A 144,179-nucleotide genomic window follows, 5' to 3' on the forward strand; every position below is an offset into this window, starting at 1 on the left:
ATTGATGTTTCCTACTAACTTTTCTTTCTCTGCTTCTTCCTGGTCATGAAAGAATTAAAGGGTGCTATCTAAATGTGTTTCATCATCTTTAGGGCTCTCATCTGCATACATCATACCAGAAATAGACATATATATTTAGCAGAAAGTCAGGACATACACAAATTCAACATCATTAGTTACCTTCATGTAATTTACACGTACAGATTGCTTCTAACAACAGCAAAATCTACATTTTTCTTAAGAACATGTAGAAAATTCATCAAGACAGACATATTTTGTGACATAAAATATTTTTAAAGTTACAAAGAACAGAAATCAGAATGTAACTCCTCTATTAGGCCAAATGAAATTAAGCTAGAAATTAGTAACAGAGCTCATAGAAATTCTTAAAACATATAAAGACTGAAGATCTACAAGCCTAAAAATGGTAAATGGGCCAGAAGAAACATCAGGAGATATTTTTAGATATTCAAATTAAATAAAATAAAAGCACACATTATCAAAATGTGTAGCATTCATTTTCTTCAGGAAGAAAAGATCACAGGGTTTTCCATCATTAAATGAACACAGTAGAAAAAAATATCTAAAAATAATAGTTGGAATTTTTTATCTTAAGAAAATAAGAATAAATTAAATTCAAATTAAGCAGATTACAAATAAAAATCAGAATACAAATCAATGAAATTAAAAAGCAGCAACCAGTGGAGAAAACCAATGATAATAAGTTGTTTCTCTGAAAGATCAATAAAATTATCAAATCCCTAGGTAAGTTAATTGACAAGAGAATGAGAGATTACTAATAAAAAATGAAAAAGAACATCATTATAGATCTTGTTATCTTTAAAAGAATAATAAAGCAATACTCTAAATCTAGACAACTTTAATGAAATTGACAAAGTCCTCAAAAGACAAAATCTGCCAAATTGTGTGTTAATGGAAAAATAGTCTAATAAACTCATCTATTCAAGCAATTCATTCAATACTTAATATCTTCTAAAGCTTTAATAAAGCACACACTGGTGAATTATACCAAATATTTTATGAAACTGTATTGATTGTCCAGTCTTTTTTGAAAGTTAGCAACAGAGAGAAAAATTTCTAACTCAATATATAAGAACAGCATTAGTGTAGTTACTAAAGCCAAATATAACTATAACACAATCTGTCTCATAACATACACAAAATCCTCAAGAAAATATTAGCAAGTTGAATTTAAAGAACTACAAAAAATTACACACAATGACCAAGTGAGATTAATCACAGGTATGCAGATTGGTTCAACATTAGAAAAAGCATCTGACAAAAATCTAAGAATCCTTCATGATAGAAATTCTCAGTAAATAAGAAATAGAGAAAATCTTCTTTAAATTGATAGGGAATATCCACAATACTTAATGGTGCAAAATCTGAAGCATTCCCACTAATATTAGAAACAAGGCAAGTCTGCCTCTCATAAAGTATGTACTTTATGAACATCACCCTGGAAGTCCTAGCTAATGCAATCTCTCACACAAATGCACCCTGTGTCCAAAAAAAAAAAAATTACCTAGAAAAATTCATCTTTAATAAAAAATGTGAAATACTTTTCCAGCTTAACAAAAGTTGAGTGGGTCTATTACCATAATATCTGTTTCACAATAACTGATAGAAGTTGAAATCAAAGAACAACAGATAGCAACAGGAAATCCTATGAAGATATAAAGATATCCAATAATGGGCTATGAATATATTTCACAGGAAGAGCACTTGCCTCCTATGTACTTTGACCCAGGTGAGATCTTTCTTTTTATTTCCCTCAAGTTAGATCCTGATCACCACAAAAACAAAACAAAATAGAGCTCCTGTAAAAGTAAAAATATAGGAAAACAATGATTGGACATAATATAATTTTGTGCTTAAAACTGGTAATTCTAATATAAGATTTAGGCAAGAAAAAGTAAGAGTTTCAGCTAATTGGTAAAAAAATATATGAAGGTAATGCAACAGATAATGAAGTGGGAAGGGTGATAAAGATTACAGATTTTATATTTAACTGAAGTTAAGTTGTATTAGTTTAAAGTAGAATGTTGTAAAACTTGAAATGCTTCATTCATGCCTGGCATGGTGGCACATGTTCTATAATGAAAGCAACTTGGGAAGCTGAGGAAGGAGGATCTTGAGTTCAAACCCAGACTCAGCAACTTAGCCAGGCACTAAGCAACTCTGGAGACTCTGTCACTAAATAAAATACCAAAAAAAGGGCTGGAAATGTGGTAAAATACCCCCGGGGTAAAATCTCCAGTACCAAAATAAAAACAAAACAAATTTTATTCACAACGAAAATCCTCAATATACACAATAATAATAAAGCATGTCACTACACACACAAATAAAGAGACTGCATGAATGACAACAGAGTTTAACTATATGGTGACCACAAGATAATCATCACATTTAAGGAAATATACAAACTAAAAATAAAAAAGTGAAAGAGACAATCCTTGCAAAACATAACCAAAAGAGCAGGAATATAGAGACAAAATAGAGTGCACACACACACACACAAAAACATTAGGAGAATGAACATTATATAATAAAAATATTTTCCAATCAGATAAAAAATTAAAAATATTCCTGCATCAAATGTAAGAGCTCCTAAAGAAATGAAAAAATATTAAGAGAATTATAAGAGCGGTAGGCATGGTGGCATACATATATAATAACCAGCAATCTGGGAGACTGAGGCAGGAGGATAAGTACAAGGTCAGTCTCAGCAACTCAGCAAGGGCCTTAGCAACTCCGTTAGACCTTGTCTCAAATACAAAACAAAAATGGATGAAGATGTGGCTCAGAGGTTAAATACCTCTGGACTCAATACCAAGTACAGAAAAAGAAAAAACGGGAAAAAAGAAAGTTGAGGATGTCGATGCATGGTAGTATGTCCCTGGTTCCATCTGCAGTACTTGCTAAAATAAAACAAGATACTCCTACAACCATCACCTTAAGAATTGAAGAAACAGCAACACAGTCAAAGAGCATATTTGGAGGCTGGGTTACATAGTTCAGTTAGTAAGTGCTTGTATGCACAAGATCCTGAGTTTAGTCCCTAGCAATACACAAACACACACACACAGTAGTGAAGTTCAGTAGTCCATTTCAAGAATACATACAAAAGCCAGAAAGAAGACCTGAAGAAACAAAAGACATCAAAAATACTAGAAATGAGTTGGATATAAGACATATGTAAAGAAAATATTTCACACAGCATTATCCACAAAATATTTTTCTGAAGTACACATGGAACATTTTTTGGACAACATATTTGGTCCCAAATGAGTCGTGATTAAGTGTCTTACCAAAATAAATAAATAAATAAAAAATGCAACTAGAAACTGTAATAGAAAGTCCACAGTATGTTAAATAAATGTACTGAAGAGTACACCTTACATAATCAATGCACTTCAGAAGCCAGAGTAAGGCTTGGAGGATAGTTCTGTGCTAGTTATAAATGTCTAACATACACCAGAAGGCTGTGGGTTTGATACATACCACTGTAAAAACACCACCAACCAAAGAATCACAGCAAAATTAGTAACACCTTGGGACAAATAAAACAAAACACAGGTCACATTACACTTGAAAAGTGGCATACAGATCAAGTTTATATGCAAATATGTAAATCCACAAGAGAGTGCAGAAACCAACAATCTAATTTAATTTACATCTCAAACAACTAGAACAAGAAATAAACTCAAACTAGCAGAAAGGAGGATAAAATAAAGATCAAACATAAAACGGATAAAGGCAGAAAAAGCAAGAAAATGTAGTTCATTTACTAAAAATATTTTTCAAAAATGAAAAATTCTATTTAAATCAACTTTTAAATGTGTAGATTAGTTTTTTAATTCCAGAAAAGACAAAAGACAAAATTAAAATCGAAAATTAAACATTTTACCAGTATCACATAAGTAGAACAACAAAGAGTAACGAATAAATTAGAATGAATAAATTCCTAGAAACAATCTATCAAAAGCTAATAATGAAGAAATAGAGAATTAAGATAAGCTAAAACTTAGTTAAGAGGTTCAATCAGTAATCACAGATCTCTTACAGAGAAAAATCCAGATTTGCAGGCTTTGCTAGAGATTTCTACCAAATATTTTTTAAAAAGAATATAAACATGAATCCTTCTGAAAACATTCCAAAATATTAGAGGCACACTTGAGTTCTTATTCTGAAGCCTGTACTAAAACCTGGAAGAAACACACACACAGAAGACCAGTCATGTATCCTTATACTGAACAAAAACCCACCACACAAAAATGACCAACCAAATAAGTAAATAATATTTCAACAAAACATTAGCAAACTTCAAGAACAGATCAACCTTAGTATCTTATAACTCAATAACAGAAAATGAACAAAAAAAGAAAGGCATGATCATCTAAACTAACATGGGAAAAGTTTTTGGTTAAGATTTAACACCCTATAAAAAACATAAGTCAAAAGCAATTTCAAAACAACAAAAGTCACATTTTTACAAAACATTGCCTAGTATCAAATTTATGATGAAAGTCTGAAATCTTATTCACTAATATCAGGAATAAGGATATTAAATGATATAAGCTAGATAAAGAAAAAAAACAAACAAAACCAAAACAAAACAAAAAAACAACCACAAATGATTCTACTTGGATGAAAGTTACCAGGACCTGAGGGGACTCTAGTAATAAGTTATTATTATGGGTGTAGTTCCAGCTTTAATTATGAGTATGCTTTAATTACTCAATCATATTCACTGAAGAAGGATTAAAATGGTAAATTTTAGCTAGGTATGATGGTGCACACTTGCCATCCCAGTCTAGTTTGTTTGAGACTAAGTTCAATTCCTAGTACTACAAGAGGAAATGATTGTTTAAACTTCCCTTTGCAACCACCCTTTTCTTGATATAATAAAACCAACCAATCAACCAAACAACCAACCAAATTTCTGGGCCTACAATGATTTCTTATTCAGAAGGGACAGAGTAGGTAGGTTCAAGAGTTTATACTCCGAACTAGTTTCTAGGTTATAAAAATTTTAATATCACGGTAACATTGGCAATCTCTGGCTCCCACTTCAAAAAGTTATTGCTTTCAAGAATTATACTTTAAAAAACTGACCAATAATATGTCTTTTTTATACAAGTCTTAAAATTTGTAGAAGATAAAAAAGAAACAGACAAAATAAGTTGGAAATCATAAATCACACTGAGAGTGTTAGGTATATTAATATGTATTATTACCATGGTCTTTTCTAACTTCTTGCTCTTGCCAACATAGACATTCATGTTCTCTTACCATTCAGTTTAAAGTTAGTATTTCAATTATTACGCAAATTTATTCCTACAAAGTGGAGGAATTGTAATATAATCTTTACTTTTAGAGTAAAAAAAAATTACATTGTGTCATCCAAACTAAAGAGGCAGTAGCAAAGCATTGTGAATATTTTTAATATATCACTGACTGTATTTTAAGATATTTACTTTATGTTACATAAATTTTACCTCAAAAATAAGTCCAAGTGTCTCAAATCTTTTTTCTTGTTTTTGACTCCTGGTCTAGATATTGATATTTACTATGACAATCATTTAAAACTATATTTTCATATAGTATATTAAAATCTTACTAAAGGCCTACAAATTGAGCACAAAGGAACAAGGCACAAATGAGATATTCTACAACAGGGTCTTTTTGCTACAGAGATGTTAGTAATAATCACTGATTCGACAGATTCATAAAATTATACCAAGTGTCTTACCAAATTACATTCATACTGAAATAAACTTCACATGTTCTCAAAAACCCCTTAATAAGAGAAAAATTTATCTCAGAAAAGGGAGATGTTAAAACATGAGTTTTAAGAACAAGTTCCTCAAATGGCTTAGTAGTTATTAACCACTCTATCACTTGTAAATTAATAGGATCATCAGTTTTGTATCTAAATAACAAAAAATTGAAAACAATTAATAAACATCCTGCATTCCACTGGTAAACAGAAAAAGATTAAACTTACCAAAATTGCACACATATTTTCCTCAATAAAAAGTTTTAGTTTAGTACTGATATCAAATACACTAAACATTTATTAACAAGAAAATATTCTCCTTTTTATTTGCTTGTTATTCTCAAGTACACATTTACAATATTGTCACATTTTCTTTTTATGAATTTCTTAAGCATTTTACAATGTGTACTGAGGAAGACATATAATAATTTTTAATAGGCAATTTCATGAAACAATAACTTATGTTGTTGTAAAACTTTGTACCATTTTAGAACATTTAACTGAAACATCAACTTTTTTAGCTTTGCTAATCAAATTTAAGAATTAAAACCAGCCTGTAACTAATAACAATATATACCAGTAAGTACAATTTCATGTTTTCTTCATACAAATATATTTTATCATATTCACGTGAACAGAGTATTATTACCTTTTAAAGGTTTCAACATTGTGTTCTAAAAAACAAAACTATGTACGACTCCAGACTATATGAGAAATATGATGTAAAATGTTGTGTTCTTTATCTTTCAGTTTATTTAAAAAACATAAATAACCTAGTTATCTCAATTAATTTTTTATGAAAGTTTTTAAATTCCTAAGTTTAAATTTTCATTTAAATTTTTCCTTTTATATTATTTCAGGAAAGTCAAATTCAAAGAAGATTTAAAAGGTTAAGATTCTCACATACCCCTAAAAATAGGGTTTTCAAAAACAGTATAATGGCTAACACTAAAATTGAGTGGAACTATATGTAGAGAAGAAAGAAGGCATAAGAGATTCCAAAATCCATTTCATGGCTTCAGCTGGCATTAAGCTTAAATTCTTAGGGGACTAAAGGATTTGAAACAACAAACATTTATAATCCTATAGATGTAATTTCTGAATGTGAGAATGACACAGAAAGGTGAAAGTTATATTCAGATAGTAACAATGGAATGAAACACCATAATGAAGCCAGGAGGCAGCTTATCAAATGGGGAAAATTTCTTCTCGTCTTCCACAAGGTGCCACTTATGTGTCAACAGCTGATTTAAGGAACCTACATAATACTTTTGTTCTTCAAAATTCATATTAACCAAATTCTAATTAACAGAATTAATTATTACACATGTGCATAAATGTCACTGACTGCCAAAAAAATATATCAACTAAAAACCAAACCTGAAAGAACTGGTGATATCGCAAGGCAACAGATTTTCAATATATACTTAAAATACTTTTTATCTTCTAGTCATTGAAGTCAACATATATTATAAATCTTCAAGATGGCCAACCAAGAAATAAAAAAGCAGGAGGAACCTGCAAACTCTTAAGTTGCAATCAGCATTCTCTTACACTACTTCCTCTTGGTCCTACTTTCCTTGCAAAGATAGTTCCCTCGAGGGATTGTGAGAAAAAACTAAAATACATATATCTGGATTAACTTTTGAGAAAAAATTTAAGTCTGAAATTTAAACTTTGAAAATACTCTATCTAAAAACACCTTAACTTCTATTTTTTGATTATTGAAGTTAAATAAATACCTTCACTTTTACTAATGTTCTTATTTTTCCCTTCTAATTCTTTAGCCAAATTTAGTTTCTCTGAATAGCAAGATTTAAAAATGATCTCAATACATCCCTTAATCTTTCATGTTATTATAAATTTAGCAGTTTTCATCACAGATGTAAATTTGGGAATTTTTGCATAAAAGCAATAAGTATGTAAAATTTAGGGTACATTACACACCAAGTTGCAAAAAATTGTAAGGGCCACAATTTACCTCTAAAATACTGCACAATTCAGGCTGCACCAAGTCTCATTTGTAGAACATGACCATTTCAAAACAAAATAACAAGAAGAAAAGAAACAAGTTAACAAGGCTATGTAAAATTCTTTTGTAAGATTTTTTTCAAAACTTCTTTATGCTGCAAAAAAGATATAAACACTATGAAAAAAAAAAAAAGGTCAAAGGTTTCTTGGGAAGCACTTTCTGCCTACTAAGCAAAATAAAAATTAAACAAACCTAAATCAGTGTTCCACAATCAGCAATGCTAGCAGCACAAATAAAATGTTTCGTTGTCAAGTAATCTGAAATGATTTCCATGTCACACTAAGAAAGGATAATAGAATAGAATCTCCCACTTTCATCAATGTGAAAAATTGTGTGAAAACCAATGAGTCAAAATGATTATTACATTTAGAGTTACCATCTTAAATTATTTTGTCTTAGCAGAGTACCTTCACGGTGAATAAGGTAAACAAATGAACAGTAAATATTTGGATACTGAAAATCAGTATAGAATTAAGGATCACTTTTTAAAAAGCAACTTGTTTGTTGCCACCTTTCCTCATTTATTAAATAAACTGAATAGAATTCAGAACACTCTAATGAATAAAATGTAAGGAAAAATAGAAGCAAAAACCATGTTTGTACGTAGCATAAATCAATGTATATGGTATTGTATGAGAACAAGAATGATAGACTTTAAAATGGTTTTCCTGTTACAAGACCAACATCTGTACAAAGTCTGTGAACTTATTAGGACAGGCTAACTTCTTTGTGATGTCGCATTATGTGCTGGTTCTTTTCCGAAGGTCTTCGGAAACCTTTCTTGCAGTACTCACAACGATGAGGATAGTCTTTTGTATGAATGGAAATAACATGACGTTTAAAGCCTGAGGCATCCGTAGTGCTATACTCACAGTACTCACACTGATAGACTTTCCGGCCACTGTGTGTCTTCATATGCTTTTTAAGCTCATTCTGTTGCCTAAATCCCTTTCTACATCTCTTACACCTAAATGGAAGGTCCTTTGTATGAACTGACAATATATGGCGACTTAGTACAAATGGATCTGCTATTTTAAAGTCACAATGTCTACACTGGTGCATTTTTTTACCCTTGTGGGCAGCCACATGTTTCTTGAGTTCTGAAGGCCTGTGAAAGCCTTTATCACACATGTCACACTTATGGGGATAGTCCTTTGTGTGAACTGAAATTATGTGTCGCTTCAAATCACTTGAATTTGAACTCTTGTGGTCACAATGCAAACATTGGTGTGTTTTGCTTTCTTGATGGATAAGAGCATGTTGCTGCACCTCTTTGGTATCTGAGAAAGTCAGAAGACAAATATCACACCTGAACGGCATCTCTTTACTATGTTTAGTTTTTACGTGCGTTTTTAAGTTAGAAGAGTCTGCAGATCTATATTCACAATACTGGCATTGGTATGGTTTCTCCCCAGTATGAATCCGCATATGTTTTTTGAGCTCTGATGGGTGACGAAAACCTTTACCGCATTCCACACAAATATGAGGAAAACTCTTGCTGTGGACTGCCAAAAGATGACGGTTCAATAACCCTTGTTCAGCTGTCTCATATTCACAGAATTTACACTTATGGATTTTGTTGTTTCCTTTTTCCTTATGCACCATTTTGTGAGTAAACAAAGCCCCAGTGTGAGAGAAATGCTTTCCACACTCATCACACTCAATGACTTTCTCTACCTTGCTGGTCAATTTGTGGCTTTCCAGGTGATTATGTAAACTTATCTTTTTGTTGGTAGTGTAATCACAGTCAGTACAGCAATACTTCTTCTTGGCAATATGTTCAGGATGGTTTTTCATGTGTCTTTTCAAAAAACCTCTTGATTTAAACTTCTTCCCACAAATCATGCAAGGGTAGACAGTCAAGGGATGTCCATCAGGACCAATAATTATTGCTAAGGGGGAAAAAAAATAAAAGAACATAAGAGATCAAAATCTATCTGTTGTATTTTCTTCAAAACATTAAGTGTTTTCTGAATATCACTGGGCATGGATTCCTACCCTTATGGACATTTCTTTCATTGCTTTTCTACATTAGAAACATTGCAGCCTTACAATAATGAGAATGTGGTTTGCTTCTTATGACCATACTAATCCTAATCCTTCCAGTTTAAAAAATGAACAAATAAATTAAGCAGTGATTAAACTACATCAACTTATAAAGAAATTTGTTAAAAAAGTCATTCATGAATAAAGTTTAGCATTTTTAAATTTATTACAATAGGTGATTAAAACCAGAAATAGTTAATCACAGAGACATATCCCCAGTTCTTTTTGAGATAATGTTTTGTTAAATAGCAAAGTTAAACAGCAAAGACCTTGAACTTGTGATCCTCCTACCTCAACCTCATGAGTGGCTGCCAGTAACCAATCTTTAAAACTTTTCTTGAGGCTGATTCCTCTGGAGCTGCCAGTGGGGTGCTGCCGCCGCTGTTTATTAGAGCTGCTAAAGCAGCTGCAGCCCCTGTTCCCGGGCATCCCTCCTGGGCCCTCAACCTCCCGCTCCGCACGAGCAGCAGTGGAGAGGGGTGTCAGGATGAATGTAGGCACAGCACACATCGAAGTGAACCCCAATATGCAGGTGATGAACAGCCGTGGCATCTGGCTCTCCTATGTGCTCACCATTGGGCTTCTTCATGTCGTGCTGCTGAGCATCCTCTTCGTGAGGGTACCTGTTATCTGGACCCTCACCAACCTTATCCACAACATGGGCATGTACATCTTCCTGCACACAGTGAAAGGGACACCCTTCGAGACCCCAGACCAGGGCAAAGTGAGGCTGTTGACCCACTGGGAGCAGATGGACTATGGGGTCCAGTTCTTCACCATCACACACATTGTGCTGTACTTCCTAACCACCTTGTACTCCAAGTACGACCAGATCCATTTCATCCTCAACACTGTGTCTTTGATGAGCGTTGTCATCCCTAAGCTGCCCCAGCTCAATGGAGTCCACATTTTTGGCATCAGCAAGTACGAAGGGTGCAGCCCCTTCCCCAGCCTGGGGTGGTAGGTGTTTGCTGTGATGCTGAAGACAAGGAGCCTCTGGACTCTGACGGAGATGGGGATCACTCCTCTGGGCCTAGTTTCCCCTTGATTCCCCAGTAGCCGACCTGGAGTAGCTTGTTCTGATTTTTTAATTCTTTCCTTTTGCCTTTTGAATAGACTCCATGGGGTGGTCATGGAAGGGGCTGGGCTCCCGGGCTAAACATGGACCTAGATCTCCAGCGTTGGGACAGGAGGCAAGGGAGAAATCCCTGCTTGCTTGTTTACCCTCAGGCAGCCAAAGCACTTTAACGCCTGTGAGGGAGCAGAGGAAGGTACAGCTTCTGGACTGTTTCGTTTTGGTTCTTCAGGCTATAGGATCACAATGTATTTTTGTACTTATGGAAACAAGTGTGTGACAGTACCTCATCCCTCTGGGTAGAAAGCTGTCTGATCCTAGTCCCAGGCTTTCGGTGGCTCCCCTGCACTCCACCTGGGTGCTGGGTGGGAACGGGGAGTGTGAGAGGGGAGGTGGTTGTGGGGGGCATATGGCCTGGTTCTGGAGGCAAAGGGCCAAGGCCCTGCCATCTGATCCCAGTGGAGTTGGAGAGAGGACAGTGGTGGGTAAGGGTGGGGTAGTAAGCCGAGTCTTAAAAGAATGGGCCTCAGCAGCAGTGGACATGTGTTGTAAAAGGGGAGTGGGCAGAAGCTATTCCCACCTCCTTCTTACCCAGAGAATGGTCTTGGGGAGAGGAAGTGGCTGTGGGTTTGAAACTCCTGGACTGGTGTGAGGGGCGGGCTTGGGTGGAAAAGGCTATGTCATTGTTAGCACAGGTACAGTTTTTCACTGACCTCTGTGTGGTTCGAAGGTGTAAGGAAGCTGCAACAAAAACAGGGGACAGTGGGGCCCTTCCATAGTCCTTCACCTTATGACCTCCTGTTCAAACTGGTGCCAGGCAGGGCCTTTGGAGGGAAGGTACACATGGGGTTCTAAAACCACCTCCGCTTGGTGGTGGGCTAAAGGGTCAGGCAGGGTGGTGGCTGCAGCCACTGTCTCAGTCCAAGGAGGGAGACAGGAGGAACTGGCTAGAGAGGAAGCACCTTCTCCTCTCCCCAGTCCTACTGGGAGCATGTTACATTGAAAAGGTATGAGTGCCCAAGCTCTCTGCTGGGGGGCCTGAGGGAGGAGGAGAGTTCACCCATTCTGTTTTCTGCCTCCTACCCCATCCTCACCCCACACACCACAGGGAACTTTCACCTTAAATCTTTCTAAGCAAAGTGTGAATAGGATTTTTACTCCCTTTGTACAGTACTCTGAGAAACGCAAATAAAGGGCAATATGTTCCTGTTAAATAAAAACAAAAACTTTTCTTTAAACATTAAAATTGGTATACAAAATAATATAGCAAAGAATAGCAAAGAGGTTGACATCTTCCCTACTCCTTTAAGCTGACTATAATTATTTGTTCACTTAAAGTTAACTAACATAGTTATGATTTATTTTCATTTATGGTAAATCGCCTGAAAGTCTAATTAATTTTCCTTGATATCTGGCCCACAGACTGTTCTTTTATCTAAGGAAAAATTCATGAAAATAATTTGAGTTTTGAAATTATATTTTCAAATTCAATACACAATAGCTACATGTAGCTGAGCAGCTAATATGGCATTATGACACTCCTGTGGATAAATACTATTTTCCTCTGAGAGCTGCCCAGCAGAGTTTGCTATACTTTGGAATTCATGTGCTCCCACCTGTTTGGTACTGCTTGGAATCAGGTCTTCTCCTTTTCTTTGGTTTTTGTTTAGCTAGTCTGCTAAGGCCAGCAGACTCATCTATGTGCAAGAGGGCACTTGCTGTGCCATTCCGGTTTTCAATTCCATCAGAATTATTACCTAACAATGAGCATTAAAAAACATTATAAAGTACTGTGAACTACAAAGAATTTGGAAAAAAAATGATTTAATTACAATGAAAATTAAGTCATTATGCTTAAGAATTAAAGAGATTTGCCATTTCAGGAAACAGTTTTATGGCTGAGTTTTAAGCAAGACCACAGCATTTTTCCAACAGACTCCCTCTGTTGTTTTCCAAATTATGAAATTATAAGCCATATAAAATAAAGCAATCTGAAAGTTATAAACTTATTTTCATATGCATGAAATCATAATACCATTAATTCATATTTCTGAAATCTTAACCACAGAATCCATTTTTCATTGTACAAATATTAAAGAACCATTCAATCCTTACCATAAGCTGCTGCCCATGCAATTGGCATGAAGGCTTTCATTTCACTGTCTTCTATCTGCTGTTCATGCACAGCAGCAGCTGCTGCTGTAACAGCAGCATCTTCTTCTCCTACAATCACTTCCATATAAACCTCATCAGTGATCTCAGCAACATCTAAATACAAATTAGTAAAAATGTTTTGAGTTTCAACTCATACATGAACAATATATTAGCAGTTTAAATACAGCAGTGAATATTCAACAAATATTGATCGAACATTCCTTGGATTTCACCGTATTTTATTTAAAGCAACAATCTAAGCATACATTAAGAAACCCTAATATGATGTTTGGGCTAATGTTAGCATAATAAATTTCTTTAAGTATTGCTGACCAAATACTGGTTGCATTAAAAACAAACAAAAAACAAAAAAACCCTTTAGAAACATAAAATTACTTCCCACAAAAAAGCCACCTGCTTACTTAAATCTTCATCTTCTTGTTGGGAGTCATTGACAGTCATATAAACCATCTTTTCCCTAGGAACACGAATAGTGCTGTTCTGATCAAGAAGTTCAACTCCATGATCATTTTCAGGCTCACTCTCCACAATGTCTACTGTTCCACCTATTAAGATAAAGACAGCTCCAAGAATTTATTTGAATCCTCATTTAAACAGGCTCTTTTTATATTTTTATGTAACATTAAAATATATATCTTAACATTTTTCATAGAACTAAAAAAAAAAAAAATACCTAATCCTAAAATAAAAAATAGAGTAATTTTAAACCAAAAAAACAATGCTGGAAGCATCATAATACCGGACTTCTAATTATGCTACAGAGTTAATTATACTGCTAAAAGCTGTTTGGTATTGGCATTAAAAAAAAGACAAAGAGCACTGGCACAGAACAGAACACAGAGACAAACACACCCATCAAAAGTCATCTGATCCTTGACAAAGGTATCAAATATATACACAGGAGAAAAGACATCCTGTTTGATGTCTGGTGATGGGACTACTGATTTATCCCTCCGAAGAACAATGAAAGCAGATCCTGATCTCTCAACTTGCAGAGAAAACTAATCAAAATGGATGAAAGAGCTCAGAATTAGACAAAAACTATTTAACTGCTACAAGAAAATGTAAGTCAAAACTTCAGTTTTTAAGCACAATGACTTTCTCAATAGGAATCTTAAAGCTCAAAAAATAATAAATGGTATGATATCAAAATAAAATGCTTCTTTATAGCAAAGGAAACAATTAGAAATGTGAAGAGAGAACTTAAAGCATGGGAAAAAAAAATCTTTGCAAACTACTCTTTTGACAGAGGATTACCATAGTATGCTGACTCAAAAAAGCTTTACACCAAAAAACTAGATCAAATAATCTAATTAGTATATAGGCAAATGAATTAAACAGACACCTCTCAAGAGAAGAAATACAAATTAACCAACAAGTATATTTTAAAAATTTCAATAACATTAGCAAATAGGAAAATGCAAATCAAATCACATGAAGGGACTGGGATTGTGGCTTAGTTGGTAGAGTGCTCAGCCAGGTATCCAATAAGAGATGAGTGAATAAAAAAAAAAGTGATATGCATACACAATGGCTTTTTACTTGGCCACAAAGAAAAATGAACTATGACATTTGTAGGAAAATGGATGAAACCTGAGACCAATACATTATGTGAAATAAGTCCAACTCAGAAGGTTAAGGGTCATATATGCAGAAGCTACAGATGACTAAGGAAAAAAAAGTAAGGATACATCTCATAAAAATCAAAGGAAATCAGTAGAGGGAGTGATCACTGAGTAGCACATGGAAAGAGAGGGGGAAAATGCTGGTGAGTGATACTGGCCAAATTACATTTTTAAATTGTGTGCATGTAGGAATACTTAACAATATATTCTATCAATATATACAATATAAAGTACCAATAAAAAATGCGGGGAAAAAGTCTTAAAAAATATTTCAAATTGTCTTAGTTTTAAATAAAACCACTACGCTGAAGAATCTGAAGACTTCCTCTTACCTAAGTCATCCTCACCAGGATCAGCTTTAAAAATGTATACCTTGATGACTTCAGGGCAAGTGCCTTCTACTTTACAAGAATCAATATCTGACTCTGCATTCGTATTCACAGCAGTGGAACCATTATGTTCTATTTTGCCAGCATCATCCACTACAGAGGGAAAAATATATCACAAACAATTAACAATATGCTTACATAAAATATTGCCATTTTTGTACAAATAAAATATAATCTGATTCACGTAAACTTAAATGATTTTAGCTAGACAAGTATTAGATGCAATGAATACATTTTAAATGACTTTTAGGAGTGGAATAAAATATTAAAAGTACTTCTTATAAATCAAACTTCTGGAATTCACAAACCTTAGTAAACACAGTACCATCTTATACATTCACTACTTCTGAATACAACAAAACATTTAAAAATCAAAATATGTATCAGAAAGATACATTGCCAGGTACCAACTGAAGAATGTATCTATAATGACTGAACTAAAGCTGTGGTGATAGCAAAGATTTTAATTCAGTCTTATTTTTAACAGTGGCTTATGAACACAGAAGACAAATTTTGGAAGCTTTGAAACATTCTTTCAAATTCCCCATCATGGTCTTTTTTGGGAGAGGGGTTCGTTCTTTCTTTTTTTGGGAATTGCTAAATGAACCTAGGGCTCTGCGAGTACAAGGCACAACTCTGCTGCTGAGGTATATGGCAGCTCCCCCTATATCACAGTTCCCCCATCACTATCTTAAGAAGCACATCTAAATTCTATTATCAAAATTCTTACATAGCTTACATTACAGATGAACTTATTCTGAAAATTGACTCTGAAAAGCATAACTACAGTGACACTTAAGACCACATGCAAACAATATATTGAATTTTTTTCTTTACTAATTTTTTTCCCTATATGATAAAATCTAACTACTTCAGTTTAAATGCAAAAAAAAGACCTAAAAATACTGAGCCACTAAAAAATTAAGATTTCGTGGTGGTGGATTTTCTGACACACTAACAATACTTATATTTGCAAATCCCATTTTAGCACACATTTGGTAACAATACTGAAATATCACTTAGGAATACACTAGTTAAATTTTTTGTACAATTTAAAATTTAATGTGTATATGTTTATGCTGAAATTGTACTCTCTAGTGCAAACTCTGTTAAACTGAAGTAGAACATTATTCTTCTTCAAACTGACTCATGTCATTGAAAAAAAATAAATACCTTTAAAACCCTGTAATTTAGAAAATTCTCTAAAAACAGGATCACCATAATAAGAGTTTGGAATAATTTGGCAAAACCATGTTTTGTGCTATGAAAGAAACAAAAGAAAAAATACCTCACTCACATTTCAAGAGAATGACATTTACAAAGAATATACAGCAGGGATTTAAAAATATTACTGAAACAGCATAATGATTTTTAAAAATGTGTTCTTCAATACTGTTGCAATGCAATATGCGAGTGAGAAGTGTAGCCAATTATGAAATGAAAGTGAAGTCACAGAGGGCTTTGTGGAACAGGCAGAAATACTGAATCCTGGAAGGATGGAGATTTCTCAATCTACTTAAAGTCACCATCTGCAGGTATGCAACTAGGTTAACATATCAATTTAAACACATTCTGTTACTAGGGATTCTTAAAGAGGCTTGAAAACTTCCAATTTCATCATGATGTTTGCTATACCATCCTGCTGACTTAGAAAAGGTCATATGAAGTGACATGACCTGTGAATCTACTGCAATGATGTAACAGATGATGAAATCTGAATCAGAACAGAGATAATACATCTGAGATAAATGACCTCACCTGGAATCATAGAAATAAAATGAACATAATAGATGAAAGACTGAGATATGAAGCTACCTCCTAGCCACTGGGACCAGAAGTAGACTCAGATGTGGAGTTATGGACAAAATGTTTCGTAAAATACTACAGTATAAAAAAGAACTGGGCCAATGTCAGAGTCCTAGAAATCTTATAATTTAAAAGAAGGAAAAGAAAATTCACAAAGGAACCCACAAAGAGAGAGCTGGAGAGGTTGACAGAAAGGTCGGAAAGAAGTTAGAAAGCTTGAAGTCCTATTTAAATCTACGTAATAACAGAGCACAAATAGAAATCAAAGAAGAATACACAAGTTAAGGAAACTGTAAATGACCAGGCATCAGAATGTTCATGAAGATAAGTAGCATACAGAAGCCATATGGAGGTTATTAAAAAAGGTAAGGTGTAAATTTTTTAAGTCTAATTTTATAATTTTTTTTTCCCAGGAGATTTTATATATATATATTTCCCTCCAAGACTAGGAAAGGAACCCAGAGCTTCTTCTAAACTGGGCAAATACTCTACCTCTGATCCATACCTCCACTCCCACAATTCTAGTTCTAAAAAGAAGAAAAAAGAAGTGTGACTAGAATAGGTTATAGGCTCAAGACAATTTAGTAAACTAATCATTGCTCTTTGGGGAAATATAAAGGCTGATTTAGTGAATATGGTAAAATTGCAAGGTAAAAATTTTAAAGGAAATTGGAGAAGGTCAAACTAGAGCAAACATAAAGGAAAAAAAAGACTTTATTTTTTTGAGACTCAAGGTCAGAAAGTACATATAAATAAAAATATAACCAAGTTATTTTGAGGAAATAGCAGTATAAGAATTTAAAATGCAGAAAGCAGGAAAACAACATTCAGTTTTAACAACATGTATACAACAAGAAGCAAAGGCTAACAGAGTAGGTAAGAGAGGGAGGAAAAAGTATTCTTGAAGTTAAAAAAAAATCAGCCTTTCTGATTACAAATAAAACCTTTAGGTATCCCTTAACCCTAAACTTGTAAACTATCAAAATGCAAATAGTCTAACTACTATGTTTTATAAAAATAATTCGAGGGCAGAAAACAGGAATCACATCCTAATTATGATTGATATGTACCAGATTTTTTACTTTTTCTAAGTTAAATATATTTATGCAATCAACTAAAGTTATTTTTCTCAAAGATCTGAAACTTCAAAGTGAGATAGCCAAAAAAAATCTAATTTCTCCAGATATCTCATTTCTGAATAATATTAATGCATATGAAGATAGTCTTTCTTTCAAACTTTATAAACAATGACTGTAACAGGTACTACAATATCAAATTTCTTATATTTACAAGGTCAGGATGGATGGATGTGCTTATAAAGTTAAAAAGTTTCCAAGTAACTAGAAAATATCTTTTGCAAATCAAAAGTATCTAATAATTTTGGGACCTAAAAAAAATGCCAAATATGTAACCAAGAGCCTGAAGTAGAGATTTTTCTGGTAAGTTTTTTTTTTTTTAGTATGTAAACATATTTCAAATATAAAACTTACCTGAGGATGAACAAAGCTATTCTAAGAGAAAAAATAAAATTCACAATAAAAATTGCACTTTGAAAAAGTGTAGCCCACTAAATATAAAATTATTCTACATATATTTGACTAAAAAGAAAATTGTAAGGTGGCCAGTTGCTACTCAAAAATTATAATTTTAATAATTCTTATAAAGCTGAATTAACATGTTTTAATTTCTACAAAAAAAACCCTGTCTTTTAAAAAAAATACAGAAAGCAAAAACTAGAAATTTAGAGGTAGGCCATTACAATAGAGATGTTAGTTCTAGAAATTAAAGTGGCTTATAACAACTACCTGTACATGACATTTAATAACTACTTTAGTTTTCTAAATATTCCATCTCACTGTTGAGAAATGTGAGATAAAACTTGGGGTGGTGTGTGATGTCTGTAGAGTTAATAAGCTGCTAAGTAAGGGGGAGTAGACGGAGGATTGTCTTTAGAAGTAAGCTTTACTGGGTTAAGTTTAACTTTACTGGGTGATTACATCACTTCTCTGCTCCTATAGAAAATAAATCACAATTTTACTGAAAAAAAATTGTTGGATTTGCATTCAAACTGCATATTTTCTAAGTTAATATCCCAACCATTAAATATTTTCCATTTCAGTCTTCTAATGAATGACAGGGATTGTCTCCTCATTTTATTTAAATTATCTCTGAAAATCATATTTTTGCTAAGGATTAAGAAATTATTAAGGTTTATTTACTACCACCCACTCCAGGAAAATAGTTAATTATCTAATTTCTCTCTTCTGAAGCTCTGAAGCTTAGTCTGTCGTACTGTTTAGTACATATACATTAGTGCTTCTTTCTCATTAAGTAAAAAAACAAGCAAAACCCCAAATTCCTACAGGAGCACAACTAAAAATGTATTTCAGTGAAAATTTGTCTTGCCTTGAATATTCTTTCCTTGATATGACATTCTTATGTAAGGAACTATTTTTAAAAAGAAACTAAAGATGTCACATCCAGTAGTGATTACACTTTGGTAAACGAGAAATTCTTAAAAGCAGCTAAACCAGATTTCAACAATAATAATAGCTGACTTCTCTCAGAATTGAACTTTAAAAAAATGAAGAAATAAAACGAACAGCAGCAGTAAAATTAAGACACTTTACTGATGATCAAACCATAGTAATTGAAACTATAAATATTTGCTTAGAGACAGACAACTGTTTACATCAAGGCTACTTGAGATTAATTCTCAGTTCTCATTTGACTTGCCCTGGAAACTTAAGGCAAAAAATACTTTATTCTCTTTCCTGAACACAAATTAATAAGTAATGCAGGTAGGTTTATCAAGATTTATCTTAATTTTTCAGAACTTTATGTGAAAAACCTTCAACTATTATGTAATGAGGGAAAGCAACCTTTTAAAAACACCTTTGAATCTGGGCTTGGTGGTGCACACCCATTACCTCAGCTCTCACAAACTTGAGGCAGGATGATCAAAAGGAAACTTAGCGAGATTCTATGTCAAAAATGTCGAAAAGGGATGGGGATATAGTTCAGTGTTTGCCTAGCATGTGAGACCCAGGATTCAATCCTTAGAACCAGAAACAAAAACACCTCTGATAGTCAGCATACACCAAGACTTACAAGAAATCATAAGGTAATCCTCACAGTTGCTTTTGTCATCATCCTGGTGGTCCACAGGAATTCCATTGGCATCTATGACTGCTTCAGAGGCACAATCTGCTACTAATACTTCTGAAACTAAGTTAGTCGTCAGAGGATCAGTGACAATTTCTGCTTCCACTTCACTATCATGAACCACATGTTCAACGTGTCCAACATTGGACATGTGTATAGATTCACTTGTCAAGACGTGTTCTGGCATGGACATTGAGGTTGAAGTAATGTCAGATGGTAAAACATCATCGGGAACTGTGCAATGTGCTAAAGAAACTTCTCCGGTTACATCTGAATCAAGTACTTGCTCAGGAATGATGACACTGTCAGATACATCAGCTTCCTCTAAAATATCTGAGCACTGAACATCCTCTATAACAACATCTTCAATGACATCTTGGATTACAACAGAGTCTTGTACATCAGGAACAAAGTTATGCACAGTTACGTCTGAATTAGAAACAAAAACAGTTTCTTGTACTTCCACAACAATTTGATCACCATCCATGTGTGTAGAATCAGTTCCTTAAGAATGAAAATTAAGACAATAATATTTCAGGTGAGTACGTAGGATTAAAAGTCAAATAATTTTTACTAGAAAACAGTCTACCTTCTCTGTTCCTCAAACACTAAAATAAACTAAAGAAATTAAGAAGGGATCTATTTCTAATTCATATAATGAGTAAAAATTAATCCAACATTTTTTTAGAATAAAAACATGAGAAATTCCCCATGCCACTGAACCAAAATCTTTTAAGAGATGACTATAATATATACAAGTAGTACAAATCAAAAAATAAATATACCACTTTTCTTCATTATGTTTCACTTCCACTGATTCTTTTCTCAACATATAAAATTTTCTTTTACACACACACACACACACACACACACACACACACACACACACATTTTTTTGTTTACTTTTATTTCTTCTATTCTACAATTTCTCCAGTTTGTTCTTCTACAACATACTATCAGTATCTATTTGGCAACGACAAAATAACACTTTGAATCTAAGCTTTACAAAACAATCACAGTAGGAGTGAAAAGTGAGATAGATCACTAAGCAAGAGAGACAACTGAGAATAAAACTGGTTGGTCAAATAAATGAACAGCTGCCTAGAGGTAGTCGAGGTGAGGATAGCTGGGATGGGGCCTACCCTAATTTCATCAGTTACTGTTTCCATCTTGCCTATTCTCCTATATCCCAGACCAAAAATCCCAGAGTAGTTCCTCAGAAGATAAAATCCTTATGTCCATTCTGTAGTTAAGAAGGTAGAAGAGCAAGCCATTGAAAGCCCATAAAGATCAAATGATTTAACCATGATCACAAAATTTGCATAGCGTATGTAGCTCAATAAATATTATTCTTTATAAATTCCACAAGTAGAAGTCATATCTTTACCAAATAATGTAACAATAATTATAAAAAATACAATACAAAATACTTGGGTATTATGGCTCCTAGTCCAGAGAGAGGAAAACATAGGAGACTTGCATGTGAAATACTCAGATGATTGGCACTTTGGGTTTTAACTCAGATTAGGACTGAGTCCAAGCAAGGGCCTAAATAAAAAATTCTGTCAAAGGCAATGGCATCCAAGAAACACAAAGCTTCTACCATCAGATTGCTGCCCTGACACATAGATCAAAGATCAGTATGTTCAAAACCCAATAGGTTACATGAAGTTTTCAAAGTTAGTTAATGCACACTTAAATTATATATATATGTTATAATAATGAAAAAAGTTTGCTTTTATTTCTATAAAATTTTTACAAAATGTTTTATAATGGTATGAAGCAACAGATCAACGTTAAGTGGCAAGTAAGTATACTAGCAACAGTCTAAATCAGAGGATAGTATTATAAAACTAAGTTTTGTGATGAGAACAAGTAAAAAAATGAGGACAATAGTACCTGCCATGCATATCTCACAGTACTGTGGTCATAACTAAATTAAATGGAAATGTATAGAGGTGTCCTGAAAACTATAATGAGTTTTGTAATTATTATTATGAAATTAAAAATGCAAGTTTTGATATATTAAGCGCCATACTCAAAAATAAACAGTCTAAGTGTTAACCACCTGGACTAAAAATGGCATAGTCCTTTAAACCCAACCTCTTAGTCCAAGTTCCAGGTCTGCATGGGGAAAAATTAAGCTATCAAATTAACTGTGAGGTTTTTCTCTAAAGAACATAGCCTCTTTTTTAGGAAAATTAAAAGTCAATATATTTAACATGTGGGAAGAACACACAAATGTTTGATGAGTAAAAAAAAAAACAACAAATAGAATAGTCCTCAAAATATGTCCATATTCCAGTCCTAGATACTATATATGGTATGTGATATGGTAAAAGAAATTCTGCTGTATATTTTAAAGAAATAATCATAATCTTTACCAAACTGAATTATCAAGTATAAATTAAAAGACTATGCCAAACTGTTTAAGAAGCACACATAAAGAGACTATAGAAAGTATATTAAAAATCTCTAGGTTTCTTGGTAAAGTAGTACTGTTTTAATACACAAACATAAATCACTTATGATTCAATTAATAAAATCATTAAAACCACAAAGTACGAACAATAAAATCTAGTATGCAACAATTTAAATGTTACATATTCAGAATGCTTTAAATGTTACATATTCAGAATGCTTGTTAATCTGAAACTATGAACATATTTTGGGGAAAGTCAGAAAGAGTCCATCTATATGGTGAGTAGTCTCCTTTTGGGAATATATAAAACTCAAAAATTGTAGAAGTAGGAACAATGAAAAACAAAGGATCAAAAATTATCTACTAGCAACAAAGAAGAAAGAAATGATATGATCCAAGACCCAAACCAAGAGTGAAGAAAATAGTTCCAACACTACAGATGAAGAGTGAAAAAGTAAAGCCTGGACTATGTTGTAGCAACTGGTTAACTGGCATAAAGAAAAGGTGGTGTGAATAGTAGATTTTTCTCATTACCCCATCAAATCAACCTGACTTCCTCCTACAAAAATTGTTCACAAAATAGCACTAAATCCTACATTAAACATCACAGTTGTGTCTCAGATCTCATAGACTACCAGTGTAGTTCAGTTCATAAACTAAAATTGACTATTCTGGATAATTTGAGCCCAATCTGATAAAATAAATTTCTTTTAAAAGCAGAGAACTTTACACAAGTGGAATCAGAAAACTGAAGGAGAAGAGTAAGTCAGAGGGATTTCTAAGTATGGGAAAAAACAAATTTGCTATTGCTGAAGTTGCAATACAGAAATCATTAAGAAACACAGGCAGACACAAGAATCAAAGACCTATTTTTCAACTGACAGCTATCATAAGAAAATGCCTTCAGTAAACAACCAAAATTAGTTGGAAATTCATCCTCAGAGACCTTGAAAGGAACCTGACTATGTTGACACTTGATTTCAGTCCCATGGGAAAAAAATGTAGATGATCCAGCAGGCCTTCATGGAATTCTGACCTACAGAAACTATTAGAAAGTTAATACTGTGTATCAAATGACTATGTTTGTTGGGGCTGGGATTGTTTGTTTGTGGCTCAGTGGCAGAGCGCTCACTTAGCATGTGTGAAGCCCTTGATGCCATCCTCAGCACTACAAATAAATAAATAAATAAATAAATAAAATGAAGGTACTGTGTCCAACTACAATTGAAAAACAAATATTTAAAATAAACATCACACACACACACACAAGCTTCATTCTTTTAAACATGAATGCTAACAACCAATAGAATCTAGAAGAAAGAATTGATCAAAGTATAGAAATCCTACAGGAACTCAGAATCTGTGTATACTATACTTCCCTGTACAAACTCAGAGCAGAAATCTAGTCTTTGAAAAACTGTTTGTAAGCTCTCAAAAGGAAGGGAGAACCAGCTTACTAAAGAGCACAGAAAGTACAAAGATCTTTATTCTGTAATGGCAGACCTTAGAGCAAAATTTTGTCCTATAATTTTAGGTCAAGTATAATTTTAAAATAAACTCAGATATTCAACTCAGGAAATTTCAGCAAAATGTTGAAGATGTGGCCTTGTTTCTTCCTGCTGTTTATAATAAAATTCAAAAAGAAATATTAATTGTGGAGGGCGCCATTAAATAAAGTCAACAGAACTCAACAATTTGGGCAATTCTCTCAGCTTATACAGGTGGGAGAGGTAAAAAAAGAAATTTCATATTAAGATGTGTTTTTAGAAAAAAGATGTTTTATACAGAAATTAAACTGATTTAAAAAGTATTGTAGATAAGCCTCTTTCTTAATGCAAGAAATATCCATGACACACAAGAACATTTTATTCCAACAGCAATATTGCTACCTACTATTGAAAGGATCAGAGAAAGTACAGTATAAAGACTACAGGATTCCCAAAATTTCAGGGACAGAAAACAGTGTGGAAAAATTATTTGACTACAGTGCCTGCTATATTTGATGAAAAAAATAAGTCAGATTCAGAAGGAGCCACAGTCTACAAAAAACTATTATCAGGCCTAGAAATACAGAAGGTGATAAGGCAGATTTCAAAATTTCTTTATGCTGATGACTCCCATTTTACCTTCCATTTCACCCAGTTTGCCTCAAACATCCTAATCTGTCTTATCACTGTATGTCAGAAATAGTTCTTTATAAAACTTTAGTTCTATAGGTCAACAAATGAAGTGGAACTGCATCCTACATGTTTTACTTAATAACTGATGTTGGTTTTGATGTTATTTGATACTTATGCACTTATCTTATTTTGGATTCTATTTTCAAAATGGGAACCCTGGAAAAAGGTCAATGTATTTAACATCTGGGAAGAACACAAAAGTTTGATGAGTAGAAAGAAAACAACAAATAGAACAGTCCCCAAAATATGTCCATATCCCAGTCCTAGATACTGTATATGGTATGTGATATGGTAAAAGAAATTCTGCAGATCTGACTAAGGACATGAACCTAAGATTGAGAGATTATTTTAATGGCTCCAACCTAATCATATGCACTGTTAATGGCTCCAATCTAATCATATGCACAGTTTTCTGGCTGGGATTAAGGTGATGTGATATATGGACAGACCAGAGAGATTCAAAGTGTAAAAAAAAATATAATCACTATTGCTTAAGTGAGCCACACACAGAGTACAAGAAGGAATAAGGACAGCCTTTAAAAGCAAAAACTTATCCTGGCTGATACACTGTATGGAAGAAGAAATAGGTATCTCTCCCTTATGACAAAAAATTAATTTGGTCCAAAGTATACTTCTATTATGCAGAATTCTGATATATATATATGTTTGCTTTGTTTTAGTTTAGCGAAACTGTAAAAAATGTACTACTTACTAAGGAAATAAAATTAACACACTTAGAACACTTTTTTAACAGTACCTAGAACAACTGGGAAAATTAGAAAAAACTGAAGTTAACAATAATATTTTAATACAGACAGCATAACAAAACTGAGTTGGCTATGAGACTTTGGAAGGATTACAGGGTATAAGAGTATGAATCAGTATCAGATTATTTGGGAATTCACCCTTGTGACAAATAACTCTAAACCTAAGAGATGAGAAATAGAACAACCCAATAATTATACCTATTCCATCAAAAAACGAGTTTGGTTCTTGGGGTTGCAATTCAAATTCATCTTCATCCATGGCCTTTAATGCTCATTAGTCCCAGCTCCTAAACCAGGGAACAAAGTATACCCAACATTAATTTTTTGTATCACATGGTATTTACATTTAGAAATGTCCAAATTACTTGATTTATCAATAATCTATCAAGACAAAAGAAAAAGGCACAAAATATTCCAGTGATATATACACCAACTATAGAACAAGGGCAGCTCAAACAGGTGAGAGTGTATTGGGTTTTCAAAATTTATTTTAATTGTGATCTTACATAAAATATACAAAACTTAAGTTCTTACATAAATTACTGAGAATATACAGAACATTTCTTACATACACACATACACACACATATACACACACAGAGGCCCTGTTGCCTGAAGCAACCCAAGGATTAAGAATTAACACATTTTATGACTATTGAAGTAATTGCTATAAATCTTCATTACATGTTTAAATGTAATAGAATCTCCAATCTTGTGATCACTAAATTATAAAATGGAAATTTAAACTTCCCATTAATTATAAATATTTGAGATCTTTGTAGCCAATGATGTCTCTTAAAATGACTTTCTCATTAGATGTATATATATGTGTGAATAAGTATTATTGTATTTTTGTAATTTATTCTTAAGGTTAAATTTGAAATGGTACCAGCAATAAGGTAATAAAAATGAATTCACATAATAAGCTCAAGAGGCTTATCTACAAAAAAAAAAAGTGCTCAAAACAAAGTTCTGCTTTTGTAAAATATATGAACAAATGAAATTAAAGAATTTTATAATGTCATTTTTCAAACTTGGCTTAGGCTCAGAAAAAAAAAGAGTATATAAAAATAATGACAAAGAACCTGCATACTTCCTTTGAAGTTATCTAGAATTTCTTTTACCTTTGTTTTAAGTACAGAACACACACAACCCTCCTAATTGATTTTCTTAGCTCTTATTTCCTAATTCACTTTTAACTGTGCTACTATATGTAGCTTTATTAACTTTATTATTTTTGCTGACAATAGTGCATAGAACATCATCTCAAAATCACTTCCCTCCTTAAATTATAAAATTCATGACTACAAAGAACAGAAACTAAAATCATCAGCTTCCTGCAAAAAAGTCATAGTTGAAGAATTTGCAGTTCTAAGAAAAATAAGGCATAGAGAAATCTAAGAAATACATCATTCTTCCATCATTACTGGACATGGTAATAGAATCCTATAATTCTACTACTTGGGACTCAGGGTGACCATGTCTCAAAACAAAAATAAAAGGGCTAGAAATGTAGCCCTGAGTTCAATCCCTAGTTCTTGGGTGAAAGGTAGGCGACCTCTGCTTTTCAAAACAGCAAAAACATAATTCTAAGTTAAAAATATAATTATATATATATTTTTGGGAAACAAGAAAATAGTATATTTAAAATTTACAATTTTATAGCTCTTGATCTGTTCCATACTATCTCCTGGGAACACTACAATAAACTACTTCTTTGCTACATTAATTTTTGAAAAGTATATGCTTTTTAAAATTTTTTTGTAAAATCACTTGTTTGGATTCTGGCTTCCTCAATCAACTTTATTACTTTCCAATCCTTCAAACACAAATTTATCCTATATGCTAGGAAAAAATATACACTTAAGCTAATTAAAACTACTGCTAACAGAATTTCTCTTTTTTTATGAGAGAAATATTATTATGTTGCCCAGGATGGTCTTGAACTAATCAACCTCCTGAACAGCTGGAACAGTAAGCATATACCACCTTGTCTAACTTATAACAGAATTTGGCACATGAGGAAATTATGGTACAAAGCTAAGATGAATAACTGTAAGCATTTATTTTGCAGTCACGAATACATACAGGGAGCAAAGCTAAGGATTCAAGTAACTTGTTAAATTAAGAAGCCAAAAAACAAACCTGGCCCTTTAGTGGGATAAAGTATTAAGAAGAGAGGAAAAAACCTAAAACCTAGTCAACTAGCCAAAGGAGAAAAACTGAACAATACAAATATGAATACTGAAACAAACAAACAAAAAAATCATAATTATTTTAAAAAATGAAACTACTTGTAATAGAATGTATAATCTATGCCAGTATAGGGTAAAAAAATTAATTTAACAGATCTATTTGGAAACATTAAGTTACTAGTATTAAATCAAAGAGATAAGACTTCACCAATTCTAGTAAAAACTATTTTGAGAAAATTACACTATGTTACCCTTTCAAACAACTTCAAGCCTAAATGGTTTCCTGGGAATTTTTTGTTGCTGCTGTTCAGTTCCCAGGAACAGGTCATTTTAAATCTATAGGAAATCCTAGAGCATCAAAATAAGTAAATAAATTTTTAAAAAATTCAGAATTATTTTACACTATTCCAATATGCTAATATTAAGAGTGCTCACAATTTCTTCTATAAAACCAATTATCATTAAAAAGCAAAACATCAAATTTATTCATATCAACCCCAAACTTATTGTTTATCAAACCCAAGCCAAGTGCTTGCAAATGTCAACCATTATTTTAAGCAAGAACACAGATCTTGATAAAGTAACATTTTTCAGTAAGAGAAGGAAGAAGCCAATAGACCATATTCAGAGAGGAAACCTAATGACATTCTCAATACATGATGAAAAGCTGGAATTCAATACCTTTTTTTTTGACAAACACAAAACAATCACTCTATGGCTAAATAATGTGTTCTTAATATAGTAAAAATATGAGTATGCGTGTATACATATATAAATAGAATCTCACATTTAAAATCACTGCCTAATCAACACTATGTCATCATTTAGAATTTTTATCTTACATGCACTACAGTTCTTAAATTTATAGAGTTTAAAATAATCATTCTATCAGAAAGAAAAATGTAATGGAAGAAATTGATGTAGGAAATTGATAAACTTCATTTAACTCATGTGATTATCCTGGGTTCACATTTCTACTCAAAAGCTGTATAACCTTTGTTTCTTTCTAACAATAGTCCTCTGGACAATGAGATCGCCAGTGATGAAACATGCTAAATAAAAACATGCTTAATATGTAGAATCTGCTTTCAAGTAAAAGATTATCCCGATGCTGATAATCCTGTTTGATGAAAAATATTGTTTTACTTATTCATTTTCTCCTACCATTCAACTAGGACTACACAAATGTATGCGAAGGAGCTTCTTTTCAAAGTTAGGAATAGGCAATAAATGGACACTCAATGTGGACACTCAATTATCCAATTCTTTTTTAAGCAATAAATTTAATCAAACCAGACTCTGGTTACTCTGAAATTTATTACAACTTTCTGAGGTTAAATTATTCTATCTGATCTGTAGTGATAGTAATGGCTGCAATTCTGTCGATAACAATTTTGTTGATAACAAAATAACAAAATTTTGTTGATAACAAAACGATCAATTCACATGACACATTAGCAAACTGTCGGATAAGATCTAATTCATTTGAACTGATGTCAAAATGAACAATTCATTAGTACTATGAACAGTGATAACGCATCAAGACCACTACCTAGGTGTCATTGTTCTTTCAGTTGTGAAATATATTCTGATTTTAAGATGTATGTATTATTGTCTTGTTATTTTTCAGTAACATTGCATAATTAGTAGAATTTCTATCATAAACTGTAAGAAATGGTGGTTATAACATTTTGAAATTGCTATGCACAATGGCAAAAATACAAAATACAGTCAACAAAGGCTACACAGTGAAATTCAAATTCTGCTCCACCACTTAGTTGTTTCACCTGTTTATAAGTTCCTACCTTACAGATTCACATATTAAAAAACAAAACACAAAAACTTATCATGGGGAATTGATATGCAAATGTTAATATATTAATAAAAATCTTAGAATTGTACACATATTGTTATGATAACAATCTAGAAGGTGATGAAAACTGATGTTATGGAAATACAAATAAAAGACTTATTGATTGGGAGGACAGCTGAGCAAAGAATACTTGCCTTACCTTGAGTAGGCATGGGTTTAACATATAGCATAGGGGGAATGGGGACAACAGGACAATGTTTATCAAAACTTTTGTTCTACATGGCTAAATACTGAGACCAAAACCAACGTAAAATACACATAAGAGAATCTGACACACCCCATGAGTTGAATTTTATTACTAGTATGGAAAAAGACTTAACTAAAAAGGTTAGAATACTACCCAAATTTTTAGGTTAATGTTCTTAAAAAAAAAAAAGTTGCCAAAAAAATTAAATTCTTGTCAATGATATAGAGCCTCATGTACAATTTAGTAGGAACTAAGTACAAGGACCATGAACCATAGCTTGGCCAGCATGAATGAAGCCCTAGATTTCAGCCAATCAAAAGAAAACACATTTATAGGAAGAAAAAACAAACAAACAAAAAAACCCCAGACTGTTTATAACTTTGTGATAGAAAAAGAATTTCTTAAAATTAGAAGCTATAAAAAAAATTAAAGATATTTCTCTGAATTAAGTCTTATTCAATAAAACACCCTAAAAACAAGGATAAAGAAAGCCACAGACTAAAAAGATTCCTACAATGTATATAATCAGTAAATCATTTTTATGTGGAACTTAAGAACAATATAATAAATTAACAAACCAAGGGCATATTGGGTCAAGAATAGTTTTGTGTAAATATTTATTGAAAAAGAAAAAGACTGAATATACAGGGGCAAGAAGGGCAAGTGGCAAAGTTCAATCTCAACAGTAATCTTAACACATGTAACATTCTATCCCTCCAAATTTGGAAAAAACTAAAATTTGTGGCAATGATATAAAGACTCATTTACACAATTTAGTCGGAACAAAGTACAAGCATTATGAAAATGATTTAACAATTCACAGCAAAGCTGACACTAGAAATTTACTACAAGAGATGAATTCCACTTGAATCAAGAGAGGAAAATTATGTATAAAGATGTTCACAGAAGCACTGCTTCAGAGTTGTACACAACCAACCCAATTGAACCTAATAGATAAACAAACCATATAATATTTATAAACCTGAATAAAATATTAATAGATTAGTGATCTCTCAATTTTTTTCACCTTGGGGCTCTATAAATTTGAAAAACTTAAGAACTCCAGAGTCTCTTGCTTTTTAAATTTTTTTAAAAATTTATACTTTTAGTTATATACTGCAGCAGAATATATTTTGACATATGATATAAACATGGAGTATAACTTCCAGGTTCTGTGGTTGTACAAGATATGGAGTTAACACTGGTTATATTTTCTTATATGTCCACAGGAAAGATATGCTGGATTCATTCTTCTGTTTTTCCTATTCCTGTTTCCCCTCACCTTCATTCCCCTTTGTCTAATCCAGTGACTTCTCCTCCCCAATTCCCTTTCCTGTTTATTTTGACATAGCATCCACATATCAGAGAACATTTGGTCACTGGTTTTGGGGGGACTGGCTTATTTCACTTAACATGATTGTCTCCAGCTCCATCCATCTACTTGCAGATGCCATAACTCCATTTTTGATTAGGGCCTAATAATATTCCATTGTGTATATTTATTACATTTTCTTTATCCATTCATCTGTTGGAGGGCACTTGGGTTGGTTCCATAATATAGCCATGGGGAACTAAACTATAAAATTGATATGACCATCTCACTCTATCCAATTATGTTATCTCTAAGTTATACTATCATTATTTATTTACCATTAAAAAATTTAAGCAAAATAATTTTTAAAAGACTTATTACATTTTTTCACTTAAAACTAATAAATCACAAAATGAAAGCATAAAAACAATACTTACAATGAAAATTTTTTGAAATTAAAAAAATTAACTTTATTGCAAATCTCTAACTTTTATTTTATTTTGGAAAAGAGCATGGGGTGGCGGGGGGTACTGTAGACTGAACTCAGGGATGGATGCTCTCAGCCTCCAGAGCTGTTAGAATTATAGGTGTACACCACGAATCCTAGGTCTGTTTAACATCTTCCTAAGTCAGATGGATTCCTTATTTCCTTCTGTCATTGAGTTTTTGAAAAGTCATTTATCATGTAGTCTCAGCAAAACTGCACTGTACACTATATTCATGGAAGTATCAAAATAAGAAAGATAAATAACTTTTTAGTATTTTTATGAAAAGTGTGCTGCTCAGACACCCTCAGTGACAGCTTCCCAGGGATCCAAATCACATTTCAAGAACAAACTAGATCCATGTCATATATGGAAAATATATGTGTCTATGTCTGAAAAACTCAGTGAAGTAAAAATAATATATAAAATCACATGTACAATATCAACTTTATAGAACATTAAAATATAAATTGTCTTGGGCATACATAGGTATACTGGTCTGAGGAAAAAGAGAAACGGGAAGTAATGAGGCAGCTCTTTAATTGGATCTGCAGGACATTATTTCTTTTAAAAGAAGAGGTAAGAAGTAAACATCAAACAAAATGTTATACTTTGTTACATCAGAGTAGCGGCTTTTCAACATCTTTAAGGTAATTTACAATTTAAATATTTAGTATATTATTAGTTACTTTAACTTTTAGAATATTTAAAAAAAATTTTTTAAGTTTTTGTTTCAAATATTCCTTTTGATAACCAGGTTTTAGGGCTGGGATGTAGGCAGGTGCAGAGTATTTTACCTAGCATGTCAAAGGACCTACGCTCTTTCTTCACATTCACACACACACACACACACACACACACACACACACACACAAAATAGGCTTCCAATGTATTATTTACACATCATATCTTATAGCTCTAAGGCACCTATATTGTTAAAATGTTGCTTTGAAAAATAATTTTATTCCTTTAAGAATGGGCTGCTCACATTCCTGTCTACTGAGATGAAGACATGGTAGAGAAAATAATGTTCTTGAGTTCTGTGATTTGATCATATGTGGACATAAAATGGATATGATACATCTTAATATTTATACTATTTAGAACATAGTATCTGACTAGTCAAGGAAGACCCACTCAAACTCCATATATATTTCTCAATTCAAATTATTCAAGTATATTTTCATAAATAATGTTCATGGGCTGAATCATTCTGCTAGAAATACAAAGAGGAATAAATAATTAAGATTTTCAAAGTTTAGGGAAGACCTCAAAAAATACTGGATTATAATAGACTTAATGCTAAAACAATATCTAAGTTATTCTATAAGAACAAGCCTGAAAAATTCAGAGTTTAGAGTAGAAACAGATGAAGCACACAGCTATTTTAGGAACTCTGATGTAAAAGTATTTTTAATGAATATTACTGGGCACATGCCATTTGTAAAATAAATTTGGTATCAGTCAATGATGCTGTCAATGAGGTAGGGAAGGCAATGTTCAGTAAGTAACTTCAAATGCTAAATAAAAGGGTAAAAATGATAACGCACAAAGTAAAGAATGGGAGAACTAGTAACATGAATTAGGATATACATTTCCTACTTTCATATAGAAGTACACTACTAGTCAAACGCCATATCAAGCATAATCACAAGAGTGGAATACTAATTAGAATAAATTATATTCCATCTTTGTATTTCAAAATATACTCTTCTGTCAGGTATGCCTAAAATTAACAAATAATAATAAAAAAGTGTGTGTGTGTGGGGGGGGATAATGGAAAAACTGAAAATAACAGGATAAAGGATTCATTCTCAAGGGATATCCTTCGTTTAAATTGTAAGACCACAGCAGGCAGACAAAACACACAAGGTTTGTGAAGTACGCATTTTTTTGATACTCAAATTAACACACTGTTGAACTGTTTCCTAATTTTGGAATTATATAATTTGGAAAAAAGTGGGACAAAAAAAAGTATTGGTAGAAGTAAATAGAAACATAAGATTTTTGTTAGGTAAGTATATCTAACAAATGGCAGTAGGACATAACAAATAACAAATGTCAAAAGACAGAAGAACATAACAGAAGAAAGTGACTTCAGAGGGCAATTTCCCTTCAGCTAAAGGAACAGGAAGAAAAAAAGGAATCTAGGTAGAATAAAGGAAAAGCATAAAGTAGAAGAGATCAAGTATTTACATTAGATGTCAGTCATTTCAGTTTGATTAAAGAAAAAAATGTTAGGAATAAGATACTTCAAAGATCTTGAATCAGAAATTTTAGTTTCTAGCATGCACAAGTACAAACAATATTAGTGAAAAATAATCTGCATTTTATTTTCTTTTTGTGGTGCTGGGGATTGAACCCAGGGCCTTGGGTATGCCAGGAAAGCATTCTACCAACTGAGCTATATCAGCTCTACACTGCATTTATTAAAATAAGAAAGGAGCACTTGAAAAATACATTAAATTTTAAAAACTAACACCTCGCTGGTCCTAAATAACGTCAATAAGGTATTACACCACTTATTCCAATTATTAAGCTCACCACTTAGGCAAAAAAACCCCCCTAAAAACCCAAACCTATGTGTGTAAACAATTAAAGTCCAACTATTTCTGATAAAACTCCATTAAAGTTTTACACTTACCTGTCATCTTACGATTGAGTTTAATTTAACCTTAATCTCGGAAATCCACTGTTGCTGCCCTGGAACATCTTTTTGCTGCTGTACTGTGCAAAATATAATTCTATCTTCTTTACAGTTCTTTAGCTGTTAAGATATAAAAGCAACTACTTCTACAGTCAACAAACAGAATGCATTAACAAATTGCTTTGACTTCTGCAATGCACTGCTTCTTCTCAACTGTGATTGTTATAATACACCTGAGTATCTCCAGATTCCATCAGTATGCTCATGAAGCATCACTTCTTTGATCTTTTAGTCTAGAAAAATTGAAAACTTGGTTTCCATATCATAAAATTACAGGAAAAAAACCAAAATTGTTTTATGTGTTTCCTTGCCCATCTGCATCTAGTACTTTCCTAAGTTAAAGCATCAGATTTGAGGCTTCAGGAATAATAGAAAAGTTATTCTTCTCACATAACCACTTCCGTTAGGACAAAATTTGCCTGAGAATACTGAAAGCTTACGAAGTTCAGATATTACTTTTTCAACCTGTTCTTAATCTTAAATATTGTTGTAGTTTTTGAACCATTCAGGGTAAATAAAGTCTTGCTTACTATTTTGAGTGCAATACTTATGAGCAAATGGACATTTGGTGTGAGACTTGAGGATGGACAAGCAGCAGCAACCCAGGAGATTGTCTAAAAAGACACATTCTTAATTTTTTAAGTAGAGAAAAAACAAGTCAATTTGGTACTAACTCTCATAATTCCTCAACTTTGAAACTGTTCTAGCCACTTGAGTCAGAACTGCTCAGTTCTGTTCAGGGGTGCTACCATTCTGCTACTTTCAATCACAAGCTTTTCTGGTGGGAAATGTCACCACTTTCCAATCTATATCATGAGGTTTGGCCAAACTAAGAAGATTGCTTAAGACTTTCACTATTGTAATATTTCTTTTCCTTCTCCAAACTCTGCCTAACAAATCTTACTTATTCTTCAATAAACTTATCAAAACTCCATTGTCCATTTAAAACCTTTCCCTGGTGATCCAAATGGAAATCTCCTCCTCCTCTAAACACCCAACAAGAACTTTCTGCCTCACGTCTGCAGTGTAAGAATCTTTCTTTTCAATCTTCTATCAACTAACACTGGGCTTTGAGTGCAATCAAATATTATGCAATCAAAAATATTTGAGGAGTTAAGACTTTTTAACTAAATATAATACCATTTCAGGCACAGCAAATCACATTTATACATTTAGTTGTCCAATAAGCAAATGTGCCTCTTCTCCAATCTTTTCTAAGCAAAAAAATTAACTGTACATAAGATTACAAATTATTTAAATACAGTTGTTGGAAAAAGGCTTTACTCCTTTGCTTTCGTGCTGTACAACTTGCCCTTTTCTTCTACAGATCATGACTACCAAACTTTATTTTTTAATGTATTCGAAATGCCACTAAAGAGGAAATCCACCTTCTCTGTCACTCTAATGCTCATTTATGGTTTTACTTTGTGGGGTTTACTGCTGACACCGACCCAAGAACTAAGGTGTCTACATGTGAGACAGGAAAGCCTCTGGGACTTGGGGCAAAGAGCTAACTTGGGCAGAGTAATAGCAGACTGCAGCTGCTCAGCAGAAACGCACTGGAGGCGGGAGGAAGGGCTACAGTGCGCCAGAAATCCCACCGCAGCAAGTGTTGAGGGCACAGAAAAGAGCGAGCACGCCCCTGCGCGCGCACACGTCTCCGCGCAGGGAATCCGGGGCTAGGAGCCAGCAGCCGCAGCCTGTTCTTTCACACCCTAAAGAGTATAGCGGAATTTTCTTCCCAGACACTTCCTTCAAGATGGCGCGCCTCCAACCCCTCAACTTGCCCAGTCGTTCAGCGCTTAAGGCCCGAGCCGCCGCCATCTTGCCCCCTCCCCCGCGAAATTTACATTGCGAAATCCGCCCAGCCAGTCCGCGGCCTTTACTCCAGGCCTACACCCGTCGCCTCCCAGCCAGGCCTAGTCCCCGCGCGGTGGCCGTGGTCCGCAGTAGTGCCCACCAGAGATCCTTTGAACACCGGGCAGCCCCTCCCCAATCTAGAACCTCTTAAGAGCGCGTCTTCGCTGCCGCTAGGGACAACCAGGCATTGCGGCCTCCGCGTGGCCTGCTTGGGGCCGCGCGCCATTCCGCCCGGCCTAGCGCCTAGGGGCGATTTGCGGGCCGCCGACCAGGCCAGGACCGGGCCGCTGCGCGTGCACTAGGCCCCACGGCCAAGGCAACACCCGAGACTCACCAGACCGGCGTACAAGCAATCAGGGACGGTGGCGGGTGCTGCACGACGGCCTTTCTCTGGAGCACTGGGCCGGGCTCCGGCTGCTGGGAAGGGCGGAGGGAGGGAGGAGGGGCCGAGCTCGGAGCTGACAAAAAGCGGCCCAGCTACCCGGCTCGGGCCCGCCGTCAGCACGTCACGTCACCGCCCGGGAGAGAGACCCAGGAAAATGCGGAAGGGTATATGGACCCCTCCTCCGCCCGGTGGGTCCCACAGGCGCTTCGCGACCCGGGAGCCCAGCAGCCTCGCCGCGGCGAGGTCTCTGGAGGCCTAAGTCACAACGTTCTTTCCCTCTTCCGCGCTCCCTTCCGCTTGCAGCGCGGCACGCGCCCTGGCCTCGACCGCCAGTAAAGTCCACGCGGGGGGTCCGCTGAACCCGCGGTATTCAGGCGATCTAGGCAATTCCCCACCATATCCGTGGTCCGGGTCCTCTTGCCAAAGACTTACCGCTCTGAGCTCCAGTCCAGACCCCTGTTGCCAGCTTGAATTGTTTGCAGGCCCTAAGACCCATGTTTCCTTCATCAGTGCAGGGGGAATAATGTAAGATTTAACATCGTTCCCTGCCTTTCCTTAAAACTGTTATTAAATTCTTTTTTGTGTGTGTAAACTACTTATAAGGTTTTCTTAAAAAAGTCTGGGGAAAGTTGATCAGACAACAGTGATCAATTCCAAAATCATGTATTTTGTGTTGTGACTTTCAATTTTTCAGGCGCACACTGGAATCCAAACTATTAAACTTACTAGTAGAAAGTTACAACACTATCTTGTTAGACAACATCTTGATTTTTGCATGTTACACTTCACTATAAATCTAAATGTTAGAAAAAGACATTCAAACAACATAAAAATAGAGCCAATAGCATACAGGCGCAAAATATGAATGTAAAGGCATGCATTTTAGTTTTCTACCATACCTTTCTTCAAAACTGGAATTCGTATCCTTACCTTCAGTCTTCTTAAAATCATGAAACGTTTTAGAAAAGGAAGCCAACATACTTGAAAAAAAACCTGACAACATAATTTTCAAAATACTACTCTGTTTCCCCCAAATTGTAAATATCTTTATAGAAAATTCTTTCAAACTGAGAATATGTATAACTGAAAGATAATACTTTTCAAATAACTAGTATTGAAGTATTTTCAAAGATTTACTCTTTTTTTTGGGTGGGGGATGGGGATTACTGGGGATTGAACTCAGGGGCACTTGACCATTGAGCTATGTGCCCAGCCTTATTTTGTATTTTATTTAGAAACAGGGTCTTGCAGAGTTGCTTAGTACTGAGACTGGCTTTGAACTCAGGATCCTACTGCCTCAGCCACTGGAGCCACTGCTCCTGGCCTGAAGATCTACATTTAATGATATGGTGCAATCTCACATAATTCATTAAATTTTAGGCATCCATTCAACAAACAAACACTGCTAAGTTTCTTGTCAGCCCCTTCATGATTATTAGACCATTAAATGATCATTTCTGTAAAGCACCTAGAAACAAAGAAAAGGGTATGGCTTCCTAATTTAAAAGAACAGGAATAGTTCAGACAAGTGATACTTTTTTACAAAGATTGTGACACTTTTTTTTTTTTAACCTAAATCTTGAAAAAGAAGAGATCTTCATTTCAACACAATGTATACATGGGTTATATACAAGTCTTCCCATTCCTTTGTAGCTTTTTCTTTTGGCATCAGGGATTGAAATCAGGAGCCCTTCCACATCCCCAGCCCTTTTTATTTTATTTAGGAAGAGGGTCTCCTTGAAGTGCCTTAGGGCCTTGTTAAATTGCTTGAAGCTAGCTTCTGCCTTAGCCTCATGAGCTGCTGGGATTACAGCTGGTGTCACCACTGTGTTGCTCTGTGTGTATGTGTGTTAATTGGGATTCTTCAACCCAAGGCTTCACACATGGTAGGCAAGTGCTCTACCACTTATACCACCACACAAGACAGCCTAGCTACCTGTGTTTTAAAGAACATTACTGACCTTTAATTTTTTTTCCAATGATAAGCATAAAACCAGGGCCTTGTGCATCTGTATTGATTTCACTGATAATTGCCTTAGTATTAAGAAAGGTCTATAGAATTTATGGAATACATAAGGTACCAAATGTATACTTGGTGCTTGCCTTGAATCCCATAGAAAGCTAGTTGTAGTAGTGCACACTTATATCCCAGCTACTTAGGATGCTGAAGCAGGAGAATTACAAATTGAGGCCAGCCAGGACAATTAGTGGGACTATGTCTCAAAACATTTTTTTCTAAACATTATTTCTCAAAAATGTGAATATGGTTAAAAGGGACCTAGAATATGGCTAAGTGGTATGATTAGCATTTGTCTAGAATGCCTGAGGTCCTGGGTTATGGTTAGCATTTGTCTAGAATGCCTGAGGTCCTGGGTTCAATCCTTTATGTAAGGATGAAAAAAAAAATGAATGAAAGAGTGGAAACTTTCTAAAGTGTTTTGTTGTTAAACACAATGAAGAAAAATTTAAACAGAAAGCAGAAGCAGAAAATTATAAAATATATATTCTGAATGCAAAATACCTAACTGCAAAACAAGATAAATTTTTATGTACTTCATGCACATATCTGATGTGTCAGATTATAAAGTACTCTGTATTAAGTAGAAATGAAGATTTTGATACTGTTTTAAAGCAACAAAAATTACTTGTTTTTTTCCAGAACATGATGGGGAAAAAGGGTTTTTTCCTTCACATTACTGAAGGAAAAGAAATTAGTTCTGAAGAAACACACTTCAGTATATGAAATTCATTCTGTTATACACCAAAATTTGAAAACAAGAGTTTGTGAGGACTGCCATAACAATACTACTGGGTGGCTCAAATGAGAAATTTATTTTCTTTCTCACAATACTAAATGCCAGAAGTCCTTTCGTCCTTGATCTCTCTCTCTACTTTGTTGTAGGAACAAGCCTTCCCACCCTTATTATTTTAATTACCTCGTTATAAACTTCCAAAGAGGACACACTCTAAGTTTACTGGGTTCTAGATGCCACTTGTCTTTACAGGTTGCCACTCAGTGCATGGGAGGACAGGCATTTCAATGTATAATATTTTACTCTGGTTCCCTCAAATTCAAGTCCTTTCTCACATGAAAAAATACATTCAGTCTATTAGTCCTGAAAAGTCTTTACTCATTATCATAACTCTTAATTTCAAATTCTTATCTAAATCAAGTATGTGTGAATTACTATCCATCCTGAAGTAAATTTAATCTGCAGCAGGCAAAATGGAAAAGTTATTTTTCCAGGACGCAGTAGCAGTACAGATATACAATAGATACTCTCATTCCCAAGGAGCAAATCAGAATGAAAGAATTCTTGGGTACCATCTAGATCCAAAATCTACCACAACAGTATTAAGGTTAAAATTTTGTCTCTGATTTAAGATTACCTCTTACTTACTTTTGGGTCATCTTAAAGAATCTCAAAGATCTGATTTATTTTTTTCCTTTTTGTGTATGAGTCAATTCAAAATATCAATATTTAAAATGGTGTGCTAACTGGATCTATAAATTAGAATTTTGTATATTTGCAAATTAGTAGCCAGCCACACTCTTGATGTTACTTCAAGTACACAGTTTCCCTTACTATTTAAAGTTTAGAATTTGCTTAAATGAGCTACAATTTTCCAATTCTTAAAGTTCCAGGTCTTTAACAATTTTGACCTCATATTATCTGCTTTCTGATATTTTACTTTATACAGCAAAAAGAACCTAAGCTTCAACTTCAAAGTGTTGTTTAGAAATTTTTTTCAGCTTATATCCAAGTACATCACACATCACTTCTATCAGAAAACACTAGAACACAAGTCAGTAAAGATCTTCACTAAAATTTAACAAGAATTGCTTTTCTTGCAGTGCTTAATAACAGGTTCCTCATGACATCTAAGAATTTCACCAGAAGCTCCTTTAACATCCACTTGTCTACAAGCACTCTCTTTAAAATAATTTAGGCTTTTCCTGTTGTATGTGGAAGGATGAGTATATAAAATATCTCTCACTATGAATAGAAGTCAAGCTTTTGAAAGTAACTGGTATATGCTGGGTTATGCTGTCTCTTTCATATAACCATCTGCTTTCCACTTCTTAATATTGGAGCAAATTTCTAATTTGTTCTTTCATAGAGGACTTCAGTGTTTACATCACCAGCTCTTTAGTTAAAGGGTCTGCATTGACAGATTCAACCCATCAGACTTGAAAAAATTTGAAACAAAAATTCTATCTATACTAAACAGTATAGATTGAGTACAGGCTTTTTTCTTATTACTATTCCCTAAATAACGAAGCCGAACAATTGTTTACAGATTAACAGTATTAGGTATAGTAAGTAAACTAGAGATAACAGGATAGGATATGTATGGATTTATGCAAATACTGTATTATTTTATACAAGGGACTTAAACATCTGCCGATTTGGGTATCCCCAGAGAACCCTGGAACAAATCTGCTGAAAACTACTTTTCTTATTTTTTGAACAATGCTTTCTGTATATCTATTGCAAACTGTATTTATACTTAGGCAAGGATGTTTCTATGTCTGTATTCTAGCATACAATCAGTATTTCCCTACATAATTTATGTTCTATTATAGCTTAAAGTTGTTACATGTAAATTTCACAGGATATCCTAATGAACTGGAACACCTCAGTGGCTTTATAGATATATTTAAGATAATTAGTAACTTAATCCTTCCTATTGGGTATGTTTCTCTGAAGACCAATAATACAGATTTTGGTTAACAAGAAGTGAGGTCCAGGCAGGTACAGTGGCACATGCCTGCAATCTTAGTGGCTCAGGAAGTAAGGCAGGGGGATCCAGAGTTCAAAGGCAACCTCAATAAAAGTGAGGCACTCAGCATCTCGGTTGAGACCCTGTCTCTAAATAAAATACAACATAGGGCTGGGGGTGAGGCTTAATGTCGAGTGCTCCTGAGTTCAATTCCTGGTACCCACATTCCCAAAAAGTGAGGTTCAGCTTAACAAATACTTAAAAAAAATATATATATATATCGATATATACATATATACATATATACATATATAGATATATATGCCCGCTTCAGAAGGCTGCTTGGGTGAAGATCAGGAGTTTTAAAATACTGATGGAAAAAGCCTACATGGCAGAAATATGGATGTTTAAAGATGCTTCTGGTGAATTCTTGCATGTATCTGAAGAATGAATCATTGGATACTGAAGTAAAAGTGTAATAAACCTGGTTAAAAACTGGCAAAGAACTAGTGGATTTGGTTATCAGCTGAAGAGATTTGAGAACTGCAGCCTAGCTACTTTTCTTACAGTAAGTGAAAAGACAAAGACAAAATTTAAAACAAAAAGAAATTTTGGAAATAAATTCTAATTTTATTATTTTTTGATAATGTTAATATCTTCATGAATATTACCAATGTATTTAGTTACATTACCCAATATCTTATGATTTCATGAATGAGCTAATTTTCCTTACATATTTTCTAGTAATTCTAGTTATTGAACATTCTTAAATATTAGAGCTCTTGCCTGGTATATATGAAGTCTTGGGTACCACTCCGACCATCTCAAAGAAAATAATATTTTATTACTTCTGCATCTTTATTCACATTTTTCTATTTGAGATACTTCTGTTTTCTTTTAGTTCTTGGTCCATGGATTTTTTTTTTTACAAATCTTGGAGCCTGTTTCACCAAAACACTTGACATAAAGTACTTGGGTAACAAACTCAATTTCCTCTTCTTAAGGAAAACATTTACTTATTTATTTATTTATTGGTGAACAAGGCATACTTGTTTTTTGTTATGCATCAAATTTTTGTCGGTGTGACAAGTACCTAACAAAAATGATTTAGAAGAGGAAAGACTTATTCTGGCTTCATTTTGGAAGTTTATTAAAGTCTATTCTTAACTGGCTCATTTGCTCTGGACATGAAATGAGGCAGATAATGGTAGGGAAAAAACTGCTCAATTCATGGCAGCAGGGAAACAGAGGAAGAGACAAAGGGACAAGACTTAGTATTCTAAAGTATGCTCCTAGTGAAATATATCCTCCATCCATGTTCAACCTGCCTATAGTTTGAATCTTATTCCAGGAGCACATTCATTTATCATTACAAGAAAAAATAAATAAATATTAAGGATTAGGCCAGGTGCAGTGACACATGTCTCAGCCATTTAGAAAGCTAAGGCATAAGGATCACCTCAGTCCTCAAGTTCCTGGTCAGCTTAAGCAACAGTCAAGTCTTCTCTCATGAGTAAATAAATAAAACAGCAGGGAGGCATAAAATAATGAAAACTAAATACAATTAAAGAAATTATAAGGTACTATTTTAAAAGAATATGCAAAGTAGACTAACTGCTTTCACTTCAAATATTAGTAGGACTCATATAAGAAATACAGGAAAACAAAACAAAGATGACACAGATTCAAAAACCCATAGTGAATATTTTAAATTTCTTTGTTTTTATATTCAAAATTGGCCATTATAAAAATTGAAACAAAGTAAACTTATTAAGTAGAATCAAGCAATCAAGCAGAAATATGAGAAATTAAAAAGTCAAAAGACTAGGATGGGTTTGTGACATGGTGGTAGAGTGCTTGCCTTGCATGTGTGGATTTGATCCTCACTACCACATAAAAACAAATAAATACAAAAAGGGTGTTGTGTCCATCTATAACTAAAAACAACAACAACAAAAAAAATCAAGAAAATAGCAATTTTAATTTAAAATTAAGTATGCTAACCAATTCATTAAAAGTGCTGTTGTCCTTAATGTGAGAACTAGCCCTACCATTCATATGGTAAAAATAAAAAAAATTAAAAAAAAGAAACTGTCATATATGACAAAATCATAAATTTAAACAAAGTAACAGCACAACAATTAGAATTATGAACATAAAATTAACTTCAAAAAAATTAAGATACATAAGTAGATTAAAGAAAAAAGTTTATGATTTTCTCAATTTAACATTCATTCCTAATAAAAACTTGTAGTGAAATAGAAACAAAGAGAAAACTTTTTCTTATAGTTATTTAAAAAAAAATCTAAAAGCTCAGTGGCATAGCTTATAAATTCAATCCAGTACTAAAAGAAAAATTTAAAATATGCCCTAAAATTTTTTTGTTCAAAAAAAATTTAAAACCTATATAAATGGGAAGCCATCCTGTGCTTATGGGCTGAAAAATTAATATCAACACTGTAATGCAGTCTATGCATCCTTAATGTAAAAATCAGAAACTTAAAACCTAAAATTTTTCAACACAGACATGAGACTTTAAGTGTAAAATCCTACAATGCACCACCCCTGAAGGGTCAAAATCACAATGATAGACTAAAAATAATGTATAAAATTAGTTTTAGGCTGTGTGTGTGTGTGTGTGTGTGTGTGTGTGTGTGTGTATAAAATAAATTTCATATCTAGACTTCAGTCCCATATCTAAAATACATTATGAATATTCAACCAATTTCAACACATGAAACTTTCATATGAAAAAAATGACTCTAAAAATAGAATTATCAAATGATAAAATTTAATAATCCTATTTTTGGATACTACTATGGTTCAAACATTGTCTCCCAGAATACATGTGTTGAAATCTCAATTTCCAAGGTCATACATTAATGGTATTTGGAGGCAGGACCTTTGGAAGATGATGTCTTAAGGGCTCCGCTCTCCTTAATATATTAATTGATTTTTATGTGAATTTGTTGTAAGAGAAGTTTTCTCTCGTTTGATCTGGTTTGCTGTGATACCCTCCACCATGCCAATTTTGGCAAGAAGGCCTTTACCACATGCTGAACAGATTCTGGCACCATGTCTTTCGATTTCCTACTGTTTTCATAAACAAGAGCTAAATAAACCTCCATTCTCTACAGATTACTTAGCCTCAGAATTTTATTACAGCAATAAAAAATAAACTAAGAGAGGCTGAGATTGTGGCTCAGCAGTAGATGCTTGTCCAGCATGTGTGAGGCCCTGGGTTTGATCCTCAGTATCACATTAAAAATAAGTAGATAAATAAATAAATAATACATAAATAAAGGGGCACTGAGTCCAAAAACAACTAAAAAATAAAAAAATAAAAAAGAAATGCATACACCCCCAAACAGAGTACAGAGATATTTCCATCCTATGTCCACAGCAGCAGTAGTCACAATAACCAAGAGGTAGAAGTACTCAAACGTCCCTTGATGGATAAACAGAAAGAATATTTATATCCTATTTGTAATATATATATTACAAATAGGATATAAATTATATTTATATTTAAATATATATATATTTATATTTAAATATATATATATATATATATATATATATATATATTTGGATTCATTTATATCAATTATCTGTAGATGTCAAATAATAGAAACAAAAACAGAAGAATGGTTACCGGGGCTTAGAAAAGAAGAAATGGGGACTTGTTTAATGGTCATAATTAAAAATATAGAGACTGCAAAATGTGAAAAGAGGCAGATGAACTTGGAAACTTGGAATTGAATGATAGTAATGCAATGAACACTAGTAAATAACTAAAGGTGCCCATTTATTTAATAAGACTAACTGGAAACCCAAATTTCATCCCTCCATCTGTGCTAAGACATTTCTCTTATCTTCTACTTTTCTATTCCACATTATGTAATACTTCTCCTCCTTGCTATCATGGTCTCATGCTGGCTCCTGCCAGCAATAACAAATTGTTTTATCGCCTTTAAGTCCACAGGGTCTCTAGAAGCAACCAAAGAAGCCGAACATCCATGCTGACTCAAGGGTAATGAAAGGTCCTGCCCTCCTCCCTCTCTGTGGTGTCAATGAAGGCTAAATAAAAGTAAGTAAATAATAAAATTCAAATTCAAATAATATAAATCTAAATATGATAAAAAAGAACAAAATAACAAATGAAAATAAATCAGCATTCCATCAAAGGATTTACTGATAAAATCTGAACTTTTTATTTATACTGATAAAACCTGAACTTTTATCAGTATGACTGAGTGGTAGCAAGGCACCACTCCACAGCACTTCCACTATGGAAGACATGGAGATTGGACTTATATTCCCAAACAGTGGTAACAAGGCATTCACCATCTCAGTATCAATGAAAGGCACCAGTGATTAATTCCTTACCAGGTAAAAAATCAACCTTCTTCTTCCTACTCAAGTTTTACTAGGAAACCACTAAAATAGAAAATTTACAATGTTCTGATATTTTCTGTGTATCTTATATTACCATATCATATATCCCACTTGTCCAGATTTCGGATATAAGTAATTACATAAAAAATAAAGACAATATTCAACTTTAATAAAAAATCAACAAATCTAATGTTAAGACACAGGTTGCATTTAATAGATTTTTAGGTAGATATAACAAATATTCTTCAATGAGTGATTATAAGCACACTTGAAATAAACCTTCAGAAATAAAAGATTTTGTAATAAGTATCCATAGAACAAAATTAAATTTTAGTGCTAAAAAAATACAATAGGAAAACAAAACAATAGTGAGACAATGAAAAAAATGGCATAAAGCCCAAGTTTAAAGATCACACACACACACACACACACACACACACACACACACACACAGTACACACACAAATCACATAGTTTGAGAAAAAGTGGAGTGAAAAATGAAAGGGAACAAAAATATCCAATATTTAAGTTGTAAGATATTAGAATACAAGAAAGAGAAAAGTATTTGAAGAAATGATGACTAGAATTTCCCCAAATCTAACGCAATCATAAACTATTAAAGAAACTCAAATTCAAATAATATAAATCTAAAGAAGTCCACATTAAAACACATGGTTAAGTGTCTCAAAGTTAAATAAAAATTATTTAAGGGAGTTTAAGAAAAACAACAATTTAAAAAGCAGGTTATTCTTCACAAATTGAAAAAGAATGAAGGGATACAACACTGCAAATTGGATAAGGTTTACAATGTCTAAATAGTGGTGGCTAGCACTTACCTCCACAAAGAAGAACCAAAGTTTTAGGAGTTTACATACATTTTGAGGTAAATGACCATGAAGAGCATTGGAAATCAGCATGAGAGAGACTGGAACCTTATAATAAGACTCAACTAGGATGACAGCATAGAAAGAGAACTAAAAATACCCCATCATATATCACTCTGGCTCTCAGCCAGGGAAGGAGTTTCCCCTTTTTTATAAGATTGAACATAAGAATACCTGCAAACTCTACCAAGTGAGGATTCTGCCAATTATTGGAGAGTTTCACATTCCTCAAAGGAATGCAGCTCATTTTTAGGAGTAACCTGGAACTGGAACAATATCTTTACTTTGGGAATGGATCTCATATTATTTCCTAGCAAATCCCTAGGCTGTTACGGGCAAGAGTTATTATGAAAGTATGCTATTGTCCAAACTGATACTGCTCTAGGGTCTGAAACCCCTTCAGGTCTACTATATTGGCTCAGAGAGTTACAATCCTGTGAACTCAGCATAACATAGCTACTGACCCCAGTACTATTGGGCGTCTGCACTGCAGGTGACAGACATTATGAAAGTAAGACATGACCTTGAGAGTCAGATCAGGGTACCTGTATTTTGAGATAAAAGGCATGGCCAGTGATATGTGGACTAGCCAACATTAGGACAGCAGATAGCTACCAACATGTTCCTTACTTAGGCATTTGTTGCTGAAAGGACTGAGTGAATGCCACATTTCCGATTGCTGTACTATATACAACTGAATGCCAGATGGTCTAGATGTCCAGCTACAACCATTGCCTCTAAAAGGGCAGAGGAGGAAAACCCTGGTCCCAGCTAAAACCCCAGCTCCTCCAGCTCCTGAAGAGATACGGAAGAACACCATGATTCCAAATCTCATCCAATTTTCTTAATATATCTGAACTCATGATGCTGACAGGGTTAAGAAAGGGATTCTGTGTTTCCTATCACAACCACTCTCCAGGAACATTTAAGCCACCACCAGTACTTAATCTGAGGGCAGATGTTTCAGATTCCTTACTACCACAGGCTCTTTACCACTTCCAATAGTTTGTGCTATAACAAAGCTTGCATCAACAGGAACAGAAAAAAAAAAAAAAAACCCTGCATCATCAAGACAGGGAAACTACTACCACTGCTGAGAGCTTCACACCTGACTGATCTGCTAGAATTCTGAACAATGAATAGCATGCAAAGACTGTGGGTCTTTGCCAGTATAATATGCACTGTGTCTCAGTCATTAATTACAGTTTAAAAAACTTTTAAAAAACTACTAAAAAGCCCAAACTGAACTAATATCTCCATATATATCTTCAGGAAAAAGATACTATGAAGGCCAGCCCATAAGTGGTAGATAAATGAAGCACCAGTGTGAAAATGCTAATTCAGGAGTCTAATAAAAAACTTTATCCAGAATAACATAGTAACTCTCTAGAACATATTCCAAAGAAATGGACAAAATGCCTGATAAAGAAGTTTAAAATTGATTATGAAGCAGCTCAATGAGATTCAAGAAAATCCAGAGAGCTGAATGAAAACAGAATAACAATACATAAGAAATTAAGCAAAAACAACAGGATCTCGAAAAACAACTGAATAGAAATCTTAGAAATGAGCTTACAAATAAGTCAATAAAGCCACAATGGACAACTTCAACAACAGGCTTAATCAAACAGAGCATACATTTAAAACTGAAAACAAGACTTTTGAGCATCTCAAACGGTCAGAGCACCGCCATCATCCATGCTCTGACCTCTGTCTCTGCACTCTGTCAAGTTGAACCTGTGGGAAGATGGTTTGAAGTTTTTATTAAGAGGAGAAGCAGAAATGTTTCTGCCTCTTTTCAGGAACTGAGGATAAGAAAGAGTTACCATAGGAATCAGTAGATGAGGAATTGCATTGGAAGATTTCCCATGCTGAAAACACTTGATCCGAAAGAATGGAAGAACCAAGATCATTATGCAGTGCTTGGACTTGGCCATGTAAGATACAAAGCTACACAGAGACAGATTAAAGCAGCTCGAGAATGTTCTGCTCTCCACTATAGAGAATGGATATTGGGGTAAGAGGAGAGAAAGCAATGGTCTTAAAATATCACTCACACAAATGGAAAGCAGACGGTGAACTAATAAAAAAAGGAGACAAGGATTACTTCACTTGTATAACTAAAGCTTAGGAAATGTTATCTGATCCAGTGAAAAGACAGCATTTAACAGTGTAGATCCTACTTTTGGTAACTCAGTTCCTTCTAAAAGTGAAGCAAAAAATAATTTCTTTGAAGTGTTTCCTCCAGTGTTTGAAAGGAATTCCAGATGGTCAAATAAAAAAAAAAATGTCCCTAAACTTGGTGATATGAATTCATCATTTGAAGAAAAAAGCTATTAAAAAAGAGAGGCAAAAACTTCGTAATTCATGCAAGACCTGGAATCACTTTTTCAGATAATGAGGCAGAATGGGATAAAATGATAAAAGAAGTGGAAAAACTTGTGATCGCCTTGAACTAGCAAGCTTATAGTGCTTGAATGAAACACTCACATCATCTACAAAGGAAGTAGGAAAGGCTGCTCTGGAAAAACAGAAGAAATAAATGAACAAATGAGAAAAGAAAAAGAGGAAGTTGAGGCTCATATGCGACAAGCATCGGAAAATGCAGAGAAATCAACTGGTGGAGGTGGAAGTAGCAGTAAAAATTGGTCAGAAGTGATCTGCAATTGCTAATTAAAACTGAATATCTTCCCTGCTGGAACAATTCAAGATGGGAAGTTATTGCTAATTATATGAACATACATTCCTCTTCTGGCATAAAAAAAAAAAAAAATGCCAAAGATGTTACTGGCAAAGCAAACAGTCTTCAGAAACTTGACCCTCATCAAAAAGGTGACATAAACAAAAGAGTTTTTAATAAATTTAAAAAAGAACAAGGAGTGGTACCTCAAGCAAATAATGCAACACCTTCAGAACGATTTGAAGTTCCCTGCACAGATTTCAACCCTTGGACAGCGGAAGAACAGAAGCTTTTGGAAGAAGCTTTGAAAAACATACCCAGTCAATACACCTAAAAGATGGGAAAAAACAGCCAAAGCAGTTCCTGGCAGGACAAAGAAGGACTGCATGAAACGAATAAGGAGCTCGTCGATATGGTAAAGGCAAAGAAAGCTGTTCAAGAGCCAAGGTTAAAATGCAAGTAGAGTCAAAAAATGACATAATGACAATCTTTATTGTGTGCACTTTTATAATATAACTGAAAATACTATATAAACTTTCATTTTAAAAATTGTATTTATTGTATCAAAGTTCTCCTTCCAAAATAATTTTTCAGAGCACAAAGATCAACCATTAAAATGATCATCAGGGCCTTATTCTTGTATGACGCAGTATTTGTTTCAAATTTCCAAATTCATTTTTGTATTTTCCTTTAAGGATCAGTAGTTTAAAACTTGCAAATTCTTAGTTTTATAAATATGTTAAAGTTAACAGATTGGCAGTATGTATTAAGGATGAAGCCAAGTACACCATTCCATGAGTGGGTTTCCAAAACAAGAGCAAGTGGATAGAACTGAGAATTACCATGCTAAGCTATATAAGCCAGTCCCAAGAAGTCAAGGTTGAATGTTTTCTCTGACATGGGCTAATCCAAAAAGTAATAAGGACTAACTTTAAAAAAAATTATATTTCATCCTTTTATAATCATTCCAAAGTGAATCTAATATATAATAAAAGAACTGATAAAAAAACAACAACACTGTCATCAATATAAGTAAACTGACAGTAAAGGGATGGATTCTGCAGAGAAGATAGAGAGAATAAGAGAAAGAACAAAGATGAAAAAAGAACATTATCAATCAGCATGCATGGATCAAATGCAATTTTCCCGCCTCCCCAAAACCTTCCCAACCTCTAGTAATCACTATGCTATATTCAGGTTGTCGTTTTTAGTTTTCACATATATCAGGCAAACAACAGACAACAACAACACAAAGGAGCAGAATGTTAATACAAGATAAAGTTGAATTCAGAACAAAATTAACAGAGAAAAGAGAAAACAAAAAATGATAGAGGTCAATCCTCTAAATGTGTATGTACTGAACAACAAAGTTTTAGAGTTAATTAAGAAAATAGTAAAAGAACAGTAAAGAAAAGTAGGCAAAAAATACTTTTAGATCGAAAATAAGAGATGAGTGTTCTAAATATTCTTTTTAGGTAGGTTAAAAATTCTAATGTTCATAGATATAATATAGGCTTCTCCTGATGACTAATACAAAGGGTGAAGATATAGCCAATTTAAGCCAGTATAAGTGCACCAGCTATGACATGAGCCAAGATAACCAGCTCCACATCCTAATAAAGACAGAAAAAAATTGCACAAGTTACACAGGGTGGGGAAGAAGGAGAGGTTCTCAGGGACAAACAAAGAAGATCAAGTGTTACAGGAAACCAATCGCATGAAAGCTAAAAAAGACAGTAAAATGCCTTTAATGAATATCCTGACCATCATAAAATGATTATGGATCCACTGAATAAATAGCAAAACAGGACTGGATTACTGACACCTGATTGTCAACAGACAACATAAGGTCCATGATTCTATTCTGGTTGCTTGTAATAAGATCTTCCACAAATTCTCTTAAGAGCTAATAGAAAAACCTTTGGTGAGATAGATGCTGCTAGTATAGAACGTTTCTCATTTACTGAGATCAAAAGTATAGCATAATTGAGGACCCACAAAAACTGACGAAGGATATACAGAAAGTAGGAGAGTTTCTACAATACTACAAACTATCAAACTTCTTTACATTAAGAGATAAAGTTAATTAGCTCCACTGGAGGAAAATAATGAAAACTTCAAATGCTATCAGATCAGAGGTTTGCCTCCCAAGGACTTAAACCCTATTGAAACTAAGGCAAGATTGCCAAAGGCTCAGAGTAGAAGAGGAAGTAACAAAGTGGTAGAAGTAGCTTCTGCCAAACAAAAGAAAGTGCTAGAAGAACAGAAGTTCCTCTAGTGATTCCAGTAGCACTATTAATAGATATTACCAGAAAGTACCTGCCAAAATAATGGAAAAGGGCTGATTAAAGAAGATAAGATAGCAATGCATTACTACCAACTTTATGAAAATTACAAGTGAGAAAACTAAATGAAATAGACAAGTTCCACAAAGCCATAATTATTATAATAAGCTTAAGAAAAAATAGGACATTTAAATATTCCTAAATATACCTAGTGGAGTGTTTTCCAAAACCAATAAACAAGTCTTCAATTATCTGGACACCAAATGATGTTCAAAAATTCAATTTAAGTTTACCATTGTCAAACTCCACAGACTTACATACGCCCACTTAAGACACCAGTTTTAAATCCAGGACCACTGTAGACTAACAGACTGGCTATAAATTGGTTTTCTACTACTCTTCAAATTCAGTCATTTGCTAGAACAGTCATAACACAACCCAAGAAAAATAAACGGCTTTGCTGATTTACTAAGAAATACAATTACAGGGCAGCCAAATGAAGGAGACCAATAGGATAAAGTATTGCAGGCCTGGGATTGGCACAGGGTTTGTATTCTTGTTTCTGGGCATTTTGCTTTCCCAGGCAGTCCTCCTGGAAGTTTTCCAAGAAAATCCAGCAATCTTTACAAAACTGGAAGCTTTTAAGATTTTTTAAGAGTTTTTATAGAGCTCAAATTCTAATCTTCTAATCCCAAAGGTCAATGAGGGGGTGAAAATACTAGCACTCTAATTACTTGGTCCTTTGGTAACTAACCCCATCTAGTGACTCTCTAGAAGTCCCAACCAACTTATTAACATAAATTAAGAGGAGTCTACCAATTGAGAAGACCGAGGCAGGAAAATTATCATATCTGAAGCCAGTTAGGATAAGGAAGACCCTGTCTCGAAATTACAAGTAACTCTTACGAATATGAATATGAATCTAAAATATGAGCAATTGGAATCTAGTATCATTTTTAAAAAAGCATTATACAGACCTAGTGGGATAAAAGACTAAGCTTAACTGTGTTCACTTCCCCTGATTTATTTGTGGAAGCCTTTGCCTACAACTCCCTCTATCAATAGGCCCATCTTTGAATGACTGTCCTTTAAATATTTAAGTTAAAAAGCTTTTAAGCATTCCTTTATCCAGTCAGTATCCTTACAAAGAAAGAACAGGAATGTGCCCACACAGAAAAAGACGTGCTAACACAGCAAGATAGCTATCTGCAAATCAAGAAACCTTATGAAAAATTTGACACCTTAAACCTGAATTTTTTTGCTTTAAGAAAGTACACTTATGAGGAATTTTGTTGTGAAATAACCAACAAAATAATAAATCCCAAATTAATTAATGTATATCTGAAGAATATAATAAAAATCAAAAGCCACATATTCATGTAAATGGAAGTAGAAACACAGTCAAAAGCTAACACCCATTCATGGTTAAAAATATACAACAATAAAGAAAAACTCTATTAATATGTAATGGCAAAAGACTGGACACTTCCCTTCTAATATTAAATTAGGAAAAAAAATATTCTTGAACTTCTATCAACATTGTTTTGGAAATTCTAGGCAAATAGGTGAAAAATAATCAAGTAGACAAAAGTGAAATTTTTAAAAAATCTAGATTTAAAAGAATGATGTAAATACATTAGACGATTAAAAAAATCTTACATACAGAAGAGCATAAAGAATCCACTAAATTTCTTATCATAAACAATAACCAATAAACAAGTTCACAAAGAATAAGAGGTAAATATTTTAAAAATCTAGGGTATTAGATGAAATGAGATATAGGCATGAATAGTGGTAATGGCTATATAACATTATAAATAATTTAAAAGTATTAAACTGTGCAACTGAAAATGGTTAAAATGTGATCTGGGAATGTGGTTCAGTGAAAAACTACTTGCGTATGTATGTTCAATTCCCAATAGAAAAAGAATACACACAAACACCAAAAAAAAAAAAAAAAAAAAGGTTAAGATGCCAAATTGTTACTTGAATTTACTACAATTAAAAAAACAAAATAGAAAAAATATATGTCTATGCATTAGCAATAGATGAATTTCAACATCAAAAGTAACCAAGTAATTTTACTTAAAACAAACACTGGAAACAACCCAAATGTCACCTTCCTAAAAGTACAAAAACATATTCACTACCCGTCTTTTTTTTAAAAAAAAATCTTAAAAGATCTAAATAGTTGGAAAATATTCTATCTTCATGGATGAGAAAGCAACATTGTTTTAAATGCCAATACTAATTGACCCAACAGATTAAACACAATAATCCCTGATTCCCTCGACAAAAATATTTTAAAATTTATAAGTAATTGTCAGGACTCAAAGGAAATCTTGAAAACAGAACAAAAGTGAATAAATACTCATGACTATGCATTTGTAAAGGAGTCTTATACATTACCACAAATAATCAACAAAATAATAATGAACAAAAACAAAAATAGGTAAATCAAACATATCCAAATAAAAAACATTGTATTTTGAAGAAAACTATCAAGAAAATGAAACCAAATCACAGAATGGGAAAAGACATTTGCAAATCAAAACATGTGCAAAAGACTTTATTAAATGATATCTTCTAATTCGATACTATATAGGCAATGGAATAGCAGTTTTTCCAAAGAAAACATACTAATAACCAAAAGGCAAATTAAGAATGCAGCGTATTGCACAAACAAAAAATTCCATGACATTACTGTTAATCAAGAAAATACAATCAGAATCACAATGGGTTTATAACTTCACACCCACAAAGCAACTAGAATCAAAGTAATAAACAAATGCTAAAAAACACAAAAAGAAATCAGTGTTCTCAAAACTTCTGGAGTGTAAAATAGTACACTTAAAGAGTATAACATAGTATACTTGCTTTGAAAAGTCTGGTAAATCTTCAAACAATTAAAAGTACTTACCATATGCCCAGGCAATTTGTTTTTTAAAAAGTAAAAACAATCCGAATTTCCTTCAACTGGTGAATAAACAAGTAGTATGCCCATTCAATGAAATATTAGGTCATTAAAAGAAAATGCAAATTACTAAAATTAGGTCAATAATGAAATGATGACAGTCAATGACATCAAAGGGAGAATGAAAGAATAAAATCAACAATTATACCAAATAACTCACAATTTTTCATGAAATAGACACATTTTTGGAAGATACTAAACAAATTCAAACATTTCCAAAAAAGAAGAGAAAATGATGGAGAGAGCTAGGAAGGAAAGAAAGAAGGAAGAATAAACACAAATTACCAGGCTTAGTTAATATCTTCTTGAATGAAATAATACTATATTCTACAAGCTCATTCAAAATATTGAAAAGGAAAGTATGGCTCAATTTATATTAATTACCAAGTCAGTGTAATTCTCATACCAAAATAAACTAAAATGATAAAAATGGCAAACTACAGACTAATATTTCAAAAATAAGATATGAGCTCAAAACGATATACACTAAGGTTTATTCCAGGAATGAAGCACTAGATTAACATTAATAGAATCAATTGAAATTAATTTTTAATACATCATGGTATATTAAATACTCAAAATAGCAAAAAGTAAACAACCTAAATTCAGTCAATTTTTTTTTTTTTAAATTTACCAACAAGATTACTGATCCTTCTTCCAATATTTAACTTTCTGTATTCTAGTTGTTTTTGGTTTACTTTTTCGAACCCAGGGGCACTTAACCACTGAGCTACATCCTCAATCCTTTTAACTTTTTAAGATACGGTCTTGCTAAATTGCTGAAGATGTCTTTGAACTTATGCCCACGTCTCCTGGATGACTAGAATTACAGGCATGTGCCACCTTGTTACTGAAAGGGTAGACTTGTATATTTGGTTTCTGCATCCAAACTGAACCAACCAACAAATTGAAGATACTTAAAAAAAAAAAAAGTTGCAAATATACCGAACACAATTTTATTATGTTCATTATTCCCTAAACACAACAAAAATGACTATTTACAAATGCATTCACATTGTAGTAGTAAACAAGAGATGATTTAAAAATATATAGATGAGGATACACTGGCTATATGGAAACCATATGGTGTATCATATAAGTGAACATTCTCAGATTTTGCTGCATATGTGTATGGCAAGGGTGTGTTTACCAGAACCAATTCTTTGAAGATCGAGGGGGTAAACTATAATTCAAATACTACATGTAGATTCAGTCTTCCATTTACAAAGGTACATTTTAGGAAGAAGATGTTTATAAGACTCCAACCTTTGGACAACTTAAGAATAATTAATATATTTTTACAAACCACAGGTATGGATACAGCCATGCTGTAGATAAGGGTTTTTTGTTTTTTTGTGTTTTTTTTTGGTAAAAGAACAGAAGTGTTAACTAAACTTTAGGTACACAGAGAATATAACAAACATTTTTAAAATATCTTAATTACTTAATATGGACAGAGGAAGGTTAAATACTTCGCATCTCTGCAGTTACACCTTCCAGATAAAAAAATCTGTAGTATTTGAAATTTATGTATTTATTAACATTTAAACACAAAACCTGTTATTTATTTTTTACTTCTGAGTTAAAATTCAGTCAGTTACCTTTTAGCTTCAGCTGCCTTGCTTCCTTCCACCTCAGCCTTAAACACTGGTTATTCCTACACCAGAAGCTGGTCACTAATGACAAAAGAGGAATTATCTTCCAAAGCAAGTTTTTACATTTGCAAAAGGAATAAATATATTTAAAAATATGCCCATACTTTAAAATCACTTCCTTCCAAACAACACCATTCCTTAAGACTTGGAATGCTATCTAGTCGTAAGTAAATCAGAGAATAATTTTATTCTCTAGTGCCCCATAAACTTCAATTCTATGAGTTTTTATATTTTTGTTGCTGCTGTTGCAGTACTGGCGATAGAAACCAGGGCACTCAATCACTGAGCTATATAACAAAAACCAGAATTAAGTTCTATATAAAAACCAATTGTTATTAGATAGAGAGGAAAGAATATTTTTAAAGGCTCTACCTGTTCGTCTCCACTTTACTGTAATCTAAAAAGAACAAATAAAAATTAAGTAGTTAATATATTGGGGAAAACTGATTTTATTGTAACAAGTACTACGTAAAATATAGTATAAAATGTGGTAGCAAATCTGTAGGCATTTTGCTGGTAAAGAACCAATAACACATCACAGGCTACTCCCCAGTTATGCTACAACAAAACTTCATAAAATACTTTTATCCATTATATTACAGGTACATATGAATGTATATTTTCTCTTCTGCAGAAATAGAACCCTGAAATGATACAATAGATGGTATGTAAAACTGACTGTAAAAAGGCCAAAGAATGAAAAAAATATACATATATGTCAGGGAGATGCTAACTAAAATTGTGCTAGTGTAGATACATTCACAGCAGTAACCTAATAGTAACCCAAAACATTAATATTGGATATTTATTTCATAAAGACATATTTTGTCGATTTATTTTTACAGCCTCAACATATGTAAAGACTAAGACACCCCCACCAAAGGAAAAAACAACACCACACCCCCGTCATAAAGGAATACTCTCAATAATAAAAACCACAAAAAAAAAAAAAAAGGAATGAAAAGCTTTTAAGGAATACAAAATTCACTATTTAGATATAAACCAATACAGCCAACACTGGAAAAATGTTAACTTTATGGTTGAAGGTGATTGCTGAGGTTTGAATAATAGTTTTCTTACTAATGAGGTGAGGCAAACCTCCTATCTAATTTGGCTTCAATTTCTTCAATGTAAAATGTAGGAAATAAACCTGCTGAATCTTTTAGACAAATTACTATACATAAGTAACTCAGAATAGTGCCAACCATAAAAAAATAAGTATTCACTTTACGTAACAGCAGAGAGAGTATTTTCTGGGACAGACTGGATTACATGAGTTTTTTATTAAAGTATAATTAATAAGTGAAAATAGTATTTGTGGTGTAAAATGAGGCTTTGATATAAGTGTACATATAAAGTGATTCAATTATACACATTTTCTGTGTGTGTTTGTGTTGGTACAGAAAACTGAAACCAGAGGCTTTCCACCACTGAGCTATATATGTTCCAGCCCTTTTTTATTTTATTTTTTTATTTTGAGACAACCATCTCAAATTTGTGATCATTCTGTTACAGCCTACAATCTATAATATCACAAGTTTTCTAAACAGTTATTACTGACTAGTTGGATAACCAACGAACTTTTAGGTTTAAAAATGGAATTAACAAATCACTTGTAATACTGGTTATTTAAAAATATCAATATTTTGCCTTCTAATGGCTTTTTTCCCCAATTTCATTAATTTTAAATGGTTATATGGGGAAAAAAAAACCACCCTACTTCCTTCTTGTTAGCAGAAACATTCTAAGCATATCAATTTAATAAGATTATGACATTATACTAAGGTTAAACATGAACTTATTTAAAAGTATTTTTTGTAATAGTATTTCCAACAGGGAAGAACTGTTGGGGATTAGTAGTAATAAAAAAGAAAAAAATTGAGGGCATCAAGAAACAGGATGAATAAAGCTGTCATCAGCCCCCTGAAAGCAGATTTCCAGAAAGCTTGGCCAATGTAAATCAGATATCAGGCTCAAAAAAAATTTTTTTTATTTGAACCACTCTTATGGAGGTAAAAATAGAGCCAGTGTTCAAGAACACATCTTTTAAAATTTCTACTGGTGCAGTAGTCCTTGAATCCTGGCAATACTCAAACATGAATCATGAGAAATTAAGAAGAAAAACTTTATTTCAAGCAAGTTTACTCACATGTGACACAGCAAAACCTGGCTGTACTAACCAATTTCATTTCAAAGCTGCATTGACATATACATCTGAAAATGACTGGCAGTAATCAACTTCTACTAAAATGTAGATTAAGTCCATTAACATGTCAATTTTTATATTTATTAGAGACCCTGCTATTTAAATGGCATATATTAAGATTTCCTGACAAAAATGAAAATACCTGACAGCTTCTAAAGTAATGAGATGTGAAATAAATTTCCTAGTTTTTGCTTTAAAATGTACCCCTAGGTTGTTTAGAAAATTCTGGTTTCATCAAAACACATTATTTAACTGTAATTCTTCATTCATCATCTATTGTTGGCTTGATGGTCCCTCCTCTTCTTATTTGACCCCAACCAATTAAACTGCAAAATGAAAATAAAATAAATCATAAATCTTAAATCAATCCTATTAGCATTACCAACTAATTGTGACATAACTGTTTTTTGTTTTTTCTTTTTGTTTAATTCTAAATTTAAACTTGCACTTACAAATTCTTCTTGGAAAAGAAATATCCCCCCTATCTCCTTAGGTTCTTAGACCATTACAGATAGGTCCTGTGAGCATAAAAAATGAGAACGGCAAGTTTCTACAACATTTGTGCCTAAAACAATATACCCACCAATTCAGAGTAGCAAAGAAAAATTCTGGAAGTCTCTTTAGGGAACCACAGATATACACCAAACACCTTAGCCCAATCTAATACATCAATATTTATTCTTTTCTCTTGAAATATGCCAAGTGCTTTGACAACACCTAAAAAGGTTCTAATGATCTTAAGGAAAAATAAAGAAATAGAAGATCATGTAGATCACAAAGAGATTATTCTTAATAGTAAAGGAACAGCCTACCATCCTTGATACCATAGTCTGCTCTTGTCCATGCTGGTCTGTTTTTAGTAAAACCAGGTATCAGTTAAAAGCTACAATTCTAAAAATTAAGAAGAAAGTCAGAACTAGGAGACTTGAAGACTCAAGGACCTGGTTTCCCTAGTAGAAACACCAAATAAGCAATAATATAATGACTAAAGTAGATCTGTGGGAAATCTATAAAGATCTCTAGTAAGAAGAAAATGATAAACTAAGGAAAAAATACACCAAAAAATAGGAAATTTCATGGCATTTTGTTCACCTTTGCCCAACTACTTCCCAGAAACAATTCAATGAAAGTCAATGAATTCCTAATTCCTTTCATAGGATGGAAGAAAAAGAGTCAAACTTCAAAGATTTTGGGTCTTGAGGTAAAGATTACAGAAACAGAAATCTACTACAACAGCTAAATCGAAAGCAGCAGCAAGATCAGACTCTGGTGGAAAATAAAAATATTTAAAAAGGGACATATAGCTGGGCATGTGGTACATGCCTGCATTCCAACTACTTGGGAAGCTGGGGACAGGACAAGTTCATGGTCACCCTGAGTAATTTAGGAGATCTCTGTATCAAAAGAAAAAAAAAAAAGCCAGCCACAAGAGGGCTGGCTGAAATTAATATCTCAGTGGTAGAACAGTCACCCAGGATGCAATAGCCCTGTTTTGTATCCCTAGCACTACTATCAAAATTTTTAAAAAGTTGCCACATATGTGGTAAAATTAATTGGGAAAAAAGCATACATACAAGCCCAAGAAAAACGATGTCTAAAAAGACCTTTAGTCTTCTTTTTGGGTATGATTAATGAAGGTCATTCCAGGCATATAGTCTATGAAGATTAGCAAAGACAGTTGATTTTTCAAATGTCCACTTTATAAACATCTCAATAAAAACCCATTCCAATGAATACAATACATCTCCAAAAACAAAACCCAAAGAACACAGGCATTACATTTAACCAAACACAAAATAAACTAGAAAACAATATGTAAATAAAATGTTAATATAAAAAGACAGACATTATGAAGAACTAGAAGATAATTCACAGATAAAAATATAATGGCTAAATTGAAATATTTACTACAGTAACTCAATGGTAAAAGTCAATAGAAAGAATCAACAACTTGAAACATTTGATATGAAATGATCAAAGAGCACAGATGAAAAAAAAAAGAGTAGAACTCATTTGAATAAAAAATATTTTCAAATTCACCAAACATAAAGACATAGGCATACAAATTAAAAAAGATCAAAGAATTCTACATGAAAGACTCAGATCCAGATCAAAACAAATGATTATTATTGCCTGTATTAATAAACAACATATTGAAAACAATAAGAAAAATACAATTCATCATCTAAAAGTGATCCTAAATAAAACTATCAGTGTATTTCTCAGAATAAACCAGAAGTAACAGTATATGATATGTATTAAAAGAAAACTAAGAATTCCATATCTGATAAAGTTGACATTCAAAAATGAAGACATTAAATATTTCCCAGATAAAAACAGAAGAAAATTCATTAAACACTAGACCTATCTTTCAAAAAATGCTTAATGGGAGTCCTTCAAACAAAAGACATCAGGATAACTTGAAGTCATATGAAATATGAGTTCTCTAATAAAGAACTTCTATGTAGTATAAAGCCAATAAAATTAAGAGCTTGGTTTTTAAAAAATGTTTTCAGGGTTTGAAAATCCAAAGTATAATTATAAATTTATGTTAATAGATGTACTGTATAAAAGATTTAAAATTAAAGATATCAGTAAACACCAGGGGTTTGGGATCAAACTGGTACACACCCACAAGGGAATGTAAATACATCAAAAGGTTTAACAACAAAAAGACAATGAAATTAAAAATGAGAAAAAAGCTGGAAAATATTTTATAATATTTTAGTACTTTTAAAATTTCTTTGTAGTAAAACACTTAAAATCTATGTATTAAAACACTCAAAAGAACTGTGTGAATGGATTAAAAAACAGAAATTCATATTTTTTTTAATAAAAGAGTCACTTTAGATCTAAAAACACACAGAATATGGTTAAAATAGGGTAACTAGAAAACTCACAAATACATAAAAAAAAACTTCTTAAAAAAATGGATGAAAAAAGGAATTAATAAAAATTATGAGACAAGAGAAAAATTAAAACAATACCAAATACCAAAACTTATAGGCAACTTCTATTAAAAATGGTATGTAGTTCTTTAAAAAATTAAAAACAGAATTAAAATCTAGCAATTCCACTCCTGGATGAATACAGCAGAAGAACTTAGAGCATAATCTTGGAAGAAATATTTATACATTTATAGCAGTACAATAGTCTTAAAAGGATGCATATGTAGTGTTTGTTGACACATAAATAGGCAAAATATATACAATAATAAATTATTATTCAACTTTAAAAAGGAAAGAAATTCTGATTCAACTTTAAAAAGGAAAGAAATTCTGATGCTACAGCATGGGTTAACCTTGAGGACACTATTCTAAAAGAAATAAGCCAACCATTAAAATATAAATACTGGGTTGGGGTTGTAGCTCATTGGTATAATGCTTGCCCTGCTTATAGAAAGCACTGGGTTCGATTCTCAGAACCACATAAAAATAAAATAAAGTCCCACAAGAAAATATGCTGATTTTTTGCAACTAAACAGTTGCAAATTCACAGACTTACCGCCAGTGTTTCTCAATTCTTCGGTTAAGGGCAATTTTTTTCTCCTACTTCTGTGCACACAGGATTAGTGAGAACTATTTTACCCAAATCAGCCTTAACTGCACTAACTCTTCCTCCTGTAGACAAGGCTCTTATGTTCACCATAAGCACTTCATTCCTGGACAGCTTCTGTACCTAAAAAAAAAAAAGAAAGAAAGAAGAAAAAAAGTTATCATTATTATACTAGAAAAAGAAAATAATTCTGAACAAATTTCAGTATAATGAGATTTGAAGTACATGAATTGTACTGTTTCAAAACAAAGCTCTCTGCAGAATTCAACTCAAAGATCTATTTGTAAAATAAGCTATTAAAGAATAAAGAATCTAAGCCTGGCACAATGGCCCAAGTCTGTAAGTCCCAGCAGCTCAGGAGCCTGAGGCAGGAGAATTGTCAGTTCAAAGCCAGTCTCAGCAAAAGCAAGGTGCAAAGCAATTCAAAGAGACCCTATCTCTAATTAAAATACAAAATAGGGCTAGGGATGGGGCTCAGAAATCAAGTGCCCCTGAGTTCAACCCCTGACAACCTCTCCCCAAAAAGAACAAAGAATCTATAAAATTCTAAAGAAATCATATGACAAAGGTTACAAATTTCTTGACATAGTAAGATAAGAGTATTACTACAGTTAAGTGAGTTCTAGAGATTAATTTCAACTCATATTAAAACTTTTTGAGACTCTATAAAATTGATTAACACATATCATTTAGGTAAAATATCAGTTGCTATTTTAATAGCTTTGTTAACATGGACAACCTAATGCTTGAGTTCAGATCAATGTGATTTTTTATCATTTTATTAGTTCTTTTTAGTTATACCTAATTTTAGGATTCATTTGATATTAAAAAAGATGAAATATTATTTTTCTAATTCAATCTTTAGTTCTCCTTCCCTCTTTCCTCACCCTTTCCCCTTCTCTGTATTCTACTGGTCTTTCTGTTACTTGCTTAGTTGTGTTTTTTGTTTTTTAGGTAATCTCTATGGATTGAAGGATTTACTATAGTGTATGTAGACATGTACATAGAAAAGTTAGGTTGGAGTCTCTCCACTGTTCTTCCTAGTCCAATCCCAACTCCTTTACCTCAAAATCCTCTCCATTAAATCCACTGATTTTTTAAATTATACAAATTCCATAACTTCATTTTCTTTACAGCTGAGTAAGATTTTTGTTGTGTACATATAATACATTTTCTTTATCCTCAGTTGTTGAAAAGCACCTAGGTTGATTTCATAATTTGTTTTTTATAAATTTCACTGCTAAAAATAAACATTGATGTGACTGCTTCACTGTAACATGCAGATTTTAATCCTTTGCATATATACTCAAAGTGGGACAGCTGGGTCTTCTGGTGGTTCCATTCTTAGACTTTTGAGCAATTTCCACTTTCTAGAGAAGTGCACTAACAAGCAGAACCACCAACAATGTGTAAATGGACCTTTCCCCCCATATTCTCACTAATACTTCTTATTATTTGTGTCCTTAATAACTGATGAAATCTCAAGGTAGTTTTTGATTTTTTAACATTTTGCTAAATAAACTTTTTTTCTCATAATTTGATTTTTCATAATTTTCATAATTAGAATTACTGAGTTCAATCTCCAGGACAAATAATCAAACCAAAATATACACAATAAAAATAAGTCTAGTAGAAACTGAGGAAACATTAAAAATATGTCCTTTTATTCCAGTGGTATCAATTTCTTGCCTCATTGGATTTTTATAATTCTAATTTCCCCTTAACATGCAAAGAATTTAATAACCACATATGTATAGAATTTATATGACAAAGAGAAAAGCACATTCATTTTAAGGTTACCAACAGTGGCAAAAAGATAAAGTTTTAAGATCTGGCAAATGTCGGTATGATCAAGGAGGAAAAAAGATAATGAAACTTAATAATAGTAATGAGAAGGAAGACTTACTTTAAAAGTTTTGGTGCTGAATATATATAGGTCAATGGGTAGAATAATTGTCTAGCATTCCTGATACCTAAAACGTCAAGGAATAAAAAAGGTCTAATATAAAAAAAAAGGAAATACAGAATTCAATGCTTATCTTCTCTCACTATTTCTCTACTCAATATTATTATATTTATTTTTATAAAGTATATACCAGTGCTTACTTTTAATATTCTCTCTCTATGAACGAATCTTAGGAAAAGTATAAAACATAAAATAAATATTTTCTCTCTTTTCAAAAGACTTTTACTTGAACCCAGATATAGTGGCACTTGTCTGTTACCCTAGCAACTTGAGAGATTGAGGGGGTAGGAGGATCATAAGTTCCAAGTCAGCCTAAGCAACTTAGCAAGACCTTCTCAAACTAAAATAAAAAAGTTCTGGGGATGTAGTGCAGTGGGTTCAATTCCCAGTAGCACACAAGAACACAAATTAATTTAAAAAGTAAGAATTTTTTACTTGATTTAAAACTGATTACCTTACAAAATTTTAAAAGCTAACACCATACTTTGTGTTTTGAAATAGAAATTTATAAAAAGTACTCACCTTTGCTGCTTTTTTGTCTCCTTCTGTACGCACACCTAGTAGCCGTCTAAGTAGAAAGTAGGAAATTTCCAGTTCTGTAAATATCTCAGGTAATGCTCCAACTGCACCAAGTACCTGACCCACCATTCTGTCAGCTCGACACAAAGTTGGGTCAATTTTGGTTCCAACTCCTAATAAAGATATAAGATTCCACATATTCCTAAACTTTGTTTATTAAGATAACTCCAAAGCTAAAGTTAGTCAAACAATGACAGCACGGGTTTCATATAATAGCTATATTTTGCTTATACCATCCAACAGCTGCACAATTAAATTTCTCCTCTATCTAAAAAGTCAGATAATTGACAAAATTTTTCCTAAATATTTAATAACAAAGATTTTTTGATATAAGCTGTGAGGCAAATAATACCTGGTTAATCAAGGTAAGTTTTACATAGTAAAATGTAATCAATAAAGATTTTAAGATAAAAAGTTCATAATGACTAATTTTCAGAAATAATAGTGACATTTTTTAAACACTGGTTGGTAGACAGGCAAGGACTAGTCACTACACTATTTTATTGTATGTTATCATACGTTTCAGTAATAGAAAATTAGATTATAAAATTCCCAGAACTTGTATTTAACCATTCATATACATACATACACAGAGAACTCTTCTGTAAGAGCTCAATAGAGAAATAGCCAGGCATAGTGGCACATGCCTATAATCTCTGTGGCTCGGGAGTCTGAGGCAGGAACATCAAGAGTTCAAAGCCAGCCTTAGCAAAAGCGATGTGCTAATAAGCAACTTAGTGAGATGCTGACTCTAAAGCATCTATGAAATAAAGTTCTGCAAAATGGCAAAGACTCCAAAAAATTCTCTTTTCCATAAAAAGTAAGGAAAAAACTGACAAAAATGTGAGATAAACTTTTGAAACTCTGAAAATTAAGCAAAGGCTTTGAGGCAATGTGACAAATGTTCATTAAAACAAAGAGTCATACTAGGTAGAATAGTGAGTTCTGTGACATTAGGATATCCATGAGGGGTTTGAAAACTGGCATTTTTCTGCAATCCAGAAGGTCAAATGAATGGGTAAGAATGTCATATGATCAGGCACAACCCAAGTAAACCATAAGCCCTCACCACTAGCTAAGCTTAAGGTTGTGTTGGAAATAGACTAACTAAGGCATATGTTAACTGCCTGGTTTAGTGTTGCAAGCTTGTTCCAATGTTAACAAGGACTGAGAAATGCAATAACAAAATGCAATAACAATAAACCATCCAGGAGGGGGCAGAATCTCATATGCGGCCACTAAACTCTATTATTTCACGTATCTTCAATAGAAAATTATCTGAGACCTGCAAGGCAGGAAATATGGTACAAGCTATTTTTAAAATATTTTACCATGCAGATATACAAATGTTAGAATTACTAGGCAAAAGACTTTAAGTCAACATTTGACTTAAAAAAATGTTTGAAACACCAAGCATAAGGAAGATGTTTCATCAAACATACAACATTAAGACTCTAAGAGCATAAGACAATCAAACAGGTATTCTAGAATTCAAGAGTATAAAAATAAAAAAATTTGCCAGAGTAACTCAACAGCAGATATAAGCAGTAATAAGAATCATCAACCTTAAACGTAGTAAGTTATCGAGTCTTACAAACAGAAGAAAAATGAACAGAACCTCAGAGATCTGTCAATTATACCAATACAAGTAAAATGAGTTATAGAGGGAAAAGACAATGACAAAAAGAATATTAAGAAGAAAAATGAACAGAACCTCAGAGATCTGTCAATTATACCAATATAAGTAAAATGAGTTATAGAGGGAAAAGACAATGACAAAAAGAATATTAAGAAGTCATATATAAAAATATTCAGAGTAGAAAAAGGAAAAAAATCTACATGTTAGAGATTCAACAAACCATAAGCAGAATAAAGAGATTCACAATAAGACACATCATAATGAAATCACTGAAAACAAGAGAAATGAAATGATTATGCACAAGGGGTTCTTTAAGATTAATAGCTAATTTCTCATGAGAAAACAGAAACCAAAATACTACCATTAGAGGTCTCCATAGTTGAGCTGCATAAAAATAACTAAAACATTTGGAACAAAAGCCAAATTTCTTTTCATCTAACTTTTTTCTTTAATCCAATGATAAAAAATAAAAACTCTCTCTCATAAAATCTTGCCTTTCCTGATTAATTCTAGTGCTCTAAAGAGAAAAAAACTAAAAACTCCCTAAATTGTTCTCTTCTACAAAGGAGAAGTTATCTCTTAAGTCAGCTCCAGCATAAATGACTTCATACAATATACAATATTTCAGCCTGATTCTTTGTAATAACATACATAATAAGCAGCTAAAAACCGTGCAGATAATAGTGAAAATTTTAAGTTCTACACATAAAACCCAAATATACTCTTTATGAATACTTACTTTAGAAACATAATATCGTGTAATCTAAAATCAAAACTTAAACAATGTGTATTAGGAGTTAAAATTTCTACTTACACAGATGACATATCCTCTTGGATAAAATGACACAAAGCCACTAGTAAAAGTTTATCAATGAAAGAAAAGTTCTTACCAATAAGACCCCCCGGAACAGCATATTGAAGATCATTGTGTTCAGCAAAAAGCGAAACAATTTTGGAAAAGATTGGTTTACACATGAGTTTTCCTTCACTATCTTTGGAAATAATACCAGGTCTGACTTCTATCTCCTGGCTCACCTGAAACAGAAGTTGTTGACACATATGGGTAAAGAATAATTATTTAAATGTATAGTTCCAATAGATAGATAACTAAACTAAAAAGCACTGCTATTCCCAAGAATGTTTTCAAATATCACAACAAAAAGAATAAAAATCCAAATAGTTTATTTTTAAAGCTACAACCACTCAATACACTAATTACCTACAGGAAATATACATGTTAAATATAAGACTTGCTATATTCAAAAAACAATAGTAAACAATACATTTTTCTGGAGAGGGAAAAAAAAAGAAAATTTTTTAGATTTCCTTTTGCCACTATCATTTTCTGGTTAAGAAGAAATCAAGAATTTAGAATTGTTTACCTTTAACACTCCTTTTAAAATACTACCACCAGCTACACCCCCTTTAAGGTCATCAACCTCACAGCCAGGTTTATTAACATCAAAAGACTTAATCACTGAGGAAGAGAAAGGAAAACTATTAAATTTCATTCTCCATATAAAAAACAGCCAATAATGTAGAAAAACTAAGTCAATAATTAAAAGACAAGAGATAAATTCTTACCAATAAGCCGAGGTTCTGAAGTAAAGTCTCTTGGAGGCACTGGAATTTTCTTTACTATATACTCACAGACAACTTCAATATTATATTTCAGCTATAATATAATATAATATAAAGCAGAAATTGGAATAATAGGAGCTCCTCCAGCTACTGTACCTACATGATAAATTCAAATAGATCAAAAGTTGTCAGTTTAACAGAATCCATTCTACATTATGTATTATATAAAATAACTATTAAGTTTATAAAAACAAACATCCCAATATTCAAGTAAGCAAAAATAAAAACAGTTATGTTGTTTAGAAAATCTATGACATTGTTTTTCCATCTAAAAAAAGAAATCATTTTAGAGAAGATTAAAAATTAGCAAGTTCTATCAATATAAATAAGCAGATAGAAGAGATTAAAAAAATATGTCCATTACCAACAAAGAAATGTAGCCAACTGAAAAAATATCCAAGTTAAAACATTCGGCCTATCTCAAAACAGATGTGACCTGTGCCTTGTGCTTCTTGAAGATAATCATGACGTTTTCTGACTGAACTATCCTTCTATAGTTCTGGGGCTGACAACCCCAGATTTTAGTAGCTTATCCCCCAAGAAAGACAAAATTATAAACACTCTGCTTATCAGATTATTGGCACATACAAAATGTGCCAATACTACTACTTACATGTCACACAGGATAATAAATGAAATGGAAAATACACAATGAGATTTTAGAAACATAATGAAGTATTTTATTTACCACATAATAGGGTAAAAGACTTTTTTCATAAGTAATAAGAATAAGAAATCAAATGTGAGAAACACATCACAGATTCCTGAAAGTAAGGGGGAAGGAGGGAGAAAGAACACTATATAAAGATTAAAGAAATCACTGTCAATTCCAATTTTGAACACATAATCATTGAAAATTAGTGGTGTAAAAAAAAAAAAAGAATGTTTGTTTAAATAATAAAAACAATAATAAATAATAATTGAATAATAAAACAATAATTGAATAATAAAAAATTTTAGTAATAAAATGGGAATGTTTATATAAATTATTTCTAACTAAAATATCAGGTTGCTATAAGCAACAAAGGTTTTAAGTACTAAGAAGAGAACACAGATGTTCCAACCATTAATTAATACTGGATAATCCATTATATTACAATACCAGGATTCTTACCATGAATAAATGCAAGGATCTGTTCATACTGTTCTTTAGCTTGACTTTCTTTTACCAAATCAATTTTATTTTGCAGAATCAATATATGTTTCAGCTTCATAATTTCTACGGCAGCTAGGTGTTCAGAAGTCTGAGGTTGAGAACAAGATTCATTACCAGCTAAATGGATGACAAAAAAAAATTTAAACAAAGATAGACAGGATGAGTATTAAGAATTAACTGGTTTCTAACAGACCTTCACTTGCCCAATTCAAGACCTATTTTTCAACACTACTAACATGTTTTGGCATGCTATTTAAATTCTTTGCTTTATTTCTTCTGATCCTCCCAGTCTTTTAACTTCCACTTCTAGTAATGACTGCGATCCGAAGTTTACCTTCTTAGGGTTTACAGATAGCTTTTGCTCAGTCAAAACATATATTCTGACTTTAATTAGTATTTGGAATATTGTGATCCATTCTACTTTAGGATAGATGATCACTACCATCAGTTCAAACCTTATAAAATCTTTCCTTAAAATACAACTTTTGGGGGGAAAACAGGTAGTATCAGAGATTGAACTCAGTCAGGGGGACTCCACCACTAAGCCCCATCCCCAGCCCTATTTTATATTTTATTTAGGAACAGGGTCTCACTGAGTTGCTTAGCACCTTGCTTTGGCTGATACTGGCTTTGAACTCATGATGCCCTTGCCTCAGATTCCTGAGCAACTGGGATTACAGGTGTGCACCAACACATCTGGCTCAAAACAACTTTAACCAAGAAAATACTTCAAAAGTAATTGAATTTCACTTCTAAAATTAGTTAAAAAGGCTCTGACTTCTGACTCAAAGTAGAAGCTATGATGGGCAAGGAAAAAACCAACATGGAAAACAAAAGTACAAGTAATCTTAAAAGCAGATTCAGTTCCAAACAACTCTTGATATCTCTGAGTGTATGCCTCACTGGTATGCACTCCTTAACCACAGAAACAGATTAAATATTTGTGGTTCCAATATTTGTGTGTTATTTTGTTACACAGCAATAGAGAGCAGATAGAGCTATTCATTAACAAAAATGGAAAGAAAAAAGAAGTTCAAAAGCAACCACTAATAATTTGTAATAAAATATAGTTTTGTTTTGTAAACTGAAGACCATCTTTCCCAAGTAGCTGTGTTCATTTTCCTGGTACAATATTTGAGATCATGCTTTAGAAGTCTATTCTTATTTGACCTCTCCCCAAATAGACCTGACCTACCTTTGCCTTGTATTTCTTGAGGTAATCATTATGTCATCTCTATCTGAAGTATCCTTATTTAATCTTGGGATTGGACATACCAAATTTTAGGCTGAGGCTTCCAAGCTATGTGAAGGCTGGCCATGCCAGAAAGAACAACTACGTGATTCAGTGATCAATCACATGATCAGTCATCATTTCTACATAACAGGAAGTCCCACTAAAAAAAAAAAAAAATCTAATTAGATAAAGTATATCAATTAGGTTGACAGTATTTTCATATGGAATGTTATAAAAAGAAAACCACATAAGCCTCATATTTAGAACTCTTTTAGATTCTGCCTTATGTGTCTCTTTCCTTGGTTGAATCCTTTTCCTGTAACAAACCAAACTGAATAAAACTGTCAGTGAGTAGCATGATTCTTTTAACAAACTTAAGGGTGGTTTTAAGAATCCCCTCAATTTTCAGGTAATTCAAGAGTGAAAGCAACCTTGTGTGGGGCACTATAGTGCATTCTAACTTTACATGTGGCTAAATTCCACGTAGCTCTCCACAACATTCACAAAGAAAGCACATCCTAAGCCTTGAAAATCTATCTTGACAGCTCTTGTTAGCATTTCACATGAATGAGACTGGCATTTAATAAACCATTATTCAAGATAAAGTACACAACACACTGAGACAAATAAACCAACAATACTTTAAAAAAAAAAGGTCTACATAAAAAAAATGTACACCCTCATATCTATTTGTAGATAAAAAAAAATGCACCACTGATTTCAATATTTTTTTTTCCTTTTACATACCATGCTTCTTATTTTAAGATAATTAAGGGTCATGGTCATGATTTTGGAAAATTAGCTACAAAAATCTCTATTTATGTCACTTTAAGTTCCCCAAGTCCTCAGTTTTCCTTTAATTACTCCATCTCAGGCTGACCATATTTTTTTTCCCCCAGATTAATCCTGATATATTTACCTATCAACAAAAGAGCTGCATCCATTACTGCTGCACCATTGAGCATAGTAGCCATCAAAATATCATGACCAGGACAGTCAACAAAGGAAACATGCCTAACAATTGAGACATAATAACCATACAAAACAGGATTCTTATTACAAACTAAATATAATACAATTATATAAGAATATGGTTACATTAATATTAACTAATAAACTCCAGATTATGATTGTCAATATATTTTGATGCACTTTTTTAACTTAGCTGAAATAATTTTCAGTATCAAATACTGAGTCTTAATAGGCTAATATTATTGTATTCTTTCTGCTTGCTTTGTGTTAATTTGTTTTTCTTTTTATAAACTTGTTCTTTTGAACTGGAAGATCAGATTATAAATTTTAGGTTTTATTGTTTTAAATAAGCTTTTTAATTTCCTCCTAAGAAGGTTTTGCTGTGCACAACAAATTCTGATATTCTGTATTTTCATCTAGTTCAATATCACTGATGACTACGAAAATGCAAATTAAGATGACACTGAGGTATCAATAATTAAAAGTAACCTCAATCCCTTGCTGGGTAGCAATGTAAATGGTACAGATATTCCAGAAAAGTATGAGATATGTTTTCAAAACACTAAACATATACTAATCATACAACTCATTACATATGTAAGTATATGTCGCACAAAATGAAATTTTACATCTCTGAAAAATCTATACCCAATTGTTCTTAGCAGTTTTTTAATAGCACAAATCTGGAAACAACTAAAAAAAAAATCTACAATAGTTCAGCTGTATCTGTGTGGCATACTACTATTTAACAATAATAAAATAGTGAAAAATGACAGCAACCAGAGTAGGTGTCCAGGACATTTTATAGAATGAAATGAATAGAAAGGCAATACCAAAAGCTAACAACTATACAATATATGTAATATTTCTGAAACAAATGTATAGCTAAATAAAACATTAGTAAAGGAGTAGGTATAGCAAGGGAGAATTATATGTCTATAAATGAGTAACAAAGAGACCTCTTGGTGGTACAATAGTTCTATATCTGAAAGCAGTGGTAATTTTTAAGTATAAAGGTGGTAGTAAAATAATGTATGTCTAAACATACATACATTATGCCAATATCAGGACTCTGATATATAGCTCTTAGAATCAATGGGATAAAAACTTTCTATTAACTCTTTAACTTCACATGAATTTTAACTATTTCAATTTTAAAACTATAAAACAGACTCCTTCTTAGAAAATGAAAGTATTACATGTTCAAAGATATGTAATTTTAGGTGAATATCCTTATAAAAAACATATAAAGCAACATTAAAAATGTGTAGATTTGAGCAATTTTGGTTCAATTTTTGGAACTTTTTGGAATGCTTTCACGGGAAAAAACTGTGAGGAACTGAAGTACAGTAAGCTGCTATTTTAAAACAATAAAACTGTTAATAGAATGAGAAGAGTAATCCAAAAACAATTTGGCAAAGATCTCCAGCACCTTGAAAAGCTAAATGAATTTTGAACATAACAAAGGGCAACACAGAAATTTAAAATTAAACAAACTAACTACACTGTGCACTCAGAACTTGTGTTTAAAAACTGTGTTTGTATACTCATGATCTATACTTTCCTAAGGTGAGACTTATGCTTACATATCACGTATAGACATCAGTGTTCTCTTATGAAGAATGAGGATAGGGTATAAATACAATTACAATCCCCAAAGGGATAGAAAAACAAGTCAATATGTTAAAAAGAAGTAAGACTGGAGACAGAGTTCAATGTTAGAGCACTTGCCTAGTATGTGAAAGCTGCCCCCACCCAAGAAAGAAAGAAAATAAGAGGAAAGGAGGGAAGAAAAAGGGTACAAGAGTTAAGAAGAAGAAAAAAAGAATTTATTAAGAGTATGTGTTTACTGTTCTACAGGAGGAAAAAAAACAACAACATCTGAAACAAAAGAAACCTGGAAAAAGACACCATCAAATCTAATGAATTATTTCTTGTTATGTGATAATACTTCAGAGAATTTGCATTTTTTTAGATTATTTGGATTTAAATAATTAACTTTCCACATTAGAAAAAAAATTTTTAATTAATAACTAATGTATACTCTATTTCGTGGCCAAAAATAATGTTGTTCAAGATTTCTCATCTCATTTTGTCAGCTGCATCAGCATAAGTTTAATTTTCAGTAGCAGTTAAGCTCCACTATTTCAACAAGTACAGGAAATGAAAAGCTCTTGAGCATAAAAATCATCACCTGACTAGTCTGAAGTTTCCCCTTGGTCCCTGGAATATCTGTAGGAAACTCATCAGGTGTACTACTTCCACAAGATCTATAACATTCTGGCTGAAGACAACTTGAGTCGTCAAGTTCATAAATCTGAAAGTTTCAAAGAAAACAGTAAAATTAGTCAACTGTATAATTACAACTAAAGTAAAATGTTTTTCTTTCCACAGAATAATATATACCTTGGCATTAGCATATCCAAGCTTGATGGTAATATTCCTTTCCAGTTCATTTTTGAACCTCACAGTGTGAACACCAGAAATAGCTTTTACAACTGTAGATTTCCCATGAGCAACATGACCAATTGTTCCTATGTAAAACAAAAAATATTTAGGCACCCTATTACACCAAAATTTCAATAGGATAATCAAAGGTTACAACATAACATAAATCTATAGTTAACAGTGATTTCACTCTTCTCTTTCACATATTATCTTTTCTTAATCAATCCTGTTTCAAACATGACTGAAAAACTTAATCTGAATAACTTATTTACAAATCATATCCATTGTTTACCTATACATTTTAATTTATGTTAGAAAAGATTGCCTTTCTTTAAAATACTCAATGAAATAAATGTATGTAAAATTTTATACACTAAGAAACCTTACAGTATTTCCAAAATGTAGTAATAATTATGGTGGTCCTAGATTAAAAAACAAAACAAACAAACAAAAAACCCTCAAATTCTGGGAAACTGAAAATAATCTATTTAATAACAAACAATGCTGCTAAGAGTAGTATGTTTTCACTTATCACTTTCTAATAATTGAGTCTTATCCTGGTTTTCACTCAATTTTAGTTTTCTTATAAAGCACCCAGGATATCATTAGGAAAAGCACTACTGAATTTAAAAGCCTATTTATTCATCAAGCCCTCCTTTTATTTTCCCCAAACATTATTTTAATAATACTGTGAGCAAACATTCTCACTTCTTAAACAGTTCCTATGTTTGTATATGGCACACTGCTTTTTCTTGTGCCTGTGTTGTTCCACAATAGCTACGTGTTTGTTTTTCTTGTTCCAGGAGGGATTAGGCCATGAAGACTGAATTCAGGGCCTCAGCTCGCCAGTCAAACATTCTTACACTGACATACATCTCAGAATCCAACTGTGCAAGACAGGAACGGAGGGCATTCTTTCCATTTCCCAAGACAAAGATACTTCGTATATAAAGGCTCAAATGTACTCATTAAATATCCGAATCATTCTACAAATAATTTAATCATACAGACTAAATTTTCCTACCAGAAAGCACTCAACTCAGGACTTTCAGAAGTGTAGAATTTACATAATAAATTGTTCTTACCTATATTAATCGTGGCTTGTCTGCTAACTCCATGTGAAAGTGGAGTTAATTTGGAAACGTCCTACAATAAAACATCATGTTAACCCAATGCCCAGAAATCAAACCAGGACTTTTTTTTTAAACTTCAGGTTTGGTTTCTTCAGCACTACTGCAATCTATACTGTAAAACAACAACAAAAACAAAACAAAAACAGTCTTTCATGTAAAAACAGTCTTTATTTCAGCGAAAGAATTTAGGAATGAGGGGTAAAGTTCTTTCTGTTTTCGAAACGGAGAATGCAAACTGTCACTATAGATCGCAAACTTTAGTAATACTGAGAAAAAAAAACAACTCCTTTATATATCTTTATTAAAGTTGAAAAGCTTAATACGTTTAACACACGATTCCTTCCCGGACCTTCGGAGCTCAGAATTCTCAATAAGTCTCACCCGAATCACTCAGAATTTCGAAGTGTCATGAACCATATCCTAAACCAGACTCTCAGGACTACATAAGGTGCACCAGGCGGCGCCGTCAGGGACTAGTGGTGCATGGTCACACCGCTCCCTCCTATGTTTCCAACAGCAGACAATACCTCGCCCCAACTCCTTCCTCATTTCCGAGCCCACTGTGAATTCCCCAAGGGGGGAAAAAAATCCCTCACCAACGTGGCGAGATCCTGCCGAGAAAGGTGCGGCTGCCCCAGAGTCACTCCAATCTCGCCACCCGTCATCTCGCCCCGAGAAGAAGGAAATTACTCTGTTGCCGCCAGAGAGTACGCAGGCCCCTTTGAGTGGGGCGGGGAAGTAGATGTGGGAAAGGCCTAGGCTTGGACAAACGCAAGACAAGTTCAGCCGTGGCCTCGCTTCGCACTCTTTGTCCAGCTTGTATTTACAGATAACCTACAAGGACGTCCTTTTTTTTTTTTTTTTTAACGATGCAAAGATTCAGGATCTAGTTGTACAGACTACAGACTTTTTAGATATTTGGTAAGGCAACACTAAGGGCAGCCCCATAAAAGGCCCCTTGCGAGGCGAGTAATGCCACGGGACATGCGCAGTGGCAAGGAAAAAAAGCTGTTTCCGTTTCCTATTGAGTGGGTGGAAAGAATCTCCCAGAATCTGGAAATCTTTGCCAGGGTGTGAGAATGGAGAGGAGTGCTTCAAATATATTTGCCTCTTTGAGCAGTTTGTATAGTTTAATAACGCAAGACAGGCGTGGGGACGCTATGTGCTGAGTTAGCCACGCTCACGTGCCCCTTAATCCCTGGCCTGAGTTCGGGAAGGCGGCCTCTTGGGGAGGTTAGCGACAGGATTAAGTTCCTAGTTTATTTCCAGGGAGCCGAAAAGCGGAGGACTGCGGCCTTAATGATCCATGGAGCTACTTACACAATGCCTTCAATGGATAGAAGTTGGTTAGAAGATTTTTGTAAAAACTCACTTAAGAAATGACCTCTTAAAGTTAATATAAGCCAATAAATCTGTATTTTCTTATTTGTCCGTGATTTTGAAAGTAATCTTCCCACATCAAGTTTAAAGAGCAAAATTATGGATGAAGAATATGGTTATATAGTTGCAGGGTTTTTTTTTTTTGTTTTTTTTTTTTTTAAGGATATTGGTATTCTGCACATTTCCTATCGAGTTGTAAAAAACAAATGACAAATCTGGGACTAACCTACTCACGTATTAATTTTTTTAATACTTAAAATTCACTTAAGTAGATTTTCATTTTACAGTTGAATTGAATTTTAGAGATTGATTTGTCAAACTTACTGGTATTTGTAATTGTTATACCGCTTTACTCAATGCCTTGGTGTGATATCATAACGGGCAAAAGGTGAAACCTATGCAGTGAAGGAGGAGAAATAAGGAATGTCCTCATCTCTGCCCTTTTCAGTGCTTTATTCACTCAAGTCACTCAATTTCACTTTATAGGTCTTAGTCAAGAAAACAAAAATCCTTAGTGATAGGCCCTGATGATAGGTGTAATTCACAGAAAAAAAAATTCTAAGTTAATTAATTTGCAGCAAATAATTCTAGATTAATTAATTCTAAGCACTGCAAATACAATCCTGATAGGCTAATAACAGACATTCCCTCTGTGCCAAGTTCAAGTGTCAGATCAAAAGTCTCAAGTCTTAGGCTTTAAGTCCAGCAGCAGATGCACACTCATTCAGACCAAGGTGATAAGGTCAGGAACCAAGGCAGGCTTCTCCTGGTATGGAGCTGATGGCTAGCTGAGGAGGCAATCCTAGGGAAAAGTCAGGGCTCTTACCAGTATCAAGATGTATAGAGTTTGAGAAAGGTGAAGATGATGGAGAGGATCAGCAATGGATGACAAGTGATGGAATGTGAGTCTAGGTCCTCATCAGGCTCTCTAGCTTGTGTGCCTCAGTATTGGCTGGCTGAGTATCTGTTCATTTGCTCGTTATTTATATGAAAATTTGGGGCTTTTGATCCCCTTTCAATCCTTATCAGCTCCCACCAGATTTCTCAGTGACATTATTTATCCTGGGGTTAAGTCATCTGGTCTGGTGGTTCCCCACCCTGATCTTTTGGCCTTATCCTCTTTTTAGGTAAGGACAGCCTACCAGAGACTTCAATCTGAGCTTCTCAGAGTGGGGGTAAGTGACTTGTTTGTGTCTGAGGACCATATTAGAGAGCTCTATTAAGTGTGCCTAGTTAGACTGAAGGTTTCAAACTGGAGTTTTTAAAATGGAGTTGCTTAGGCTCAGACCTAAGGCCACCCTTACCTATGCCTAACGCTCTCATGTGAGAAATAGAAAGTCAGATCAACCATTTCCAAAATATAGTAAGGGGACTTTAAATATAACCCAGGGGAAATTTCCCACCAGAGGAGAACAAAGGGGTGCGGGTGGGTGGGTGGGGGAATTAAAAGTATATTTCTTTAAGTATATTTCTTTAAATAACCCAATAGTATATGATAAAACCTAGGTTACATTCAGAAGTTTATGCACTCCCTACATCTCAGCTAATGAAGAATCAGGGAAAGGATCTTGTTCTCTAAGAAATAAAACTGGTTGTGCACACTTTAAACACAAATGACCGAGCCTTGGAACATGGTCAGTAAAGTCACATTTTATACTGTTCAGTTTTGTCTCTTAGCACATTCTTTGTGCTTGGGCAGGTGAGCTTTTGTTTCTCACAGTCATGAAGTGAGTGCTGTTTGTTACTGTTGTCACTTCTGTTAGTGAACTTTCTGAAATTCAGGTATTATTTGAATCAGGCCTGAACCAAGATGTTCTTGTGTGAAACTCTTCTGGAAGTTGTTGAAAATAGGTTTTGTTTGTTTTTATTTTTTGATTTTAACTTATTTATTTTCTAGTCATAAACATGTGATTATGGTTAGAATATGAGTGAAGATTAAAAGATTGAGTCAGCCAAAACTGGTTAAAATCCTAAGTTTCTTTTATATCCTGTATCAATAAATGTCTCTGGAAAGATCACTGTTAGGAACATAGTTATGAAGCCAGTAAATTGCCACAAAGCCTAGATCATTCATCTTTAACCACTCTGAAGACCTAAAAGTGTGGTTCTTGGAACAGAAATTACTCAAATCTTTTAAAACCCCCTTTTCACCATATAAATAGTATGTTTAAAACCTTGCATTACTTCAACTCCCCTCAATTCTAAGATCCCACCACAGTGTGTGCCTGTATGTATACGCACATCCTCACACACCTGAGCTTGATTTCTTTGTTAATTTGTAGTATAGTATTCCGTTTAATTTCACAGAGTACACAGACTACTTTATTTGAATGTTATTATTTTGTTTAAAATAGTCTACATCATTTTAAAGTAAAAACAAGCAGTTTGATTGAAAAATTGGCGTATTCATTTACTAATAGTTGATGTGTAATTATTAATAGTGTTTTTCTGGGTTTTAGAATGCTCCTTAATCGCCACATGTCAAAAATATGATTTCTTTTATGCTTAATTTATGGTAATCTCTGTAGCTGACTAGTCTAATAGATCCCAAATGTTTAGATCTTCAACCCTGATCTTTTTTTATTAGAGCATTATAGTTTTACATAGTAATTGGGTTTAGTTTTACAAAATCATACATGAAAGAAATTTTATTTCAATATTCTTTGAGCTCCCTTCCCATCCTTTCTTTTCTACACCATTCTCTTTCATCAATTAATATTTTTTCTAATTTACTTTTAATTGCTACCTTCTACTTTTCACACATATGAATGTGAAATTCTCATGGTAAATTTAGATATGCATAAAATATGGTTTTGTTAAATTTATTTCATTCTTCCATCCCCTTTTAAGCCCCTTCCATTTTTCTTATTCTCCTGTTTTTTTTTACTCCTGACTTTCCCCCATGTATTTAGGATAGTTGACCCCCTGACACAACTCCATTGTCATCTTTTCTTCAATTTGCTCTGGCTTTCCCATTTTAAGTAAAACATTTGACCCTTGATTTTCTGAGTCTGGCTTTTAAAAAAAATTAGCATGATGTTCTCTATTTGTTTATTTACTGGAATATGCCATAATCTCATTCTTTTTTATGGCTGAGATATACTCCATTGTTTATATATATTTTCTTCATTCATTCATCTTTTGACAGACATTTGGACTGACTTTATGATTTAATTATTGTTAATTGTGTTTCTGTGAATGTTGAAGTGGCAAATTGCTGTAGCATTCTGATTTTAGTTCTATTGGATAGTACTAAGGGATTATATAGCTGGGTCTTAAAGTAGTTTCATTCCTAGTTTTGAGAAATCTCCATGCTGCTTTCTGTAGTCATTGTAGTAACTTGTAATGTCATTAACATTGCATGAGTGTACGTTTTCCTCCACATCCTCACCAATATTCATTAATATTTGTAATATTGATGGAATGAGATAAAATCATAGTGCAGTTTTGATTATATTTCCTGATTGTTAAAAATGTTGAACACTTTTTCATATATCTATCCAATATATCTTTTGATATCCAAATTTTACTCAGATATTTCAAATTACATACACTCCAAACTGAATGCCTCACCTAACTTCTCAAACTTTGCCCCACATCAATGCATAGCAAACCCAGGGCCTTGTTTTTCCAGTCAATTGCTGTACCACTGTCATACATTTCCAGACCCTTGGTACAACTCCACTGCAGTTTTCTTATGCTTCATTCTTACAACAGTAAAGATGTTAGATAAATTAGGTAATTTCTTGTTCAATGTAGGCACTCATAATTATAAGCTTTTCTTCTATAATTACCTTCAGAATATCCCAGAAGTTCTTATATGTTGTGTTTGTTTTTCTGGTTTGATTCTAATGATTCTTCTTAAATTCACCATTTAATTCTTTAATCTCCAAGTTATAGAGTTTCTATAGTTTTTCTTGATATTGATTTCTAATTTTATCTCATTATTATCTTATAAAAATACAAAGAATCATATATGGCTACATATATAATTAGCACATGCACATATAAATATAAAAAAGAGAATTCTGTGCATGTAAAAATATTTGTCTTTTTTTCCATTTACAAATATGAGTTGAAATTTTCTGACTTTTCTGATTAATTTTGGCTTAAATTTATCTTTCTAAGATATATGAGTAGTCACATTGCTTGTGTTCAGGCTCCACTTGCATGGAATGTAATTTTCTATTCTTTCCTTCATATTGTGGCTCTCTTGCAATCAACATATTGCTGAGCATTGTTTTTATTTATTTCTGCCAATTTATATGTTATAATTTCAATATAGAGATTATTAACATTTAGTCTTATAGATTACAGTCTATTAATTCTTGCTATTTTTATTTGTTTTAACAATTGATTCAGTCCTATTTCTCATTTGCTTAACTTTCCTTCTAATGATATCTATTTACTCATGAGTTCTAGAGGGTTTTTTTTTCTTTTTTATTTTATTGTTACATTTTAAAAGCATTTTTGAGTGTGCCAGCTTGTTGTTCATGAATTCATTTTGTTTCTGCTCATTTTGGAAAGATTTTGTTTTTTATTTAATTCTGAAAGATAGCATTGATGGGAATAAAAATTTTGTCTGAAAGTCATGTTCAATATTACATACCCTCCTGCATTTTAAAAGTTGGTGCTCATAAAGAAAATATAATATTACTTGATGAACTTTGAAATGGGACTGATATTTTTCTCTTGAGGTATTTAAAATTCTATCTTTTTTTAAAGGCAATTATGTTTCATAGGGCAATTCTTTTTTGATCTTGTCAATGTGGGGTTCTGAGTGCCTCCTACATCTTGATATCCATCTTATTCTCAAAATGTGGGAAAATATCTATTGTTATTTCTCTGAGTAGATAATGTAGGTCCTTACCTGCATACCACAATCTTCTTTGATTCCAATGATTCTTACATTTTATCTTTGATGTTTCTTATATTTCTTCTGGACTCTGATTATGATTATTTATTTTCTTTGACAAGTACAACAAATTTGTGATCCAACATGTAGAGTCTGTCTTCTGCACAGTCTACTCTATTGAAGAAATTTTCAACAGATTTTTAAAAAAATATTTATGTTTTTAGGTGTAAATGGACACAACACATGCCTTTGTTTTTATGTGGTGCTGAGGATCAAACCCGGGTCCTGCCCATGTTAGGTGATCACTCTACCATGGAGCCACAATCCCAGCCCCAATCAACAGATTTTTTTTATTTGATTTATTATGCCTTCATACCCCAAATCTGATTCCTTTTCTGTATCTGTATCTCTATATTAAACTTTTCATCTGTATCCTGTATTTTTAATTGGTTCTTTTTAGTTATACATAACAGTGATAAATTGATGGACTATATTTTATTCTAATTAGGACTCCACTCTTCTGAATGGTGAGATTCACTGTGAAGTATTCATATATGAACATAGATTCATTTCACTCTTTCCTTTACCTATACTCCCTCCCTTCCCTTTATTTCTATTTGTTTAATCCAATGAACTCTTCTTTTTTCCTGCTCTCCCTTATTGTAGGTTAGCTACCATGTATCAGAGAGAGCATTATATATTTGGTTTGTTCAGATTGGCTTATTTGCATGATAATTTCCAGACCTGTCCATTTACTAGAAAATTTCATGTAGTCATTCTTATTTATGGCTGAGTAATGAATGCACTGCCACCAAGCATTATTTTAAAAAATTCAGATTTTCAACATCATCATTCCTAGTCACTGAGGTAAGGGTGGTATCCAGAAAATAATTTGAAATACATTGTCCATCTAAAGCAAAGCTTTAGTAATAGCTAGAGCCCCTGAAAGGAAAATCAGGTATACCTACTTAAATCAGGTAAGAAAAAGACTATCAAGTCTGAAAATCAAGCTATCAGCCAGTCATAATGGAAATGTTGCTTCTATAGATGCTAAAATTCCAATTAACTTATCAACTTTGCTTAAAGTCTCTGCCCAAAAGTACATGACATTCCCTTTATAAAAACATTGTTTTTGGAAAATTTTTAGAGTCATATAAAAGTAAGCTTTAAGCACTGATCTCATATATTTCCTAAGACTACCCATACAAACATTTCCACTATCTAAACCTTGTGCTTCAGAGGCACATTTAGGAGAACTGATAAACATACACAGACAAACCAAAATTACCAAAATCTAAGAGTTCATGCTTGATTCTGCACATTCTGAAGATATTGAAAAAAATTTGTAATGACATGTAGAGGCCATTTTAATACACAGAATAAATTACCTTGTTCTTAAATCTTCTGCACTTATTTGCTACTCTCTTGCCCTCTATTACTGGAAACTACTAATGTTTCTTTACTATGTATCATTCTTTACCTTTTCAGATGTCATGTAATCAAAATATCATGTAAACTGTCTTTTCAGAATGGTTTCTTTCACATAATAATATTCGATAATGTTTCCTTTATATTATTTTTTGTCATTTACTTTTATTGCTGAATAATACTTCCCTATCTTATTGAACCCAGGTGTTATGTTTTGGATATTAAATATCTCCCCAAAGTTCATATGTTGAATCAGAGGAAGTTTCTATCTGAAAGAACTGTCAGGAGGTAGAAGAAACTTTAGAAAGTGAAACCTAGTTGAAGGAAGTAGGCCATGGGGGATGTACCCTGAAAAGATACGTTGAGATGTCTACCCTTTCTCTCTTTTTGTCAGCAGTAAACTGAGAGCTTTTTTGGTGTGTGCCACATTCTCCCCTCCATGTATGTGACTTCAACACAGGCCTCAAAGCAACTTTGTCATGAAAACTCAAAATACATTGGTCAAAATAAAATTTCCTTTTATGTTGTCATTTTTCAGTGTGATAGAAAACTTATTAGTTTATGCATTCACATATGGAAGTTGCTACTATATTGTTTAAAATTAGCAATAAATCTATAAAGGCAGATGCTTTTATTTCTTTAAGTAAAGGCAAAAATAACTCGGTCATATAGTAGAAATATACTACTTTTTAAGAAAACACTAGAATGTTGACCACTTTGCATCCCCAGGAACAATAATAAGAGATTGCTACAAATACTCATCAGCAATTAATATTTTAAGTGCATTGATTTTAACCATTCTAATACATATATACATTTTAGTTTACAATTCTCCAGTGACGTATTTCACAATATATAGTATGTACTTACTTGCTCTGTAAATATCTCCTCAGGAAAGATGTTCCTTAACTTCTGGAATATATAAGAATGTGTGTGTGTGTGTGTGTGTGTGTGTGTGTGTGTGTGTTTGTGTGTGTGTGTATTTAAACAGCCCTTTCTTGGATTTTCTTGAGAAATATGTTCTCCCATTTATATTATATGTTTATATATTGATAAATATCTTATCTGTCTTCTTGTCCTCTTGAGTACAGCTGGTTTTTATTTGAATAAGATCTAGCATCTTATTTTCATGAGTCATGTTCCTAATGTTTTGTCACAGTATACGAGACTATCCACATTGCCTGTCTTATTATATTCTAGGAGTTCTATTATTTCAAATTTTATTTTGGATATCTAATTTGGAGAAATGTGTAAGATGTGTGTCTAAATTACAACCTCCTTTTTGCATATAAATTTCCAATTACTTTAGGATCATTTAATTTTTTTCAGCATCTGCTCTATTATAAAAGATACTGATTATTTTTATGTGGGTCCATTTTGGAATTCTCTGTTCTGACCCATTATTCAGTTTATTTATATTTTTTGTCAATTCTGCTCTATCTAGATTACTACAGTTTTATTATACATCTTTATGTAGGGCAGGACCATAAATTATCTCCCACTTTTAAAAAATATTGTCCTGGCTATTTCTAAATCTTTTATCTCTCCATATAAACTTGAGAATAATTTTGCCAATATTCACAATTTAACCAGCTGGAATTCTTATTAGGATGCATTGAATACATAGAACAAGTTAAGGAGATCTTATATCTTAATGACACTGAGTTTTCATAATAGAGCACATGCAATATCACTAAGCTAATTATAAGTTTTTCTATTAGTGATTTTTAATTTTATTATATGGAACTTGTATGTATTTTGACTGATATCTAGATTTTTGATTTTGGAGTGTTAATATAAATGTTATTAAATAAAACCAAGAATCAATAAGTGGAATGGCTTCAATTAAAAAAAAAAAACTATGCTCAGCAAAGAAATTAGTTAGGAATGTAAAAAAAGATACTATATAATGGGAGGAAATCAGGTATTTTATCCCCTTTTTCTTATTTCTTTTGCATTAAAAAATAAATTTAAAAAAGATGCACCTTAAATCTCTAATGTGTTTTTCTTCTGAGCTGTCCAGTAAAAAAATAACTTATTCAGTTGCAAAGTCTCTTGAAGAGATTGGCTTTATAACCCACAAAGAGTTTTGCAGGACATCACATCAGATATCAGGGTTCTCACAATTCTGGATCTTGAAACAATCCTCAATTATTGATTTTCTTTAAAAGCTTAATTGTTTTCTAGTTAAAACAAAAGACCTAAAAACAGCGTACTATAGGGACATAGCCACATCAATGTTTATAGCAGCACAATTCACAATAGCTAGATTGTGGAGCCAACGTAGATGCCCTTCAATGGATGAATGGATAAAAAAAAAATGTGGCATTTGTACAAAATGGAATATTACTCAGCACTAAAAAATGTTGAGAGCCACAGCCAAAGGGGCCCCAGCAAACTTCCAGCTGCCAGCAAACTTCCAGCTGCCGGCTGATGATCCAGCTGCCAGCAAACTTCCAGCTCTGGCTGATGATTGGCTCACAGCGGCCCCAGCAACATCTAGCTGATTGGCTCCTCCACGGAGCTGCTCATTGGGTGACTTCTTTGGCTCTGCCCATGCAACCCAGCCAATCGGCCTCAAGAGAGGAGGATTGTGGGAGGTTGAGAGGCTGGTGTGGGGGAGAGAGGCGTGTGGAAGCCGGTGGTGGCAGTTGGGCTCTGAGGGTTTTTCCCTGGAGCTGTTTTGTTTGGCGTTTGTAGTTCTAAAAATAAAGTTAGTTTCTTTTTGACAAGTGGCTCCTGATTTGTGCCAAGCCAGACTTCGGCAAAAAAATAATGAGATCATGGCATTTTCAGGAAAATTGATGGCATTAGAGGTAGATTATGCTAAGTGAAGTTAGCCAATCCCAAAAAAACAAATGCCAAATGTCTTCTCTGATATAAGGGAGATGACTCAAAAATGGGGTAGGGAGGAAGAGCATGAAAGAAAATTACCTCTTGATAGGGAAGAGAGGTAGGAGGGGAAGGGAGGGAGAATGGAAATTGCATGGAAGAGGGAAGGAGACCCCCTCGGTATACAGTGTACAGGTATGACGATGTGAGGGGGAAAAAAAAAGAAGTGGGTCACATTAGATTGGGTAGAGAGAAGTGATGGGAGGGGAAGGGAAGTGGGGAATGGAAGGACAGCAGAATAAAATAGACGTTATTATTGCTGTGGGTATATACATGACTGCATGACCAATGTGATTCTGCAACCTGTACACTCAGAAAAATGAAAAATTATATCTCATCTGATTCAAATGTATAATATGTCAAGATCATTGTACTGTCATGTGTAACTAATTAAAACAAATAAAATTTGGAAAAAAGAAGCAAGAATCAATTTGGAAAAAAAAAGCCAATCTGAGTCATGGAATACACATATTGCTGTCATAGGATGCTTGTATCTTATTAATCTTGTAGCATTCTTTTATTTATACCATCAATTAGCATTCTCTTCATATTTATGATAAAATTAGTGGCTGTTTACAATGAAAAATTGTTGTGTCACATTGTTAAAAGTTGTAAAAATTAATGGAGAATAAAAGTTTGATTAAAAAAACAAATTTAAATTGTCAGTGTCCAAAATAGGGAGGAATATTGGCACAGTGATTTGATTTATATGAAACTGGAGGAGCATGGGAATGTGAAAGAGATAGCTGTGGTTGAAAGAATCAGGGAAAGACATAATGTTACTACACTAGAGATTTGTGGTAGGATGTCCTCCTTGGAATTTTTCACCCCAATCCACCCTCTGATTTCCCCTTGAGTCTTTACTACCTTCTTTTTTAATAATTATTTTTTAGTTTTAGGTGGACACAACATTTTATTTTACATTTATGTGGTGCTGAGGATTGAACCCAGTTCCTCCTTTATGCTAGGCAAGTGCTCTACCACTGAGCCACAACCCCTACCCCCTTTTACTACCTTCTTAATCTTTTTTGAGCTTTAATGTTTGCATTTTTCCACATTTTATATTGGTGCATTATAATTGTACATATTTATGAGATTGGTTATTACATATTTGTATATGCATACACTGTAATAACATAATTTTGCCATTATCACTCCCTAGAACTTCTCCCCTCACTCCCAACCTTATCTATGCCCCTCCCCACAAAAGCCTTTATTCTTTTTCTCTACATATTTTCCTTTAATTTTTAGAACAACCCCATTTTTTCTTCTTTTTCCTCTCTACCTTTCACATATGAAGAAAAACATACAACTCTTAACCTTGTGAGTTTGACTTAATTCACTTAATATGATGTTCTCTAATTTCATCCATTTTCCTAAAATAATATAATTTCATTTTTCTTTATGCTGAATAAAACACTATTGTTGATATATACCACATTTTCTTTGTCAATTTAACAATTTATGGACATCTAGGCAGATTTCATAGTTTGGCTGTTGTCAATTGTGCTGATATGAACTTGGATATGCATGTTTCACTTTAGTAAGATGAACTTAATTCTTAATGGTGTACACCAAGAAGTGGTATAGTTAGGTCATATGGTGGTTCCATGTCTGAGTCCTTTGAGAAGCCTCTAAACTGATTTTCATAGTGCTTGAACTAATTTACAATCCTATCAACATTTATTATTTCCAGGATCTATTATTTTTTATATTCTGAATATCTGCCCTTCTGCCTAATGTGAGATAATGTCTCAGTGTAGTTATTATTTTTAATCTGTTAATGATGTAGAATATTTTAAAAATATATTTGTTGGCCATTTGTATTTTTTAAGAAGTATCTGTCTAGTTCCTTTGCCCATTTATTGATTATTTAACTTTTTTTGATATAAAGTTTTTGAGTCCTTTACCATAGTATAGATATTAATCTCTGTCAGGAAAGTAGCTAGCAAAGATATTCTCCCATTGTATGGGTTCTCTCTTCACATACTTAATGGTTTCATATACTGTGCAGAAGCTTTTGATGCTCTCCTATTTATTATCTCTTGGCATATTTCCTGAGCTTTAGAGATTCTATTGAAAAAGACATTATGCCTAAAAACTATCTGTTGACCCTAAATTATCTTCTAGGAGTTTTATAGTTTCTGGTCTAATTCCATAGCTACATTTTTTTGATAAGAGATTAATATCCAGAATACATATAAAAAACTAAAAAAAAAACTTTACACTAAAAAAGAAAAGAAACCAAATAAATAAATGGTGGAGGGTTTAATTTTTTATTTTTCAAAAAATATTCTTGATGTTACCCCTCTGTGACATGAATAGCTAGCAAAGATTTTTTTCACATTCTTTCAGTTTTGTCTTCATTCTGTTAATTGATTCTTGGCTATGAAGAAGCTTTTAAATTTGAGGTAATCTCATTTGTTGATTATTGCTGCTACTTTATGAAATAGTGGAGACACATTCAGGAAAAGCCTACACTAATACCTAGAAATATTTCTTACATATCCCTCTCTGGTAATTTCTGAGTTTTATTTATGTCTAATTTCAAATTCTATATTTCCATATGATTTTTTAGCATTAATTGTTGAATAGATTGTCTTTCACATTAGATATGCCTGGTTCCTTGTAAAGAATCAAGTGGTTGTTTGTATGTGAGACTGTTTCTAGGTCCAAAATGATATCTGTCTTTCTGTTTTTATGCCAATATTATGCTGTTTGTACTATAATGGCACTATAGAATATTTTTAAATCAGCATATTTTAAATTAAGATCATTTTTATGATCAAGATTGCTTTATCTATTTGAGGTCTTTGTGCTTACATATGAATATTAGAATATTTTTCTAGTTACGTGAAGAATGTTACTAATATTTTGAAGCAATGGATCTGTAGATTAGTATCAGTGAAATAGTCATTTTGAGGTAACTACTTCTCCCAATCTGTCAACATAAGAGGCATTTCCATCTTCTAATGTCTCCTTCAGTTTTTTCTTCAATTTTTTAAAACTTTTTTTTGAGAGAGAGAGAGAAAGAGAGAGAGAGAGAGAGAGAGAGAGAGAGAGAGAGAGAGAGAGAGAGAGAGAGAATATTTAATATTTATTTTTTAGTTTTTCGGCGGACACAACATCTTTGTTTTGTATGTGGTGCTAGGGATCGAACCCGAGCCACACGCATGGCAGGCGAGCGCGCTACTGCTTGAGCCACATCCCCAGCCCTTCTTCAATGTTTTATAATTTTTCACTGTAGAGGTTTTTACCTCTTTGATAGGGTTTATGGTATTTTATTTTATTTTTTTTGGTATTCTAAAATGTGAATTTGTAAGCTTTTTTCTTTGTCAGTGAGTTCATTTTTGGTGTATAGGAAAGCTTACTGATATTTTATATTAATTTAATATTTTATTTCTTTGTTGAACTGATCAATAGTAACAGACTTTTGGTGGATTAGTAAGAGTTTACAAGTTAAATTACTATATCACCTACAAATAGATAAAATTTTATTTCCCCTTTTTCTATTTTTATCCCTTTTCTTTTCTTTTTTTTTTTTTTTAACCTGATTACTATCAGGTTTCCAGTACTGTATTGAATTAGTGATGACAGGGAGCATTAATCTCATTACTGACCTTATAGATAATGTTTTCAGTTTTTTTTTTTCTTTTCAGTATGTTATGGGACAGGCTGTATGGGAAATGACCAAATAGACTCTATTTTACCTTAGACTCCATATCATTTAAGAAATGCTTTCCCCAAGGGGGAGCCCCACCTCTGTATTCATTAATAGTTACCTAGCTTAACAAATGTTACATGGAACACAAAACAGCAATTCTTATTTGAAGTAAAATTGTTCTCTTTGGGGTCAATTTTTCTTGAGAAATGTACCTTGTCAGAAATTGTCTAGGCATTAGTAACCATTCTCTAACATGTACTGAAGTAGGATTATTTTGATCCCCTTCACTTCTGCTTTATTGCTGCTATGCCAATCTGGAAAGCCCCATGGGAAATACCAATATGCCCATTGCATTGTTTCGCTAGCTGCTGGATTCAACTTCTGTACCTGTTGCTTGCAGCTGTGTTGACCCGGATATGGTTTTTGCTTTTAAATATCTTAAAATGTTGAGGCTTGAGATTATTCCTTGCAGAAACAGTTATGGGTCCTGTGGGGAACAGTCACCAGTCAGCTGGCTAAATAAAGACTTCTTGATTTGGACAAAACTCCTGAAATTTAAGTGGTGTGTGTGTGTGTGTGTTTGATTTATAATTTTTTTCTGTGTGGTATTACTTAAGGCTGAATACAGAGAATACCAAAAAATCAGCACTTATTAGAAAACATTAATTTTAAAAAGTGTAATGTATTTACATATATTAACCTCTTGCATATATTTAGATTTACAAATGTAAATTCATTATGAATATACTTTGAATTTGAGTTCTTTTTCTTTTTATAATTATACCAAGTATGTTTAATTTTCTTTGTATCTAACCTAAAAGCAAGACTCTTGTAAGCTGATCCTAAAACAGTAAATTAGGAATTTATAACAGTACTTTAAGGGAAGATAAAGCCATGTGAAAGAAAAAGGCTTCAATACCAGATAAAAGAGAAAATATAAAGAAACAAAAAGAAAATCACAGAAGTACCAATTCTACTCTGTTACTTCTAATTCCAGCAACAATTCATCTAGCAATAGCTTAGATGCTGTTCTAGAAAATAAAATAATTCATTCTTTCACTACAATTTTTAGACTTCACTCAATGAACAATTATTTAGCAATCAGATTTATTTGTAATAACCTAAGAAATGATTTATACCTACACAACATTAACAAAAGAGCCCTTGAAACACACTGCTGAAAGCTGCAATACAGTTTTTGGGCCAGATTTCAATGTACACAATGTTTCCAATCAAAAAGAGTTTTTAGTACTCTGTACTGTTTGAATCATGGCTGAGGCATACTCCATAATTGAGGCATACTTCAACCATTCCTATCATCAGAGAATTAAATTAAAGTAAATTTAAACTAAATTTTTACAGGTACTAACAAGCAAAGCAATTAACAATAAATAAGAATTACCTTAAAGCAAAGATTTAAATCAGTCAGTTTTGTAGAAAACAGCTTATTTAAAAAGTTTTGGGTTGTCTTAATTTTTAAATTTTGTTTTAATTAGTTAAACATGACAGTAGAATGCATTTATGCACTTTGAAATATGATACATAGATGGGATATAATTTTATACTTTTCTGAGTGTTGTATAATCATATTGATCATGTAGTCACATATCTACATACAGAAATAATGTCTGTTTCATTCTACTACTTTTTCTATCCTCACATCCCCTCCTCTCCCTTGTCTTCACTTCCCTCTATCTAATCTATGGTAATGCTATTCTTCCCTAGTGCCCCCCCCAACCTTATTATGAATTAGCATCTGCTTGTTAAAGAAAACATTTGGCTTTGGGGTTTATGGAATTAGCTTATTTGGCTTAGCTTGATATTATCCAATCTCAACCATTTATAGCAAGCACCATAATGTCATTATACTGTAAAGCTGAGTAATATTCCATTGGGGGGAATATATATATATATATATATATATATATATATATATATATATATATATATATATATATATCATATTTTCTTTATCCATTCATCTATTGAAGGACACCTAGGTTGATTCCAAAAGTTCAGTTATTGTTAATTGAGATGCTATAAACATTGATGTGGCTGTATTACTTCAGTATGCTGATTTTAAGTTCTTTGTATATAAACCAAGGAGTAGGATAGCTGGGTGTAATGGATGTTCCATTCCAAGTTTTCTGAAGAATCTTTATACTACTTTCCATAGAGGTTGAACAATTTGAGTCCCACCAGCAATGTATAAGCTTTTCCACCACATCTTTTCCAATATTACTGTTGCCTATATTATTGCCATTCTGGCAAGAGTCAGATGAAATCTTAGTGTAGTTTTGATTTGTATATCTGTAGTTGCTAGAGAGTTTATATATATATATATATATATATATATATATATATATATATATATTTGTTGATAAGTTGCATTTCTTCTTTTGTGAAGTTTCTGTTCAGATCCTTTGCCCATTTATTGATTGGGTTATTTGGGTTTTTTTAATCTTATTTTTTTTTGTGTGTGTTTTTTTATATATCCTAGAGATTAATGCTTTATTGCAGATACATGTGGTAAGATTTTCTCCCAACTGTAGCTCTCCTCTTGTTTTTGATTTTTTCTTTGCTGAGAAAAAGATTTTAATTTGAATTCATCCCATTTATTGAGCATGAAACACTTAATTTTTCTTTGCTTGTCACTGCCACAGAGCCAATCTGTACTATGCTCTGTTAATCTGAGCAGACTCTTTGCCTTGCTTTGAAATATTTATAGGCTGACAGTGTTCCAAACAGCAGGGAGATTTCTCATGATATCATGAATATGCCATGTTATGTACCAAGTATCTGTGGCATATATTTTTAATTTATTATGTCTCAGCTTAATGACTTCATGTAGCCATGTTGTGTCAGGTTTTAAAAAAGTCCACTTGTTTTCTTCTGCTAATTTTCCTATTTCAGTATTCAAAAGTTCTACATTACACAAAACATGACAATATAGTTCAGTAAACATTTTCTCCAGACTACCTTTTTATGTAACGACAGCCTGTTGAGAGCCACAGCCAAAGGGGCCCCAGCAAACTTCCAGCTGCCAGCAAGCTTCAGAATGCCAGTTCTGAAAAAATTATAAAAATTATAGCCAGTTCTCCAAAGGGTATATCAGTAATTTCACCAGGAGATAGAATAGCACAGTTACTAATAATACCAAGCCTACATGATAAATTTTCCAGTCATGCTTTAGAAAGAGGTTCCAAGAGATTAGGCTCCACAGGTGTAGATTGGGCTATGCTTTCTTTAAATTTAGATTCTCGCCCCATGCTAAAACTAAATATTCAAGGACATGAATTTAATGGGCTACTGGATACAGGTGCAGACCTGAGCATCATCTCTCGTCAAGAATGGCCAAAACATTGGCCATTACAACAAGCCACTCAATCGCTTCGAGGCCTAGGAGTGGCAACTAATCCTGATAGAAGTGCAATGGTATTAGATTGGAAGGATCCTGAAGGATATGAAGGAACTATACAGCCATATGTATTGGATCATCTTCCCGTAAATTTATGGGGACGAGATGTCTTAGATCAATTAGGTTTCACATTAACAAATAATATCAATCAAAATGCACCCACTATTATGGCTAGACAAGGTTTTAGGAAAGGAAAAAGATTAGAAAAACAAGAACAATGTATAGCAGCACCAATACAAATAGATCAAGAAACAGACAGACATGGGTTGGATTTTCACAAAGGGCCACTGAGACAATAAAAATTACATGGAAATCAGAAAGACCAGTATGGGTTCCTCAGTGGCCCTTGACTAAAGAAAAGACACAAGTAGCCCATGATCTGGTCAAACAACAATTAGCGGAAGGACATATACAACCTTTTGTATCTCCCCATAATACTCCCATTTTTGTCATCAAAAAGAAATCTGGTAAATGGAGATTACTGCAAGATTTAAGAGCCATTAACAATGAAATGGTCATTATGGGTACTGCTCAATCGGGGATTCCTCAATTGTCTGCTTTGCCAAAAACTTGGTATGTTTTAGTTATAGATATTAAAGATTGTTTTTTTTCAATTCCAATTCATCCTGAGGATAGTCCACGTTTTGCATTTACTATCCCTGCACTAAATCATGAAGGTCCTGATCAGAGATATGAATGGAAAGTACTCCCTCAAGGGATGGCTAACAGCCCAACTATGTGTCAAATTTATGTTAACAAAGTAATCCAGCCACTTAGAAATCAAAATCCTGAACTAAAAATATTTCATTATATGGATGATGTATTATTAGCACACAAAGCTAAAAACACATTGCTAGAATGTTATGCCACACTTACAAACTTATTAAAAAATTATAATCTAGAGATAGCAATAGATAAAGTACAATTAAATTTTCCAATTAATTATTTAGGAGTTCTATTATCCTCAACCATGGTCCGTCCACCAAAAATTCAAATAGGAGTAGATCAACTCAAATCACTTAATGATTTTCAAAAGTTATTAGGAGACATAAATTGGATAAGGCCTTATCTAGGTATTCCAACAGGAGAATTGGGACCTTTATTTGATATCCTAAAAGGTCCATCAGATCCAAATTCACCCTGAATGTTAACGCCTGAAGCAAGAAAGGCATTAAAAATCATTGAAACATATATGGAAAATATGCATTTGGATAGAATTGATATAAGTTTGCCTTTATTATTTATTGTACTACCAACAAAAAATATTCCTACAGGAGTATTTTGGCAATAAGGTTCATTATTATGGATACATTTATCTTATTCTCCTAACACTATTCTTACTAGGTATCCTGAGGCTGTAGGACAATTAATACTCAAAGGAATAAAAACAGCAAAGGCAGTGTTTGGAATTTCTCCCCATAAAATTATTACTCCATATACTATGAATCAAATTGATGAATTAGCTAATGAGTTAAATACTTGGGCAATAATAATGTGCAAATCTAATGTTTCATTTGATAACCACTTACCATCTAATTCTTTATTGTCTTTTTGGTCATTGCATCCTGTAATTTTTCCAAAAATGACAAGAAAAACACCTATCATGAATGCTCCAAATATATTCACTGATGGGTCAAATAATGGTACAGCAGCAATAGTTACACCTGATCAAACTTTTACACTTTTAGTACCCAAACAATCAGCTCAAAAGGTAGAGCTTAATGCAGTATTACAAACTTTTGTGATGTTTAAAGATTCTGTATTTAATTTATTTTCTGATAGCCAGTATATAGTTAATGCTATAGTATCCCTTGAAGATGCTGGTAGGATTTCCCCTTCTTCTACTGTTTTCTCTTTGTTTTCCACTATACAAAGTTTAATCTGGGACAGAAATGATCCATTCTTTATAGGATATATCAGAGCACATACAGGATTGCCTGGAGCCCTTAGTTTGGGCAATGATTTAGCAGATAAAACTACACATGACATACATATTTTCTCTACACTAGAAGAAGCTATAAATTTTCATAAAAGATTCCATGTCAATGCTAATACTTTACAAAAGCATTTTAAAATAACTAAGGAACAAGCTAGACAAATAATAAAACAATGTCAAAATTGTGTGACCTTTTTACCACAAGTTAATCTTGGAGTCAATCCTAGAGGATTGATGCCTAACCATATTTGGCAGATGGACGTCACACACTTGCCAGAATTTGGAAAATTAAAATATTTGCATGTTACAGTTGATACTTCTTCTGGATTTTTGATGGGCTCCCTTCATGCCGGCGAAAAAACTAAAGATGTCATAGCTCATTGTTTACAAAATTTTGCCACTGTGGGCATTCCAAAACAGTTAAAAACAGATAATGCCCCTGGTTATACGTCTACTTCTTTTAAACAATTTTGCTCATCATTTGGCATTACTCATATAACAGGAATCCCATACAATCCACAGGGACAAGGCATAGTTGAAAGAGCTCATCAAACTATTAAAATGTACTTATTAAAGCAAAAAGATGGAATTGGGAAGGGGTATATATTCCCCAAAGATAAACTGAAAATAACCCTTTTTACTCTAAACTTTTTAAATTTGGATTCATCAGGACTTAGTGCTGCAGAAAGGCATATGTGTCCAAAAAATGTACATAAGCCCAAGGTACTTTGGAAAGATATTCTAACAGGACAATGGAAAGGTCCTGACCCAGTAATTGTCTTGAATCGGGGGTCTGCTTGTGTGTTTCCACAGGAAGAACAGCAGCCGATTTGGATTCCAGAGAGATTAACCAAGGTTCTGACCCAGTGATTGTCTGGAGTCGGGGGCCTGTTTGTGTGTTTCCACAGGGAGAACAGCAGCTGATTTGGATTCCGGAGAGATTAACTAAAATCCTGACCCAGTGATTGTCTGGAGTCTGGGGTCTGTTTTTGTGTTTCCACAGGGAGAACAGCAGCTGATTTGGATTCCAGAGAGATTAACTAAAGCGATTTCTACAGACCAAAAAGAAGATGATTTAGCTCAAATCCATAATAGCTGATATCCAAAACTCCAATTTGGCTATCCTTACATCTGCGACAGAACCAGGATGCTTTTTTCAATATCTATTTTATTATTGCCCTTTCCCATATCATGAAGTTCTATTTTATTTTTTTGAGCTCATACAGACCTAGGTTAATGTTTTGCTGATCAGTTGTATTTTTTTTTTTTGACTATAGAGTTTTAAACATTACAATAGAGATTTTACCTGTAAAAAGTTATAAGGCCTTTACTATTATGTTATGTGTTGTATGTATTATATTATGTGTGCACACTTGTGTTTTGTGTTATATGTTTGAATGTACGTATGTCCAATGTACGTATTTCCATATATCATATATGATGAGCGCTCATGAAAAGATGGATCCAAATTTTTTTTTATTCACGTGATTTAAATGGTTTAATTTAAATTGGGTAAATAATTGTTAAGAATTGTTTTAATATGTAAACAAAAAAGGAGGTTAACAGATCTGTTTGTTTACTCTCACCTTTCGTTTTCATTATATTTAATAATTCTCTTCAATATAATGTAAATTGTTAAGAAAATTGTTTTCTTTTAGTGCCTTCTGGAATGTTACCTAATTTTTTCTTTAGCCATTATTGCCAGAATTCCTATCTTCATCCCTGTGCCGGTGAAGACAAAGATAAAACTAATCTACAGTTTCTGCAATAGCCATCACTGAACTGCTTACAGAACTTGCACTGAACTGCTTACAGAACTATGTGTCACTTGTATGCATTGTGAACTATCTGTTGGTGCAGCGACTTGTGGTAGTGTTGGGGTATTTTTGCTGATGATATCATCGGTGGTACAATTTTCCCAAAAGGAGCTGTCAATTGACTTGGTATATCTTCCTCCCTTCTGCTTGTCATGATCATTCAGCTAAAATTTGGGGGCCAACAGAGGTGAGGCAAAGAACCTCACCCCCCCCCCCCGCTGAGACCTCTCCACAGGTGTGGCTGTATACTGGACCGGTAGTCAATGACGGGTAAGATCCAATTACAATGGTACCAACCTAAGACAGGAGGCTGACGCCCTGAGGTCAGTTCATCCGAAGACGGGTAAGGACCATATGTAGTATTGGACAACCTAAGGAAGGCACGGTCCCTAAGCCACATGCTTGTTGTTTAAACAGAGAGGGGGAGATGTTGAGAGCCACAGCCAAAGGGGCCCCAGCAAACTTCCAGCTGCCAGCAAGCTTCAGACTGCCAGCTGATGATTGGCTCACAGTGGCCCCAGCAACATGTAGCTGATTGGCTCCTCTGCGGTGATGTTCATTGGGCTGTTTCGCTGCCCTTCAGACTGCCAGCTGATGATTGGCTCACAGCCGCCCCAGCGACATCTAGCTGATTGGCTCCTCCACGGAGCTGCTCATTGGGGGGCTTCTTTGGCTCCGCCCACGCGACCCTGCCAATCGGCCTCAAGAGCAGGAGGATTGTGGGAGGTGGAGAGGTTGGTGTGAGGAGAGGCTTGTTGAAGCCGGTGGTGGCAGTTGGGCTCTGAGGGTTTTTTCTCTGAGGAGCTGTTTTGTTTGGCGTTTGTAGTTCTAAAAATAAAGTTAGTTTCTTTTTGACAAGTGGCTCCTGATTTGTGCCCAGGCAGACTGCGGCACAACCTTTATCAGTTTTTAAAAACATGTTTCTTATTTCTTTTTAAGATCTTATCAGAATGATTTTTAATATCTGTAACTTTACCAAAATTCTGATTTTTAAGGCTTCCCTAACATACATCTGAAAATTACTCTAGTCTCTGACCATTATTCAGTTCCAAAGCCACTTTCTTATTCTTATACTTACTGTGGCATCCCACTTAATGGTTTTAATCTGTCATATTGTAGGTAATTATATAAAAATATATAAACTGGGAAGCTTAAAAAAACTCATATTTTTCCCATATTCTTATATGCCAAAATTAGGTTCTGATAAGAGTTCTTTTTCTGGGTTATGTTACTAGATCCCCACACAATTTAAAAAATCTCTATTCTTCTTCTTAGAGGAAAATGAATTCTATCAAATTAAACTTTCATTTTATGACTGAACTTTTATATGATACTACTAGGTGTTAGAAGTTCAACATATAAATTTTATAGGGAGAAACAAAATTCATTTCAGAGCATTTACTTTCTGAAAAGTGCATAGCCCATATTATCAACAGAGTTTATAATAGTTTTTCAGAAACTATGTTTGTTTACAATTGTAGCATGTTTTTGGCATGGCATCTAAAGCCTGTTGTACTGCAGCTCCCAAGACTTGCCCTTGTTCATTAATGTCTCTACATAATTTAATATGTATATTTAAATCTCCATGTTTCCATGGACTAATGAATTTTATGCACCAATGATTTGCTTGCTCATAAGCCAGTTGTTTTATTAATGGCATTGCTTGTTCTGTATTCCTAAAAACTCTGGTAGCTGTTTGAATAAGCCTATCTACAAATTCAGGGTAAGGTTCATTAGCTCCTTGTATTATCTTGGACAACTGACCTTGTAAATCTCCATGTCCTTGTAAAGTTTTCCCTGCCCTAACTGCATCTGCAGCAATTTATGTATATATAGCAGGATCATATTCGTTTTGTTGCCATTGACCCTCATAAGGTCCTTTTCCTAACAACATTTCTAGATTTCTTTGAGGGTAACCAGCTGTTGCATTTTGCCTAGTTGTCTCCATGCAAAATTCCTCATGACAACCTTCCATAACAAATATTGTCCTCCATTTAGCACAGATTTACACATGCTAGCCCAGTCTCCTGGCATCATGTCTAAGTTGGTAATGGATTCAACCATGCTTACAGTGAAGTGTCCTTGATGAACATAGGTTGTTACAGCCTCCTTTAACTGCTTCACTGTTTTGAAATCTAAAGCATGGTGAATTTGCTGCCGTCCTTCCTGCTCAGAGTACAGGGCATGCTAATCTTTGAGGTCCTGTCTCAGGATCCCATCTATCAACTATGGGTGTTGAGGGCCACTCAGCTGTCTGCATAGGTGGAGTGTTGGTTGAATTACACCCTCTGGTGACAGAACAGAGTTATTAGCAGCCTCCTGTTGTAACTTCCCTCCTGATAGCTGTTTCTCCTCTAAGCTTTCTTCCTTTAAATTTTCTTCTTCTAACTAACTCAAGAGACCTTCTCTTTTGCTTGATCTAACGTGTTTTCTACCATAGTCTGGACCTCTAACAACTTACTTAACACTCATTGGGGGACTTCTTTGGCTCTGCCCACGCAACCCAGCCAATCGGCCTCAAGAGCAGGAGGATTGTGGGAGGTTGAGAGGCTGGTGTGGGGGGGAGAGGCTTGTGGAAGCCGGTGGTGGCAGTTGGGCTCTGAGGGTGTTTTCCCTGAGGAGCTGTTTTGTTTGGCGTTTGTAGTTCTAAAAATAAAGTTAGTTTCTTTTGACAAGTGGCTCCTGAATTGTGCCCAGCTAGACTGTAGCACATTTGTGGTCTATTTCTATCTTTTCCTCAGGGGTGAACAACTTCAAACCTTGAGTCAACCATTTTTTGAAGTTTGCCTGAAGTTAGGGATAGGCAGCTCAAAACAATAACAAAACAAATCAAAACAAGAACACATTGTTTTTAGAAATGGTCACCCATTCTTTCGCCTTTCCTCAGGGGCAAGCAATTTCACTTACCTCTGAGCTTCAGGCGTTCCCCACATGGGCCACCATATGCCACAGTCTAGCTGGGCACAAATCATGAGCCACTGAAGCAGGAACAAACTTTTTTTCTGAACTTCACCAGCACACTCCACACACGCTCCCCGGGAACTCTCCCACATGCCACGTGGTGCCTCCAGGAACCAACAACCGGAAATCCGTCTTCCGGAAATCCCTCCTCCCACACTTACCCAACCAATGGGAACTCTCCGGGAATCCCCAGGAGAACTTCAAAGCAGCAGGCCGAGGCAGATAGTAAAGGTCTAATATACAACTGAATCAATCCAGCATCATCTTAATGGCTTGCCTCTCAACCAATACTATTTGCAAAATGCCAGGGGCCATTCTGTCTCGGCTGTGGCTCTCAGCAAGAAGAAGATGACCAATTGTGAGTAAAAACTTTTTTTTTTGCATGTTGTGTGACTATAAATAAAACAATATTTAAAGCATTATTAATATGATAAAAAATGATCCCACCCCTCATTTTTAAGGCAAGTTTTAAGAGTACAATGTGCTCAATTACCCAAAAGTTTTCTTGTAGAATTATAAAAAATTTTATGACTTAAAATTATCTTTTATTGGTTACAACACTGTGCAAAAGTATGAGATGTATATGTAGGGGCTTTTCTGTTTTTTTCAAAGAAATAGGCTTGCCCATGATGGCAAAACAAAGTGATAAATAAGAAATGTAAGTAGATGGCTTATAAGAACTTTGGGCACTAGCCCAAATGAACTTAGAATGAGTATCAATAGAAACATGAGAAAAGAAGTATGGATGAAAAGAAGAGAAATAAGTAACATGGATTTGTTAAAATGTATTAGACTGTAAGCCTTGTGTATTTACAGACTCCCATATATGGCCCAAAGGGTATACACTGAGAACAGTTGTTAACTATAGCAAGGGACTTTTCTGAAGAGATAGAAAACATCTTTATTAATGATTAAGCATTTTGATGAAAAAAAAGTCAATGGAATTCTACAGTATCTGAAAACAAAGGACAAAGGGATCTCACAGTTTCATCTGCATAGCATTGCTCTCCACCAAAGGTTTAGGAATTCTGGTGTGGCTGGGTATATGAGCAAGAAATAAAAAGATGTGCAATGCTGTAAGAGTGATTAAAGGGTTTTTAAAAAAAGAGGTAGTAAGTTGGAATACAAATGAGGGCTTAAAACAGCAATGAAAATATGAGGAACAAGTTTAGTCATATATTGAGAATCTGTAACAATGTTTAAAATAGTAGAAAATAGTTTTAGCACCAGGACAATTTTAATTTACTCAGCTCGCTGTGGAGAGATTTGAGGTGGGGTAAAATAGTTTATTTATTATAATAAGAACAGATATTACTACTCTTTGTTTATCTCTATTTGTGTACAGATTTAACCCATTTATAAGAGGAATGGTAGAAATTAAGGAAGAAGAGAAAAATACAAAGAGAATTGTCTATCATGAGGCATGTGAAAAACAAGTGTTCCTTAAAAAATTTGTTAATACAACTTGATAGTAGAGGAAGAACTGCAAATATTGAAGATATAAAGTTTTTCCAAGGTATAAAGTAAGGTATAAAACATAAATGATCATATTGGTTAAGGATAAAATTTTAGTATGACCCATCAGTAATTAATGGGTGTGGCTGAGTCCCTGAAATATGCTGAAATATTAAGTCCTTTTGGTATAGTTCAAGAAGAGAGAGCTGGGTCAAATGAAATATTAAGTCCCTGAAATATTAAGTCCTTTTGGTATAGTTCAAGAAGAGAGAGCTGGGTCAAATGGTGATTTCATTCTCAGTATTCCAAAGTCTCAATATTGATTTCTATATTGGCTGCACCAATTTGCAGTTCCACCAGCAGTGCATGAGTGTACCTTTTTTCCCCACATCCTCGCCAATACTTATTGTTGTTTGTACACATAATAGCAGCTATTCTAACTGCAGTGAGATGATATCTTAGAGAAGTTTATTTTCATTTATCTAATTGTCAGTAATGATAAACAATTTTTCTTATATTTATTGATTGATTGTATATTCTTTTCTAGGGATTAGTACTCTGATGTGTGAGAGGTAAAAATTTGTTCCCAGGATGTAGGCTCTCTATTCACCTCACAGATTGTTTATTTTGCTGAGAAGAAACATTTTATCTTGAATCCATCCTATTTATTGTTTCTTAGTTTTAATTCTTGTGACAGATTGTCAAGATTAGGGCCTATTTTTCTTCCATTACACTCAGAGTCTCTGGTCTAGCTAAATATCTTTGATCCACTTTGAGTTTTGTGCATGGTGACAATTAGGGGTTTAATAACATTTTGGTGCATATGGATTTCCAGTTTTCCCAGAACCATTTGTTAAAGAGTCTATCTTTTCTCCAATGCATGTTCTTACACCTTTGTCTAATATGATTCTAATTTTATAGATTAGTCTCTGTGTCTTCTAGTCTGTACCACTCGTCTACCAGTCTGTTTTGATGCCAATATCATGATGTTTTTGTTACTATTGCTCTGAAGTAAAATTTAAGGTCTGGTATAGTGATGCCACCTGCTTCACTTTTCCTGCTAAAGATTGCTTCAGCTATTATGGGTTTCTTATTATTTCAGATAAATTTCATTATTGTTTTATGTATTTCTATGAGAAATGCCAGTGGGATTTTGATAATATTAATTCTGCCTATCCAAGAAGAATAGATCTCTCCATCTTCTAATATCTTCTTTGATTTCTTTTTTAGGCTCCTATAGTTTTCATTTTATACATTTTGTACCTCTTTCATTAAGTTAGATCCCAAATATTTTATTGGGTTGGAGGCTATTGTAAATGGATTAGTTTTCTCATTTATTTCTTAGATGATTTGTCACTGATATACCAAAATGGCTTTGATTTATTGGTGTTGATTTGATATCTTGCTACTTTGCTGAATTCATTTACTAGTTCTAGAAGTTTTCTGGTGGAGCTTTTTGGGCTTCTAGGTAAAGAATCATATCAGCAAATAGTGCTAACTTAAGTTCTTTTCCTATACATATCCTTTTAATTTTTTTCATCTAATTGTTCTGGCCAGTGGTTCCAGAACTGTTAAATAGAAGTGGTGAAATAGGGCATCCCTGTCTTCTTTCAGTTTTTAGAGGATTACCTTTTATTTTTCTCCATTCAAAATGTTGTTGGCCTGAGGCTTCTCATAGACAGCTTTCAGTATATAGAGATATATTCCTGTTACTCCTAATTTTTCTAGTGTTTTGAACATAAAAGAGTGCTGTATTTTGTCAAATGATTTTTCTGCATCTATTGAGATATTAATATGATTTTTAAATTTTGAGTCTATTGATTGTGATTCCTTTTGGGATCAATCCCACTTGATCATGGTGCATGATCTTTTTTATATGTTTTTATATTTGATTTGCCAGAATTATTGAGAATTTTATTGAGAAGTTTTCTTTCTTGATATGTCTTTGCCTGGTTTTGGGGGTCAGAGTAATATTGGCCTCATAGAATGAGTTTGGAAGTTCTGCCTCTTTCTGTATTTCCTGAAATAAATTGAAGAGTATTGGTAATAGTTCTTTTGTAAAGATATTGTAGAATTCATCTGTGTATCCATCTGCTCCTGGGCTTTTCTTTGTTTGCAGGCTTCTGGAAATGTCTTCTATTTCATCATTTCATATTGGTCTTAATTTGTGTATATCTTCCTAATTCTACTAGGCAAATCACATGACTTAGCAAATTTGTCAATGCCTTCAATGTCTTCTGTTTTTATTGTTGTATAAGTTTTCAAAATAATTTCTAATTATCCTCCATATCCTGTAGTGTCTGTTGTAATATTAACTTTTTTCATCACATATGCTGGTAATTTGAATTTCTCTCTCCTTCACTTCATTAGCATAGCTAAAAGTCTGTCGATTTTGTTTATTTTTTTAAAAGAACCAACTTTTTGTCTTGTCAAATTTTTCAATTGTTTCTTTTGTTTCAATTTCATTAAGTTTACCTCTAATTTTAATTATTTCTTACCTTCTGCTTTGATGCTTTTTTGTTCCTTTATTTGTTGATTTTTTCTTCTTTTAAGGAATAAGCTCCATATAATGAATTTTCCCCTTAGTACTGATTTCAGAGTGTCCCTGAGAGTTTGATATATTGTGTCTATGTCCTCATTTACTTCTAAGAATCTCTTAATCTCCTCCTTGATGTTTTCTGTAACCCATTGTTCATTCATTAGCATATTATTTAATCTCCAGATGTTGAAGTGGATTTTTAAAATTTTATCATTGAGTTCTAATTTAATTTTATTATAATCTGATAAAATGCATGATAGTTTCTCTACTGTTTTGTGTTTGCTAAGAGTTTCTTTTTATTCTATTTTAGAGAAGGATGCATGTGCTGCTGAGAAGAAAGGGTATATATTTGATACATGTTGGAATATTCTACATATGTCAGGTAAGTCTAAATTATTGATTGTTTTATTGAGTTCTATAGATTCTTTATTTAATTTTTGTTTGGAAGATGTATCCAGTGGTGAGAAAAGTGTGTTAAAGTCACTCAAGATTATTGTGTTGTGGTCAATTTGACTGTTAAACTTGAGTAGAATTTGTTTGATGAAGATAGCTGTCCCATTGTTTTGGACATACATGTTTATGACTGTTGTGTCTTGTTGGCTTATGATTCCCTTGAGCAGTAGTAATGTCCATCTTTATCCCTTTTGATCATCTTTGGGTTGCAGTCTACTTAATTTGATATGAGGATGAAAACCCCTGCTTGCTTCTGCAAACTATGTGAGTGGTATGATTTTTCCCAACATTCACCTTCAGTCTGTTTGTGTCTTTTCCTATCAGATGAGTTTCCTGGAGGCAATATATTATGTTGGTCTTTTTTTGTTGTTGTTTGTTTTTTAATCCAGTCTGTTATTCTTATGTCTTTTGATTGGTAAGTTTAAGTCATTAACATTCAGGTTTATTATTGAGACATGATTTCTATTTCCAGCGATATTTGTTTATTTTTGTTACTTGACTTAATTTTCTTCTTTGATTAGTTTTTTTTAGAATACTACCACCCGCTGATGATTTTCTTTCTCTCTCTCTTTCTTTTTTTCTTTCCTTTCTCCCCCCTCACTCCCCTTTCTTTTTCTTTCTTTCCGCATCTCCATGGAATATTTTGCCATGAACATTTTGTAGTTCCAGTTTTCTAGTTATAAATTCTTTTGTTTATATGGAAAGATTTTATTTAATCTTCAAGTCTAAAGCCTCATTTTGCTGCATAAAAATTCTTGGTTGTTGCCCATTTTCTTTCAGAGCTTATATATATTGTTCCAGGATCTTCTAGCTTTCAGGGGCTATGTTGAAAAATATGCCATTATTCTACTTGTTTTTCTTTATATGTAATCTGATTTCTTTCTCTCATTTGTTTTATAATTTTCTTCTTTTTCTGTATGTTGGGCATCTTATTTTAATGTGTCTTTGTGCGATTTTGTCGTGATTTTTTACATTTGATATCTTGTAGGCTTCTTGACTTTAGATTTCCAATTCATTTATCATTGTTGGAAATTTTTCTGATAGTATTTTATTGAATATTTATTCCTTTGGTTTGGACTTCTATGTTTTCCTCTATTCCAGTAACTCTTAAATTTGGTCTTTTTATGCTATCCCATAATGTTCTACTCTTGGTTTCTTACCATTATCACTGTGTGGTCTATGTTCTATTCAAGATTATATATTTTACCTTCATTATCAGATGTCCTGTCTTTCAAGTAGTCTACTCTCTTGTTGATGCTTTCATTTGAGCTTTTAATTTGGTTTATTGTTTTTTTTTATGTCAAGAATTTCTGTTTTTGTTTTGTTGTTTAGAATCTCTATCTTCCTGTTGAGATGATCTTTTGCTTCCTTCATTTGTTTACATAGCTCCTTGTTGAAGTGATCTTTTACTGCCTATATTTTCTCTCTTATATCTCCTTGAGTTCACAGAACTTTTTAACCATGTATATCCTAAACTCTTTCTCTGTCATTTTTTTTCTGCTGTGGCTGCCAATGATTCTAATGATGTGATTTCTTGATTTTATATCTTTATTTTTTTCTGATATGGGAATCAATCTCTCTCTCTCTCTCTCTCTCTCTCTCTCTCTCTCTCTCTCTCTCTCTCTCTCTCTCTCTCTCTCTTTCTCCCCCCTTAGTGTATTGAAGAGTTTATCAGCCCTGTTTTCTCTTGAAAATAACCAACAATTTTTGCATTGATCCCTTATATTAACTTCTAATTTTATTAATTTGGTCTTAATCTTAATTATTTTCTGACTTTTACTGGTTTTGTAATTATTTTGTGACTGCTTTTCTAGAGCATTGAGTAATAACATTAGATTATTTATTTGGAATCTATCCTGTTTTAAAATCTAAATAGTCTTCTACATCACCTGAGGATCCAATGTTGCCTAGTCTCTCAGGTTCAGTATCAACATTCAATCAATCCAACTCCCATTTTTTCATATTCATGGAAAGCTTATATCTCTTAGATGGTTCTGAAAGAATCTGCTCCAGAAAGGAGGAACAGAAGCCTAGTGGGTTTCCCCATCTTGTATTTATGTGGATCTGTGTGCACATTTAATTTTCTCCTGATCTCTTGGGGGAAACTATGTCTAACAGGCTTGTATTTTTGACCAAGCTTGGTTTGTAGGAATTTGTTCTCCTAGCTGCTGGTTCCCATGCCAAGGCTGAAAAATGGTTCTTTTCTCTGTTCTCTTTGGGGAGTTGGAAGAAATTTAGCTTCTTTTCTGCCTGATTGTATCATGCAGCATGACTTTTAAGTTAAGCAATGTCTTTCATCTCTGATCTCTTCATAACCAGTTACACCTCAAGATTCCTTAAAATGTGGTTCCTTTAATTGCTTCATCTGTCCACTTAATTAATTGGGAGCACCACTACAGCAGGTGCCAGCAGGGTGGAAGAGGTGCTGGGTTTTTTCTCTTTATTTTAATATACCCAACCTTTTCAGTTTCTGATCTGCTTTTCCTGTTTATAATTAATTTTCTGTAAAATATTTCCTTTTTTGTTTTACCCACCTTTCTGAGAAGCTGCCTTTCTGCTTTCTTAGTTTTATATCATGAACCAGCCAGGAAAGTGATCTTCTATATTCATCCACCTGCCTGTAAATCTCATTTTTATTTTATTTTATTTTAAAATCATGTATATGGGGTCTAATAAAATTTTATCACCCACATAATAAATTTTATATGTAATAGACTAATTATGACAATAATTGCCTTAAGATTAAAAGAAGCTTCCTTTAAAAATTTTTGTCGTTGTAAATATTTTTGTCAATACAGGCTATTTTGTCATGTTATACATATATGCAGTGTAATTTATTCTGATTAGGATCCCATTTTTTGATTGTACATGACATGGAGTATATACACTGGTGGTGTATATATGAACATTAGAAAGTTATATCAGATTCTATTGTCTTTCCTCTTTTCAATCTCCCTCCATTTTCTTTATTCTGTTTTGTATAGTTCACTGTAAAACATAAAAGAAAATCAGCTCTGACTCATGACATTTGTGGGATGATCATAAGCAGCCATTTTTTTTACATCTCAAAAATGATTTTTTTTATAAATTTAAATATCTTTTAAAAAGAAAAGAAAGAAAAAGAAAAGAAATCCTCTGCTAAAACTATTTGTATTTTGTAGAGTAATTTATTTTCTCAAATCACAACACCAGAATTGATTAGAAGGCATTATTGAGAAGTGGATTGAATATGGAATTTGTAGTATAGTCATTTCACCTTTTTCTGTTTGCTCCAAAGCAAAATGCCATGTAGAATTTCACTGAACAATTCACTTACAATATTTTGTTTCAATAAAAGAAATATTATCTACAAAGAAAATTTTAAAAGGGGCTGGGGTTATGGCTCAACGGTAGAGCATTTGCCTCACATGTGCAAGGCACTGGGTTTGATCCTCACCACCACATATAAATAAATAAAATAAAGTTATAAAAAATAAAGAAAGAAAACTAAAGAAAAATATCTGCAGGAAAAACTAAAAAAGCCAGTATGATTGTTAGGCCCATGGATCAATTACACATTATTTGAACATTTTTAGGTTTTCAGAGTACTAACATGTCTTTATCTGTTCCCTTTTTAAAAAAAACCTTTATAAATTATGCAAAGTTGATATTACTCTGTCTTGAATATAAGTAAATACAAAATAAAACATTTGATGTTAAAGAGAATGTAAACAAACTTATACAATTAAAGTTATTTTATATATTATACCAGTCATGTAACAGAGAATACTAACTTGCCCAGAAATGTTATTTTTTAAATTTAGGGGAATGTATAAAGTAAGGTAAAAAAGCAAAATATAGGCACAACTCCATATCCACTGACATTTTTGTTACAAACATGAATTCATTTAACATGGGTTAAAAGTATTAAATAAAAACAAAAAATCACCTGAACAGCACATGTACAGGATTTTCTCTTGTCATTGTATTCTTAAGAGTAGAATATGACAACTGCTTACTTAGCATGCACATTATATTAGGAATTTTAAATATTTAACAGATCAATAAAAAGCCCATGAAAAGGTACATCACATTTCTTATGACTAAAACACTCAAGATCACTCTGGGGGAACTGGGATACATGAAATAACAACACAAGAGACAGATATACCTTTTTTCAGGGAGTCCTGTGATGGATCCTCTGATCTTAACAATCCACAAAAAGAGATAGAGAACACGAACCCAAGCTAAACCCTTTTATGGAGGAGAAGCCATTCAAATGAGGCAAGGGATCAGGTTTCAGGGGGTTGAGTTTGGCTTCTTGATAACTGCTGTAAATAGATTGACTGACATCTAGGAAGGCCACACCCAAAATCAGAGTAAAATAAAGGGACACACAAGGAACGTTTCCATGGAACATTCTATCCCAGAGAGAGAAAAGGGGTAGTATCACAAAGGAACAGGTGAGCATAGCTCAATACATGTGTATGTCTGAAAATTCATCCTCAACCTCTGGGACAAGGGCAATGTCTAGGTCATTACAAGATATAGTGACAGTCAAAACCTCTTCAGCTCAAGGAAGGAAAATGCAAATCATTCAGACTGACCCCCACAAAGGTACATATAATATATCAAAATACTATATTCGATTTTTATATACAGTTAAGTATCCATTAATTTTGATATTTGGCAACCATTCCCCACTTACACTGAGGGATAATTATGTAATTTTTAAATAAACAAAAAACGGGTCAAGTCTTTTCACCAGTTGCAGCTTCCAGCCTCATCAATGTAATGACCCAAAGGTTTATTCTTTGCCTGCCAGTAACCCAAGTTTTTCCTCTGGGTGCTTCTCAGCAACCACTGCCAATCTACCACTGATCTGCGCACAAGCCACCACTACCTCTGCAACTGCCACCAAGAGGTCTGCTGCCAGATATCTGTGGGTTAGATTATTCAGAGCTACCTCCATTTTTGGCTGTCAGCCAATGCCTGGGTGGCCAGAGTGCCAGCCATTTTGTCTCCACAATTTCAAGACACAGCTGCCTCTGTTCTGGAGACAATGGTGGGGACCTGGAAATCCAGTGCATTTAGGTTAGGCTCTGTCTGTAGTCTTCCTGTAGGGCTTGCAAATGACCACTATCCTGGAGGTTCTTCTCTGGGTCACTCCTCTATGGATGTGTGAGTGCATCCATAGTGGTCTCTATGTAGTAAATAGCATTGAGATCTTGGGACTGCAACATGGTTGATTATGAAGTATCTGAAATCAAGATCTGTGGGATAGTGGCCAGGTGTGCTTGGGCCCAACTTGGTCTGGATGTCTTGTGAAAAGTTAGGGAAAAAAGACAACAAAAAAATCTTTGAATGCAGACTAAGCTAATTGTTAATATTTCAATTAAATTTCTTCTTATTTTTCTTCTTTAGCATCTCTACCATATTTGAATTTGGTTATTTTTTAATGCATCAATTTTTTGAGAACTGTGATAGATAAGTGGTATTTTTTGTTTTTCTTTGTATATATTTTTAAGTCTTGCTAGTCTATTTCTTGGATTCCAATTCTATGTTTTCTTCTGCTTGTAGACAATCTCCATCAATTTTTTTTCTCCTCTCTTTCTATAGATTTTTACTCTGGCTTCTTATTCTTACCTCATGAACATTATATTCTATGCTTTTTGGCTCTCTGTTTTCCAGAGAGGAGGTCCACAGAACAGGGTAGAGGAGAGAATGGCTGCAGAGTTTCTAATCAAGACCTCCAGAGAACAAGCTGAAAGCAGGTCTAATTGTGTTGCACAGTTATCACATATATATACTCAGGCAGTACCTAAGAAGATTATAGGCAGCCACCAATACTATTTCCACCAACTGTCTTTGCAGTGACCAAAAGAGAAGAGGGTCATGGAGCAAGCACAGGCACTGCAACACATGGTCACTCACCTGCCTATCACAAGGGAAGTGGCCTGTCACTCAGAAGCTCTTGGCATTTGCCATTTATGCAATACTTCATGAACTTGTCCCCACATCTTCCCCCCTCTGACTGTGCTTCAAAGACTTCAGCCAGCACTGCTGTTTTTCATTCAGTGGCCTTTACATGGTTTCATAAGAATCTTAACACATAAGAAAAAAATCACTATTGTAAACAGTAGGTCCAGGATAATAGCATTATAAGAATTAGGTAATTTGATTATCAGATTTTTCCTATGTTTAGTTAATCCCTGGAAGAAAGAAGAGATTGTCAAAATAGACACTTAGTCTCATTGATTTTGATAATTGCCTTAATAAAATTATGCATAGTGATAACATAGTTAGTATCCCAAGGACCATTAATATACTGAGAAAAATTGGAGAAGTGAAAGGTTATATCTTGAGATACAGCATATTGGGTGACACAACAAGTGAGCCTTTGCAAAATAAACAGAATATCTAGTTGTTCCCACTGAAGGTCTAGTTCTTGATGAATGAATAAAATAGTGGCTCAGGACAGTTTATTTAAGTCATTTTTTTGCCTTTATTTTATTTTTTTACCATATGATTTATTTTTATATTTTTTGGTCATACATGACATCAGAATGTATTTGAATATATAATATATACATGAAATATACATATATTAATCATATTGTCTATTTTATTCTGCTGCCCTTCCTATCCTCCCTACTCCTCTCCTCCTCTCCCATCCTTTCTCTCTATCCAGTCTAATGTGACACACTTTTTTTCTTTTTCTCCTCACAACATCATATATGTATTCTGTATAACAATGAGGTTCTCCTTCCATCTTCCGTGCAACTCCCCTTCTCCCTCTTTTTCCCTCTCACCTCTCTTCCCTATTTAGTGGTAGTCTTCTTCTCATGCCCTTCCTCCCTATCCCATTTTGAGTCACCCCCCTTATATCAGAGAAGACATTTGGCATTTGTATTTTAGGGACTGACTAACTTCACTTAGCATAATCTTCTTTAATGCCATCCATTTGCCTGCAAATGCCATGGTCTTGTTATTTTTTAGTGTTGAGTAATATTCCATTGTGTATAAATGCCACATTTTAAAAATCCATTCATCTATTGAAGGGCATATAGGTTGGTTCCATATTCTACCTATTGTGAATTGTGCTGCTATAAACATTGATGTGGCTCTGTCCCTGTAGTATGCTCTTTTTAGGTCTTTTGGGTATAGTCTGAGAAGGGGAATAGCTGGGTCAAATGGTGGTTTCCAAGCTTTCCAAGGAATCTCCATACTGCTTTCCAAATTGGCTGCACCAATTTGCAGTCTCACCAGCAATGTATGAGTGTACATTTTTCCCAACATCCTCGCCAGCACTTATTGTTGTTTGACTTCATAATGTTTGCCATTCTTACTGGAATGAGGTGGTATCTTAGAGTAGTTTTAATTTGCATTTCTCTGATTGCTAGAGATGGTGAGCAGTTTTTCATGTATTTGTTAATTGATTGTATATCCTCTTCTGAGAAGTTTCTGTTCAAGTCCTTGGCCCATTTGTTGATTGGATTATTTGCTTTTTTGTTGTTTAACTTTTGAATCCTTTGTATACTCTAGAGATTAGAGTTCTATCTGATGTTTGAGGAGTAAAAATTTGTTCCCAGGATCTAGGCTGCCTATTCACCTCACATATTATTTCTCTTGCTGAGAAAAAAAACTTTTTAGTTTGAATTCATCCCATTTGTTGATTCTTGGTTTTAACTCTTATGCTATAGGTGTCTTATTAAGAAATTTGGGGCCTGTCCCCACATGATGAAGATTAGGGCCAACTTTATCTTCTATTAGACACAGAGTCTCTGGTCTGATTCCTAGCTCCTTGATCCATTTTGAGTTGACTTTTATGCATGGTGAGAGAAAGGGATTCATTTTAAATTTGTTGCATATGGATTTCCAGTTCTCCCAGCACCATTTTTAAAGATGCTAGCCTTTCTCCATTGCATGGTTTTAGCACCTTTGTCTAACATAAGGTAGTTGTAATTTTGTGGATTTGGCTCTGTGTCCTCTATTTTGTACCATTGGTCTACCAGACTGTTTTGGTGCCAGAACCATGCTGTTTTATTACTATTGCTCTATAGTATAGTTTAAAATCTGGAATTGTGATACCACCAATTTCACTCTCCCTGCTTAGAATTACTTCAGCTATGCTGGGTCTCTTATTTTTCCAGATGAATTTAATGATTTCTTTTTCTATTTCTGCAAGGAATGTCATTGGGATTTTGATGGGAATTGCATTGAATCTGTAAAGTGCTTTTGGTAATATGGCCATCTTATATTAATTCTACCAATCCATGAGCAAGGTAAATCCTTCCATCTTTTAAGGTTTTCTCCTATTTCTCTCTTCAGAGTTCTGTAGTTTTCATTGTATAGCTCTTTCACCTCTTTTGTTGATTCCCAGGTATTTTATTTATTTTATTTTATTGAGGATATTGTGAATGAGTAGTTGTCCTAATTTCCATTTCAGAGAATTTGTGGCTGATATACAGGAATGCCTTTGATTTATTGGTATTGATTTTATATTCTGCCACTTTGCTGGGTTCATTTACTAGTTCTAGAAATTTCTTGTTTGAATTTTTTGGGTCTGCTAGGTATAGGATCATGTCATCAGAAAATAGTGCTAATTTAAGTTCTTCTTTTCCTATATTTATACCTTTAATTTCTTTCATCTGTCTAATTGCTCTGGCTAGTGTTTCAAGAACTATGTTGAATAGAAGTGGTGAGAGAGGGCATCCCTGTCTTGTTCCAGATTTTAAAGAAAATGCCTTCAATTTTTCTCCATTTAGAATGATGCTGGCCTGAGGCTTAGCGTATATAGCTTTTACCATGTTGAGGTAAGTTTCTGTTATCCCTAATTTTTCTAGACTTTTAAACATAAAGGGATGCTGTATTTTGTCGAATGCTTTTTCAGCATCTATCAAGATGATCATATGGTTCTTATCTTTAAGTTTCTTGATGTGGTGAATTACATTTATTAATTTCCACATATTGAAATATGAATGAATCCCACTTGGTCATGGTGCACGATCTTTTTGATACATTTTTTATCCTATTTGCCAGAATTTTATTGAGGATTTTTGCATCTAAATTTATTAGGGATATTGGTCTGAAGTTTTCTTTCTTTGAAGTATTTTTATCTGCTTTTGAAATCAGAGTGATGTTGGCCTCATAGAATGAATTTGGAAGTATTCCCTCTTTTTCTATCTCCTGAAATAGATTGTAGAGTATTGGTATTAGTTCTTCTTTAGAGTTCTTGTAATACTCTGCTGTATATCCATCCGATCCTGGGTTTTTCTTTTTTCTTTTCTTTTTTTTTTCTTTTTTTTTTTTTTGATGGCTTCTTCTACTTCCTCACTTGGTATTGGTCTGTTTAGATTATTTATATCATCCTGATTCAATCTGGGTAGCTCTTATGCCTTAAGGAATTCATCATACCTTCACTGTCCTCTATTTTATTAGAGTATAGGGTTTCAAAATAATGTTTAATTATCTTCTGTATTTCTGAAGTGTCTGTTGTGATGTTGCCTTTTTTCATCCCATAAGCTAGTAATTTGAGTTCTCTCTCTTCTCTTTGTTAGTGTGGCTAGTGGTCTATCAATCTTATTTATTTTTTCAAAGAATCAACTTCTAGTTTTGACAATTTTTTTGATTGTTTCTCTTTTTGATTTCATTGATTTCAGCTCTAATTTTAATCATTTCTTGCCTTCTACTGTGTTTGCTGCTGATTTCTTCTTTTTTTCCTAATGCTTTGAGGTGTACTTTGAGGTCATTTATTTGTTGGCTTTTCCTTCTTTTAAGGAATGAACTCCATGAAATGAATTTTCCTCTTAGTACTACTTTCATAGTGTGCCAGAGATTTTGATATGTTGTGTCTGGGTTTTAATTTATCTCTAAAAATTTTTTAATTTCCTCTTTGATGTCTTCTGTAACCCTTTGTTCATTCAGTAGCATATTGGTTATTCTCCCATGTGATGTAGGATTTTTTCTTTCTTATTTTATTATTGATTTCCAATTTCATTCTATTATGATCAGATAAAATGCATGGTAGTATCTCTAGTTCTTTGTACTTTCTAAGATTTGCCCTGTGACATAATATAGTGTCTATTTTTGAGGAGGATCCATGTGCTGCTGAGAAGAAAGTGTATCCACTTGATGTTGGGTGGTTTATTCTGTATATGTCATTTAAGTCTAAGTTATTAATTGTATTATTGAGCTCTATGGTTTCTTTATTCAACTTTTTTTGGAAGATCTGTCCAGTGATGAGAGAGGTGTGTTAAAATCTCCCATGATTATTGTGTTTTGGTCTATCTGACTCTTGAATTTCAGAAGAATTTGTTTGATGAACATAGCTGCACCATTGTTTGGGACATATATTATATTAATGATCATTAAGTCTTATGATGTATGGTTCTCTTGAGCAGTATGTAGTTTCCTTGTTTATTTCTTTTGATTAACTTTGGATTGAAGTCTATTTTATTTGATACAAGTATGGACACCCCTGCTTGCTTCCAAGGTCCAAATGAGTGGTTTGATTTTTCCCAACCTTTCACCTTTAGTCTGTGTATGTCTTTTCCTATCAGATGAGTCTCCTATAGGCAGCATATTGTTGGATCTTTTTTGTAATCCATTCTAATAGCCTATGTCTTTTGATTGGTGCATTTAAGTCACTAACATTTAGGGTTACTATTGAGATATGGTTTGTACTTCCAGTCATATTTGGTTATTTATGTTACTTAACATGATTTGTTTTTCCTCTATGATTAGTTTTTCCTTTATTGTACTACCTCTCACTGTTGATTTTCATTGTTATTTTTCATTTCCTCTTCCTGTAATGTTTTGCCAAGCATGTTTTGAAGAGCTGGTTTTCTAGCTATAAATTCTTTTAACTTTTATTTATCATGGAAGAGTTTTATTTAATCTTCAATCCTGAAGCTTAATTTCGCTGGATACATGATTCTTGGTTGGAACCCTTTTTCTTTCAGCGTTTGAAATATGTTGTTCCAGGATCTTCTAGCTTTCAGAGTCTGTGTTGAAAGATCAGCCATTATCCTGATTGATTTACCCCTAAATGTAATCTGCTTCCTCTCTCTTGTGGCTTTTAAGATTCTCTCCTTATTCTATATGTTGGGCATCTTTATTATTGTGTGTCTTGATGTGGATCTCTTGTGATTTTATACATTAGGTGTCCTGTAGAGTTCTAGTAGTTGGATTTTTTTTATTCTTTAAGTCTGTTAAGTTTTCTAGTATTATTTCATTGAATATATTGCTCATTCCTTTGGTTTGGACCTCTATACCCTCTTGTATCCCAATAACTCTTAAGTTTGGTCTCTTTATGTTGTCCCATGATTCTTGGATGTTCTACTCATAATTTCTTAACATTCTTGCGGAGCTGTCTATGTTCTTTTCAAGTTGAAAACTTTGTCTTTATTGTCTGATATTCTATCTTCTAAGTGTTCTACTCTGCCTGTAATACTCTTATTTGATTTTTTAATTTGGTTTATTGTTTCCTGCATTTCCAGGATTTCCGGTTTTTTTTTTTTAATATACTCTATCTCCCTGAAGAGTTCATCTTTTGCTTCTTGGATTTTTTTATGTAATTCATTGTCAAAGTGATCTTTCATTGTCTGAATTTGCTGTCTAATATCTTCCTTGAGACTCTAGATCATCTGAAGCACGTATGTCCTGAACTCTTTATCTGACATTCCATCAGCTGCAGATATTACTTTTTCAAATGTGGTTGAATTGACCTGCATTGTTTGTGGTCCTTTCTTTCCTTGTCTTTTCATACTGCTTATGTTTCTTTCTAGATTTGAGAAACTGTTGTGTTAATGGTTTTCCCCTTATATATTTATATTGTTCTTGTATAGCTCTAAAATCCCTCTTTCATGGAGAAAGAGATAATGTTAACAGTTCCCAATATCAACAGTACATCATCTAAGCACAAGTTTTTATTATTAATACATTTATAGTTAGAATCTAAGTCTACAGATATTGGTTTCACTTATTAGTTAAATATATAGTTATTAGTTTTATATTTGGTGGCATTAGAACACTGAATTTCAGATGAAGTATGTTATACTTAGAGGGAAAGAAGTGAGGATATGAAGTTAAACTAACTTAGCAACTTTGGGGAACTCTAGCTAATAGACTGGAAATTTATGGAAGAATGTATAGACTCAACCTCCTATCTGTATTTAGATAGTTACCCTATGTATATATAGTAAAAGTTAGAGGGTTGAAAGTGGGATAGAAGGAATACAAATGAAGAAAAGAACAATAAATAACAAGGAAGAAAAGAGTAAAAAGGAAAAAGGAAAAAGAAAGTAAGAAAGAAATAAGGAAAAAATGGGGAGAAGTTGGGGTATATGCAATTCCTCTAAATTATATTATTTTGGTGATTCAGTTCTTCATGCACAGTTCTTGGTTTCTCATATGTTGAGGTTGTGAAAGAGAGAAGAAAAGATAGAAAGACAAAAAAATAGTCTCTCAGAATCCTGTTTTCCTTTCTTCCAGTAGGTGGCATTGTCTATTCCTAGCTTGAGCCTTTGGGTGGTGCATATAGCCAGAGAAAAAGGATATGAGTTTCCACCCGTATCCTCCCTACTCTAGTCTCTGAGGTAGAAACCAGGTGCCTGTACAGTTGTTTTCAGTTGATAGCTACACCCCTAAAAGCTTGTGAGAAATATTTTGAGTTATCAAAGCTAAGGTTGGAGGAGTTTGAAACCGGGTACCTGGATCAGCGGCAGAATTGTGCTGGTAGCCACGCCCCATTTGATGGGTTTTCAGGGTTGATGGGCTTCCTCCAAACTAGCGTGCAGGGCAGGGTCGAGCTTCCTCCTCCGGTCTGGCCTGGCCTGGTGCAGGGCTTCCTCCTCTGGTCTGGTCTCATTTAAGTCATTTTCAATGACAAATTCTTCTGCAATGGCAGTAGACATATTGTTCACAGTCTGAGAAGTCTACATACTATGAGTGAGCAAATCAGCAGCAGTGGCTGTGGTGGCATGGCAGCTACCAGGGCAATAACTCTAGTGATGATGAGGCTAATTGCAAGTCCTGTCAGGTTCAAGATCTCATTCAAAAGATTCTCCATATCCATGTACCATGGACTGCTCCACACTCTAGACAGGTTCACTGGAAGCCAGATTGCTGGGGTACTCTGAGGATAAATATATACTTATTTTCATAGCAGGGGTTAGAAAATTTGTGAGCCAGGAAGATGTATTGAGTGTACAAAGGATCTCTGTATGAATGATATTTATGTCATCAGTATCATTGATTATTAGCATGACAAAGATGGCATAACACAAGCTCATACATAGTATCACAAATATCACAAATGTCCCAAATGTCACAAATGCAAAATAATAGTCAGGGTCTTAACTCAATACAGTATGAAACCAGCAACAGAAATTTTAAGAATTATGGGATAACATGAAAAGACCAAATGTAAGTTATTGAGATAGATGAAAGAGTGGTGATACAAACCAAAAGAATGAACATTTTTTTTGAATGACTGGAAACAGAAAGATCTCCAAATTTAAGAATAAAATTGAAAATCAAACAAAAGACTCTTATAGGACCCAAATGAAAAAAAAATGAGAGCACACCCACACCAAGAAGCATTGAAATGACAATGAGAATAAGAATAAAATTTTAAAAGTGTTGTGAGAAAAAAATCAAATTACTTATAAGAGGAAATCATTTGGATCTCAGCTGATTTCTCATCCCAGACATTCAATGCTAGAAGGTGCAGAAATGTATTCCTAGCTCTAAAGGAAAATGGATGTGGAGACCAACCACACCAGCTTACATGGGATCTAGGATCTCAGTAAGCCTGGTTTACCCCTCCTCCAGTGGGGCAGATACTGCCAAGCCTAGCTTTTGGCACAGAACTGCTCCTTCCTACCATCAGACTACCACAAAGAGTCAAGCCCAGTGGCTGAGATCTACCCACACTTTCCTCTGAAGGTCCACTCCTCTCCTGGTGTGGCAGACACACCAGAGAGTAGCCTCTGGTGCAGGACCACCCCTTCTGACCAGTGCACTACCATGAGAGCCAAGATTAAGCCCAGACAGCTCACAACAGCCCACTTGTGAACCAGGATTTCAGGAGGTCTAGTTCTTCCTAACCTTGTTGGGGCAAACACTGCCAGAGCCTAGCCTTTCACACAGGATTACTCCTTCCTACAAGCAGACTACCATGGGAGGTCAAGCCCATTGGCCTAGATTCACCCACTTCAACTTACTCACGTCTCAGACACAGGATGCAGTATCCACTGAGGGACACAAGCAGGGCCTGGAAGACCAACATCAAGGTGAGGTACAGACAATCTGCACAGATACTACAAGAACATAGGGAAGAAAGTGTAATATCTTAGACCCACACTGCCAAAAAGGAAGACACATAAACAACATGAAAAAAACAAGGGAAGAAAGTGCTCCCAAACAAACAAGGACACAATAATAACAGAACTTATGAATAGTGAAGTTGATGACATGTGAGAGAAGGAGTTCAGAAGCTTTATAATTCAAATGGTCTGTGAATTAAAGAATGACCTAAATGAGCAAATACAAGCAAAAATTCATCACTCCAACAATGATATCAGAGAGCAAATACAGTAGGAAAAGATTACTTCAAGAGAGAAGTATAAACCCTGAAAAAAATTCAGAAATTCTTGAAATGAAGGATACAATAAATCATATAAAAAAACCTCAATAGAAAACATAACCAAAAGACTAAATCACTTAGAAGAAAGAATGTCAGAATAGGAAGACAAAGTATACAATATGGAAAATAAAGTTCAGACATTTCAATCCTCAGTAGCATAATTCTTGAAAAGTACATGGTTTCACTAATGTTGGGAATGTGATGGAGGGAGAAAAGAAAGAGAAAATTTAAAAAATATATCAAAAGAAGATACAAGGATTATTTTTGTTGGAGATCTGTATCTTTCCTGCTTCCCTTCTCATCCAATAGGTAGGGTTGCCTGTTGACTGGTATCAAAACCCTTAGTATGGTCAAGGTTATTATGATGGAAGGGTTGGTCTTGGGGGCTGAGCTCCTGGAGGTGGAGTACACACTTGCCCTTCCCCTATGGATCTCCTTTGGGGCCTACTATTGTGATGTGGGCGCCTGGTCTTATCTCCTTATATTGCCAGTAGACCTAACAATTCCTGGTCTCTAATTTAGTCTCTAAACTCTATCTCAGTCTCTAAACTCAGTCTCTAAACTCCCTCCCTTTATACTTCCCAATCAAAAACCTTTATTTCTGTAGGTCTTGTAGGCTTTGCTCTGGGGGTTGCATAATAGTCACTATTTTTGTATTGGACTGTTCAGGACCAGGTTTTGGGGGCAACATAGTGGCTGCATAGCTACAAGAATTGTGCTAGGTTAGTGGCTGCCAGGGAGAGGGGGTAGTTGAGTATTATAGGTACTTCTAAGCCCCAGCCAGTGTCCCAAGTTAGGACAAACATGGCAACAAAAGTCTCCCAAGATGGAAGCAGCTACTTTCACTGATGAATGCTTCTCTAAAATAGATCATATACTATGTCAGGTCAGGTAGGGCTGGACTGTGGCATTGGGCTGTGTATTCAGAGATGGAGCTCTGTGGCATGCAATTTTCTGGCGGGTGGCTGTTACCAGACCTGTGCTGTGTCTCCAGGTGCAGGCTACTGTGCATAGGAAACTTTAACAGTGGTTGCAATGTCCAAAGATGAAGACAACTCAGAGAGACCCATGTTGGTAGATGGAGGTCCACATGGGAGTGGGGCTGAAGGTTCTGTGCGTGGACAATGGTCAGGTATCCTATATGAGAGCAGCAACTGGGATTTCTGTGCAAGTGGACTGCCAGGAGTCCTTCCCACGTGCTCATGCCAGTGGTCCTTCTTGTGCATATGGAGGTCCTGTGTGGGTGAGTGACCAAGTCCTGCACTGATGCTGAGGCCTGGAGGCCTGTGCAGGCACAGCAGTGGTGATTTGTGCATGAAAGCAACTGTTGAGGATCCTCTAATAACTTGCAGAGAAACAGTATTCTCACTACTTGAATCCCAGGTCATGGAGAGATACAGAATGAAGCCTCCCTCTAGCCCACCATATTGGATCCTCCTATCTGCCTATCATCTATTAATGTATCAATTCTATACCTAACTAATATTATAATGATATCATATTTCATAACTTTATTCCTCAAGGAACAACATGTTATATCAATAAATAGCACTCAAAAATAATTTTAAATATTTAACAGTGTGCATATATGCATTGAGAAATAAGCCAAAATTTACAGAAACATCTCTTATTATTGCTTGTTATTATCTCTAACCTTACAAAGTCCTGAGTGATGCACAGAATGTACTGTGAATCCCCACCTTCACACCAGAAATCCCATGATTCATGTTAAAAATGAATGCCTACTTTGCATTTCATTCTGTTTTTTTAAAATCTAAAATACATTAAATACATGATCTACTATGAAGAAAATTTAGCATTCCTGAATAAGTAGATGACCACTAGATGTTAGACACACAGAACTTATCAAGAGGAACAACCCCCAGCACAATACTAAGGCACAGATAATACATAACTTATTTTTGCTAATAAAACATGACTGCCTGTTAGCTTATTGAACTAACTGAGGAACACATGGACTCAGCTTTATCAAGACCATACCAAAGAAACCAGGCATGTGAGCTTATTAGGAACACCAGACCAATAGATGTTGCAACCATCTCTCATCAAGAGATACTTGAGACTATGGCATGGAAACACTGACCTGTCACCTATCCTGGGTCACCTGATATAAGTGTCAAGGTCTCTTTTCAGGTGATTTTCCAGGCTAGAATTCTCTAGGCCTGACCTCAGGACAGCATGATGTCCCTGAAACCCTGTTAATTATTGCCACAGTGTGGCTGGGCACAATTCAGGAACCACTTGTCAAAGGAAATGAACTTTATTTTTAGAACACACACACATACCACACCACACAGCTCTTCGGGAAAACCCTCAGAGCCCAACTACCACCACCAGCTTCCCACAAGCCTCTCAACATCCCCCACTCCTCCTGCTTTTGAGGCTGAATGGCTGGGTCACATGGGCAGAGCCAAAAAAGTCCCCCAATGAGCAGCTCCGTGGTCTGAAAGGGCGGGGAAACAACCCAATAGGCATCACCACATAGAAGCCAATCAGTTGGCAGCTAGAAGTTTGCTGGGGCCCGCTGTGAGCCAATCATCAGCTGGCAGCTAGAAGTATACTGGGGCCCCTTCGGCTGTGAATCTCAACATCTCCCACTCTCTGTTTAAACAACAAGCATGTGGCTTAGGAACCCTGCCTGCCTTAGGTTGTCCAATACTACATTTGTTCCTTACCCAGTATCGAATGAGCTGACCTGAAGACATCAGCCTCCTGGTCTTAGGTTGGTACCATTGCAATTGGATCTTACCCGTCATTGACTACTGGTCCAGCATACAGCCACACCTGTAAATAGGTCTTTGTACCAGCAGGGAGGTGGGGTTCTTTGCCTTACCTCTGTTGGCCCCCAAATTTTAGCTGAATGACCATCACAAGCAGAAGGGAGGAGGATACACCAAGTCAATTGATGTCTCCTTTTGGAAAAATTGTACCACCTATGACACCATCAGCAAAAATACCCTTCAACACTACCACAAGTTGCTGCACCAACAGATAGTTCACAAAATGCATACAAGTGAGTTCACAATGCATACAAGTGATACATAGTCCAAGCAAGTTCTGCAAGCAGTTCAGTGATAGATATTGCAGGAGCTGTAGATTGGTTTATCTTTGCTTCACTGGCACTCGGATGAAGATAGGAATCCTGGCAATAATAGCTAAAGAAAAAATTATGTAACATTCCAGAAGGCACTAAAAGAAAACAATTTTCTGAACAATTTACATTATTCTGTGCCGAAGTCTGGCTTGGCACAAATCAGGAGCCACTTGTCAAAAAGAAATTAACTTTATTTTTAGAACTACAAACGCCAAACAAAACAGCTCCAGGGAAAAACCCTCAGAGCCCAACTGCCACCACCGGCTTCCACAAGCCTCTCTCCCCCACACCAGCCTCTCAACCTCCCACAATCCTCCTCTCTTGAGGCCGATTGGCTGGGTTGCGTGGGCAGAGCCAAAGAAGTCACCCAATGAGCAGCTCCGTGGAGGAGCCAATCAGCTAGATGTTGCTGGGGCCGCTGTGAGCCAATCATCAGCTGGCAGTCTGAAGGGCAGGGAAACAGCCCAATGAACATCACCGCAGAGGAGCCAATCAGCTAGATGTTGCTGGGGCAGTCTGAAGCTTGCTGGCAGCTGGAAGTTTGCTGGGGCCCCTTTGGCTGTGGCTCTCAACATCTCCCCCTCTCTGTTTAAACAACAAGCATGTGGCTTAGGGACCGTGCCTGCCTTAGGTTGTCCAATACATATGGTCCTTACCCGTCTTCGGATGAGCTGACCTCAGGGCGTCAGCCTCCTGTCTTAGGTTGGTACCATTGTAATTGGATCTTACCCGTCATTGACTACCGGTCCAGTATACAGCCACACCTGTGGAGAGGTCTCAGCGGGGGGGGGGGGTGAGGTTCTTTGCCTCACCTCTGTTGACCCCCAAATTTTAGTTGAATGATCATGACAAGCAGAAGGGAGGAAGATATACCAAGTCAATTGACGGCTCCTTTTGGGAAAATTGTACCACCGATGATATCATCAGCAAAAATACCCCAACACTACCACAAGTCGTTGCACCAACAGATAGTTCACAATGCATACAAGTGACACATAGTTCTGTAAGCAGTTCAGTGCAAGTTCTGTAAGCAGTTCAGTGATGGCTATTGCAGAAACTGTAGATTAGTTTTATCTTTGTCTTCACCGGCACAGGGATGAAGATAGGAATTCTGGCAATAATGACTAAAGAAAAAATTAGGTAACATTCCAGAAGACACTAAAAGAAAACAATTTTCTTAACAATTTATATTATCTTCATTGGCACTGGGATGAAGATAGAAATTCTGGCAATAATGGCTAAAGAAAAAATTAGGTAACATTCCAGAAGATACTAAAAGAAAACAATTTTCTTAACAATTTATATTATCTTCATCTGAAGATAGAAATTCTGGCAATAATGGCTAAAGAAAAAATTAGGTAACATTCCAGAAGGCACTAAAAGAAAACAATTTTCTTAACAATTTACATTATAGTGAAGAGAATTATTAAATATAATGAAAACAAAAGGTGAGAGTAAACAAACAGATCTGTTAACCTCCTTTTTTGTTTACATATTAAAACAATTCTTAACAGTTATTTACCCAATTTAAATTAAACCATTTAAATCACGTGAATAAAAAAAAAATTTGGATCCATCTTTTCATGAGCGCTCATCATATATATGAAATATGGAAATACGTACATTGGACATACGTACATTCAAACATATAACACAAAACACAAGTGTGCACACATAATATAATACATACAACACATAACATAATAGTAAAGGCCTTATAACTTTTTACAGGTAAAATCTCTATTGCAATGTTTAAAAACTCTATAGTCAAAAAAAAATAGAACTGATCAGCAAAACATTAACCTAGGTCTGTATGAGCTCAAAAAAATAAAATAGAACTTCATGATATGGGAAAGGGCAATAATAAAATAGATATTGAAAAAAGCATCCTGGTTCTGTTGCAGATGTAAGGATAGCCAAATTGGAGTTTTGGATATCAGCTATTATGGATTTGAGCTAAATCATCTTCTTTTTGGTCTGTAGAAATCGCTTTAGTTAATCTCTCTGGAATCCAAATCGGTTGCTGTTCTCCCTGTGGAAACACAAAAACAGACCCCCGACTCCAGACAATCACTGGGTCAGGATTTTAGTTAATCTCTCCGGAATCCAAATCAGCTGCTGTTCTCCCTGTGGAAACACACAAACAGGCCCCCGATTCCAGACAATTACTGGGTCAGGACCTTTCCATTGTCCTGTTAGAATATCTTTCCAAAGTACCTTGGGCTTATGTACATTTTTTGGACACATATGCCTTTCTGCAGCACTAAGTCCTGATGAATCCAAATTTAAAAAGTTTAGAGTAAAAAGGGTTATTTTCAGTTTATCTTTGGGGAATATATACCCCTTCCCAATTCCATCTTTTTGCTTTAATAAGTACATTTTAATAGTTTGATGAGCTCTTTCAACTATGCCTTGTCCCTGTGGATTGTATGGGATTCCTGTTATATGAGTAATGCCAAATGATGAGCAAAATTGTTTAAAAGAAGTAGACGTATAACCAGGGGCATTATCTGTTTTTAACTGTTTTGGAATGCCCACAGTGGCAAAATTTTGTAAGCAATGAGCTATAACATCTTTAGTTTTTTCGCCGGCATGAAGGGAGCCCATCAAAAATCCAGAAGAAGTATCAACTGTAACATGTAAATATTTTAATTTTCCAAATTCTGGCAAGTGTGTGACATCCATCTGCCAAATATGGTTAGGCATCAATCCTCTAGGATTGACTCCAAGATTAACTTGTGGTAAAAAGGTCACACAATTTTGACATTGTTTTATTATTTGTCTAGCTTGTTCCTTAGTTATTTTAAAACGCTTTTGTAAAGTATTAGCATTGACATGGAATCTTTCATGAAAATTTATAGCTTCTTCTAGTACAGAGAAAATATGTATGTCACGTGTAGTTTTATCTGCTAAATCATTGCCTAAACTAAGGGCTCCAGGCAATCCTGTATGTGCCCTGATATGTCCTATAAAGAATGGATCTTTTCTGTCCCAGATTAAACTTTGTATAGTGGAAAACAAAGAGAAAACAGTAGAAGAAGGGGAAATTCTACCAGCATCTTCAAGGGATACTATAGCATTAACTATATACTGGCTATCAGAAAATAAATTAAATACAGAATCTTTAAACATCACAAAAGTTTGTAATACTGCATTAAGCTCTACTTTTTGAGCTGATTGTTTGGGTACTAAAAATGTAAAAGTTTGATCAGGTGTAACTATTGCTGCTGTACCATTATTTGACCCATCAGTGAATATATTTGGAGCATTCATGATAGGTGTTTTTCTTGTCATTTTTGGAAAAATTACAGGATGCAATGACCAAAAAGACAATAAAGGATTAGATGGTAAGTGGTTATCAAATGAAACATTAGATTTGCACATTATTATTGCCCAAGTATTTAACTCATTAGCTAATTCATCAATTTGATTCATAGTATATGGAGTAATAATTTTATGGGGAGAAATTCCAAACACTGCCTTTGCTGTTTTTATTCCTTTGAGTATTAATTGTCCTACAGCCTCAGGATACCTAGTAAGAATAGTGTTAGGAGAATAAGATAAATGTATCCATAATAATGGACCTTCTTGCCAAAATACTCCTGTAGGAATATTTTTTGTTGGTAGTACAATAAATAATAAAGGCAAACTTATATCAATTCTATCCAAATGCATATTTTCCATATATGTTTCAATGATTTTTAATGCCTTTCTTGCTTCAGGCGTTAACATTCGGGGTGAATTTGGATCTGATGGACCTTTTAGGATATCAAATAAAGGTCCCAATTCTCCTGTTGGAATACCTAGATAAGGCCTTATCCAATTTATGTCTCCTAATAACTTTTGAAAGTCATTAAGTGATTTGAGTTGATCTACTCGTATTTGAATTTTTGGTGGACGGACCATGGTTGAGGATAATAGAACTCCTAAATAATTAATTGGAAAATTTAATTGTACTTTATCTATTGCTATCTCTAGATTATAATTTTTTAATAAGTTTGTAAGTGTGGCATAACATTCTAGCAATGTGTTTTTAGCTTTGTGTGCCAATAACACATCATCCATATAGTGAAATATTTTTAGTTCAGGATTTTGATTTCTAAGTGGCTGGATTACTTTGTTAACATAAATTTGACACATAGTTGGGCTGTTAGCCATCCCTTGAGGGAGTACTTTCCATTCATATCTCTGATCAGGACCTTCATGATTTAGTGCAGGGATAGTAAATGCAAAACGTGGACTATCCTCAGGATGAATTGGAATTGAAAAAAAACAATCTTTAATATCTATAACTAAAACATACCAGGTTTTTGGCAAAGCAGACAATTGAGGAATCCCCGATTGAGCAGGTCCCATAATGACCATTTCATTGTTAATGGCTCTTAAATCTTGCAGTAATCTCCATTTACCAGATTTCTTTTTGATGACAAAAATGGGAGTATTATGGGGAGATACAGAAGGTTGTATATGTCCTTCCGCTAATTGTTGTTTGACCAGATCATGGGCTACTTGTGTCTTTTCTTTAGTCAAGGGCCACTGAGGAACCCATACTGGTCTTTCTGATTTCCATGTAATTTTTATTGTCTCAGTGGCCCTTTGTGAAAATCCAACCCATGTCTGTCTGTTCCTTGATCTATTTGTATTGGTGCTGCTATACATTGTTCTTGTTTTTCTAATCTTTTTCCTTTCCTAAAACCTTGTCTAGCCATAATAGTGGGTGCATTTTGATTGATATTATTTGTTAATGTCAAACCTAATTGATCTAAGCCATCTCGTCCCCATAAATTTACGGGAAGATGATCCAATACATATGGCTGTATAGTTCCTTCACATCCTTCAGGATCCTTCCAATCTAATAGCATTGCACTTCTATCGGGATTAGTCCCCACTCCTAGGCCTCGAAGCGATTGAGTGGCTTGTTGTAATGGCCAATGTTTTGGCCATTCTTGACGAGAGATGATGCTAAGGTCTGCACCTGTATCCAGTAGCCCATTAAATTCATGTCCTTGAATATTTAGTTTTAGCATGGGGCGAGAATCTAAATTTAAAGAAAGCATAGCCCAATCTACACCTGTGGAGCCTAATCCCTTGGAACCTCTTTCTACAACATGACTGGAAAATTTATCATGTAGGCTTGGTATTATTAGTAACTGTGCTATTCTATCTCCTGGTGAAATTACTGATATACCCTTTGGAGAACTGGCTATAATTTTTATTTCACCTTCATAATTGGAATCAATTACCCCAGGACTTATCAAAAGTCCTTTTAGAGTAGAAGAGCTGCGTCCCAATAATAAGCCTACTGTTCCTTTGGGAAGAGGTCCTTTTACCCCTGTGGGAATGATTTGAACTCCCATCTCTGGAGTTAGTACTGATTTGGTGGAGGCGCAGATGTCCAACCCTGCGCTCCCTCTGGTTTGTCTGATGAGGGATCTGATGTGCTGGGCACTACCTTGATGGGGTTGCTGGGTTCCTCCAGTGCTCCGTATATTTGTGGTTTGGGGCCCCGGAGCATTGGGGCCCCCTGTCCATTTTTTGGCAATGGAGCCCGATGCCTTTGTCCACGATATTGTGGATAAACACCCTGTCCTTGTTCGTTTTTTGATAATGGAGTACCCTCTATGGTGGTTTGAGGACGGTATTCATTAGCCCAATATAATGGAGTACCCTCTATGGTGGTTTGAGAACGGCATTCATTAGCCCAATGTCTCCCTCTACGGCATCGTGGGCAAATACCCGGTATTCTACTTGTTTGATACCTAGTTTTGTTAAACCCTCCTCCTATGGGGCAATTCCTTTTAAAATGTCCTGTTTGTTGACAATTGTAGCATGTTCTTGGCCTGGCATCTAAAGCCTGTTTTACTGCAGCTGCCACAATTTGCCCTTGTTCATTAATGTCTCTGGCATCTAAAGCCTGTTTTACTGCAGCTGCCACAATTTGCCCTTGTTCATTAATGTCTCTGGCATCTAAAGCTTGTTTTACTGCAGCTGCCACAATTTGCCCTTGTTCATTAATGTCTCTACATAATTTAATATATGTGTTTAAATCTTCCTGTTTCCATGGTCTAATGATATCTCTACACCAACGATTCGCTTGGTCATAAGCCAGTTGTTTTATAAATGGCATTGCTTGTTCTGTATTCCCAAAAACTCTGGTAGCTGTTTGAATAAGCCTATCTACAAATTCAGCGTAAGGTTCATTAGCTCCTTGTATTATCTTAGATAATTGACCTTGTAAACCTCCATGTTCTTGTAAAGTCTTCCATGCCCTAACTGCATCTACAGCAATTTGTAAATATACACCAGGATCATATGCAAGTTGTTGCTGCCGATCCTCATAAGGTCCCTTTCCTAACAACATATCTAGATTTCTCTGAGGATAACCAGCTGCTGCATTTCGACTAGCCGTCTCTTTGCAAAATTCCTCATTGTCAACCTTCCATAACAGGTATTGTCCTCCATTTAGCACAGCTTTACACAAACTAGCCCAATCTGCTGGCGTCATGCTTAAGTTGGTAATGGATTCGACCAAGCTTACAGTGAAGGGTGCTTGAGGACCATAGGTTGCTACAGCCTCTTTTAGCTCCTTCACTGATTTGAAATTTAAACCCTGGTAAGTTCGCTGCCCTCCTACCTCAAATACAGGGCATACTTGAGATCCTGTCTCAGGATCCCAACTATCAACTGCGGGGGTTGGGAGTCTCTTAGCATATGGAGGTGGTGCTGTTGATTGGACACTTATGCCCTCTGGTGATAGAGTGCTGTTAGTAGCAGTCTCTAGTAGAGGTGGCGCTGTTGGTTGAACACTTACGCCCTCTGGTGATAGAATGCTATTAGTAGCAGTCTCCTGTAGAGGCGGTGCTGTTGGTTGGACACTTACGCTCTCTAATAAAAGGGTCTTATTAGCAGTCTCCTGTTTTAACTTTTCCCCTGATAGATTTTTCTGCTCTAAACTTTCTTCCTCTGTCTCACTATCTCGAAAGACCTTCTCTTTCACTTGAATCTTTTCCTCTTTCTGACTAACTTGAGAGACTTCCTCTTCTACTTGAATCAATATGTCTTCTTCTTCCTCTACCTCTGTCTGAACTGAAGGCTTTGGACTAAGCAAATCAGATATGTACGTCCACAATGTCAATGTGCCAACTGGCAGAGTCCCTGGGCTGTTCTTTTCTATTCTTTTTAAATCTTCACCATGATGGTTCCATTGTGATATATCTAACAACTCCTCCTTAAAAAGCCATGGGCTATATTCTTGTATTATATCAACGTATGCCCTAACTGCTCTTGATTTTACTGGGAAGCTTCCTTCCTTTAACAATTTACTTAACAGTCTTTCGGTTTGTTTTTTACTAATTGCTGATCCCGTATTTCTACTATAATACAACCCAGCAAGATAACAGCAAATAAAACCGAGACAGAATCCAATAAAAAGGGAACCACACAAAATCATTATAACAGCCTTTCTATCCTCCTGACATATGTATCAGTCCTTTCTCCCTATCTGTTCCTCAAACGCAAATAGTTTTTCCTCAGATGTGAGTGGTTTTTCTTCCCTCTTACTCATCTCCAGGGACAGGAAAGTTAAAACAAAAACGAAGCAAAACAAAAGAGGAGACGTAGAATGGCTCCCCATCCTCTCGCCCTGCCCTCAGGGGCGAGCAGTTTACTTACCCTCAGTTGCTCCCCGTGCGAGCCACCAAATGCCGAAGTCTGGCTTGGCACAAATCAGGAGCCACTTGTCAAAAAGAAACTAACTTTATTTTTAGAACTACAAACGCCAAACAAAACAGCTCCAGGGAAAAACCCTCAGAGCCCAACTGCCACCACCGGCTTCCACAAGCCTCTCTCCCCCACACCAGCCTCTCAACCTCCCACAATCCTCCTCTCTTGAGGCCGATTGGCTGGGTTGCGTGGGCAGAGCCAAAGAAGTCACCCAATGAGCAGCTCCGTGGAGGAGCCAATCAGCTAGATGTTGCTGGGGCCGCTGTGAGCCAATCATCAGCTGGCAGTCTGAAGGGCAGGGAAACAGCCCAATGAACATCACCGCAGAGGAGCCAATCAGCTAGATGTTGCTGGGGCAGTCTGAAGCTTGCTGGCAGCTGGAAGTTTGCTGGGGCCCCTTTGGCTGTGGCTCTCAACAATTCTGAACAGAATTATTAAATATAATGAAAAGGAAAGGTGAAAGTAAACAAACAAATTTGTTAACCTCCTTTTTTGTTCACATATTAAAACAATCCTCAACAGCTGTTTACCCAATTTAAATTAAACCATTTAAATTATGTGAATAAAAAATTTTGGATCCATTTTTCATAAGCGATCATCATATATGATGATATGTACATACAAACATACAACATAAAACACAACTGTGCACACATAATATAATACATACAACACATAACATAATATTAAAGGCCTTATAACTTTTTACAGATGAAATCTCCATTGCAATGTTTAAAAACTCTAGAGTCAAAAATAGAACTGATCAGCAAAACATTAATCTATGTCTGTATGAGCTCAAAAAACAAAATAGAGCTTCATGATGTGGGAAAGGGCAATAATAAAACAGATATTGAAAAAAGCATCCTGGTTTTGTCGCAGATGTAAGGGTAGCCAAACTGGAGTTCTGGATATCAGCTGTTTTGGGTTTGAGCCAAATCATCTTCTTTTTGGTCTGTAGAAATCTCTTTAGTTAATCTCTCTGGAATCCAAATAGGCTGCTGTTCTCCCTGTGGAAACACACAAACAGACCCCCGACTCCAGACAATCACTGGGTCAGGACCTTTCCATTGTCCAGTTAGAATATCCTTCCAAAGTACCTTGGGCTTATGTAAATTTTTGGACACATATGCCTTTCTGCAGCACTGAGTCCTGATGAATCCAAGTTTTAGAAGTTTAGAGTAAGAAGGGGTATTCTAAGTTTATCTGTGGGGAATATACATATATACCCCTTCCCAATTCCCTCTTTTTGTTTTAATAAATACATTTTAATACTTTGATGAGCTCTTTCAACTATTCCTTGGCCCTGTGGATTGTATGGGATTCTTGTTCTATGAGTAATGCCAAATGATGAGCAAAATTGTTTAAAAGAGGTAGAAGTATAACCAGGGGCATTATCTATTATTAAACTGTTTTGGAACACCCACAGTGGCAAAATTTTGTAAGCAATGAGCTATAATATTTTTAGTTTTTTCTCTGGCATGAAGGGAGCCCATCAAAAATCCAGAAGAAGTATCATCTGTAACATGCAAATATTTTAATTTTCCAAATTTTGGCAAGTGTTTGACGTCCATTTGCCAAATATGGTTAGGTATCAGTCCTCTAGAATTGACTCCAAGATTAACTTGTGGTAAAATGGTCACACAATTTTGACATTGTATTATTATTTGTCTAGCTTGTTCCTTAGTTATTTTAAAATGCTTTTGTAAAGTATTAGCATTAACTTGGCACTTTTTATGAAAATTTGTAGCTTCTTCTAGTGCAGAGAAAATATGTATGTCATGTGTACTTTTATCTGCTAAATCACTGCCCAAAACAAGGGCTCCAGGAAATCCTGTATGTGCCCTGATATGTCCTATAAAGAATGGATCTTTTTTGTCCCAGATTAGACTTTGTATAGTGGAAAGCAAAGAGAAAACAGTAGAGGCAGGGGAAATCCTAGCAGTATCTTCAAGGGATACTATAACATTAACTATAAACTGACTATCGAAAACTAAATTAAATACAGAATCTTTAAACATCACAAAAGCTTCTAATACTGCATTAAGGTCTACCTTTTGAGCTGATTGTTTGGGTACTTGTCGCGACCCCTTGCCTGCAAGGAAGACGCAACTCGGGAATCTTCTTTCAGCGGCTTATTCAGGCCCTTGATATTTCTTCTACTAATCCCTCGGATGTCTCTCCCAGCCTTAATATAGCATCTCAAGCCCCAGTGCGAAGCTGCCACCTGGAACTTTTTCATAGGGTGCTGAAAAACCATGCGCCAACTCTCCCAAATAAGGAGTTGTTTGTCACATACCAAGCGGAGCCAGCGCCATCTTGTAATGGCGACCATAATCTGCATAAGCGGCAGAGGTGGCTCACCACAGTTCCCCCTTTCTGTTTTCTTAAAACAATACAGGCGAGAGTAGAGGTCCTATCCCACTGTGCAGAATGGCTGCATAGTATGGCTCAGTTCTAAGGAGGGCCCTTCCCCAGATCTGACTCCATATCAGCCGACGCCTTTTTTCATGGGGCGGGGTGTGGACACGTCAAACCCGCATGCAATAGGACATGCTCTCCTTTAGGTCCCGGTCCACTGCGGAATCACTCAAGTGCATTGCCTTGCCTCGCATCCTGTATCGTGACGATGGTGAACAAAAGGGGGTAGCTGGGACTACCTCTGTAGGACAACCACAATTAAGTTGGTGACACCCTGAGAGAAAGGCACAGGCTTTAAAGCCATAGCTAAAGACTAGTGTGGAAACCCTTCTGCGTGCAATGGCAACAAGACCTGCAGTGTGCAAGGGCTTTCCAGCACTAGAAGAAAGACAAAAGAAGGACATGTCGAACCCAGTGCAATGTTAGAATAACTTGGGGTGCAACAACCATGTCAAAGGCACTAGTGTGGAAACCCATCTGCGTGCAATGGTAGCAAGACCGGCAGAGTGCAAGAGCTTTCCAACACTAAAAGAATAACAAGGAAAGACATGTCAATCCCAGTGCAATGTTATAATAACTTGGGGTGCAATGACCATGTCAAAGATTTACTGTTTAAGATGCGCAAGCCAGACTTGAGGTGGTTGCCATTTTCTAAAGCTGCAAGAGCTTGTATGATCATAGCCTTATCGTGAGCACTGCGGGCCTTGAGACGACAGAGAAACCACAAACAGAGGAACATACCAAAGCAACACATTGCACCAAAAATGCCTACTCCCACCCACTCTTTAAAAAAGGAAAAGGCAGAAGATATCCAATCGGTGAATTGACCCAAAGTCACGGGATCAACACAGGTACTATTCAAGACAGCTATCTGAGTTAGTTGAGACTGGATCAGCTCTTCCACTGTCATGGACCAATTTCCGGCCAAATATTCACCAATGATGCGGGAAGCATTCCTGGAATCATTAAATCTGACAGAGGTTTTACACAAATGCGCACGTTGGTCAACGCAACCCAAAAACACCAGGTCAGACAATTCTACCTGAGCTTGGAGTAAATCTATTCTTTGGTTGGCAGCTAAAATTCCTGACAAAATATGTTGATTAATTGTATTTTGGGATTCAAGTATGGTGGAAGTTTGTTGAACAACTTGATTAATGGTGGCAGCAGTTTGTACTTGACTGGCCATGGCTACTCTGGCCGTAACTGCTGCAGCAGGAGACACTGCTACGGCTGTCACTATAGCTGCTGTGATTCCAAAATCTCTGCGGACTCTAAGTAGCTCAACAATAGGGAATTTATCAGGATCCGCAGTGACTGGGATTGGGACAAAAGTTGGAATTTTCATAACCACTGCTACAGTCCAAGAACCATTTTAACACTCAGATAAGAGTCAGGTAGTATGAGAACAATCCAGCATCCCTGACGAGGTGTCATTAGCCAAAAGGAGTAAGAACGGGGATTGGACACAGACCATTGCAGGGGGCAATGTGGCATTATATAACAGAGAGTTGAACGAAACAGATGTAAGGCTATTACCTCGTTCACTCTCCTTAACAGTGCCAGAAACATTAGCCAGCCAACTTCTGGCTCCTAGCAATTGAGCCAATGCAGAAATATTGGCTGAAGCCCCCTTTTCATTGGAAATCAGCCATTGAAACCAGGACCAACCTACTCCTGTAGAGGAGTTGGCACTCTTGTAAAAGTTATAAACATACCTTTTAAGAGAGGGGGAAAGGGAGAAACCTTTAGCAACTTGATGTTTCTCCCAAGAATGATCCTGACAAGGTGTAAATGTTGAGGGGAAACCAAAATTAGGGGTACAGTAAGGAGAGGCCTTGAAATGAGTGGCATTATAAGCACTATTAGAAGAAGGAGGCACTGGGATTAGTACCTCGGAGATAATAGCCAAGGTAGTTATATTTAAACCAGAGCCATTTGTGGGGGTTCCTGAGCCTGATTGCTACCCTGAAACTACTTGGCTCAATACAGCACTAAGAATGTTCCCTGAGACCCGACTGGACCGCAGTGGGTCCTCCCAGTTAGTCAAATTTTTGGTCTTAAGGCTAATGCAATTAGCGTTCCCAAGACTGAAACAAAAAACTCCTGTGAGATTAACTTGAGATTGATTAAAAATGCTCTCCATGTTCCCCTCTAGGAGAGGCACAGGGAGCAGACATCTCACATGAGGTAGAAAAAAGTGGGGAGGACACTAGAATTACAATGAACCGGCATTGGCATTGGCCATGCCCGTGCCACTGCCCACCACTGCATTGGTGTCATCTGTGCCATCGGCACCAGCACCAGAGCCAGAGCACTTAGCAGAATGAAGATCCTCATCACAGGATTGCTGTGGTATCTCTTGTTGCTGGTTGGTTGATGTCAAGACTCTTCTTGTCAGGCGTTCAGGGACCCACAACAGTTCCGTGCGATCCTGGGGAAAAACACATACAGATCCTCATGCCCATGTCAGCACGGGGTTCGGGCCGTTCCATTGGCCCGTAAGAACATCCTTCCACTTAACATAGCCAATCACAGAGGGCTGAGGGGACACATGTCTATCGGCCGTAGAGCGACCATGAATATCCAAATTCAAAAATTTAATGGTAAAGAGAGCTAAGGACAGGCGTTCTTTAGGAGTGTGCTCAGCTCCTATTCCCCCTTTTTGTTTTTGCAAAGTTTCCTTTAAGGTGCGATGAGCACGCTCAACAATGCCTTGTCCTTGAGGATTATAAGGTAGACCATGAGTAAGGTGTACTCCCATAGTAGAACAAAAAGATGTAAATTGCCTGCCAGTATAAGCAGGTCCTTTATCAGTCTTAAGGGATGCAGGTGCACCCCATGCTGCCCATGCCTCTAGGCAATGAGTAACAGCATTACGTGCGTTTTCTCCCGATAAAGCAGAAGCATAAATAATTCCAGAGCAGTATCAACAGAAACATGTACATACTTGAGTTTACCAATATCAGGTATGTGTGTCACATCCATTTGCCAGACAACCAATGGCTTTAACCCCCGTGGGTTCACTCCATAAGTAGGGGGATGAAGAAACGTGACACATTGGGGACATTGTAATACTATCTGACGAGCATCCGCTCTTGAAATGGAAAAATGCCTGCGCAGTGTCAATGCATTAACATGGAAATTCTGGTGAAACAATTTAGCTCCCTCTAAGGAGGAGGCCAAGCAGATCAACTGACCTCTAGTGGCTGAGTTCACACAGGCATTACCCTGTGATAACGGACCAGGAAGAGAGGTGTGAGCCCGGATGTGCATTGGATAAAAAGGAGCAGTGTGGCTACAGATAAGCTGTTGAAGCTGATCAAAGTAAGCAGATACATTATGGGCATCACTAATAGCTCCCACGGCCTCCAGGACTTTTAGTGCTTGTACCACATAGATGGGGTCCGAAATGAGATTAAAAGGAAAAGAACACTGCTTAAAAACCTCAATAACAATTTGTAGTTCTACCCATTGTGGATTTCCAGGAGCAAATTGACGCTGGACAGGGGGAGAATCATTAATTACATAAGCTCCCATTCCAGACTTGGAACCATCAGTAAAAATGTTAACAGCCCCCGGAATTGGACTGGATGAAGTTACTTTAGGGAAAATGATGGGATGTTCCTGAACAAAATGGAGTAATGGATGAGAAGGGTAATGATTATCAATATTTCCTTGAAACGAGCAACATAGAATAGCCCAGTTGTCTAGAGTAGCACACAAAACATTAATTTGAGCTTTAGTGTAGGGTATAATAAGGGAAGAAGGTGATTGTCCGAAAAATTGAATGCTTTGTTGAATCCCTTTAAGTGCCAACGCTGCAACAGCATCAGGATAATATTCTAAGGATTTTCCCGGGGATACATGTGGGTGGATCCATAGTAAAGGCTCATCTTGCCACAGTACTCCAGTAGGCTGCCGCATAGTGGCAAGCACACATAACTGGAAAGGTTTATCACTCTGGAGCCTGCATAGAGTAGCATGCTGTATGGCTTCTTCTACTTTTATAAGGGCTGCTCTAGCTTCTTTGGTGAGGCTACGAGGGGAAGCAAGATCTGGATCACCCTTAAGAGTAGTATACAAAGGTTGGAGCACAATATTAGGAATATGTAAATATCCTCTTATCCAATTAATATCTCCCAGCAGTTTTTGAAAATCATTTAGAGTGCGGAGATCCTGAGTTCTTATGGTGATTTTTTGTGGTTTTAATTTGTCATACCCAATTGTCGCTCCCAAATACTTAATAGAATCCCCCGTTTGAACCTTTTCATGTGCAATATGCAGTCCATATTGAGCTAACAGATTTACTAGTTCTTTATAGGCCTCATGAACTGTCTGCTCTAATTTAGCGGCCAATAATACATCATCCATATAATGAATGATCTTGATGGAGGAATACTTTTGTCTGAGAGGTGCGAGTGCCTTCCCCACGTACATCTGACACATTGCAGGACTATTAGCCATTCCCTGCGGTAACACCACCCACTCAAACCTTTGATCTGTTTCCTCGTGGTTACACGAGGGAAGGGTGAAGGCAAAACCTTGTGAGTCTTTAGGATGCAAAGGAATAGAAAAGAAACAGTCTTTAACGTCAATAGCAATAATATGCCAGCCCTGAGGAACAGAGGAGAGCAGAGGCAGCCCTCTTTGAATGGGCCCCATAAGTTGCATTTGAGCATTAACTGCTCGTAGATCATGCAGTAGGCGCCACTTCCCTGATTTCTTCTTAATGACAAATATGGGAGTATTCCATGGAGAAGTAGAAGGTTGGATGTGACCCAAGTCAAGTTGTTCTTTAACTAAATCATGGGCTGCTGCCAATTTAGCCAAGGGAAGAGGCCACTGAGGCACCCAAACAGGCTCCTTGGTGAGCCATGTTATAGGTATTTGAGCCCCAGTGGCCCCTAGGAAAAACCCAGACCAAATCTGTTAAGCTTTTGATGACCTTGCACAGGATGCCTACGCCCCTGTAGGTGTTTTCCTAGTCCTAGACCTGGCCTATACCCCATATTTTGCATAATTTTGTGAGACACTGGGGAATAGTCATTACTAAGAGTGAACCCCATGTCTTTCATCAAATCACGTACCCATAAAGAAATAGGTAGATCAAGTACATAAGGCTGAAAGGTACCGTTGTGTCCTTCCGGGTCCTTCCAAGAAAGATGTCTACAGCTGATTTGAGGAGCTTGGGCATATCCAAGTTCTCTTAGGGATTGATCAGAAGTCTGCACTGGCCATCCCTTAGACCAGTCCTTAAGGGCTATGATACTACGGTCTGCTCCTGTATCCAGCAATCCCACAATAGATTTACCTTCTATGCTTAATTCCAAAGTGGGGTGATTGCTCATATCCAGTGACAAATAGGCACAATTCCCTCCGGTGGTACCAATCTCACTTCCCGTCCGTGACCTTGAGTCAGCAGGGAAGTGGCTATGTAAACTAGGCAAAATTAGCAATTGAGCAATCCGATCCCCTGGGGAGATAGACACAATGCCCCTTGGAGCTTCCACCATAACCTTTACTGCCCCTACAGCATCAGGGCTTATGACTCCGGGGAAAACATGAAGACCTTGTAAGATAGAGGATGCACGTCCAATTAGCAAACCTACAGTGCCAGGTGGTAAAGGCCCTTTGAACTCAGTTTCCACCAATTGGACTCCCATCTTAGGTGTTAATACGAGTCTGGAGGTGGAACAGAGGTCCAATCCCGCGGCACCTGTAGTGGCTCTCCGCGTCTCATGGGATGGCATAGAGATGGCCATGTCTCAGGTTTGGGTGTGACATTCTCCACTGCCCCATATATTTGTGGGCCCTGGGGTCGGGGGCCCCGTCGGCCGTTTTTTGGCCCAGCTGAAATAGGCTGTCCATGGATGTCCCTCACTGATCTACACTCTTTTGCCCAATGCTTCCCCTTTTTGCATTTTGGACACAGTCCCGGTTGACGAGGGCCATTGGAAGGGCCACCGTGAGGAGGTCCAGTAAAATTGCCTTTTTTGGGACATTCACGTTTGAAATGACCGGGTTGACCACAATGGAAGCATGTTCCAGCACCAGGACTGCCCCCTTTTGCAATCCGAAGGACAGAAGCTGCAAGACCTGCATTAGTTAAAGGTCCTCCAATCTCTCTACACACCTTCATCCATGCTTCTATGCCCTTGTTTTTAAAAGGAGTGATTGCTGCTTTACATTCCTTGGTGCATTGCTCAAAGACCAATTGCTTGATAAGGGGCATGGCTCTATCAGGATCCCCAAAAATCTTTCCGGCGGCATCCACCATTCTTGCTACAAAATCTGAAAAGGGCTCTGTAGGGCCTTGTATAATCTTGGTCAAATTACCAGACACCTCTCCTCTATTTGGAAGTGACTTCCATGCCCGAATGCAAATATTATTGATCTGTTCATATACCTCAGGAGGATACCCCGTTTGTTGGTTAGCAAACCTGCCCTGCCCCAGAAGCATATCTTTGTCCCAGGCAGGACGGCCTGCTGCATGATTCTGGGCAGCTTGTTCTACAGCTCCCTCTAGCATAAATGCTCTCCAGTCCAAATATTTGCCTGGAGAAACACAAGCCCGAACAAGGCTAGCCCAATCAGAGGGAGTCATACAGTATCTAGACAGACTCTCCACCTGAGTTAGTGTGAAGGCGGCATCCACCCCATAAGTGCGCACGGACTCCACCAGGGTCTTCACAATTTTGAAATCTAAGGGTTCATGGAATCTTCCCCTATTGTCATCCTTAAAAACTGGATAAGCAAGACCCATATCAGCATTAACAGCCCTCCATATTTGGGCATGGAAAGCTCTCCCCAAAACACCCCCACCGTATGGCGGTGGATCCGGAGGATCATTTTTTGTGGTGAGCCGCTCCTGTGGACTGTGGTCGCCATTACATGATGGCGCTGGCTCCTTGTGGTCTGTGAAGGACAACTCCATATCAAAGAGAGTTGGCGTGTTCCCAGCTCCTTATCAGAGAAAGTTGGCGTGTCATTTTCTAGCACCCTGTGAGAAGGGTACACATGGCAGCTTTGCATTGGGGTTCGCGGTGCTTTATTAAGGCTGGGAGGGGCATCCGAGAGAGAGTAGAAGAATTATTAGAAGAATATCAAGGGCCTGAATAAACTGCTGAAAGAAGATTCCTGAGTCGCGTCTTCCTTGCGGGCAAGGGGGGTCGCGACACCCTTTCCTAACAACATATCTAGATTTCTCTGAGGATAACTGGCTGCTGCTTTTCACCTAGCCATCTCCATGCAAAATTCCTCATTGGCAACCTTCCATAACAGGTATTGTCCTCCATTTAGCACAGCTTTACAAATATTAGCCTAATCTGCTGGCATCATATTTAAGTTGGTAATGGATTCAACCAAGTTTACAGCGAAGGGTGCTTAAAGGTGCCTCTTTAAGCTGCTTCACTGTTTTGAAATCTAAATCATGTTGAATTCACTGCCCTCCTGCCTGTTTAAATACAAGGCATGCTAATCTTTGAGGTCCTGTCTCAGGATCCTATCTATCAACTATGGGGGTTGAGGGCCTCCCAGTATATGTTATCTCCTTAGGTGGAGCTGTTGGTTGGACACTTACGTCCTCTGGCAAGATAGAAAGGTGTTAGTAGCAGTCTCCTCTTATAACTTTTCCCCTCTTGGCTTTTTCTGCTCTAAACTTTCTTTCCCTTTCTGACTATCTGGAGAGGCCTCTTCTTTTACTTGATCTAAAATGTCTTCTCCTTGACTATGTAAACAAGATTGTACCAACCTTCATAATAGTAATGTGGCAACTGACAGAGTTCCTGGGCTTTCCTTTTCTATCCTTTTTAAATCTTCAATGTATGCCCAACTATTCTTGATTTTACTCTGGTGCCTCCTTCCTCTAACAATTTATTCAACATTTTTTTGGTTTGTTTTTTACTAATTTTTAATTCCATATTTCTGTGACAAAAATACCTCTCACTAAGATAATGCAAAAGAAAACCTAGATAAATGAAACATAAATGGAACAAAAATTCATTATATCAGCCTTTCTATCCTCCTCAAATGTCCAGCCATCCTTTCTACCTATCTGTTCCTCAGACACAAATAGCTTTTCCTCAGATGTGAGTGGTTTTTCTTCTGTCTTACCCATTTCCAGGGATAGGCCACTTAAAACAAAAGTGAAACAAAACTAAAGAAGAATCTTAAAATGCCTACCCATCCTCTTGCCCTGCCTTCAGGGGTGAGCAGTTTACCTTATCACTTAGCCACCAAATGCTGCAGTCTGGCTGCACACAATTCAGGAGCTACTTGTCAAGCAGGAAGGAGCTTTATTTTTAGCACCCACTCTGTACCAGCAATCTCTCTAGGAATTCCCTGAGAGCTCAACCACCTCATGCACTTCTGGTGAGCACACTCAACCAGAACTCTTAGGTCATTTTCAATTTTCCTTCTCTTGAGGCCCATTGGCTGGTCACATAGGTGGAGCCAAAAGAGTCCCCCAATGATCAGCTCTGTGGTCTGAAAAGGTGGGGGGGGGAACAGCTCAATGAGTGTCATTGCAGAGGAGCCAATCAGCTGGTTGCTGGGGCTGCTTTGGCTGTGCCTCTCAACAAGTCCCCTTCATTTGGTTACCAGTCTATCTTTTCTTTTGATAGAATTCTTCCTGTTTGCTTTTCCTCACTCCTCTGCCTACTCATTTTTCATTAGCATATGCATTTCAGAAAGAACATTCAAATTTTGGCTTTTTGAGTCTGATTCATTTCATTTAACATAAATGTGTCCAGTTTTATTCATTTGCCAGCAAATGACATAATTTTATTCTTATTTTTGGCTGAATAATACTCCATTGTATGTATATTTTCTTTATCCATTCATCTTTTAAAGCATATATTGTTTCATTTCATATCTTGCCTATCTGTCACGACCCCCTTGCCCACAAGGAAGACGCGACTCAGGAATCTTTTTTCAGCAGTTTATTCAGGCCCTTGACATTCTTCTAATAATTCTTCTAATCCCCAGAATAATAATTGGATGCCCCTCCCAGCCTTAATAAAGCACCACGAACCCCAATGCGAAGCTGCCACGTGGACCCTTCTCACAGGGTGCTAGAGAATGACACGCCAACTTTCTCTGATAAGGAGTTGACAATACGCCAACTCTCTCTGATATGGAGTTGTCCTTCACAGACCACAGCGGAGCCAGCGGCCATCATGTAATGGCGACCACAGTCCGCAGGAACGGCTCACCACAGCTCCCCCTTTTTGTTTCACTAAGACAATACAGGCGAGAGTAGAGGTCCTATCCCACTGTGCAGAAGTGGCTGCATAGTATGGGCCAGCCCCAGGGGGCGCCTTCCCCAGATCTGACACCATATCAGCCGACGCCTTTTTTCGTGGGGCGGGGCGGAGACACGTCAAACCCGCATGCAATAGGACATGATCCCCTTGAGGTCCCTCTTCTCAATGGATCACTCAAGTGCAGTGCCTTGCCTCGCATCCTGTATCGTGACGATGGTGAGTAAGAGGGAATAGCTGAGGTTGAACTGTGGCTGTCTAGAAGTACAACTACAAACAAGTTGGCAGCACCCTGAAAGAAAGGCACGGACTTTAAAGTGATAGATAAAGACCAGTGTGGAAACCCTTCTGCGTGCAATGGCAACAAAACCTGCGGAGTGCGAGGGCTTTCCAGCACTAAAAGAAAGACAAAAGAAGGACATGTCGAACCCAGTGCAATGTTATAATAACTTGGGGTGCAATGACCATGTCAAAGACACTAGTGTAGAAACCCATCTGCGTGCAATGGTAGCAAGACCGGCAGAGTGCAAGGGCTTTCTGACACTAAGAGAATAACGAGGAAAGACATGTCAATCCCAGTGCAATGTTATAATAACTTGGGGTGCAATGACCATGTCAAAGATTTACTGTTTAAGATGCGCAAGCCAGACTTGAGGTGAGTTGCCAGTTTCTAAAGTAGCAAGAGCTTGTATAATCATAGCCTTATCTTGAGCACTACGAGCTTTAAGGCGACAGAGAAACCACAAACAGAGGAACATACCAAAACAACACAGTGCACCAAAAATGCCTACTCCCACCCACTCCTTAAAAAAGGAAAAGGCAGAAGATATCCAATTAGTGAATTGACCCAGAGTCACGGGATCGACACGGGTACTATTCAAGACAGCTATCTGGGTTAGTTGAGACTGGATCATGTCTTCCACTTCCATGGACCAATTCCCGGCCAGATATCCACCAATGATGTGGGAAGCATTCCTGGAATCATTAAATCTGACAGAGGTTATACATAAATGTGCACGTTGGTCAATGCAGCCTAAAAGTACTAGGTCAGCCAATTCCTCTACCTGAGCTTGAAGAAAATCTATTCTTTGGTTGGCAGCTAAAATTCCTGACAAAATATGTTGATTAATCGCATTTTGCGATTTAAGTATAGTGGACGTTTGTTGAACAACTTGATTAATGGTGGCAGCAGTTTGTACTTGATTGGCCATGGCTACTCCGGCCGTAACTGCTGCAGCAGGAGACACTGCTACGGCTGTCACTATAGCTGCTGTGATTCCAAAATCTCTGCGGACTCTAAGTAGCTCTACAATAGGAAATTTATCTGGATCCACAGTGACTGGGATTGGGACAAAAGTTGGAATTTTCGTAATCACTGCTACAGTCCAAGAACCATTCCAACACTCAGATAAGAAACAGGTAATATTAGAACAATCCAGCATCCCCGATGAGGTGTCATTAGCTAAAAGGAACAAGAACGGGGATTGGATACAGACCATTGCAGGAGGCAATGTGGCATAATGTAACAGAGAGTTGAACGAAACAGATGTAAGCCTATTACCTCGTTCACTCTCCTTAGTAGTGCCAGAAACATTAGCCAGCCAGCTTTTGGCTCCTAGTAATTGAGCCAATGCAGAAATATCGGCTGAAGCCCCCTTCTCATTGGAAATGAGCCATTGAAACCAGGACCAACCTGTTCCTGTAGAGGAGTTGGCATTGTTGTTAAAGTTGTAAACATATCTCTTCAGAGGGGGGGAAAGGAGAAACCTTTAGTAACTTGATGTTTCTCCCAAGAATGATCCTGACAAGGCGTAAATGTTGGGGGAAAACCAAAATTAGGGGTACAGTAAGGAGAGGCCTTGAAATGAGTGGCATTGCAAGTACTATTAGAAGAAGGAGGCATTGGGATTAGTACCTTGGAGATAATAGCTAAAGTAGTTATGTTTAAAACAGAGCTAGTTGCGGGGGTCCCTGAGCCTGATTTTTTCCCTGAAACTACTTGGCTCAATATGGCACTGAGAATACTCCCTGAGACTCGACTGGACCGCAATGGGTCCTCCCAGTTAGTCAAATTTTTGGTCTTAAGGCTAATACAATTAGTGTTCCCAAGGCTGAAACAAAAAACTCCTGTGAGATTAAGTTGAGACTGATTAAAAATATTTTCCATGTCCCCTCTAGGAGAGGCACAGGGAGCAGACATCTCACATGAGGTAGAAAAAAGAGTGGGGAGGACACTAGAATTACTATGAACTGGCATTGGCATTGGCCATGCCCGTGCCACTGCCCACCACTGCATTGGTGTCATCTGTACCGTTGGCACCAGCATCAGAGCCAGAGCACTCATCAGAATGAAGCTCCTCATCATGGGACTGTTGTGGCACCTCCTGCTGCTGGTTAGTAGATCTCGAGACTCGTCTTGACAGGCGTTCAGGGATCCACAGCGGCTCCGTGCGATCCTGGGGAAAAACACATACAGATCCTCATGCCCATGTCAGCACGGGGTCAGGGCCGTTCCATTGGCCTGTAAGAACATCCTTCCACTTAACATAGCCAGTCACAGAGGGCTGAGGGGACACATGTCTATCGGCCGCAGAGCGGCCATGAATATCCAAATTCAAAAAATTAATGGTAAAAAGAGCTAAGGACAGGCGTTCTTTAGGAGTGTGGTCAACTCCTATTCCCCCTTTTTGTTTTTCTAAGGTTTCTTTTAAGGTGCGGTGGGCACGTTCAACAATGCCTTGCCCTTGAGGATTGTAAGGCAACCCATGAGCAAGGTGTACTCCCATAGTAGAACAAAAAGATGTAAACTGTCTGCCAGTATAAGCAGGTCCATTATCAGTCTTAAGGGATGCAGGTGCACCCCATGCTGCCCATGCCTCTAAGCAATGAGTAATGACATTACGTGCCTTTTCTCCCAATAAAGCAGAACACCATGAATAATTCCAGAGTATGTGTCAATAGAAACATGTACATATTTGAGGTTGCCAAAGTCAGGCACGTGAGTTACGTCCATTTGCCAGACAACCAATGGCTTCAGTCCTCGTGGGTTTACACCATAAGTAGGAGGATGAAGAAATGTGACACAATGGGGACATTGTAATACTATCTGACGAGCATCTGCTCTGGAGATGGAAAAACGTCTGCGCAGTGTCATAGCATTGACATGAAAGTTGTGATGAAACAATTTAGCTTTTTCTAAGGAGGAGGCCAAGCATACCAACTGGCTTCTAGTTGCCAAGTTAGCACAGGCATTACCCTGTGATAACGGGCCAGGAAGAGAGGTGTGAGCCCGAATGTGCATTGGATAGAAAGGGGCAGTACGGCTACGGATAAGCTGTTGAAGCTGATTAAAGTAAGCAGATACATTATGGGTGTCACTAATAGCTCCTACAGCCTCCAGAATTTTGAGCGCCTGCACCACATAGATGGAGTCCGAAATGAGATTGAAAGGAAAAGAACACTGTTTAAAAACTTCAATGACAATTTGTAGTTCTACCCATTGTGGATTTCCAGGAGCAAATTGATGTTGGACAGGGGGAGAGTCATTAATCACATAAGCTCCCATTCCAGACTTAGAGCCATCAGTAAAAATGTTAACAGCCCCCGGAATTG

General features: G+C 35.2%; 1 protein-coding gene and 3 pseudogenes across 9 annotated transcripts; 2 read left to right on the top strand and 2 right to left on the bottom strand.

The window, feature by feature from the left end:
• Positions 1 to 6,102: 6,102 nt before the first annotated feature.
• Positions 6,103 to 61,935, bottom strand: LOC144364809 (zinc finger X-chromosomal protein-like). Of its 8 annotated transcripts, none has more exons than XM_078035419.1 (9): positions 56,466 to 56,747; positions 56,040 to 56,114; positions 25,687 to 25,775; positions 20,066 to 20,623; positions 15,092 to 15,241; positions 13,536 to 13,679; positions 13,075 to 13,227; positions 12,576 to 12,716; positions 6,103 to 9,730 (listed from the first exon to the last, which is right to left on the bottom strand). In XM_078035419.1, the coding sequence occupies exons 3-9, from the start codon at positions 25,745 to 25,747 to the stop codon at positions 8,547 to 8,549; spliced, it is 2,391 nt and encodes a 796-aa protein (XP_077891545.1). In that variant the 5' UTR covers positions 25,748 to 25,775; positions 56,040 to 56,114; positions 56,466 to 56,747; the 3' UTR covers positions 6,103 to 8,546. The 8 variants fall into 8 exon arrangements, with proteins under 8 accessions (XP_077891545.1, XP_077891543.1, XP_077891542.1 ...); XM_078035417.1 differs by lacking the exons at positions 56,040 to 56,114; positions 56,466 to 56,747 and adding exons at positions 34,185 to 34,307; positions 36,442 to 36,898; XM_078035416.1 differs by lacking the exons at positions 56,040 to 56,114; positions 56,466 to 56,747 and adding exons at positions 34,185 to 34,333; positions 36,442 to 36,898.
• Positions 10,302 to 11,884, top strand: LOC144372007 (ORM1-like protein 3 pseudogene; annotated as a pseudogene).
• Positions 48,341 to 49,642, top strand: LOC144372153 (dnaJ homolog subfamily C member 2 pseudogene; annotated as a pseudogene).
• Positions 56,885 to 75,587, bottom strand: LOC144372008 (eukaryotic translation initiation factor 2 subunit 3-like; annotated as a pseudogene). Its single transcript, XR_013432058.1, has 12 exons — positions 75,219 to 75,587; positions 74,575 to 74,635; positions 73,448 to 73,575; positions 73,236 to 73,358; positions 70,989 to 71,083; positions 68,794 to 68,952; positions 67,623 to 67,775; positions 67,421 to 67,515; positions 66,929 to 67,073; positions 64,343 to 64,512; positions 61,804 to 61,977; positions 56,885 to 58,625 (listed from the first exon to the last, which is right to left on the bottom strand). The product of XR_013432058.1 is annotated as a eukaryotic translation initiation factor 2 subunit 3-like (transcript).
• Positions 75,588 to 144,179: the final 68,592 nt, after the last annotated feature.

This window comes from Ictidomys tridecemlineatus, chromosome Y (assembly GCF_052094955.1).
Source record: "Ictidomys tridecemlineatus isolate mIctTri1 chromosome Y, mIctTri1.hap1, whole genome shotgun sequence".
In the NCBI taxonomy this organism is placed as follows: Eukaryota; Metazoa; Chordata; class Mammalia; order Rodentia; family Sciuridae; genus Ictidomys; species Ictidomys tridecemlineatus.

Coding starts and splice junctions, on each gene's coding strand:
- LOC144364809 (XM_078035420.1), bottom strand. CDS start 25,747: ATGGATGAAGATGAATTTGAATTGCAACCCCAAGAACCAAACTCGTTT. Junction 13,228..13,535: donor ACAAGAAGATGAAGATTTAA/GTAAGCAGGTGG, acceptor ATTTGTATTTAG/ATGTTGCTGAGATCACTGAT. Junction 12,717..13,074: donor TGCATGGGCAGCAGCTTATG/GTAAGGATTGAA, acceptor GCTCATTGTTAG/GTAATAATTCTGATGGAATT.